Here is a 144,179-nt window from a genome sequence, read left to right as displayed (position 1 = left end):
CATTTTTCAAATGTTTTCTTTTCTTTCCAATTAGAACAACATTTGTTATTTTAAGTATACACAACTGAAACCATTCAAATTCCTTCCTTCATAGGCCAACCAAATCAACACACACCTTCTCCATCTTGGAAGAATTAAAGAATGAATTACAAACAATCAAAATAAAACCAAGTTGTCGTTACATCTTTTCAGGTTCATTTCACAGGTTATTCAGTAGGCTGTACATCGATCGGATTGGCTATATTAGATCGGCCGATATTTTGCATTTTATGCAATTAATGTGATCGGCTGTAATGTCTTAATTCGCTGATCCGATCAATGAGGTCATTGTCATGATGAAACTTTCTGTAGATGCTCTCATTGCATTGTTTTATCCGTCTCATTTACACTGAAGACTTGTTTCCTATACGTGACACGGCTTTATTTCACTCGCATTTGTGCACAAAGGTGAAATCCTATGAACGAACGGCAAAAATGTCTCTCGGTTGGAGTGGAGTGGCTCATGAGCGCCGGCATACAATTTCTAATCAATCTGCTCCGATCGAACACGCTCCTCACTCCGCACACTTGTCAAGCAGTTAAAGGTCCACGCACCCACACACACACACTCTGACAACAAATGTTATGTTCAAGTCCTGCATGGAAATTCTTCAACTCTTCTACTCCCTCACAGTCAAAAGGCAGCGTTTAGGTCCCAAAACATATGATTGGATCGGTGATCGGCTCAAAAATCCTGATCGTGTAAAGCCTATTATTCAGTTTTCTTTTACTTCTCATTAAGTCTCACACATTGCACTCCCAAGTCCATTTTAACCATGGGCTTGATCATCCTACCAAACCTTGTGAAACTTTCTTCTTGTATAGCAGGAGGGCTGATGCAGGGATTTGTTGAGGCAGGATTAGTGGTAGATCAATGTTCAGGCTGCTGTGATGAAACTCCTTCTGACATCAGAGGCACTAAAGGCTTGTGATCTGTGATTAGCCATAAGTCCTTCAGGCAAACCAGGTACTTAGCAAATCTTTCACAGTTCACATTGGCAAAGTTCCAGGACTTTAAAGAGAGGTATGTTTTCACCCACATATCCTCCATACCCCAGGACGGCAAATCAGCACCACTGTACCAGCACTATAAGTCAACATGGACCTCGTCCAACAGAAGAACATCACAGCTAAGGAAACTCACAGGTTCTTTTACTTTATTTCCTGTCTGCACATGCTGTCGAAGGTCAACACTACATGTCGTGCAATTGTTTTGTGACAGCAATGCATGTTTTATTATTGCAATTAAATGAATTAATTTATTTTATTGCATAATTATGACCATCACCAGCCCTTCCTAAGGAATTGTAAGAAAAACTTTATTATAGGGAGGACAGAAAAAGACAGCAGTGTTACACCTAGGTGAGGGGGAAGGGAACAGGGAGGAGGGAATCAGGGTAGGATAATGGAAAGGGTGGGGAAGAGTTGACTGTTTTAAGATGAGAATGCAATGTGATGTTACAGTTGTGCTCATTGTGTTGTGTAATCAGTTCAGACAGCCTGGTGACAAGTGTGGTAGAAACTGAAGTGGGTGTCACAGCACCCAGCTTAAGTATAATAGTGGTGCTGTGAACAGAGAGAAGGATTGAGTGGTTATACCTAAAACTGGGATCAACGTATCAAAGGTGAAGCCCACTACGAGCTTATCCCACAGCCCAAGGCATGCCAGTCCACATCCACGACCGATGTGTCTGCAATTGCCACTTCTGCGAACCCATGCTCTGCCCCTGGCCCGACAGTGAAGACAGGCCGTCAGGTTCTTTTACAACAGCAGATATTCAGCTCATCCTCATTTACTTCAAAGTTCTCTTTATTGCATCTGTGTTAGTTTTGTCCTGAATTTGGGGTGGTTCATCTTTCTCTCTCCTCATAAGGGTAGAATAATCCCTTCTCAGGACTGAGAGTAGTTTACCCCAATGATGTCAAGTGTTCAGTTCAGTTGTGGAGAGAGAATGAGAGAGTATTATTGTGAATGAAAAAAGTTGTTTTATACTGTCAAATGGAAACCCATAATCATTATTCATGTTACTGCTTATTCATAGTCACAGTGGAACAGTGCCTTGCAGGTAGTTGGTTCAGATGTCAGCGAAAAATGGTTTGCTGTTCAGAGGCAAGTAGTAAATTCACTGATTCCTCATAATGTTTATTTTTCTTCTAAAAAGGGGAGATGGTATGAGAAGGCCTACTGTTTATATGAGGCTATACCATAAGGAGTTGAGGGTGTGTGTGACTGTGATGTCATGACAGAAATTTTAACAGAACATTTAGCAGTGTGTGTTGGATAAATGTATAAATAAATGGATTTACAACGAACTCGTATCTCGCTCTTTTAATTACATTACAATCATTTTTAAATTAATATATATATATATATATATATTTAAATGTATTGTCAATAACATCTTACAAAACAGACAACTGTGTACTGAGGTAACAAAACACCAGCACATTTTAGATTAGCGACCCCACTGTTGGCGAGACCTTGAAGTGCATGGCAAGCCATCAGAACCAAGGGCATACTTCTGCCATATACTGAGGAAGACCCCTCTGACCATTAAACATTAAACTTTTTTGCTGTAAATTTAGCCTTTGACAAAGACAGCAACTTCCATCAATTCAGACATTATAATGTATTAAAATACTGAAAATTTAGGACTAATCAGGGAATTTGGGACATTGTCAGCCAAAGCTTTGCTTGAACATTTCAATGGGTAAAATGACCAACTTTCTCAAAATAACTAATCATAATGTCTTTTCATTACATTAAAGCTTATAATCAATGTCTATTGTATAGTTTCTTTTGATGCTATATGCTAATTATCCTCAGACCTAATTCTGATTAGCAGTCTTGAGTAGTGTGAAAGCGGACCAGACCAAAGTAACGTAATGCAAGAATAGCTGTGTTTCCATTACCCTTGAAAACGTGCAAAATCTAAATAACGCAATAAAAACTGGTAATGGAAACACCTGAATTTCAAAAAAACACTCAAATATCTCTAAAAAGTTGTTACGCTTTCATGAGGAGGAATTTTAGATGTTATATTGATATGTGTCGCAAAAGCGCTGTGGAAGAACCTTTTCCGCAAATACACGTTGCAGAACGTGATGTACCCGGTTATATGACCAATTTTTTCTGAGAAAACATGATGCGGCACTTGTAGACAGAAGGGGAGACTGGGACATTTCTTAGCAATGAGCGGGAAGAGATTCGTTGCCTTTGTAATAAGTGTTGACTCGGCCACTGGGAGTGAGGTCCAAGGCCAGGGCAGGCTGACCTGCTAAAACTGTATCATGTTTTTCTGCAGTCAGTGCCTTCTCCTCGCCCTTCTTTCTCTGCTCGGTTTCAGGTGTCTTGAAGCTGGAGATGGCAGTTCCTGATCTGTGGTTTGTTGCTCAGCTAGTCTATCTCTCTATTCTGTTCTGTTTGTCCTTCTGTCCACTAACCCCAACCAGTCAAGGCAGATGGCTGACACATCTGAACCTGGTTCTGCTGGAGATTTCTTCAAGTTAAAAGGAAGTTTTTTCTTCCCACTGTCGCTAAATGCTGTTCATGTGGATCTTGTTGGGTTTTTTCCTTATTATTATACATTTTATATTTTGATAGCGCTATGGCTAGATGACCTTTGTTGTAATTTGCACTATATAAATAAAGATTGATTGATTGAATGATTGATTAGCATAAAACTTAAAAAATAATACTGCCAAATCAGAAGAATGTTATAAGGAGGTTTGGAGTGTCCGTCGTCCTGCGGCAAAGTCTCGCGGGATGAGATTTTACGGGAGTTGCGAGACTCCTGCCCAAAACAATCTTCAATGGAAACAGGTTCAAAGAACAATAACCACTTCGTCAACATTTAGAAAATATTGCTTTTATTTAGCAAAAATTTGTAATGGAAACCCAGCTAATGTTGCAGATTCACCACGTGAACCGCACCGAGTTCTGTATATATGTGAAATCACCCAAAGTAATCTGTTTTGTATGTTTGCAGGCTGACTTTGGTAAAAGACATCCCAAACTTTATAACAGGATGTCCATTTGATCTCATCAACCCCCTGCAGTAATCCATCACCTTTTTATGGCTTATGAATCAAATCCTGCCCCTTCATCATGCTAACATGTACCCTTTCTCACCCTTTCACCAGTTTTCATTTCACTCCATCTTAATCATCAGGCCTGACCACCTGGTCCTCCTCCTCTTCCTCAGCCAATCCCTTCCAGTTTAAAAGGCCAATCCAGTGGCTTCTAGGAACCTGCACTCTTCCAGCTACCGCCTGCCACTACCTGACTTGTAAACACACTGTGTGACATGCACACACACACACCAACACGCTCACATACTGACGCACACATGGAGCAGAGCGGCGGGTTTTCTCTAATGACGTCCTCGGAGTATAATTAGTCTGGCCAATTAACAGCAGTAACGATGCTTGCATTCATTATGTCAAATTACAGTGTGCTGACAAAGTGTCAACTCAGCTCCGTTCACCTGCTGTGTGTGTATGTGTGTGTGTGTGTGTGTGTTTATTAATTCTTACTTCATCATTCTAGAAATGAAAAATGCCCAGCTAATTTACAAACACGCGCACACTCACACATACATGCATGCACACACATATTCCATTAGCAGCACAATTCTGCACAAATGTGTTATTCTGGTGCCTGTTGTCATTGCAGTGATCCAGCAGTCACAAAGATTTCCTGTGAAACCAGTTAGTTTTGGGGAACATGGTTTGATCACATGTTGAGTATTACTCATTATGATAGGTGTGTGATAGAATGGTGACAACATTGTTGATTGATAAAATAACAATTTAGTACATCGGTTAACCTTAGACCAACAATTAACATGTTGAGTTAAAATTAATGATCAAACTTAATTAAAAAAACAAACAAACAAACAAACATTTGAATAGAAAGAAAATGTTCTTTAAAGTCAAATTATCTTTAAAGGAAAATATATTTGACCTTCAAATTCAAAATAAATACAACACTCATAATAAAATAAAATAAAATAGATACAAAAATAAATAAATAAAAAACAACAATTTAAAAATGTATAATAAACGTGAAACACACCCTTTTCAATCACTGTACATGATTTATCTTGATTAACTATTGATAATAAACTAATTGTAAGTATACCTGCTGAGAGAGAGAGAGACAAGATTTGAGCAGCATAAAAACAAGAGAATATATAGAACAGAAACACCAAGAATGCATTGGAGGAGAAAAACTTAAAATATAAGTTTAATAATAGCAAGACTGTTGCCTGGAATGTAACCCATTACCCAAATTAGTTCATGTATACATTTATTCAGATGCAATGAGAAGGTATTTGCAGCCACATTGCATTGCATTTTTGCATATGTAGTAATTCTTCTTTTATTCTATATCATTCTATTGTGTTATTTGCACATTGTGTTCTTTGGTTTTTTAGATTTTTGTTACTGACTAGTAAAACCAAACAGGAATGTAGAAATGTCCTTGCACTGAAACTTTTATATTTCATTTTAAATGTTGATTGTACTATTTTGCATTGCTTTTGGATTTTGCACCATTGTTGTTGTTGTTCCCTCTGGACAACAATTCAACTTCTGAGACATTGTAGGAAAGGGTCATGTTGCCATTGTGAATCCCAACAGCTGTATTTTGTTTTGGGAACCGTACACTAATTCTGTGTATTTTTTGTTCCTCACTAAAAACAGGACATGGTCCTGAGCAGTCCTCTGATAGGCAATTAGCACATTAAATGACATAGACATGCACCCAGGGGTCTCGAACAATACACAACTACACACGCGCACACACATACACGCGCTCACTCATGGCAGAGATGGTTTGCTCTTAATAGACAATTTACGGACTTGAGACACCCCATCAGTAAGTAATCAAAAATTCTTGCTCAATCAGACACACACACACACACACACACACACACACACACACATACACACACCTAAAACATGTGCACACACATCCTAACAGCTTTGTATATGCAGTGTTCATAGCAGCATTGACATGCAGCGTGAGCATGAAAATCTGTTCCCATTCCTCAAGCCTTTGAATTGAATAAAATGTTCAAATGCATACGTGTGCAAGTGTGCGCACACAATCATATACACATTCATGTCTCCACTCTGGGATGGTAGTGGATGTTAGATGATACATTAGAAGTCCTGCTGAGTTAAGTAATGACGCTTGGGTGTTTAATCACTAACGAGAACCTGATGATGCTTTTTAATTAACACAACACTAATTGAAGAGGGCTGGCGAATCTACAGCTCACAGTTCTGTCCGATACTTTAATAATTAAAAAATAAAAGACCGGGCAAATTCACTCCAGCTAAAGTGTAATTTATTAAGGATGCCTTAGATGGGTGAATTACCGTACACTTCATTTGAAAGTGCAAAATAGGAAATCTCGTGTTACCTATAAAACCATTACAAGCACAGCTGACTTGTAGAATTGCTCTTAATTTGAATGCATCCTGAGGTTTGCTATGGATGGATCATGTATGGAATTGGGAGTTGAAAAAAGTGAACTTTGCTTTGCAGGGTGGATTTTTTTTTTTGTATCAGCAACAGTTTGGATTGACTGACTTTAACAACATCCATAAGATTATATTTTATTGTGAATCCCCTGATCATATAAACAGGCAAACATGTAGCTCTGAGTGCATCTTCACATGTTGACTTTAAATCCATTCAAACACCCCCAGAAAAATTTGTGAGGAAATAAAAAAAGGCTCTCAAGTAGTTAAAGTTAATAGTTTGCAGTGCAACACATCTCCCTCACATAGAGTTGATCAGGTTGTGGCCTGTGGAATGTTGGTCCACTCCTTTTCAATGGTTGTGCGAAGTTGCTGGATATTGGCAGGAACTAGAACACGCTGTCGTATATGCCTATCCAGAGCATCCCAAACATGCTCAATGGGCCACATGTCCGGTGAGTATGCTGGCCATTCAGGAACTGGGATGTTTTCAGCTTCCAGGAATTGTGTACAGGTCGTTGCAACATGGGGCCGTGCATTTTCATGCTGCAACATGAGGTGATGGTCGTGGATGAATGGCACAACAATGGGCCTCAGGATCTCATCAGGGTATCTCTGTGCATTCAAAATGCCATCAATGAAATGCACCTGTGTTAGTTGTCCTTAACCTACACCTGCCCATACCATAACCACACCACCACCATGGGTCACTTGATCCATACCGTTGACATCAGCAAACCACTCACCCACACGGCACCACACACACTGTCTGCCATCTGCCCTGAACAGTGAAAACCGGGATTCATCCATGAAGAGAAAAAACCTCTCCAACATGCCAGACGCCATCAAATGTGAGCATTTGCCCACTCGAAGAACTGCGGTCAGGTGGTGACCCCGATGAGGACAATGAACATGCAGATGAGCTTCCCTGAGATGGTTTCTGACAGTTCGTGCAGAAATTCTTTGGGTGTGCAAACCGATTGTTGCAGCAGCTGTCTGGGTGGCTGGTCTCAGATGATCGCGGAGGTGAACACGCTGGATGTGGGGGTCGTGGACTGGTGTAGTTACACGTGATCTGCGGTTGTGAGGCTGGTTGGATGTACTGCCAAATTCTCTGAAACGTCTTATGGTAGAAAAATGAGCTTTCAATTCATGGCAACAGCTCTGGTGGACATTCCTGCAGTCAACATGCCAATTGCACGCTCCCTCAGAACTTGCGGCATGTGTGGCATTGTGATGTGTGATTAAACTGAAAATTTTTAGAGTGGCATTTTATTGTGGCCAGCCTAAGTTACACCTGTGCAATAATCATGCTGTCTAATCAGATATGCCACACCTGTGAGGTGGGATGAATTATCTCTGCTAACACAGATTTAGACAAATTTGTGAACAATATTTGAGAGAAATGTCTTTTATGTATATAGAAAAGGTTTTAGATCTTTGAGTTCAGTTCATGAAAAATGGGAGCAAAAACGAAAAAATTTGTTTGATTTGTTGCTTTATCCTAGGGCTGGGCGATATGGACTACAACTCATATCTTGATATTCTTTCTGAAAATGGCGACCTGCAATATAAATGTCAATATTTTTAATTCAAATAAGGTCATACCAGAAAAGCTATTCTGGATTGAATTTGCTGATGCAAAATGCCACATAGGCACATTTATTAATAAAAAGCTGCACAATATGGGCCACTTTTGGCTTTTTTACCGTAAGAAAGAGATTTGTGTGTGAGTTCTGTAGTGTGGCTTGTTTAAAGGGCCCATGTTAAGCTAAATCAACTTTTCTGTGCTTTAAACATCATAATAGTGCTATTAGGGCTTCATACACATGCCCAAAGGGTTTTTTTTCATTGATTCCCTCAATCGTTAGTTAGAGGGTGATTTGCTCCTTTCTTACTGCAGGGTGAGTCCAAACACCTCGCTCCAATTTGATGACGAATTTGACGCGGCACTGAGCTGGAGATGCTCCGCCTCCAGGCCGTCCTCTGGTCTTACGTCACAGTGCGGGGAGATGGAAATCAGTGTCCCATCTAGAGACACGCCCACTCATGAATATGCATAAGTAGGCCGCAAATTTGTGTAGAGTTGCTCAGAAAGTGACTTTCAGAGGCTAAAACTCTGGAAAACAGGTTAGTTTGGGAAAATAAACCTCAAATACTATGTTTTTGCGGTTCTTAGAACAAATGGAGAAATAGCACGACATGGGACCTTTAAAGCAAGCTCTGGGTTATGACGCACTCAGCAACCCATCTAACTGTGCTTTTCATGCTGTTTTGAGAAGTAGCAAAAGAAGCGACTCCTAAAATGAGCATTTTAATACAAAATGAGCCATGAAATAAAAATATATATCTATATAGAGGGTTTTCACCGATGTCACTTTCTGGGCAGTTACCCAGAAGCGTGGCCATGCTGGAGGTAAGCGGTTGTTGACACTACATGTTGGAGGCCCAAAGAGGTGTACTCTGCGATGGATAAATCACAGAAAAGCTCCTCAAAATACATTATAGTTGCAAAGGCATACAGGGAAATACTTGGTCCGCAGGAAAGGGCACGGTATTTGGAAAAAATACGGTTTATTGTTGGTGCAGATCCATACGAGTCGGCTTCCTCGTCTTGGATCAATGACGACCTAAAGAGTATTCTGTCTATTATGTATCCAGATGTCGTCAACTACCTGGATTTCACCAAACCCATACACAGCAGAAGACCTTAAATCTTATAGAAGTTTGGAGGTCGGCTGCGGCTGCAGAGGCTCGCGTTAGCAACGGATATACTGTATATCGGCAGATAACTCAGACAGTTGTAATAATTTTACAGTGAAACTGCAGCGTAGTTACTGTAAAATAGTATATGACTGCCATATGCAATCTTAGATTCAGGCCAATCAAACAGTTATAGTCTGTTAGATGCGACTATTCTGAACCTCGAGACTCGTACCAGTGACGTCCGCCAGAGGAGGAGACGTAAGCGGTGTGATCAGAAGCAGCTAGCAAACCAAGCTAAGAGCTAATGCTTAGAGATCGCTGCTTCCTTCCATCCTGTGTTCTAATGTCCGCTCCCTGGAGAACAAACTGGACTACCTGAAGCTGGATTTAAATGCAAGACGGGAGATGAGGGCGGCAGTGTTTGCATATACACCAATAACAACTGCTGTAACAACAGTGAGCTAGTCTCATATCACTGCTCTCCTGATGTAGAACTACTGACTATAAAATACAGACATTGTTCTTCCTGATTTGTTACAACTTTTGGCAGTCTATAAAATTTCACATGTTTTTCACGATCTGAAAAGACACACTTGTTTGGGACAGATGTAGATATAGGAAAATGTACCATGATATTGTGATACCACTCTATTCAGTGTCTCATCATTTTTTATTTAAGACAAATCTAAGTCAATATTCTAATATTCAAAAGCCTTAAATAATTATCTTTATATGAAATATCCTTACATAAAATAGCTTAGACCTGGTTATGTCAATTTTTTTTATATGCCAACCCCAGACACACAGTTTATTACTAAAAACTGTTTGAATCCAAGTGCAAAATTTTTGAAAAATTAACAAATAAAAAGTCTGCTTTCTCTCCTAAATCTTATACTTACCACATAAAACAAATGAATCAAATAAGCACACACCTTTGACCCCCCATAATGATTTAACCACATATCACATCATCATCATCATAAAGAACTGATCAATCAGTAATCTTGTACTTGCTTTAATCAGCACAGATAACGAATCTTTTAATTTGTAAATGTAAAGCCTTCTAGTTAAAAAAAAATAATGTCACATAGGCCTATATACTTTTGAAGTTCTGCCTGGGACAGATAAAATGTGTATATACTTCTCCTGCCTCCTTGTTGTGTCACGGTCCAAATATTACATGCTTTAGAACATAGAGCACATGGCTGACAAGAAGAAGCTTTGCTCCATGTCAAGGAGGAGGAAGGACAAGATAGCAACTGCTGGATAAAATGCTGAGGAAAACATTGGCTGCATGTTGTTCCAGCTGTAAGAGAATGATAAAAATGTGACGAAATAAAACATTTTTAAAAGCACCTTTTGCTAAATAAGCCAATAATATCCAGTGAACACAACCAATTAACCTAAATGTTTAATAAAAGAATGAGGAATAAAAAATGACCATGGAAAACTTTGTATCCTCACAAACTTTTTACATATTTCACAGCCGAGGCCTGCCTTGTCTTTCATAAGCCAAGAGTAGAAGCTCTTCTTGGCTTTGAACTGAGTCTCTGTCTCAATAGCGGAACTTTCACCTTCGTCTCCTTCACTTCTCTCTTTCCTTGAGTCCTCCTTGTGTCCTCTGGATAGTTCTCCTCCTGTGTCCTGTTTGTTGGAGGTGGGTTCTCCTGCATTAGCATCATCGCTACAGGTGCTGCTACTCGCTACTTTAACTGCTGCTGTGCTGCTGCTTTCCTCCGTGATTTCCACGGAAATAGGCTGGATGTCTTAACCTCAGGTTTAGCTTCACTTATGGCTTAAAAAAGCTCTCTAAATGCAACTGCATTTTTTTTTTTTTTTTTTTGCTATTTTCTACTGTTTTCTAGAGTTTAGATCAGGCCCAAAAAATCCAGCCCGACCCAACCCGAGCCCGACCCATTAACTTAAATTGTAGGCCCGAGCCCGAAGCAATCCCGACGTAAATTATTATTTTATTGAACGTATTGCAGCCAGTAGATTAGTAGAGCGGTGCCTCGCTGAGAGAGGGGGGGCGTGCACACACTGACCACAGCCCTAAAGGTACTGTAATGATGTAATGACATGAGCCATTATGACAGTTTTACAGGCTTTAATGGAGGTCGTAGTAACACACAAAGAACCGTTTTACACCGTCAAACACTCACACTACCGTGGGAACAGAATTGTTCACTAGTCTTTTCCCCGCTTACGCTCGCCCTTTCCCCAGCCTCCCAGCCAATCAACACTCAGAACACATGTAAACATAGACTCACATTGGCAGAGAAAGCTGCTCGTAACCATGATGCCTTCTTGGTCATGGGAAATCTCAGCATCAGTTAACTACTGAATACACACACGTGGAACATAACCAGAACATAGAACCCAGTCTCTTACAGTATGCAGACCAGACCGGGCGGCCAGTGCGTGGAGCGCAGACCTGACTGAAGCACGCAGTCATATTTGTTCCCTGTGCCCCAGCAGCAAGTGAGGAATGAGCAAAATCAGCAAATAATATTCAGTGAATGTGAACGCTGAACAACTAAATGCAATACAATCCTGTCCCACTGCTAGCAGAAATCACTTTAGAAATGATACCACAACAAAATAGAAGTGTTTTTATGTTTATTAAAAAATTATATTAATGTAATAGAGATTAAAAATAAACAAATAAATTAAAAATGAAAAACGTCCCGAACTCGGGTCGGGCTCTCGTCTTGCACTATTGTCAGGTATAATTAAAGTCCAGTGGAGTGTGCATTTTTGAACCCTTGTTTCCTGAAAGCATTCACTGTTCAGTGCCAGCTGACAAACAGAAAGCCAGTCCAATCCTTCGTTTGACACTGATTTTCATGTTTCATTGGCTGAATAGAGAAGGCAATAGTTTAAAATTTACCATGAAAGTGATAAACAACGGCAAGACTGATAGGATTCTGACATCTGTCAGTCACTTGTATGGAGAAATTCTAATGCAAAGGCTGACAAGATTGTAGTTTCTCTGCTGAAGACACGAGAAGTATAGGAGAGTTTCATGTTACTGAGGAAGGAACATGGCAGCACGGAATAGGAATTAGTGTTTAGCAAATGACGATTATGGCACAACTAAGCTGAGAGTCACCATCAAACTGATTTGTTTTCGGGTTCCTCTTTAGAAGGATTATGAGACAATGTTGTAATTTCAATTCTTCTTTGCAATGAGGCTGTTAAAGCTATTCTTGTCTGCTGTTGTTTTACTGTGCATGGCAGATACAGTGGCTGGCATTTGTTTTAGCTTTGGTAATTAGTATGCATCTCTTAGAAGTGGCCATATTTTGTTAAACGTGTGATAATCGTGTTTAAAGTGTCAATGCAGACTGGTACAGACTTTGTTAGCAGGAGGAAGATTAACCTGAGGTCTACCCTGTTCTTCCTCGTGTCTATTTTTTCCTTCCCAGAAAGCTGTTTAAAAGGTTCCACATGGGAACAGGACAAAGATTTAAACAAAGGAGGGATTTCTGGAGATAATTAGGAACAAACAAATACACCATCTATTGAAAGATGTGTAGGGAAGGGATTGAGAGTAGAGAGGATAACAGGAGAGTGGAAAACACCTTTGTTGTGTCTCAAACAAACGGATCAACTCAACTGACTCAAAAACACCATGAATATGCATTCTATCAGGTTATTCATCCTGCACCATTGTTTCTCCTCAAATTGTGTCACAGCGCAAGAACAGAGAAAAGACAAGGAGAAAATTCAGAACGTAACAATAGCAAAAAGACAGCTGTTCTTTTAACGTCCAAGCTCGTTCTTTTGTGGCATTAGAGGAATCTTCATATGAGTAATTCTTTAAATAATCTGTCTGAATAATGCAGTGCTTTGAACTAGCAGCTCTAATTAACATCTATTTGAATAATCTGATTATTCGTCACACAAAAAACGTGCTGGTGAGAAAGCAGAAATATATAGCTTGAATGTATTTTGTTATCATTTCATGATTACAACAAAGGTATCTTTAAAAATGCTCAGCGTAAATCCTCATTTGAAGGCAGCGAGGTCATTAAGGTGCTTTTTGCTCACATTTCACATGAAAACACAGCTGATAAAATTGCTTTTTTATGTCACTAATTTACCAAGGTGAAAGTAATACATGTACACTAATAATTCAGTCGTTTTTATAGTTTCCATCTACAACAAAATAATGTTTACTTTTTTAAAATTAATTTCTTGAATCCAATCAGAACCATTTTCATTTACAGTTGTTTCGAATCAGAGATAAAGGGCAGAAGTGTGTTTGTTTGGAAAGTTTGGCATGGGAGTTGGTGGCCACTGGTTGGTTGCAACGTGTAAACAACACCATATGTGTCAGACAAAATCTAAAAATAATTCTCGTTTCTAAATTACAACTAAAACAAAAACAAATCACAATTGCTGTTATTTTTGTTGTTGACAAAGTGTCAAGTCTTAAATCAGTGCAGAGTGCTTTCAGAGGTTCTGCAATTGGAGGCACAACTGAAGACACACACACACACACACACACACACACACACACACACACTATAATAAAGGGAGCACTCACCTGGAGGAAACAGAGGAACAAGGGGCTAATTAGTGATGATGAGAAGTTAATTAAGCCAGACACCTCAGGTAATAGTCGCCCCCCTCCTGTCCATATCTTCTTCTCTGAGCTCCCATCTCCATCAGTGCTACCCCGCTCTGCATATTGCTTTTCACTCTTTTTCCCACCAATTTTCATGTTCAAACAAGGTGTCAAATGCTCTGTTTTTAGCTTTTAGTGTTCATTCAGTGGGTTTTTCTCTGTACTCGAACACCTGTCGTCTTCTATTCTTCAGAGATTACATAAACTGCAAAGCAGGTGAGATTGTCAAGTGGACTAAGTGGCAAATTGCGTTATTTTCTGCTTTGACATTGCTGAATTGAATTGAGGTCTTGTGTGTATGTGTGACTGTGTGTGTGAGGAAGGGAGAAGGTAGGTTCCTGAGCTAAATGTTTGCTTGCAGGTGAGCCTGTTGTTGACAGATGGTGTTTGTGAGTAAAGCTTGCTCCCTGCAGAGTCCCACCTTAGGAAAACACAGACAGGTCCACTGTATATACTTTCTCACACACACACACACACACACACACACACACACACACACACACACACACACACACACACACACACACACACACACACACACACACACACAAACCCACATGCACGCACGCACACTGACATGCACATGTTGTTGTAAAGTTTGCCAATGGATTATAAATCATCTAATTCACATTGATCACAGCCAGTAATTATTGGTAGACTAAGCTCTGGACAATGATCAATGATCACTTCTTCTTAGACATAACTATAGTTGCAGTTATTATTGATTTTTTTTTTTACATTAGTTTAGAAAAAAAAAAAAAATGTAAATAAGTTTTTAATATTTGACATTTTGGCTCACATCAAAGCTTTAGCTTTACAAACTTATATCGGCTTCTAAATCAGCAATAAAGCTGTATGTCACATCCGTGGCAAACTGAATTTGAACTAAACTTGTACAACTGAAGATTGTTGCATTTTGGCTAAAAATAACCATATGTTGATAAGTCAGTACACTTACAGATTCCGTTTCATTAGCTTTTCTTAAAGACAAACTAAACCCCAAAACGTTTTTTCTGCTGAATACTGGTGTATTTTGGTATTAGGTTGTTGTTGTTGATTGATCCTAGTCCAACTCTTGATATTTTATTCAAAGTATTTCAATTTGATGTATTTTGTTGTAAAATGTAAGAGTGACTGCCCTCTATGGGTAGTAATGACAAATAACACAGATGCAAAACATTTTCAAAATAAAACACAGTGAAAGAAAAAACAAATCATTATTCATTCTTAATGGCCCAGTACCAAATAGTCCATGGACTCGTGGTTGAGAACAACTGCTCGACAGTGTCCCAAATAACACCATTACGTCTGTATTTACTATGATCTTTAAATCAAACCTTGCCTGCAAAATGGATTCTCCTGGTTTTCACAAACACCAGAATCCATCATGTGCTATACCTTTGCCTTTCAAAACTGAACAAAACCGATTCGAACCAATCAAGAGGCCGTGTTGTGGTTTAGGGCGGGATATCCAGAGCAAAACTGGTATATGCGCAATTGTAGGGAGAGGAACTAACTGGGCTACTTCTATCCAAATCAAAATAGAAAGATATCAACACAGGAGGATGATTAACATGCCCTTAACTCACATACTCCTGTTGCAAAAATGGCAAAAGTCATTCAATGACATAATGACCGCAGCGTTATTATCCCAAAAGAAAGTTTTCACCAGCGGAGATTTGTTTTTGTTGTAGCAGCATCTCTGTGGCGCATGCTGATGACGACATCATAATTTGTCACCGTGTGATTGGCTAAAACAAATCATGGTGGACTGGCGCTTCATGTTCCTCCCTGACTCTGAAAGGTTTGCCAGACACAGACCCAGATTAATGTGGAGAACTCGAGTTAGAGGGAGGGCTACACATCAATATGGCTCTAGCCAGGTTACATGGAATGTGCTTGTGATGGAATAAGGATCTCAAACTTTGACCAAGTTTGTTGTTCTGTCCATGTAAAAGTCTGCCCTAGATTTAAAAAATGCAGCTTAAAAAACACAAGATGGAAAAACTATTATTACCAAGAATATAACTGTTACCTAAGGTCTTGAGATGAGGAAAACAGATACACTTATAAACCTGAGATATTTTAAACCTATAGAATATGTGCTTTGTAAAGAGGGACGGGAAAAAAACACTGGAAGCAAAGAATGCAAGTCTGAATCTGAGATGGGTCAAACCACAGAGCACAAAAAAGTCTGTAGAGAGACAGTGTGAGTGTGAGAAAGGCAAGGGATTCAGTCAAGGGAGGGGAAACCACTGAGAGCTTCAGTAATTAGTCAGTTAATTACATCTGGATGGTGATCTGCTCGGGTGGGGCGTGTGGGGTGTGTGTGTGTGTGTGTATGGGGGGGGGGTTGTTTAGGCTGTGTGTATGTGTCTATCCAAGACGGCTGTGTACACTCCAGAAAGCATTTACCGAAATAGGAGCTAATTCTCGCTGTCTGAGGTCATTACGGTATTTATTTAATTTAGGTTAGCTGCCACTAGCTCATTAACACATCTAATTAATTCATTGACATCAGAATTAAGTTGTTCCACTGAAACTGACACCTCTCTCACTTAGAGGAGGGAGGTGGGAGGAGAGGGTGCGACAGATTGAACGAGTAACAGATCAAGATGAGGAGAGAGATGAGCTGTGATGGATTAAATCATATCTTGGAGGCAAAATGCTATTAATAAGTGTCATCAGTTCTAGTGAGTGGTGTCGATCTGTTATGTAGGAAATAAGGAAGCGAGATGACAGGTATATAGTCGAGTGTTGGGGTGCAGATAAAGGAGGTTTAGGTAAAACGAAGATGACTTTACACTGGTTCAGTGGGTTCATTGTATTTGTCCTAGGTGGGAGGGATTCCTGAGGGGTATTCCATAAAGGAGGGTTAACAAACTCTGAGTTTATCCATAAACAATGGGTCAACATACCCCGTGATGGGAAACTCTGAGTATCGGATTCCATTACAGCTGGTATGAAGTGGGTCAATCAACCCTGTATATGTAAACCTTGGGTTACTGACGTGCACGCGCGCGATAAAAAGCCATCATCAATGGATCGAAGATGAGTCGAGCTGCCATGGCAACCACCCGGAAAATAGTGATTTATTCACCGTAATGGGTGAAATAAGCTGGTGTTTGAGGAATATGAGCCTGTTCTAAAGGTGCGGTTTTAAAAACTCCAGAGTTAGAGCATTACCGTTCATATTTAAATGACAGGTTACAGTAGCTGGGTTTCTATTACATATTTTCACAAAATAAAAGCAATATTTCTAAATGTCGACAAAGTATAATTGTGCTTTGAACGTGTTTCCATTGAAAGCTGTTTTGGGCTGGAGCCTCGCAACTTCCATGAAATCTCATCTTGCAAGACTTCGCCGCAGAAAGATGGATGTTCCGAACCTCCTTATAACACTTTATATTCTTTTGTTGTTTCACTTCTAATGTGGCAGTAATAATTTTTAGGTCTAATGCTAAGAAATCATGTTTTCTTGGCGAGAAGTGGTCATGTGACCAGGTACCTCACGTCAATATCGAAACGTCTGAAATTCCTCCTCATGAAAGCATAACAACTTTTTGGCAATATATGAGTGTTTTTTTTAATTCTGGTGTTTCCATTACCAGATTTTATTGTGCATTTCCTTGGGTAAATGAAACAGCTAGTTTTACCAATCATCTGTTTGGGTTGTGCAGTCATGTTCAACCCAGTTTCAAGGGGGCTCACAACACTGTGATGTAAATGTGTATTCTACCATGCGTGTCAACATGATTTCCTAATTTTTTAGGTGCTGCTTGTAAAGAATTTCAAACATATGTATGCGTTTCCCTAACTGTAACCCTTAACCTAACGCCTGAACCATACAATTTCCTCCCAGCCCTAATCCGAACCATAAACAATACATTATTTAACGTGACAGTTTTACAATCTCCCGTTAGATCAGGTTGTCAGTTCAGCCTCAGGAATACAGCAAGAATTCAATCCCTTTTTATTTTACCTGCTTGAAATAGCGATCCATAGTTGTCTCACTGAGCACTGTAATGCCCTTATTGCAAATATTTTATTTCTCAATCATTGTTTTTTTAATTCCTTTTAAGAAAATGCAGTCCTTACACCATTTAACAATTTCATCATTTATTACATACCCCTAGTAGCTCAGTGACCTAAGAACACTGTACACTACAGTAATGTCTATTAGAGCAAAGAATAATTTTACTTTTGACGAAAGAGAAATCAAAGCTGACTTCAGCTTCAAACTTTATTTGTAGATCACCTTTTACTTGTTATTTAGTCATTTTATTAAATACATTATCCATCAATTGCACTCTTTTTCCATCTCTTGCCATATAAAACTATTTTGTTTATCAAGTAAAAAAATGGAAGCTTTGGCTACAACGTTGTACACCACTATAGGTATTACTATACAGTAATTTACTATTCATTACTTAAGTATTCTTTAAGTAATCATAACCTCCAAACATGCCAAAAATAAAGAAAACCTTAACTATATACAATGCAAAATGTGTGACATGTGTTCGGATGATACAGGTATGTCCTCACAGTGCAAGTCTCACCATGTTGAAATAGCAGCCAGGTAATTAGAATTTACAGAGTCGATTATGTGGGTACAGACTGTGCAGTGAGAGGGGGGCACTTTTAGAAGTGGCACGCTGCAGGGAACTGGCTTAAGGGAGGAATTGTTTGGATGTAAAACACAGTAGGTTCCTTGTTAGAGGGGGGCGTCGTCACAGTCTGTCTCTGTGGTAAATTTGATTAGGACTGGCGGGAGGAGACAACCTAGCTGTGAACAGGTGCCATGTGCTTTTCATAGCTGAGTTCAGTCTCTCTTTCTCTTACACTGTGCTTCCTGTCCTACCCTTTGTTCTCCCTCACAATTTCATTTAGCTTTCATCCAAAGCAACGTACAACACAAGCAGTTAGGGATAACGGACTTACTCAGCATCGCACAGTTAAGGGTGGGATGAACCAGAAGGATGAAGTTGGATTTGAACCAGTGACCTTCCAATTACAAACCCAGTTCTTCAATCGTTACGCCACCACCACCCTCTCTACCATGCGTTTATGTTATGCTAACGCTTCCTTTCACTGCAACCCCTCCCCTTTATCTGTCTCTGCCTTGTGATCGATCAGTTCAAGAAAAGAAGCTCAGTCATTCATCTTGAAACATTTCTCCATCCTTTGGTCATCTTCCTCACGGGGTGACTTTCTCTGACCTTTACAAATCTCATGGGTCTACCAGTCCCTGCTTTAATTTAATACACTCGTCTGTACTGCACACCTGTTTGAATAAGTCTCACAAACTGAACTATTGCTACAGTTTGGGGAGGGATGAGATACTTCCTGTCCTTTAAAATTAGCTCTTCCTTTTCTTTTAAACTTCACATTAAAGGCCCTGAAAGAGAAAAAAAAACCAAAAAATTAAAATTTTGAAGTTTGTAACCAAGTAACCGACAGCTTTACCAGAGTTTCAACAACATTTTAAAGCAGCCACAACTGTTTAACTTAACACTGGCCACATTTACATGCGCCCTTTTTTCCTCTTTAAAGCAGAATAAAAGTGAATTCCTGTTTAAATTGACCATGTAAACACTTAATTCCTAATACTAATTTAATTCTGATTTAGGTGGCTGGTTTATTCCGTTTTTAATTCCAAATTAAATAATTCCTCTCATTATTGTTATTGTGTGCATATGCGACTTGTGGTGATGGCGCGCTGGGTGATGACATAATCTAACATGGCGGCCCAGGATTGAGCCAACACTGTTTAATAAGAGCCTTAAAAGACATGGTTATAATGAAAAGAGTGGATGGACGAAGGCATAAACATGCGGACATTAACACGGACACATTGACTCATTAAACACACACGGAGATCAGCAAACGGAACAGCTTCATCGGACGGGTGATATACAAAGACCCGGAGACAGAGTAAATGCATCCCCATACTGCTGCACAGGCTGTAATATCACCAAGTTTATTATTGTACCGGTTGTTAGAGCTAATATCTTTACCAGGAGCAACTATTTATTCCTGGTTATTGTTTTCCGCAGTTTTACTGGGCTTTTTACTGGTGATTAAGTCCTATCTCCTTTTCGCTCCGTGGACCAAAGTGTGTTATTGTCTTGCTGTTGCTTCAAAACCACAATAAAAAAAAAGGTGAAAACAGTTCTCATGTGATATTCTGTGTTACAGTCGACAATAAAAGGTTTGTTGTGCGTTTCTCTTGATAGACGTGATACGTCACGTTCTCCCACTGTCCAATCAGAGCCTTCCCAACTCCCAGACCTAAAGTGGAATTAACTAAAGCTGAATAAACAGGTTTTCCATGTAAACCTCAGGTCGGGAATTACTATTTCCATGACATTATGAGCATAAGGAGACACTTCTTTACAAAGAAAACCAAATTTTAGTCAGGATGACGCCAGACTGTAGCAGACTAAATCAGAGATTATCTGTAGATACATGATTTTAGCTAGCTAATGTAGCTGGATTAGACTGTAAAAACAACCAATTTAATAGTAAGTAAGTAAGTAAGTAATGTTTATTTCTATAGCACCTTTCACAGACAGAGGTCACAAAGTGCTTTACATATCTGCTCATTCACACTCACATTTACACACCAATGGGACAGCTGCCATGCAAGGTGCTAGTCAACCACTGGGAGCAACTTGGGGGTTCAGTGTCTTGCCCAAGGACACTTTGACCGGTATAGACTGGGATTGAACCCCAACCTCTCACGAACCAGTCTCACAAAGTTCATAACAATGACACAAAATGGACTTCGATTAAATGTTGCGTGCCTGGCAGCACAATTTCTGTTTGCTCTACACTTTTTTTTAAATGTGTATATTATTATTTAATCTATACATAAGTGGGATCAAGTTAAAGAGTAACTAATCCCCAAAACCAAGTAAGTAGTGCTGTTGATTGATCCTAGTCCAACTCTCAACATTTTAGTCAAAGTATTTCAATTTGGCATATTTTGTCAGTGACTGCCCTCTATGGATTGAAACCCTGCTATTAAAATTGATTTTTGCTATTGGCTGAGAACAAGTTCATGTGACATTTTGGGACCATCTTGCCTCACAAACAAGCACTGTTAGCCCCACCCCTTTTAGAAAAACTAGCACCTTATGGCTCTACAATCTGTGGTGAGTAGGTTGGATAGAGAGGTATATTGAGTAATGAGTAGATAGTTAACATAGCATAAATTGTTCATTAGAGATTTTATAGCATAGACTGGGCGTGTCTTAACTGCTCCAGGAGCCCCGCCCATAATCAAAGCATTTTTTAAATTTCCCTTCTAGTTCAAGGTCAGGAAAAAGCAGGGGTTTAGTTACTTTTTAAACATTTTATTTTGAATTTTTTGAATGACAGCACGTCAAAATTTTTTATTTTGGTGCATCAAAATAAGTCAATAACTTGGTTTTAAAATATTTATAGTCAATTCCTAACAGCATATTGGCCAACCCCTTTTCAAAGAAAAAAAAATAATCTAGAAACCACTTTCTCGTGTGAAGAAGCCCCACACAATTACATCCATTAAAGGCATGTATCATCAGCAACATTATATACTAATAAGCAATTACCTTATACATAAAACTATGTCAGTAGGCCAGGCTTACATTGGCTCTGACACATTGCTCGGCCTATCAATGTGCTCACATGATCAAGCCTCCTGGTCCATGTTTCTCCAAGACTGCACTCACGTCGCTTGTCCAATGTCCCATATTGTCGCCCTACAGAAAGTGCCGCTCTAGGCAATTGCCTAGTTCACCTATATGGCCGTGCCGACCCTGGTTGTGTCCTGAATGTGGAGATACAAGACACACTCAAGAATAAAACTGCAGCCCACAAGAAGCAACACCCCCTTAAATTGAATTGTGACTAAGTTAAAAAAAAAAAAAAAACACACTATAAAACATTAGAAACGTCTCAGACGTGAAACAGTGAGGAAAGGCAGGTATGTGAGGATGTTTGTGGGAACAATATTTTAAAATAAATTTTATAGCTAACTAATACATATATACATATATATATATATATATATATATATATATATATTTTTTTTTTTTAATGAACAAGAGGTCAATTGGTCAATATTGCAATATGCGACCTACATGAATGCACTATAGATGATAGGTTCAAATCACTAATTTGTGGAGAGAACTGTTCCCCAAGGACAAGACTAAGAACAAAAAGATGTACTGACTAAAGAATGATTTCACCAGCCAAAACAATTAACCCCTGATTCCTTTTCATGATAATTAGAAAGGTAAAGCAGCTACTAAAATAGCATATAACAATTAGAATTATATTTGATGTGGAGAAATGTTTGGAGTCAGACAATTTTAGGCAATTCTGAGTACGCAGTAAAGGTTAAAATGGATCAGATTTAAATAGTGCTTTTATGATGAAGTAGTTCCAAAGCATTTAACATTATCAGCTCCTTCACACGTCAATGGGACAGAGTTGGACTCAAGTGAAGTTTCTTGGTTTCTTCTTTGATATATTTTTCCACCTAAGCATATTTTTCAGACCAGCTGTGTGAATAAGAGCCATCTCATTGCAAGAATAGTAATAATGCCTAAAACTTGACCAACCATGATAAATTTGTTGTTTTACTTTTTTGACAAAGGCTTCCCCAAATTTGTGTCACTGAATCCATCACGCTACCAAAGAACAATCATCTTAGAATATGTGCATTTGTTAATTAGTTCATTCATTTCCGAAGTTGCCCCCACAGGGACTTTGGACTCTACTCTATTACAGCTGACTAGGATACAAGACAGAGCTACCCAGGTCACCACGCACATCATGCAAAGACAATCACACCAATTTAATCCCACATTTAATTTTAGGATTGTACCTGAAAGCACACATTTGTCAATTAAGATCCAGTGGCATACAATTAACGATGAGAACCACAATGCAACCTGAACAGATCTGTAGAGAAAGTGAGTTTTACAAGCACAGCTGATGATGTCTCGAGGTATTACGCAGCTCGACTGAACCTATCATACATGTCGTTGGACAGAGGGAGGATCCTGTACCTTGAGTGCAACAACTTTTCCTACATCATCTCTATATCAGTCCAATCTTTTTCAGATTTGTCCCTGTATTTGTCTTTTCTGTTTTACTCCCTTTTCCCTGTTTTTCTTTTGTCACTACACTGGCACTCTCCCCATCTTCTCTCTTCTTTGCCACTCTTGGATTAACAAAAGGAAATGATTTAGGCATATGTATCATCACGGCAGATTAATGTTTGAATAGTATTTACCAGTGACGTACAGTCAGGGTAGGCAAGGTAGGCAGTGCCTACCCAAGGGTGAATTGATATTTTGATTATTTGTTTTAATTATAATATGATTATAAATTATTTATTTTTCAATTTCCTACAATACCTTTAAGTTTGAAAGTGTCAGCATTTTGTGCTTTTCATAACCCAAATCGGTTAACATCACTATTTCCTTACCGCTGTAAGGCAGGAGGAGGCCACACCCCTTCTCAAAGGCATGTTGCAGCTCTGCCTCTGTTCCAATGGCATGTCCCAAGCGCAGTCAGGTCCCCAAGATGACAACCATTTACGTCCAAAGGCAGCTCTCTACACTGCCTTTGCACGTAACCGCACTATGCTTAATGCTCTACGTAAGTTCACAGTGCATTAGTGAATTGATATCACGTGACCGCTACTGCTACGTTTTCTAGCTAGCAGGATGACAGCGCTAGAGACGATAAAGAAACTTTTTTTTGAGGAAAAACAACAGCTTTTAAAAGATGGGAGACCAACACCTGAGCTACCAGACCTTCAGCAAAGATATTTTCTACAGTGAATGGTGCAAAAGGAAGGACTGGCTTTGTGGATGTGCCTCACTGAGGCTGTTCCGAGTTGTTGTTGTTGTTGTCATTTTCTCCATGTTTCTGTGTTTCCAACACAAACAATGGATGTGCTGCCATGTCATGAGATATATCTTGTTGGAGAGTATGGAGGCTATGTATATTGAATAATTGTTTATGTTTCTTTAATGGTGTTTACAACGTTGATTTTGTGAGATGGCTAAATACTTGTTAATGTGGTTCTTGTTGGGTTTTTTCTTTGTTTTGAATTTTATATTTTGATAAGCGCATTGAGATGACTTTGTTGTAAATGGCGCTATACAAATAAAGTTGAATTGAATTTAATTGAATTTAATTAACACTTTCCAGCAGAAACATATAAAATTGTCATTGGTGTTGACATTCGTGGTCTCAATTTGGAAAGCCCTGCCTACCCTACCCTGGTGTTCATGGCACTTCACTGGTATTTACATATATAATTTTTTTATGGTCTCTGGTTTATTCCTTATACGTTACCCCCAACCTCTCCATTGTGTCTGAATACCTACTAATCAGGATAATTGGACATGAAAGGACTAAATATGACTGAGGGTTTGGAATAAATAAGAAGGTGGTGAAAAAGGATAGAGGATATAAGAAAGTGCTCCTGACATGGTTATTCATTTGCTGTATACGGGCTTGTTTACTCATTAAGTGTAATCCAATTAAAGCACTTAAGAGCATCTTAAAGAGGAGGGACACACACAAACACTTCTCAGAGAGGACAGGTTGTGGTGTGGTCAGGAGTGCCTGCTGCTCCAACCCCGCCCTGTATACTAACACACCCTCACACAGTCATGCCAGATCGTGTGGCGCTCAGACTGTAACATGCCTCTGTGGTGGCTCCATGCTGTCTCTGGAGCTGGTCAGCCTGCCTGCATCCCCCCTGCAGTGCTCCCCTGTTGTGTGTTGGCTGACTAGTCTCCCTGTGCACATATGTCTACTAACGTTGTGTTCCTCTCTAATTAGCTACTCTTGTCTATAGAAGCTCAGGCTTTGTTAAAACATTGCAATGCACTTTCTGGCATGTTCTCAATTTATTAAAAAAAAAAAAAGGAAAGAAAATCACTCCCACAGCCCCGCACATTACAGGGGATGAAGTGACACAGACTGCGCTAATAAAGACAATACTTACAGCTTTTATATTACACTAAACAAGTCATAACATAATCCAACGAGCAGGGTGCAGATGTTACCTTAGTAACCATAGGCTGAAAGTAACTCCAGTTTTACTTCTGTTGGCATTTGATGTGTCATTTGTTTAATCAATGGCATTCCTTGTTGGTTTCCAGTGAGACTAACACTTCTTTTTGTGTAGTCAGGTTTTATTGCTCTCTCGCTTGTTAATTCTTCTTTCTAGTGGCAGATGAGGAGGAGGAAGAGCTCATGAGTGATTCTGCTTTAGACTTTGATCATTAATTATTAGTCTCTGGTTTCTCTGAGAAGAGAAGCTGATGACAGCTAATTAAGGATGAAGTGATGTATATACCCACCCCCTCCTTTCTAACATTCCCCCCACCCCCTTACTTTCCCGGCCTTCCCACCTGCCAAGTCATATGCCAGAATTAGAGACATTTTATTTATGAACACAAAAGTTATAAACAATTATGTTTAATTTAAATAGCACTTTTTAGATTAATTAGTGCAAAGAGATATATACTAGGACAGACTGCACACAGTGGACTCCTGGTGGACTGTCCTCACTCCTCAGAGCTTACATACTACATTTCCCACAATCCTTAGCGCTTCTCTGTAGTCCTTGTACTCCTGGGACGTGTTTTAAAGGTGTTGGTACTTCGGTAATTTGTAACGCCATTTTCTGTCTTGTAAACTCCTTTCCTCTCCCTCTGAGCTCTGCCCGTAACTGGTGATCTCTCATCCAAAGGTGCGCTGCTGCCACCTACATGTCACCAGTTGGTTACTATATCATTGTACAAGTTAGATACTCACCAGAGAGTTTTGTCACACTGTCTCTAGAAACCCCAGCCGAAAAACACAATTCTCGTCGATAGTCTATATAACTCAATGAGTTAACTGGTCTGGCAGACTCCAGATGTATGCCCGAGTATGTTTGAGCCTTTAAACTATAATGCACCTTGGTCACCACCTCTTCACGCTTCAACAAGTGGCCAGGCTATTGCTGGGTTACACAGTGTTACAAATGTCAAATCATGGAGTGCGTAGCAGCGTGGGAACTTTTATCTCGCCATGTGCTAATTTGTTTTGGTACGCAACAGAGCTTAAAAACTTTTGTGGTGTATTCTCACTTTATTTTTCACCTTTTCAATATGCCAGAGCTGAAGAACACGTCCCAGTACAGGGCCAGAGAGCAGTCAACACCCGCCACACATGCAGCTCCTAATGCCCCTCCAGCACCTCCAGTTACTCCTCTACCTCCTCCTGCAGCTTCTCAGAAGAGGAGTGACTCAGATGGACCAGAGGTGCAGTTGTGTGCTACATGTGCTTCTTAACTCAACATACCACTTCCTGTTTTCACATTGGGCTGTGATGATGGGATGAATTTGATTGTGTGCAGATCCAAATATATACCCATTCAGCAATATTTGCCACACTCGTGGGCCGTGGCTCCGTGCACTGACTTGTGACGACCTGCACACTGGCACACAATGGCGCACTGGGCATAGTAGAACTGGTCATAAATGCCCATGATCTCAGTTCTACTATGGATTTTAGGTTATTTTTGCACTCTCTGTGTAGACACACACACATCTTTAGACATGATGCTGTAAGAAAAACCTCAGGGGGGAAAAACGTTTTGGAATAAATTAATCTCTGTTTGGATGTAGCATAAATGTTGGATCAACATTTGGTCTACCGCATGCTGTAGTCAGCCTTCAGTCTTGATGATGATGATGAGGTTTGAAATATCAATGTAGTTTTTGTAGAGATAATGTTAACCGATGTGTTTTTCTTTTAAACAGATGATTTTATAATCAATCAGTTTTTTAAAGTCTTTTTATTATCTGGTCCAGTTAGGATTCGTCAGTTTTTCCTATTACGTAGGTGAGATGGATTTAAACTAATAACCACAGTAGAGCTGTGTACCAGATCATGGGTTTCGCTTTCTTATTTCACACAAAATTTAAACTCAGTGAATTGAGCTGTAAAAGGTTTTGGTCTATTCATCAGTCTACTGTACATCATACATCATGTTTAGGACTGTCTGATGCTTTGGTGGTTAGGGCCATTTGTGTTTAGTTCATTGCAGTTTCCAAACCAGTGTTTTCTAATGTACTAATGTACCATAAGAGGACCTTCACAAGGTGCAAGCTGACAAACTGCACATACATAAGTGTTAGTGAACTCCTAAGGGCATGTTTAACCCAAAATCCTAATTTTCTTACTGTAATAATAGGCTCTTATAACTAGTGCTGTCAAGAGATTTAAAAAATTGTGATTAATTAATCATGCTCTGTAATTAATAAGTCTAATAAATGTCTTTTTAAATCGCACCTAAGAATTGCTGAGAAACGTTATCAACTTGAGGTATTTTCATTTAAATTGCATTATTGTGGCAGATCAAAACACTGATATATAACAAAGTGGCTTTATAAAGTAATTTATTGTTTGTTTTTAACAGACTAGAACAAATGCACGCGTAACATTTACATTATTCTGTATTTTAGACTAGTCCTAAAGTCTTTGTGACATATTGCTGTGTACTTTTGTCAATCTAGCTAAATAATAGAAAATACAAATGAAATGTAGTGCTATAAGTTAGCACATCATAAACAGTAAAAACTCTTTTCTGACGCTGAACTTGTTGCTTTTTTGCTGCTTCAGATAATGATATTTATCCAGTGAATATGTTCCTTTGGCAGTCACGATGTGCTTGCAGTATATTGCAGTTAGCAGTGTCCGAGTGTCCGCGCTAGCTGCAACATTCCGATGGTAGCGGGGGCTGCAAAGCTACGGTGATAAGGCATACTCTTTCTTGCACAAAATTAGGCTTTAGTTTTCCATTTGGTGTTTTAAAAGCCATAATCACAGCGAGCGAAACTGAGCAGCTTGGCAGTCTCCCGTCTTGTTATTGTAATCTGTGCATCAGTATACCGGGAACTCTTGAAATGAAAACGGTTCCACGCTATTTGGAATGCTGAAAAAAATGGCAATTAACAGTGCTATTTCCTGTAATTAATATAGACCAGTCACAATAAAAGATGTGATCTTTACACTGAACAGGGCTTCACATTTTACAGAGCAGTCTACATTTGTATCATCTATCCATCCATCCATCCATCCATCCAAAAATGTTCTGACCCGCTTGTTTCTGTTTTTAGAGCCGCGTGGGTCTGCCGGAGCCTATCTCCAGTTCTCAATGGGCGTTAGGTGGGGGTACACCCTGGACAGGTCACCCGTCCATCGCAGGGCAACAAACAGACAACCACTCACACTCACATTCACTCCTACGGACAACTTTGAGACTCCAATCAACCTAACAGTCATGTTTTTGGATTGTGGGAGGAAGCCGTAGTAACCAGAGAAGACCCACAAAGCACAGGGAGAACATGCTAACTCCACACAGAAAGGACCCAAGTGTCCACCCCAGGGCTTGAACCCAGGAACTTCTTATTGTGAAATTAATAATCTATGTATATATCTAAGTACTGCTGTCGTAATCGATTAATTGGGAGTTTTCTTTTATTACATAAAAAGTTTTGTGCTTACAAGCATTTCTAGAAATAGGATGAAAATTGCACTTTTTCTATACAGTGGAACATTGACATTGTATTTTCGTGTTTTTTTGTGGCATTTCCAAGTTATTTAGTTTAAAGCAATGAACAACAAACATTTGGACAATAAACAGTCCACCAGGCAGAGTAGCAAAAAACGTTAAACTATTGACACTATACAGAAAACAACTAAATAAACATTATTGAGATGATAAAACAGCCAATAGAATTACTGTTTAGCTCTCAATAACATTTTCAGCACTCACATTTAGCAACCAGGAGGCATTTCATCAAAGTGTTCTTAAGAGAAAAAGGCCTACGGTTTAAACCTGGTTTATTACGCTAAAGCTTGTTCTACTTTTAGAAATTTCAAATTTTAAGGTATTTCCTCAATCCTTGCTTCACGTGTGTGTGTGTGTGTGTGGGGGGGGGGTGGGTGTCGTCCGTGACCACGCTGGCTTTTCACATTCCATCAAACTCTTCTCAGCTTAAACCTCCCCAGATGAGCCAAGTCAGCTGACAGTGTTTAGCTTAAGCACGTCTTCATAAGACCCACGAGATCGATCACAGAATTAATGATTAGAGACGTGAGGGCGCATGCACTGCAGCGTTTACTCTGAATAAGCAGCCAATAGAAACCAATGCGAATACCAACAGGATGTGACATCATCTGTTACTGAGCAGTGAAAATAAAGGACGGACACGTTTAAGAAGTTTCTGTGGTTTGAACATTTAATACGTGATGCATGACATGATGCTTTTTTTTTGACTAACTAATGAAAAAACAGATAGTGGTTTGGTGTCAACAATGGTTGCACATTTACACGCCGACATCCCTAGTTGATTCAGCAACAAATGGAATAGGCAGATCATCGTACCACCTCAGCTTTTCTCCCCCTGTCCTGGAACAGTGATGATGAGGATGATGATGTCTTTATGACTCAGCCCTGAGCAGAAAGAGGAGAGCCCAGGCAGGACAAAAGGGCAGGGTGATGTGTTATTTCTGAGGTTTGTGAATAGAAAAAAACAGCACGACTGCAGTTGGACCACAGAGAGTGAACCTTTAACAGTCAGAATGATTTGTTGCAAAGTAAAGAAAGGTAAACACTTTTAATACAAAAGAAAAAATATTTAAAAAGTGAACTTCCTCTCCAGCCTCACCATGCCACCCTTCATCGATATACCCTCATTTTTACAATGTGTTGGGACTCCAGCAATAGTGACACCAGTGGAGGAAATCATTTGTGCCTGCAGGCGACTCATTACAAAAGCAGAGTGTGAGATTGCAATGACAAAACTCTGTCTGCGGCAGCAGAACCAGCCAGAGACCAGCATGTTTCTCCACACTCATTACTCCACAGTTCCCATTTTTACCTCCCCTTTCCCTTTTCTTTCACCTTTGCTCCATCTCTTTATGTTTCCTGCATTTTAAAGACGTGTTTTTCTTTGAAACTCTATGTAAATAAACATAATAATATTGGAAGATGTCAAACAGAAAGACAGGTGACATAATAACTAACAGGAATGATGACAGTTTCAAATCAGTAACTGGTGTTTAGAGAGTGACACAAGTAAAACATTTGTTGAAAATCTATCAACCACTTTTGGTTTAAGTAATTGACCAACTCGACAGTTAAAAAGCTTTCAGATCATGAAAGTGCATTAGCAATTTTTCTTAAAGGGTGGGGGTTTTATGTAAAATTGACTTTTTCAAAATTTACAAGTTACTATGTCATTCCCTCATTAAAAACATGCCTGGAGTGTTGCCTTGGCTCATTCATGTATGTTTGGGTAGTCTTTAAAAACTCTGACTGCATCCATTTTAGGTGTAAATACGCCTGACTCCTCCTAGGAACGCCCCCACCTCTTAGAGACACCTCAGACCTTTTGTCACCAGCTGAGTTACCGCCCACCCCTCCACAGCAGAGCCCCTCCCCCTCCTATGTTCTCTTCCTTAGTTCAGTCCACAGCACCTGCCTCCGCAGATTTAGCTTTTCATTTACTTATTTTAAATACTTTTGTAAGAAACCCATGGCTTATGTTGTCTGTACTCATTATTGTATGCAATAAAATAGAAAATGAAAAGAAAATGTAAATAAAACTCGTACCCCTTCCCCGCCTCCAGCTCTGTCAAAAAACTGCAGTCACAGCAAACAGCTGAGAAATAACTGCGTGTCAATTGGTTTAGTCTGCTCACCGTAGTAGCTGCCTGCCTTTTCAGATGACTGCTTTAAAACAAGAGCTTATTTGAAAGTGGATTAATAAGTACACAGACACAATGCGATCCCTATTCTAGAGTATAGCGCCAGCAGCAGTAAGCGTGTGTGTGTTTGTGTGAGAGAGAGTGAAACAGGGAAGAACTCTCCTTCCGTACATTAGCATTCCTCACTTTGATAATCATTCTAATGTATTGTAGCAATGTAAAAATGTAGAAAGTAGAAATAAACAGAAGTGAACAACATCCATGCGTGTTTGTATGAGTACTGAAGGGGGTGTGTTCATGGGCGCGTCAGATAAGCATCATGCACCGTGTGCTACAGAAGGAAATTTCTTTTAAGTTTTTTTTAATATTTGCTGCATTTTCCAAAAAAATTTGGGTAGCATAGTTATTTGAGTATGCTATGGAACGGCACTATGTGCCTGAAAAAAAACATGATACCCACCCCTTTAAAATGCTTAATATACAAGTTTAAAACTTTATATTATTATATATATTAACTCCAGTTCAAGATTAGGACAAAACCAACAACCAACAAACTATACTAATTAAAGTAAGTTCCCACCAAAACACACCGTGTGTAATCATTTTATAATCTATATAATAGTAATAGAAATTCAAACCACAAGCAGCCTCAAAAGAACAGGCTTCTTTACAAAATTTAAAGCTCTTGATGTTTTACATTTCAGCTTCACACAGCACTGTATTCAGGTGTTTGTCAGAAAGTTCACTAAATACTGTACGGTAAACTGACATATTTGTGTTTAAAAATAAAGTAAAAATCAAAGAAACAAGAAACAATACAACTTATTGTCATCACCTGCTGTTTTTGCTGTTTCTAACCAGAAGGTGTCAGCTTTGTGATGGGAAGTGTTCCACTAAAACACACACACGCACGTGCACACACACGCACACAGAGAAAGAGAGAGAGAGAGAGAGAGAGATGTCCAGCTGCTCCCGTCAACCCTGCGCTCTGTAATTCACCCTCAAACACAGTGGCAGCTGCAACCTAACAGGAGCCCCACCCCAAGCCATGACACACACACACACACACACACACACACACACACACACACACACACACACACACACACACACACACACACACACACACACACACAGGCTGAAGCACAGAAATTTGCAAAAGAAGATAAGAGGCATACACAGCAGAATCTAAAGGATGGAGGTGGACAGCAGGACATGGAGAGAGACAGCAGTGTGTGTGACAGACATACTGACATGCAGGCAGACAAAGAGAGAGAGAGAGGAGCGCAGACAGTGTTTAAGTGGCCTAATCAGGGCCCTCCCCTTCAAAGGGAGGGTGAGTAAGCTGCTGCGTAAATGAGATTGTGTGTTTGGGCAGTGAGGCCCTGATGGGGGGTCCACAATGACAGACTGAGTCCAAGTTCCCCTGCAATTATCAACTTACCCTCACTCCACCCCCTGTTCATCTCCCCTCTTCATCCCCTGAGAGACCCAAGCTGCTGTACCCATCAACAGCTCATTCAGGCCTTAACAAAGCAGTACCACGCCTACACCACCACTTTTCCTCCAATGTTCACACGCACGCACGCACGCACACACACACGCACAGAACACACACACACACACACACGCACACACACGCACAGAACACACACACACACACACACACACACACACACACACACACACACACACACACACACACACACACACACACACACAAAAGGATTGAGGAAATACATTAAAATTAGAAATTTCTAAAAGTAGAACAAGCTTTAGGGTAATAAATTATCTTTGGATTTTTCTTTTGTCCATTTTTATGAGCTACTTATCGTTAATGAAGTGCTCATCTCTACATACAGAGGAGGTGATCAAGTGAAAGTTAAGCAAGTAGTTACAAATACACACTTTCTCATATCTTCAAGCGTCAAGTATTAGTTGAAACTCTTCATCCACATATTAATTTTAAACCGGCTTTTATGTGTGTGCTTAACATATAAAAACATTTAAAAAACAAATATTTTTAATTTGAATGCATGAATGCATAAAACGTATTTTACTGTGTGTGTGTGTGTGTGTGTGTGAGACTGTGTGTGTGTGTGTGTGTGTGTGCGTGAGAGGGGGAGTGTGAATGTAAGATATGCATTACCCTCATTGCTATTGACTGTGAATATTTATTCCCTAAGCCCTCCATAATAAGGTTGGCCATGGTGCATCAGAGATAAGGCATTAGGTTGTTGAACTCTGACCCCTGCCTCTGTTTAATACGGAAAAGTGTTCACTAACACCCAGGGGGGTCATGTTAAGAGGCGCAAACTGCTTAATCCGATCGGCACGTGTGGGTGTGTTTGTGTGTAGTAACTGAGCAGCTGTAGTTTGTGTGTTTTCCAGAATTTTGAAGCTTTAGTGAAGTGTGGGATGAGGGTTGGACATAAAACCAGACAGAAACAATCTTCTGATGCTTATGGATCCACTTGACATCATGCTATGTTTGTCTTTATTGTTGATTCATAGAAGCCACTCTCTTACATGACACCTGTAGTATAGAAAACCCTATCATTTATAAGCAGGGCTTTAAATTCACTTTTTAGTGATGTTATGATTCAGTCCTGTTTATGCACACTGTAAATCATAACCAGCTACATCAGAATTTGCATCTCTTCCCGTTTATTCGCAATCTAACAGCGACTCAAAGGATTGTAAAATGCGACCGTTAACGGACGAGCACATGTCCGCTCTAGCGGTTAAGTTAATGCTATTTTACGGTATGCGTTTCAGCATATAAGTAGGTTTTGAGTTTAGCCTTAAAGGTGGAGAGGTTAGCAGCCTCCCGTACTGAGACTGGAAGCTGGTTCCAAAGGCGAGGGTCCTGATAGCTGAAAGCTCTTCCTCCTGTTCTCCTTCTAGACACGTTAAGAACTTCCAGAAGGCCAGCAAACTGAGAGCGGAATGACCTGCCTGGACGAAGAGAGGCCTTACAGGTCTCTAAGATACACAGGAGCATGATCATGTAGAGCTTTGCATGCTAACAAGAGGATTTTAAACTCTATTCTAGATTTTACAGGAAGCCAATACTGGAGAAATATGCTCTCTCCTGTTAGTACCTGTTGGTATTCTAGCTGCAGCATTCTGAATTAACTGGAGACTTTTTAGTAAGTTATTGGGACATCCTGAAAGTAGAGAGTTACAATAATCTAGTCTAGATGTAACAAATGCAGTTTTTCAGCATCATTCTGGGCCAAGATATTCTTGATTTTAGAGATATTAGAGGTGGAAGAAAGCTGTCCTTGAGATCTCTTTAATATGATATCCAGAGACACAATTTGCTCTGATAATTTCTCTCTGAGGTGCTTTGGACCAAATACAATCACTTCGGTTTTATCCTGGTTAAGAAGGAGAAAGTTATAGCTCATCCAGGATGTGATGTCTTTAAGACAAGTCTAGAGTTTTAATAACTGATGAGTTTAATCTGATTTCATTGAGAGATAAAGCTGTGTATCATTCGCATAGCAATGGAAATTTATTTCATGTTCTCTGATAAGGTTACCTAGTGGAAGCATATATAATGTAAGGAGTATCGGTCCCAAAACTGAACCTTGTGGAACTCCATAATTAACTCTGGCATGCGCTGAGGATAGATTATTAACATGAACAAAGTGGGTTCTGTCTGATAGGTAGGATTTAAACCAACCCCGCGCTGTTTCTTTAATCCCAAAAACACTTTCCAGTAGGGATGTAACGATTAATCGTAAGGCAGTTAAAAATCGATTAATTGGTATCACGATTCACATTTATACTGTGAAAATTGAATCGCAGTACTTTTTTTTAACCAGCAAAGGTGTTGACAGTGGGCGGAATCTGCTAATACTTTCTTTTTGACCGCCTTCTACTCTTAAACATATTCATAAATGATTCCTTACCCTTTTAGCACCGAAAAAATATCTGTAATATTACGCGAATATCTGTAAAAGTCACATTTTTTTATTAGCTCTGTCTGCTAGCATAGCATCTCTTCTTCACTGCAAGATATCTACATGCCAACTGACCACTGGGTTACCAGCGCCCTCTGCTGGTCTAAACAAATATCTGACCTAAATACAGTTAAATTACTGGTTTTTTTTTTAAGTCCAGATTTTTCAACATTGAGCTACAAGGTTGAGCTCGACCTTGTAGCTCAAATTACACAAGTCGCGTCGTTTGAGGGGAGATAACTTGAGGTCGCGTCAATTACATTGATTTTAATGTAATCCAGTCGCTTCAGTCGCTTCAGAGCAGGATTACTATTGCAACAACACATCATCAGTACGGTAAAACTAACTTGTCTCACGACGGTCTAACCCCAGCTCGGTGTGAATGCACCTTAAGGATGAGGATGTGTCTGTCCTCTGAATGTCTGCTGCATGAGGTAAGGATAGACTGTTTATTAGTCAGAGGTGAAAACTCTGGTGGACAATTCACAAACTGATTGCCAACCTGTGCTATATACAGTCCAAATTTTATTCTATCTTAATAATTAATACCTTGTTATTTAGCTTACCAGTGTTTGTTTAAAAACAAAGGAGTTAACGTTTAGCTTTTCATGTTATGTGTGTCCTTGTTGAACAAGTGGAGGGATAAATAACTAAATAACTGCTCAGAGTTTAATATACTTACTTAATCACACTCCTCATAGCTCTGTCTATCTGCTGGCCTGTCTGTGTCTGTGTATGGCCGAGGCAGCAGAAGAAACAGACTACTTAATATTAGGGATGTAATGATTAATCTTAAGGCAGTTAAAAATCGATTCAAAGGTATCACGATTCATATCGATTTTCAGAAAATTGAATCGTAGTACTTTTTTTAAACAGCAGAGGGCGCTATATATTTATCCTTCTCTTGTCCAAAAGCTGAGCCGTCGGGCGGAATCTGCTACTATATTCTTTCTGGCCGCCTTATACTCTTAAACATGTTCATAAATGATTCCTTACCCCTTTTTTATTAGCTCTGTCTGCTAGCATAGCATCTCTTCTTCACTGCACAAAATAGCTGCATCCCAACCAACCACTGGGTTACCAGCGCCCTCTGCTGGTCCAAACAAACATCTGACATAAATACAGTGCAGACTGTATTTTTTTTGTTAAGGCACAAAGTACATTTTCAGTTGCACTTTTAAAAAGAAAAGGAACTATTATGCAGTTTTGCATTGTTTACTATAGAACCAGAATTTGAATTAATAGGCTTCTTCTTCATTTGTATTATTCCTTTATTTATTTCATTCAAGTTTTATTTTTAGTTAAATTGCATTGTTTTGAATAGTTTATCGAGGGATTCTTTTGACAATGAAAAATAAAAGGAAAACAGTATCGTTTTTTATAGTTTTTTTCCCCCCAAAAAATAAAGGAATATTTTTCAGTCATAATTTTTCTACAGTCCCATTTTGTAAAATAAATCGTGAGAGAATTGTATTGTGAACCCAGTATCGTGAATCGAATCGTATCGGGAGTTGAGTGAATCGTTACATCCCTACTTTCCAGTCTATGCAGTAATAAATGATGATCCACTGTATCGAAAGCTGCACTGAGATCCAAGAGCACCAGAACCGAGATCAACACTCTGTCTGAGGCTAAGAGGAGATCATTGGTTACTTTTACTAAGGCAGTCTCTGTGCTTTGATGGGCTCTGAAGCCAGACTGAAAACTCTCGTATAAATTGTTCCTAAGTAGATGATCACATAGTTGACCTGCAATGACTTTTTCAAGAATTTTGGAAACAAAAGGGAGATTGGATATTGGCCGATAATTGGACAAGTCACTTGGATCGAGGGTAGGTTTTTTAAGGAGAGGTTTGATTACAGCGGTTTTAAAGGTACATAACCTGTTGCTAGAGATGTGTTAATCCAGTTCACCATATTAGTGCTAATTAGTGGAAGAACATCTTGAAATAGTGGAGTTGGGATTGGATCTAAAAGACAGGTTGTTGGTTTAGATTAGAAGCATTAACTATTGAGGCCAGTTCAGAAAGACCAATAGGAGTGAAACTATGTAAATAAAAGTTGTATGTTGGGGATATTTCAGAAGCTGCTTGGTTTAAGAAATTTTTGAACACTCCTGCAGGGAGGACATTAGCTTTGTTTCTAATTGTTTGAATTTTATCAGTAAAGAAGTTGATAAAGTCATCACTGCTCAGGTTGACAGGAATAAAGGGTATGACAGAGCTGTGGCTTTTCAATCAATCAATCAATCAATCTTTATTTGTATAGCGCCAAATCATAACCAATGGTATCTCAAGGCACTTTACAGTAGAGCAGTCTTAAGGACGGACTCTTCATTTTATGGATACACACATATGCATATATACGTATATACACATACATATGTATCCCACACCCAACATGGATTCATCATGGCGGCAAGGAAAACCTTCTGTTGAGCAGCAGGAACCTTGTGTGGATCCCATTCCTATGATGAACAGCCATCCACGTTATGCTGTGTTGGGTGTGTGCAGAGGAGAGGGTGGAGACAGAGCCGCTGAGACTCTGTAACTCCAGACTGAGGATCCCACGGACCTGCAAGACAAAAGCCAGAAGGAGTACAGGAGCAAACACACAAGGGAAGAAGCAGACATAGAGGGAGTGTTTGAGAGAGGAATGGGACCCTCTCCGGTCCCTCTCTAGCCTAAATGACCTCTCTCTTAACACCCTCCCCCCCCCCCCCCCCCCGGCAGTCTATGCCTATTGCATCTTAATTATGAGCTATGAGCTGGTTCCTAACTAAAAGATTTACCAAAGAGGAATGTTTTGAGCCTAACCGTAAAAGGTAGAGAGGGTGTCTGCCCCCCGAACCGTGGTTGGTAGATGGTTCCAGAGAAGTGGGGCCTGATAACTGAAAGCTCTTCCTCCTATACTACTTTTAGAGACTGGCTACAGTGTTGAATAGAAACTAAGGATTCTTTTTGTTTTCCTCTATAAAGATTGAGTAATAGGAAGTTCTAGCTTTGCGAAGTGCTTTTTACAAGTGAATTTACTCTTTCTCCAAGCAATATGAACGTCTACCATGTTTGAAGAGAGCCACTTCCTTTCCAATTTTCATGATGCCTGTTTTAAAAGACCCAATTCAGAATTGTACAAGGGAGCAACCTTTTTATGACATATTGTCTTCTTTTTAAGCAGAGCAACAGCATCCAGAGCTGTGTGCAGTAACAACATTGCACTGTTGACAAGATGATCTATTTTCTCTGTCGTTAGACATTGATAGCTACTCTCTGTGTCATATGGATCAGAGGTAAACAATGATGGAACAAAATCTTTAAATCTAGCTACAGATTTTTCAGACAGTGATCTACTATAGTGCACTCTTCTCTCAGAATTTAAGCAGGCTGATATTTTGAATTCAAAGGATAGCAGGAAGTGATCTGAAAGAATAGGATTTTGAGGATATATTGTCAGGTGGTCAGGTCCAGGGCATGATTAAGATAATGAGTTGGTGTGTTTACATTTTGTGTAGAGTCGGTTGAATCTAATAGTGAGGTAAATAATTTATTTAGGCTGTTGTTTTCATCATCAACATGAAAGTTAAAGTCACCTACCATCATAGGTGACTTTTAAGCAAAAACAAACTACATTATGAGTGCCACAGGATAGAAGCATTCATGTTTCTTTAAAAAAGTTTTTATTTTAGTTGATTGCAGAAATACATTAAAAATGGCAAAAATATAAACATTTAATTTAAAACAAATGTTGTAACAATGCCTAAAAGGTGTAATATGGAACTTTGGGTGTGTAGGAGACGTCAACCTTTTATAAAGTATATTCTCATAACTTAAAAAACAAACTTAAGTCAGATGAAAATTGGATCCCTGGAACACTGTTTGAAGTTAGAAAGAATAGAAGTAATCAGTACTAAGAATTACATGTACTGTAGAGAATAAATGTTTTCAAACTGTATAGTGCACATTTTAGAGGTGAACAAATGGTCAAATACCAGCCACTCACGACCCGACATCCATTTAGTATTAAAACTCCTCAATTTCATCTTCATTTTCCCCTGTGCAGCAGCCTTCCTTTTTTGCAGTTCAAGATTTTTCAACACCCGATACATATCTCCACATCTGTTAGTTTTTTCCTAACTAATTTTACAACTTAATTTCAGCTCCTATTGTTTGTTTTGCGCCGTTCCATCTGTCTTCTCCGATACCAAACCATAATAATCATGCTAATGTAAGCATGTAGCCAATTGTTGTATAACACGTCACGACAAAGGGTGACGTGTTATACAACATTGTTTCTGCAGCCTGCCAATTCAAACAGATGCAGTGGTATTTGTTTTGTTCTTCACCAGCCAAAATAGCAATTAATCCTACAATGTTACCCACCAAAGTTAATTTTTAGACGCAATTGGCGGGTTGGCGGATGTTAATTCAAAGCCCTGTTTATAGGTGATCTAAAACACATTCAATGAATATGAAGGTGTGCATATACGCTAAGTGGTGCACTGGTGAGACAAAAATAACTCATGCTCACCAGGTCATGTTGGAACGATTTACCAATCACGATCATCTCCCCTATTATGGGGTGTGTTTGACTCACTAGTTGATAGTCAGTCAAAAGATTCAAAATTCCTCGAGTGTACATCCACGAAGCTGAGTCTGCCAGACCAATTGACTGCAAAGCTCAGATTTTACAACCGTACTACTGTGTGCGGAGCCCGCCCAAGTATGTTTGAGCCTTTACTAGTGAAACAGTGTGTTTTTTATTTAAAGAGCAAGCTCATTAGTCAGGTGGATATTTTTGGTATATTTATGACATGCACTAGTTCACTAGTAAAGATTTTGGTCCTCATATGTTAACAAGTCAGGCCAACAGTCTAAATGTCTACATGTTGTTTATTCCCTAGTTAACTAGGCTCCTGAAATCAGAATGACAGCCAATCAGAGATTTTTCTACAAACATGTGTGCTCCATGAGCTTTTTTTGGCATTCCTATTGGCTGCTCAGCTGAAGTCTGGTGCATTCAGGTATTATCGGTAGTAAAAGTGTAATGACAGATGTTCCAGCAGAAGTCTCCAACAGTTACACGGCAAATCAAGCGGAAAAAGGCAGACTGAGGCGGAGAAACAACTGTTTAAAGGCACAAATATACTCGGGAGGAACGGACGCTTTGTGTCTTCATAGATCCCCGTGACTGCGATGGGTCCGCCACGCACACAAACACTGGTGTCAGAGGGAGAGTGATAACAGACGAGATAAATCGCATGTAAAGGTGAATTAATTTTGCAGTCTGGATGCGGAGTGGTGACTGTCAGTCCGCTCAGAGCGTCTCAGGCAGCTGGGATCACTGTAGCCGACTGTGTCAGCTTTCTGGCGGGGGCGAGCTGACAGCAGCAGCCGCTGTTCAAGACAGTAAGGGATCTATTCACTGGGCTTAAGCATTTTTTTTCTCCGGTCCAGGCTCCTGACACGTCCACCGCGTAGTGTGTGAATGTAGGCGGGCTGAAGGAAAGGAGGCGGTGATGCCATTTTTTTGGGCTGTCTAGAAATCACGCAACATGGAGTTTTCCCAACGCTCATAAATGTCATTGAAATCCGTGAAAATGATAAAGTTCACTTTTAATTTGAAACGCCTTCATTGATAAACAATAAAACAGGTTGATTTGATCAGATATTTGATCAGATTATTGCAGTGTGACTGAGGATCGGCCGCATTCTTCTGTCCAAGTCACAGTTAAAATCTCTCTCCTTGATCATCATCATCATCACTGTAAAGTGTGACTGAGTTAGATGCGCTGGAGATATGAGGAAATAACCCGGCCGCAGCTTTAATACAGAGGGATGTTTGCAGTGAAACAGAGTTATTGGCTTCCGTAATACGCAGTTTTAAAAATGAATTATTTAAAGCGACCTGAGCTGAGCCTCATTAAAATATGTGTGGGAACAGTTTGTGGTCCATCCTCATCTGCATATGAAAGCTTGTTTCACTGTGTAGTGGATCAAACTGTGACTTTACATTGGACATAGTATGAAAATAGTTGAATCACTGTGACCATAGTGGACAAGAAGTCTGCGTCTGTGAGAGTTTTAATTAATCCCGCAGCAGCAGCTGAGTGACCACAGCTGCTGCTGCACAACGTACGAGTCTATGTGGCTTAAAATGTAACTAAGTAGGGATGTAACGATTCACTCAAGTCACAATACGATTCTATTCACGATACTGGGTTCACGATTCGATTCTCTCATGAATTATTTTACAAAATGGGACTGTAGACGAATGATGACTGAAAAATGTTCCTTTATTTTTTTCGGGGAAAAACTAGAATATACTGTACTATTTTCCTTTTATTTTTCATTGTCAAATGAATCCCTTGATAAGCTATTCAATGCAGTTTACCCAAAAATAAATCCCGAATGAAATAAATAAAGTAATAATACAAAAAATAATTTATTTAAATTGTAGTACTATAGTAAAACAATGGAAAACTGCATAATAGTTCTTTTTCTTTTTAAAAGTTCAACTGAAAATGCATTTTGTGCCTTAACAATTGGACTTTGAAAAACCAGTCATTGCACTGTATTTACATCAGATATTTGTTTGGACCAGCAGAGGGCGCTGGTAATCCAGTGGTCGGTTGGCATTTAGTTATTCTACCAGTGAAGAAGAGACGCAACGCTAGCAGACAGATATAATAGAAAAACGTGACTTTTACAGATATTCACGTAATATTACAAATATTCTTTTGGTGCTAAAGTAAGTAAGTAAGTAAGTAAGTATTTATTTATAAAGTGCTTTTCGCAGATAAAATCACAAAGTGCTGTACACAGAAACAATAAACATACATTTACATCACATGTGTAGCATCATAAAAGGGCAGTAAAAATTGAAAATAAAATCTTGTTAACTAAAAGCATTTTTGAAAAGCGAAGTCTTCAAATGTTTTTTAAAAGTGTCCACGCAGTTCATCTCCCGGAGAGACTGGGGCAGACCATTCCAGAGTCTGGGGGCTGCAGCCTGGAACGCCAGGTCTCCTCTGGTTTTAAATTTGGTTTTTGGGAACCTTAGTAGACCCTGACCTGAGGATCGAAGGCTGCGTCCTGAAGTGTAGGGACACAACATGTCTGAAATGTATAGAGGAGCCTGGCCATGCAAAGCCCGGAATGTTAGAACCAGTATTTTATATTCAATCCGGAACTTGACAGGGAGCCAGTGCAGGGAGGAAAGTATCGGGGTAATGTGTGATGTTCTGGACGTACCGGTCAAAAGTCTGGCAGCAGCATTTTGAACCATTTGGAGTTTACACAGGGTCGACTTATTAAAACAGGTAAAAACTGAGTTACAGTAGTCAATGCGGGACGAAATAAAAGCATGGATGACCAGTTCCAGATCAGGTTTGGACAGTAGATGCCTCACTTTTGAGATATTTCTCAGATGGTAAAAACAGTTTTTAGTCAGTTGACGACAGTGGCCCTCCAAAGACATCGATTGGTTAAACACAACCCCAAGATTTCTGATGCTGGATTTCACTGATGAACCCAAATCACCGAGAGAGTTCTTAATAAGTGGGATCTTTTTATCAGGGGCGATGATCAGAGTTTCAGTTTTGTTGGGGTTTATCTGGAGGTAGTTTGATGAAAACCAGTTTTTGATGCATGAGATACAGTCCAAGAACTCAGGTAAAAAGTGAAACTCTGAGTCATTAAAAGAGCAGTATAACTGGATATCATCAGCATAAAAATGATAAGAAACATTTTTAAAACCACGGATCAACCGACCAAGAGGCATCAGGTACAATAAAAATAGAACAGGCCCCAGAACAGAGCCCTGGGGTACTCCACATGACAGGGTGGACACATTGGACATTACATCATTAAAAGCCACATTAAAAGTTCTACCATTTATATACGAGGCAAACCACTGTAGTACAGCACCGGAAAACCCCATTTCTGATTTGAGACGATGGATCAGTGTGTTGTGATCTACGGTGTCGAAAGCAGATGTTAAATCCAATAAAGTTAAAACTGTGTAGCGACCAGAATCAGCAGCCATCATCACGTCACTGGAAACCTTCACAAGGGCAGTTTCAGTGGAGTGGATCGACCTAAAACCAGATTGATATTTATCATAAAGATCATTATCTTCCATGATTGATGTTAGCTGCTTGGCTACCACTTTTTCCATCATTTTTGACATGAAGGGAAGCTTAGATATGGGCTGGTAGTTTATAGGCTGACCTGGATCAAGATTAGGCTTTTTGAGAATGGGATTTACTAGGGCGTGTTTAAAGTAGCTGGGGACTGTGCCGGATTTAAGTGAGAGGTTGATCAGTTTCACCAACCATGGACCGACTTCATCAAAACATTTAAAAGCAGTGAGGTTGGAATAGTATCCACAGGGCTCGATGTGGGTTTCATTTTTCTCACTAGATCCTGAATATCCTGTAGGCTGACAGGAGAGAAGGAGGACCATGTGCTGACGGGAGCTACAGAAGTGCACAAGCTGACCAAAGGAGTCGTGATACTGGCCCTAATATCTTCTACTTTATTTACAAAGAAGTTTAAAAACATGTTACAATCATCCCTTGTGTGTACAGGGACATGGGACGGTGGGGGTGTAACAAGATGTTCAATAGTGTTGAACAAGACTCTGGGGTTTCTCTTATTTTGTAGAACAAGGTTAGTGAAATAAGTAGAGCGGGCGCGCTTTATTATTTCATTTAGCTCCATTATCTTTTCCTTAAGATGGAGTCGATGCACTTCCAGTTTAGTTGTTTTCCACAACCGTTCCACTTTCCGACAGCTTCTTTTGAAGTTAAAAATGGTTTCATTCATCCATGGACAAGGTTTTTTATGAGTGCTAACAACGTTTTTAGCTGGTGCTACTGTGTCTAACAGAGTCAGACAGTGATTATTAAAGTTAGCCATAAAAGAGTCAACATCATCACAGCTAGCGAAGGAAGCTGGGTCAAAGGAGGCAGAAAACCCACTGAAAGCTGCTTCATTTAGGATGCGTCGCTGTTTTTTCACATTGGAAGGGATTTTAGTCAGAGTGATTGACAGGTTAAACAAAATACAGCAGTGGTCACTTAACTGTAAATCATTTATGCTTAATTTGTCTATTTTTAAACCAAAAGAAAAAACTAAATCTAAAGTATGACCTTTGGTGTGTGTTGGACCTGACACATGTTGTACAAAGTTAAAAGAGTCCATAAGAGTCATCAACTCAGTGGCCATAGGACATGTGGAGTTATCAACATGGAGGTTAAAATCTCCAAGGATTAAAACACTCTCAAGTGTTATAATAGATGACATGAACTCAGAGAACTCATCTAAAAATATACGAGCAGGACCAGGCGGTCGGTACAGTAAAACACAGTGAAAAGCGTGTTCGTTTCCAACCTTGCACATCTGGAGCTCGAAGGAATTGAACGCGTTCGTGTCCAACAGTCTGCAGCTGAATGTGTCCCGGAAAACGAGCGCCAATCCTCCTCCGCGACGCGTGATCCGTGGGGTTCCAAACACAGAACAGTCTGCAGGGCGCAGCTCATTTAAGTGAACGTACTCGTTCTCCCGTTGCCATGTCTCTGTGATGAACATCAGGTCCAACCCGCGGGACATGAAAACATCTTTCAGGATGTGCGCTTTATTTGCCAGCGATCTGGCGTTTTGTAATCCAAGGCGCAGCGACACTTCCGTGTTGGCCCGTGGAGAGTCGCGCTGCAGCGGGCGAAGGCAACCATAATCCACGGCACGGTGTCTGGGAAGGCGCCGGTGAAGCGGCGCTACGATCGGCAGATGACGCAGGCCGGTGATCGGACGCACGGGAGCCACAGGCTGAATCCACCGTAATCCATTTGACAGCGGGTGTCCCGGAGCAGTCCCAGGACAAGACCTCCTGTACGCCTTCACCTTCACCAGGAGTCCAGCGCGTCTGCCCCGCCTCTTGGCACGCTTCCTACGCGGGACAGGTGCACGCAGCAGGTAGGCAGGCACCGAGGCCAAGTGTGGAGGAAGTCTGGAGGTTTGATCCTCAGGGCAGCTCAGACGTACCTCATGTGTATGATTTAGGTCCATTAGTGCCTGACGATCGTATGTCAATACTGTTGCATCGATGTTTTGGCACAAAAGAACGATCAGGACACAGAAAAAAAGAAGTTCCAGCAGAGCTGGCAGACGGCAGCCGGTACACGCTGGCGCCATCTTGGATTGAACCAACTTTCCTACTCAACCGATCAGCAAAACCCAATCATAAGTTCATACTTAAGGGGTAAGGAATCATTTATGAACATGTTTAAGAGTAGTAGGCAGCCAGACAGAGAGTAGTAGGAGATTCCACCCGCCGCCTACGCTTCTGGACAAGAGAAGGATAAATAGATAGAGTATCGATATCAACCGTGATACCTATGAATTGATTTTTAACTGCATTACGATTAACTGTTACATCCCTATAACTAAGTCTATATTTCTAGTGCAATATAGTGTTTCACCTTATCGGGGCGTTGCACTTATTCCAGGGTTAGAAGCGCGTCAGATGAAAAGGACTTACACACACCGGAGAATGCGCGTAAAGCCAGATTTGAATGGAAACACCCACATTTCAGGGCTGCTGCACCCACATTGAGTAAATGGGATGAAGGCGCGCAGCGACTGACTTAAGTACAGGGGGAGAATAGTGTGCAGCCAAAAACAGCGCCGCTGCAATGCTTTTTGGACTGATGCGCATGGGAGAATGGAGCCCTAACCACCAAGTGATACGTACATTCATGTTAGTCTCAAAAAAAAAAAAAAAAAAATCCAATAACACTAGATAAAGTTAAATTATTTGTCACTAGTCTCTATTGAGAAAAAAGTCGCTCACAAAAAATACTCGGTAAGGGAGGTTCAGTTTCAAAACAGAGCAGAGAGAGAATTCTACAAACTGCAGCTTTAACATGTCGGCATTTTTGCAGCTCATCAGCGAACTAGAGTGTGTTTTTGACATCCTTGATATCAAGGATACTTCATAAATACTCACTGTTCTTTCCATACCCTTATCTTCATATTGCGCCAGGGTCAGAGTTACCATACCTATTACTGTTGCGCACATTATCACGGTACTTTAATTTTTATTAATCATAAACTTTATGTGGAAAGTGTCGTGGACATATTTCAAGCCCTGTTTTGGGCGTACACAACGCTTATACATGAGGCCTCTGGGCTTCAAGTCGAGTTCTTTCTACGTGATGTTTGTATGTTTTTATGGTGTTGTGTGCATGAAGATTTGTCTCACTCATTTGTGTTTGTAAATTTTTAATATAAAAAGTTTAATTTTGACAGAAATAAATCAGTTTTGCCATATACTCATGCAACCAACATAAATATCAATAGCCTAGCACCAAATAATGGAGGCAGTGTTGGGAAAAGACTAAATATGATGTTTAAAATGAGCATTTATGGCACTGTTATAAATCACCTGTTGTGTTGTATACTCACAAACCACAAACTTGCTAAAAGTTTGTGGTTTGAAAAAATTGTGTTGTTTCATTTAATAAACCAAAGCCAGCAAAAGGGATCCCAGCTCTTCAAAGGGACTGAAAGCAGGGCCAGGAGTATGTCAGGTATGAATTCAGGAGTAGGTGACCAGATTTGTATATAATGGCAGTAATTAAAATTACTCCTTGATATTTGGGATTGTCACATTGTCTATAACGTTGTAATGTCAGAGTTGATATAGTTAACACATTTTTGCGTGTATACATCTTTAATGGCTGCTTTTACATATTGTTCTCTTATTTACAGAGTTAAAAGCAGCAGTAATGTAGGTGTGTTTATTTTTTGTTTATAATTCACATCATTTGGTTCCTTTGATGAATTACTGACAATAAGACTTATCTTATCTTATCTTATCTGATCTTATCTTATCTTATCAATGACCACACTAGTTTCCTTCATATGTGGGGTTTTTATATGCAGCTGAGTAATCCAGCTTTTTTTGCGACACTGAAGATATTCAGCAGCTTCTCCTCTACTCCATTAGGCTTTAAGTGGAGGCGGAAATGTATCAGATGTGATATGTGTGTGTGTGTGTGTTGTCTCGTTACTTGTATGTGTGTGTGTTTCTGGTGTGCGGGGGTGTCACTTCAGCTGTATTGGGGTCAGGTTGGGAAATATAGAAGCTTCCAGGCACTCAACACGTAATTGAAAATCTATTTCGCTCAAAGTGAGGAGAGACAACGAACGAGCGGAGGACAAATGAAAGAAGGAAGAAAGGCAGAGGGTGAGCTGGTGGTGGAGAAGAGGAGACCAAAAGATAATGGTCAGGGGGAGAGGTTGAGGAGGAGGAGGGCTTTGGTAGAAGGCTGGAAATAGAGAAAGGAGATATTATTTTAAAATGAGGAGTGTGAGACAGTGAAGGAGGTGGTGGAGATGAGGGAGGAACAAAACCACTACCCTAAGTGGATAAAAAGTGAAGGAGACGGTTGAGAACAGTTCATTTTTCTGTCGTGTAAAGACCTCCTCCTGGTATAATCCAGTCCCAACTGATCTGTCACTGCCTGCGATCTCTACATGTGACACTGACTCCCATTTTCCAGCTCCTATTACTGTTTGAAATGAGTCTCTCACATAAACACAGGGTTCACAGCTGGTGAATTCAAGCACAGTTTGTGTCATACAAATGAAACGCCAGGATTAAAAAGTGATGCACTGAGAGTGTTTTAAAAATGTAACTAATGCCATTAATTGCCCTATTGTTGGCTGTTTTGTACACAATCTATAATTTGAAAAAAATATATTTGAATTTACAATCAAAAGTAATTCAGTAACAGATTTCTTACACTTTTGTGCAAGTCGTAAGGGAAAATAGATTGGATTTGACTTTATTTTCTTCAAAGCTACAAGAAGAGTGAGAGGCAATAAAATGGGATCCTTCAAACACTTGGAAAGAATGACCTAAAATAATATAAAATAATTACACAGAGCACAGAGGCATATGGGTGCTTTTCACGTGTACCTTATTAGGTACACTGGTTTCCACAGACCACAAACGTGTTTCACTCTGAAAGTGGCTGCATTTTTTCCCAATAGCAGATCAATAGGCACATTAGACAAACATAATAGTGTGACATTTTACTTTAAAATTACTTTGATTTCATGTGAAAATGCATTGAAGCAGCATTGCTAAATGGCTGTTCTTTAAAGCCTCATAAATTATTACTAGGGATGCACCGAAATAAAAATTATATGTCGAAGCCGAAAACCGAAACACCGAAAATTAGTACCATTGTAATTGTGGCTGTGCATCTGCGCACCAATTATGTGCACTTAATTGGTGTGCAGATGCAATGACATACAAAGTGCACATTGAGTCATCATCTGTCACGTCAATAGTTCTGGCATTAAAATGGTGCACTTTTAATCAGCAAAGCAACCACAGAACATCCACAGAAACCAGCCCTTAAAAACACTCCATGCAACACCTCACCTCATTAAGTCCACAAAACCAGATTCTGAGGATGTCATGGGACGGCATCAGAAAAAACAAATAGGGATTTGGAGCAAACAAGACAATTATTCTATTTTTGGGGAAGTGAAATTTAGAAAGCAAAAAAAGTTAAAAAAAAAAAAAAATCTGTTCTACTTTTCATTCTATAATTTGTAACAAGATCACAGAACGGACTCCAACATAATCACGTAACTCTTTAGTGCAGGTTTTTTTTTTTTTTTAATCTTCGTTGATGGTAAGTTAATTGGATGTTTTGTTTAAAAGCTACCAAAAAGACATTTGGTAAATAAAAATTACATTATTTTTACATAATTGAAAGGAGCACAATATAACTATAATTATTTGGTCAAGCACAGACTACTTCCAGTTTTTCTTAATTCCTGAAATCCTGATTTACACTTTGGAGAAAAGTGAAGCCTTTATTTACACACCAGTTAGAATGGTAGGGGGTGGTGCGGTGGCAATGGGGGCAGCCTGAGGCCTTTTCATCTCATCAGTAGAAGTCTATTCCGCCCAGACTCATCCAATAAGGTGGAAGGTGGGTAATGACACTGCACACTAATATTGGAGCTGTCCAAATTGAGCAAATTTAAACTTTAATGTGAGTTAAGTCAGAGGAGAAAGTAATCTGCCTCACCTAATGTGTATATGTTTATGGGGGTATCTTTACAGCGTGTGTGTATAGCCCATGCATGTCTATAGTGTGTGTATTTTTCAAAATGTAATGTTTCTCCTAAAAACTTAAGGTAGTTAAAGAAGCTGTGTAGTGAGAAAAACACAGCGAGTATCGCTCAACCTTATCTTATCTTATTGCAAGAGAAAGTTGTTTTGTCTTTCCAGCAGATTTGCCTCAATTTAGTTTTTCATTTTAATGAAAAAAAATTGCAGGTGAGAATTAACTGTGCATGTTATTTACAGTGGGTCCACTTAATCTCAGCTTTATCCCAATAAGGGTCATTTGTGTGTCTCTTCCTGTCTGTCTTGTGTACGTCTGTGTGTCGCTCATTGTCTCTCTGTGTTGTGGGAAATAAGCAAGGTGTGCGTAGTTGTGTGCTTGTAGTTACGTATTAGTTTGTATGTGGGCAGCAGGTGAGTCTGTCATTCATGTTCAGCTGAGTGCACCTGTAATCAGCTGTCATAAGCAGTCGGTTAATATTTGGTTTGTCGTGTGAGTCCCTCTCAGTTAGACGTTGTCATTGCCTTGTGTGCAGCCAGTCGGTCGGTCGGTATTTCTACCAGAATTTTATCTCAACAACAGATTTTTGTATTTCTTTTTTATTTATAGCATTTTGAGTGTTGCTCTCATGTGAACAATTGAAGTCAGTGCAAAAACTGCATTTTTAAACATCAGTTTTTTACTTATGGATCCAATAAACCATTGTTAAAAAACTAATTTACTAGATGCAAATTGTGTATTGTTGTCTTCGAACTGAACTTGAACGCTGTTTGAAATCTGTTTTAGAAATCTCTCATAGAGGATGTCCTATCACGAAGCAGTTGTGGATTATTTTTGTTTGACATATTGACTAATCATTGCAGCTTTAGAATTCCTATAAGGAGCTCTGATTGTGACCATCACCAGCCCTCCCTAAGGAAGGGTAAGAAAAACTTTATTAGAGGGAGGATGTAAAGAGAGAGTGCAGTGTTATACCGAGGGGGAAGGGAACAGGGACGAGTCCACTGTTTTAAGCTGAGAGTGCAATGTAGGGGTGCACGATTATGGCAAAAATGATAATCATGAATATTTTGATTAATATTGTAATCACAATTATAATCACAATTTTTTTATCATATTAGGTAAAAATTGGTGTTTTTATTGCAATGCTTTTAAACAAACTATATGTGTACAGTTTACAGTGCAATTTTAAGATTTAAAATTGATTTATAATAAAAGAAAAACTTTTAAAAATCAACTCAAGAATTTACTGCAATAGACTGGCCCCCTGTCCAGGGTGTACCCCCTCCTAACGCCCAATGAGAGCTGGAGCTAGACACCAGCAGTCCCCCGCGACCCTGACAAAAGGAACAAGCAGGTCAGAAAATGGATGGATGAATGGAACACAATCATTTAAAATGTACCAAAGGCAAACTGAATAAATACACCATTGCAGAGTGCAGAGCCTGTATTTTAACTGTAAATATTGCCGACGATTTAGTTAATTTTATTGTGGCAACCAAAATTGTGATCACAATTAAAATTTGATTAATTGTGCAGCCCTAGTGCAATGTGATGTTATAGTTGTGCATGTTATTTTTATTGTGTTGTGTAATCAGTTCAGCCAGTCTGGTGACAAGGGTGGATAACTTGAAGCGGGTGACACAAGAAGCCCCTGACTGCAGCCTGCAGTTCAGGTTAAAGTTACTAAACCCCTGCTTTCTGATGACCTGCCACAAGGAGGGAATTCAAAAAACGCTTGATTATGGGTGTTACTGCTGTAGCAGTAAGACACTCTGTCAGCCCATACCGCTGTTCGCAGAGACAGACAGTACCACACACCATTATGTGTCTGTACACATACACATAGCGAGTTCATAAGCTGAAATATGTCACTACTACCACAGGCACACACAATCACAATGTGAACCTCACACACAGCCTTACAGACACCACAACCCTGCTCTCATGTACATAGTGATAAGACGGACACATGTTCGCGCACACGCAAGACAGACGGGAATACACTCATAGCATGATGTGTCTGTAAGAACACACATATCTTGGTGAACCCTCTGATTAGAGCAGAATCTGCTCTTTATAGAAGCACAGAGTCAAAAACATCACTGCACACAGAACACAGTCGACTTCCACATTGCCTGTCAATCAATGCTCACTGAGGGCTGTGATTGGAGGAAACCCTCTCCCTCCTCTCTGGTTTTAAAGGAGAGATGGAGCCAACAGTAAAAGTGATGTCGCAGGGAAATGCGGAAGAATCCCTTTCAGCCACGAGCAAAATTCAGTTGTCATAGCTGGCATTCAACCCTTAGTGGCCTAAAACTTAGTTTATAGCTAAATACGCAAAATAAAATACTTTTACTAAAATATGAAGAGTGGGACTAGGACCAATCAACAGCACTACTTAATACCCAAATACATATGTCTTCAGCATAAAAAAGTGGGTTTGGGGTTTAGTTACTCTTTAACTATAATAGTGGTGCCATGAACAGAGGGAGGGACTGAGTGGTTATACCTAAAACTGGGATCAACATGTCTAAAGTTAAGCCCAATACAAGCTTATACCACACACTGATGTGTCTGTAAGAGCCACTTCTGTGAACCCATGCTCCGCAGTGGGCGAGAAGGTGCAGCCAAGCTGACAGGTTCTTTTACAGCCACAGATCTTCAGCTCATCCTCTCCCTGAGCTGCAGAATGTCAGGGTGAAGCTGGACGAGACAAAGGTTGGAAGACATCTGTTACAGTCATCAGCATGTCTTAGGAGCCAATATCTTATGAGGTGGAAATAGACTGAGATGTTAAATTCAGTGGAGCAACAGCTCCAAAAATCAGAGGCAGCACCTTCTCCACATACACATCCGAGAAAGCCCCAAGGACCCAGCACCCCCAGCTGCCCAGGGCACCAAGGGAATGCTGCAAGTCGGCACACTGGCTCCCATGGTTGAATAGCTCAGCCTTGTGTCCCGTGCATCCTGCACTATGCCTAAAATAGGGGTAACTGTCTTTTACATGTTTAAAGTGTGACCTTTGGCCATAAATAAGAAATTAAACTGAAATAGTGCAAGATTTGAAAATATTAAGACATGGCACATCCATTTATCCATACATCCAACCAACAAACCAAGCAATCAAAAGTGAATGACCAGAAACATTGGGCATGACCGAATAATCGGGACTAAAATATGGAGAATAGAAGATCAATTAATTTTACAAGAACAATATCTAATGTTTATTTCAGTTTTGAAGAACTTCACCAAAGTGTAGAAGAAAATGGGTTAAACATATCAATAGGGTTGGACATGTTTTAACCTCAATATGTGCAGTGTTTAAACACCTAATCCATGAAGAATCCTCTTCCTCCATCATTTCCTCTTCCTCCCAGGATTTCAGGGTCACATCAAAGAGAAAGCAGTGACTTCTGACCACTGACCTCCGTTTAGCACCTTCACGAGTGAGAATCCATTAGCTACAGCAGCAACAACAAAAACAATGACTGTGAAGCTGGAGAGAAAAAAACATGAAGCCCCACTGAATATACAATGCTTACATAGGCGGAGTTTGAGATTTTTGCCAGGGGGGGGCAAAAAAATTTAAAAAATTGCATTAAATATATAGAACGTCTCAAGATTCGCGCCAACCACACCGTGTGTCACATAAACAAATATGCAAAAATGATTAGAAACATAATTGGCTACGTGCACAATATGGTGTCCAATAACTTCCTGCCACAGTTTGTGAGAGCGCTGACTTCCGGTCCATTGTTGTTGTTGTTACGAAGTACCTAGAAATACCTTTTTTTCAAGATATAATTCCTGTAATAGCTTCGACTGCTTCCCTGCTGATAATGCAGCTCGTCAGCAATGGCTATACAAAATCCGGACAGATAACTTCACTTCAAGTAGGGACACAAGAGTGTGTAGCTGGCATTTATTACCCTGTGATATTGTGCTTACGCCAAATTGAAAACGAGGACCTGCGGAGACGATTTGAGCTGGCTCTGAGTCAAATAGAGTGGCTGCAGCTGCGGACGTGTTTTGGAGCGCTTTGCTAACTCAGATGACCAAATTCGCCATTATACCAGGTGAGTTTGTATTTTATATTCTGTATTTAGTTATAGTACCAGGTGCATGTAGTATTCAAAGTTAAAGCTGCGGTGTGTGAGTTTTGTGAGGCTCTCCATGCTTCCTCCTGCCCTCCTGAACAAAACTTGCTTGCAGGGGCACACTGTGGAACTGTTTGCGACTGTTTTCTCCATATATAGCAGTAAAAACTGTAGGAATTTTATCTTGCGCTATTGGAGAGTTTTCTGATGTTTTAGAGACATGAAAGTACGTATCACTCACTGCTGTGAGGACAGTAAGAGGCTAGTCACCACTGCTCACACACAAGCAGCCGAGCTGGAGCAGATCAGAGCACACACACTCCGTCCACACTGCAGAAGCTTTTAATAAGCTATTTATTCCATCTGTTCCCACTCTCTCTCTCTAACTAGGGGCGGACTACGCTGACTGAAAGCGTTTCAACTAATACAATACAGAAAAAATATGCATCATATTTCGATTTTTTTTTTTGGAAGCATGACGCACTTACAGCTCCTTAAACATTGAGTGTTGCTGGCAGAGCCGGCCTTCCAGCCAGGCAGCCCAAGCGGCCGCCATCTGCTGGAGGGGTGCCAAATTGCACCCCCCCCCCTTTTTTTTTTAAATAATAATTTAAAAAGGTAATACACAATAAACATAAAACAACACCCTTTACAATCACTGTACATGTTTTCTCTTAATTGAATATTAATACAAAAAATCTGTAACTATACCTGCTAATCTTCTGCCTTCTTCTGGAAGTGTGGTGCCTCAAATGCGGAAGTAAATTTTCATTGCCTGGTGCAACAGGTCGCTTTATGGTTAATTTTTGCTACATTACCATACATGAACAGGTGCAATCCAAAATGCAGTTTAAATGTTCAGTACCCTCTTGTAAGTTAAAGAAAGAGAGAGTAAAGTTGCTCAAATTAAGCAGTGTTATTATTTATGATGTTCTACATGATATATGATGTATGACAACACTGGATACATGTGCTTTAATATGGGAGGTATGCTTTAACATGGAGGGATAGACTTGCTGGCAGTTGTAAATCACTAAGTTAGACACAAGTAGGATACATAAGGATGAAAATCATTCAAGTCCAACAACGTAGGAGAACGTTGAATGCATGCGTACTCCCAGCAAGTAGACGCTGACTTTGTCGGGTTTGGGGGAGTAGATTGGAACAGCACCGCTCAATCCACCGCTTTATATCCAGACAAGCGTGTACTGATTGCAGTGTTCGCTCGTTCACTGTTTCAGCCGCTTGTTTTTTCAGTGCATGAGTCTACAGAGGGCCCTCTGGTGTCTGCCATGTTGTAATCAAAACTCTGAGCTGCTATGGGAAGCAGGAGGGTCAAATGTCATTGCGCTGCTGGACTCCTTTAAAACTTTTTTTAAACTTTTTTTTTATTTTGTGAACCATTGCATTTTATATCCCCGTTTTTTTTTTTTTTTAAGTTTCCTAGTCACTGTGTTTTTTGGCGCTTAAAATATTTGTATATTATGTAAATTGTATTAAGAATTGGGAAAACTGTAATGAAAACTTTTTTACCACTAAAGGGGGTGTTTTTGATTAATTCAATTTAAAAAAAATTGACAGATTAAAAATAAAAAAAATCTGAGGTTGTTTATGACTAGATTTATGTTACTTTTACTGTAGCAGTAGCAGATTTTCGTCAAAAAATTTTAATTAATGAAATGAACAATTGAACAGTTAACCATATGGCCATACATTGTATATGGACAAAAGTGAAATAATATTAACAATGATAAGTATCTTGTGTTTCTTTATTTAAGGGCCTTAATTATTGTTGTTGTTGTTTATTTCAGTTGGGGAGTATCTTCCTTGTTTTTCTTTGTTTAGTTTTCTCTTTTACAAATGTTGTTTTGTAATTGTTTTTCAAAGGGATCTTTAAATAAGATAAACGTTTACTATGATCATTATCAATATTAATATTATTAATATTAATATTCAATCTAAAGCTGGCTTTGGGATTGCAATGTTTTGTCTTTTCAACAATGAGTAACTTATCCAAACTATGTCCTCTTGAACAATCAACTTCAAGTGCCTATTTATCCATTTTTGGGTGCTTTCAGCTTTGTCGTTAGTATTCTGCTACACACCTCAACACAGCCATTATCACAAAAGCACACACATTCATGCAGCTGGATTGCTCTTTACTTCTTAGCTCCGCAGTTAATGGCGCTAGACACTTAATTAAGGTCACTTATGAACAAACTCTGTTAGCAAGGTCACTAATAAGTACTGGCCAGAAACTGAGGCTGTGTATGCGTGTGTGTGCCTGCGTGTATGGTAATGATATTGGTGTAAATGCTGACCCACAGTGTCCATTATCTCCAGCTTATTAAGTGGTTTGTTTTGCAGAGTGCCTCAGAGAGAGAATCATTGAAATTTCACTACTTGGACAACTGCACACTTTAGAAAAATACATCAAAATACATTTAGGATGGGAGAAAGTTTGTAAGTGTGAGTGTATGTGGTCAACTTTAAGGGGCACCCAGGGGAACAGAAGATAGTTACAGCTTTCTCATCAGAATCCATGTGGAAACTGAATATCCGACACATGGGTAATTTATTGTACTTGTGTTTCCTATCTCTCCTCCTGCAACTTCTCCGCTCTGTCCTCCCTTCCGGAGCCTCTCCCTATGTCTTATCCAAAAAACAATTAGTTTTCCCCAGAAGACTGACCAAAAAGTCAGCCTTAAGTGTGTGACTTCTGTATGTTTGTGTGAGGATGTGTGTGTCTTTAGTGTTGTCCCGCTGGGGAGCATAACATGGCCCCTAACATTGCCACACAGGATGCTTCCGAAGTCAGTGTGACCTTTGACCTGTGGCAAGGAGGATGAGAGGAGAGGGAAGGGGGGCAGCACTGCTCTGGCATGACACTTTAGAGAAGGTCACAGGGTTGCACTGAAGCACTGTGGGATAAGATAGCACAACAGGCTAGTGGTTTAACTGGTTTTCAGCACACAGTGTAGGCTACAGCCATTTACTACCAAGAAAGTGAATAGATGCTTTCCTTAAAGAAAGTTAATTTGCATAATTAACAGAAGCTTCCTAATCCCTGCAGTAACTGTGAGACGTTGTATTTCATAACATTTGTTTTGATGTTTCACTATGGGTTATATGCCTCTGCGTCATATCACAGAAGTTCTTTCTCATAAAACCAACCTAATTGGCAGCTGAAATGTATTTATTCGTGACAGGTAGTCCCACCTACTATAAGTAGAGTGGGCGGAGAATACATTGGCATTCAAAAACCTCTTCTCATCAGGAAACTTCTCGCAGCGGCAGCTCAACTGTCCACAGGTGGAGCCTACCTTGGATTCTGTCGACGGATGCTGCTGCTGGTATCTTTTCTTGAGACCACCAGGTCAACCAGTGTTTTTTCCGTGACCCCATGCTCGGGAATACACTGTTTTGACGCCCTCCACGGCCGTCAAAAAGGAACCGACCACTGACTCCCCGGTCTTTGGCTCGGCTCACCTACACACTTGACGCCAATACATGGTTATCGAGCACCGAACCCGACACCCCAGTTGATGGCTCAGTTACGACATTGCTCTCGCCACCCCACGCGATAGAATCCAGGCGCTAATTGTCGGCCCACCACTAGTGGCTAGCAGCCACGTGTTAACGCTAGCTTGCTTCTCCTTTCTGCCTGCACCCCAGCACATGGAGGAAGAATGGAGGGCAATGCCCCATACACCGGAGGGGCTGAAGGCCCCAGGGCTAGCCTCTGCAGGTGTGGCAAGAAGATCTCTGAGCGTGACACGCACCAGGTTTGCTCCAGGTGCCTCGGGCTGGAGCATGCCCAGCGGGCTCTGGACGCCCCAACACGGGGCCACCTTCACCATAGAGAGCCTCTGCAGGCGGCTGGTATGACAGGTCAGCCTGGCTGAGGAGGTACCCCTCCCTCTCCCTCTCGGCTCCGAATCCATGGCTGTGGAAAGGATGGAGACGAGCACCTGTGCGGAGCCCAACTGGGGTTCCCAGTGTGACATCGCCTTTGTCCCTACGCTCGAAGAGGACATTCTGAATTTGAACTTAAGATACAATGATGACGTGACCTCGGAATTCCTCATCTCAAAGGACAAAGAGGAGGATGACATCTTCGTCACCCCGGTTCAGACTGAAAAGCCCGCCGTTGCTGCTGCCTCCATGGAAAGAGTGGAGGGAAGCACCCCAGCTTCTGACATAATTGAGATCTGCGAGACAGCTGCTCGCCGTCTTCCCGGAGCTGTTGAACAAAGTGGCAGGCTCCTGGAAGGACCAGCTGTTCACCAACAGGGGCGCGGTACCGGGCACTTCTTCCCTGGACTGCCAGGATATAGAGGGCCTGGGCCTGCTCCGCATGCCTTCAGTGGAGCCGCTGGTTGCTGCACACCTGCTCCCTCGGGCGCCTGTCGTTTTTCCCCGGAAACCAAGCCTGCCTGGGAAGTCTGAACGCCTGCAGTCAGCCCTGTTGGAGCACGCTTACAGGGGTTCAGCGCTCTCGGCCAGGGCTCTGAACATTCTCTCGCAGTTCGTGGCATACCAGGCGGAGCTGTGCAATGTCTTTGAGTGGACTCCGGACTCGACCTGCTGGGAAGAGCTGTTGGTGGTTACCGACTTGTGCCTCTGGGTCTAGCACTGAGCGGTCCAGGCCAGGAGAAGAGCGATGTGGTTCGTGGTCCTCCAGAAGCGGGCCCGCTGGCTTGGGGCGAGCCTTTCTGAGACAGAGAAAGGCGAGATCCAGGACATGCCCGTCGTACCGGAAGGTATCTTTGGCTCTGCGCTAGCCTCTATACGGAGGCTCAGTGAGGCAAAGAAGAAAGACAACAAGGCCCTTCGCCTCTGCCTTCCCCCGGTCCTGTCTCCACCTGCTCGCCACAAGGTGTTCCCGGCTCCTCAGTGCGTGCAGTTTTTTTTTTTTTTGTAATTAAAGTTTTTTTATTGAACATTTTCTTGGTACATTACAAAATCACAATCCACACTCAATAAGGTGGCTGTACATATGCATAGATACATTCATGGATGGGGGCTTTTGTACAAGGTAAAAATAATAAAATAATAGTAAATCACTTTACTAATGGGCGGAATTAGGCAGATATGGAATCACGTCTCATCCTGACTTGTGTTTATAGAAATGTAGGACCAAAATGTGTCCCAAGCTGATGTCCTTATTTTTTAATCTATTTAGCATGCATTCATATGAGGCCATTTTTGTTATCATGTTTGCCCATTCCTTAATATGTGGGGCGATTGGAGTTTTCCAATGTTTAAGGATAACCCTGGCTGCCACTGATACCCCAACCATAATAATTGAAAATTTCCCTATTGATATATTAGTTATCCTCCCTTTATCACCCAGTAAACACAATCCAGGATGAAGTGGTACAGGCTTTCCCAACCATTCACAAAGGACATGGATGACCTCCACCCAAAAGCGTTTAATAATTGGGCATTCCCACAAACAATGCATAAGGGTACCAGTATCATTCTGACATTTCCAACACAATGCATTGTTCAAAAGACCTGCCCTATGTAATCTAACTGGAGTCCAATAATATATAATTGATGATGGTGAGATGGTAGGGTCAAATAGTCCAGAATGTGGTTCACCCCTGCATGCTGGGGCAATGTCATAACACAACTCCTTATCTGATGATATTTCCAAACAGGGCATGCAGTTTAAGAGCCCTAAACTGTCCACGCCCTGACCTCTACAACCAGCAGGTCACTGTGCCTTTGGTTGGCTGCGGCCCCCCCGCACATCCCAACCAGGCCAGGAAGAAGAAAGGGGCGACCTGACATGGCCCTCCTCCCCTCCGTAGTGATGTAGCTGGATGTTCCCCTTTCTCCAGCTCCACCTGTTCTGCTATCAAGCGTGCTCCCAAGGGCCCCCCACACACCCGCCTCCCTGCAGCCACAGCTCGGGCCGAAGGTCGCCAGGAGGGAAGAACATCCTTCCATGGAGGTTCTGACTGTTGCCTCTCAAAGGGAAATGTTGCACATAAGCACACACCCACGTTCTGGGATCCGCCCTATCCTGGATATACTTGCTCTCAAAAGGTATATCAGGATCAGGATGCTTACGCATGCCTCCCTGCTGCGCATGATGCGTCAGGGCGATTGGTTCACATCTATCGACCTGAAGAATGCGTTCTTCTACATCCCAATTTATCCTCCCCACAGAAAGTACCTGCGGTTCGCTTTCCATGGGATATGTTACAAGTACCAGGTCCTCCTCTTTGGCCTGTCTCTGAGCCCAAGGGTGCTTGTACGGTGCACGGAAGCAGTGGTGGCCTCGCTGAGATGGCAGGGCATTCGTTTAGCCATGTATCTGGACAACTGGTTGCTTTTGGCACAGTCGGAGATGGAGGACAGGGTGAACACGCGTATCCTGCTACGTCACCTAGAGGATCTAGGATTTGTGATAAACATGGAAAACAGCATGTTGATACCGGCACAGGAGAAAGTCTTTTTCGGTCTTTCCCTATGTTCAGTGCCGTTCATTGCACGCCTTTTGGCGGCACAGGTGGAGACCTTCGCAGCGTGTCTTGCACTTTTCCAACCGGGAAGGCTCGTTCAATTCAGGACGTGCCTTCGGCTGCTCAGGCTAATGACGTCAGCCATCCTGGTGACCCGTCTCAGCCGCCTTCACATGCGTGAATTCCAGCTGTGGGTGGCCGCATGCGGACTGGACTTGGTCACGTTTGAGTGTGTCGGGTCTCTGTGCCACTGGCGCGCCCCATCTTTTCTGATGCGTGGGGTGCCGATGGGCATCGTCACGTCCAGGGAGGTTGTCACCATGGACACCAGCCAAAATGGCTGGGGCGCGGTGCACAAGGGGCGATCGGTGAGAGGGCGTTGGAGCGCGGATCTCCAGTGCTCAAACATTAATTACTTGGAACTCTCAGCGATGTTCCTTGCAGTGAGGCATTTTTTTCCGTTCCTCATGGGCCGCCATGTCCTGGTGAGCCGTGCGTGCTGCTGTATGCTTCCCCCCGCTGGCCCTGATACCCCCCACCCGATCCTCTTGGCTTCACGTTGGCCTGTCATGCACTGGCTGGCAGAGATTTACCGGCTGCTGTGTGCCCCCCCCGGTGTCTCCCGCTGTGGAGGGAGTTATTGTTGCAGGCGGGGGCACAATCTTCCATCCTCACCCAGAGCGCTTGATGCTATGGGCTTGGCCCCTGAGTGGCTCAATCTATCAGCCATGGGTCTCTCACAGCGTGCTCAGGCTTCCTCTACCAGGTCGCTGTATGACTGCAAGTAGAGAATGTTTGAGATTTGGTGTCGCCGGGTAGGACACATTGCCTTTTAGTGCTCCGTGGGAGTGATCTTGTCATTTCTGCAGGACCTGATTGACAAACAGAGGGTTTTCTCCACTGGGAAATTTTATCTGCCGGCTTTTGAGGATGATATTGACTTTTGTGCCAAAGCTGCCTCACAGGGTGAGCAGGGGCTTCTTCTGTTGTGTCCTGTACGTGGTGTGCGCGCGTATGTGGATATGACAGCGAGCTTCAGGGTGAGCTATCAACTCTTTGTCTCTTGGGCTCCGCTCCGTAAGGGGAAGCCTGTTACTAAGCAATGCCTGTCACACTGGGCAGTGGAGGCGATTGTTTTGGCTTATTTGAATAAGGGTTTCAACTCTGGGCCTTGTTCAGGGGAGTGTCTCTTCAGGATAATTGTGTGTGTGGCACTGGCGGTTGTCCTTTCCTGATCAGTATGGTGCTGCCCTGCGGGCTGGTGTAGCATGCAATAAGCTTGTCTGCAATACGGGAACTGCAACATTCCATAGTGAGACATTGAAACAAATGTTATGAAACAGAACTTTAGGTTATTTACAGTACATAACCCCAGTTCTATGAGTAATATGAGTGAGATGTCTAACAAAGACAACCCTTCTTGCCGCGGTTTGCAGAGGTTGCAGAGGTTTGCTTATTGAATGCCAATGTATTCTCTCCGCCCACTCTACTTATAGTTGGTGGGACTACCTGTGGCGGATGAATACATTTCACCAGCCAATCAGGTTGGCTTCATGAGAAAGGGCTTCTGTGATATGACGGGGTCGTATATCACATAGTGAGACATCTCACTCATATTACTCAGAACCGGTGTTATGTAAATAACCTAAAGAAAATCTGTGTGACAAGATGTTCACAAGTTGCATCGAGGTATCGTGAGAGGGTGGGGTGTGAGATGGGGGGTTCAGTTGGAGAATAAAATCCCCATAATCTAAAACACCAGATTGTTAGGGTTTGTGCTCTCATCCAGAGTAAGTGTATGCTCAGAGTTAAAGTCAAATCAAAGCAGGGCTATATTTACAAGTGCAATTTTTTAGTCTTTTATTTTTCCAAAAATTGAGCATAGCATTAGTTCAAGCCAGCAACACCTTCAATCAACCAACAGCCCAGACGACTCTCCTCTTGGCTCACTATTGGCCAAAGAATACTGAATACACTATTTAAACAGCAGCCTTTATGTCTCCTCAGCAAGCATCTCGCAAGCACTCGGATGATATCGCTCAGATCATCAGATGCATCATTTGACTCACCTTGCTACTCATCATGATGACTCCAGGACACAACAAAGCTTCATGGAAGATCCTACTTAAAAAAACCAAAACAAAAAAAAAAAACAGCCAAGACCAAAATCAGGCAGCATGGACAGTATAATAAAATACAAAGACTCAACGACTATAACAACATTTAGCTTAGGAGAGACCAGAAACTAAGTGACCATTGCAGTGCATAAGGCAGATGATAAGGTGCTTTATTGCTTAAGTGAAAACTGTAATCAGGTTGAAGTAGGAAGGCAAAATATGTTTTTGTGTGTTTTATATGCATGTTTTGTTTGATGTGATTTGCTTTGTTTTCCAGTTGTGTGTGTGTATTTTGTATTACGACTCCCTAGTTGTTACCATGGTGACCCCGTGCACACGACTGTCTGCAGCCATCGTTCACCTGGTAATCAACACACCTGTGTCAGTAATCAGCACACCTGCTCTCCAGCGGGGACTGGAGAACAATAAAGGGGCCAGGTTAATGCAGGCAGAAGAGGAAGTCAGTGTGAGAGGAGAACCACTGCGTGCACGGGCCCAGCAAAGCAGCATAGACACCGAGGACACACACAGACACTCTACACGCAGCAGCAGGGTGATCTGGTTCTGCCTCATCAGCCTGTACGTGCGTGCGCTACAACGGGAAATCGTAGCTGGACGAGAGGGGAACGGAGCACTGTGTGTGTGCACGCCGTGCACTACAAAGGAAGATCGCCACAGGACGAGAGGGGAACAGAGAAGTCTATGAGAAGCGGGGAGCACGTGAAGCCAGATCAAGCAGCGGGAGAGTGAGGAGCTCTCCCTGTCAGTGAGTACTGCCAAAACGCTATCATCGTGCTCTACTGAGAGTGGCCTTGGGCCTCGGACGGCTAGTGTGTTTGGATGTGTCGTGCTGGTCCCTCTTGCTGTCTGCCCAGGTGCGGCACTGGTGGATTGGGAGAGGTGCAGGATCCGGGGCGAGACGAAGCTCCAGCTGATCAACAAGGCATAACTCCTGAGAAGCCCTACCAGGCGAGTAAGTCTCCTTCCTGCCACTGTACATCTGCCGACGGTATTCTGTTTGGGCCGCTCGTGTCTGCGATTGTGCTCTCTGTCCCAGACCCTGTTGGACTTGGCCTGAACCCGGAGCCCCGAGGACTGGGGAGCACTACCCCTCTGCCTCCTGCAGACCCACAGTGCCTCCTGGTGGAGGAAGATGAACCTCTCCTTGGCCTTCCCAGTTTTAATTAGTTTTAGTCACTTTTTCATCTTCAAAACATTTGAATATTTTAATTTTTGTAATAAAATTTGGTAATTTTTCATCGGTTGTCCTCTTTATTGGTTACACCATTCTGCTCTCCTTTTAGTCTGCACAAATTACTTTAATCGGCAAAACTCCATTTCCTCAGTTTTTAGTCTGTTTTCATCAAAACCCCCTTACAAAACATGCTAATATTTTGTCTTAAAGAAATTGCACCTTGCCCTTAGCCATGGTTGGTTCGTGCTAAAATGATTGCACACCCCCCTTGGCCTGGTTAGCTGTTAGAAAAAGTGCAAATAGTATTGCACATAGCGCTAATGCACATGGTTACCATTAATAGATGTGTTTATGCATATTACTATTGCACCGAGAGAGAGAAAAAATACTATGTAATATTGTCCACTGGCTTAGTTTTAAACAAAAGTTTCTTTCAGTCATGTGATGAACAGACATTTAGTTAGACAGTGATTTATTCTTCCTTAGTGATTACGTTATCAACAACTGTGAAAAAAAGAAAAATACCTTTTTTTTTTTTTATTTTCCTCCTTCCTTTTCCTTATGTTTTTCTTGTTTAGTCTTAAATAGAGGCTTAGTCCATCTTTGCTGACCTTTGAATTCTTTTGCTGCTGTAGTGGTGTAGGTTAGGCGGTCTCATGGTCAGGAACCTAGGGTTCAGGGGGTAGATAAATAGTTTTCAGGGGGGCATCGTCCCAGGGGACATGGGGTTTGGGGAGGATTTTCTTTGTATGAGAAAACTAAAATGGAAGATTGGTTTTTATCAAGAAAGGGCATCCTCCCAACATGTTTCTTTTTTCAGATTGTCATAAGCATACATTTGAACTTAAATCGGCAAACAGTGAAAAAGTTATGATACTTATTTAAAAAGTGTATGTTCTTTTTGGTTCCTTAGCAGCATTTTGTAATTTGCTTTTTTGAACAATTGTGATGTCAAAAGAACCTCCTTCATAGCATACCTCTGCTTATCTCTACAGATTTCAGTGTTATTCCATCTCCTGAGCTTCCTGTGCCTCTATTCACCAGCCTGTTCCTACAGATAGAATACCTGCATCAGACGCTGCACCAATCCTATTTCCATGGGTGGGGATGGGGTTGGATGAGATCCTGAGAGAAGGATTGAAGCTGAAGCGAGAAAGATGGGTAGAAAGATAGCAAAAGGATGCATTAAGGTTGTGTTCCCAATTGTTAAGCATAAGCATCTGTGTGTAGAAGTGTTTCAATGGCCACGTTTACATGGGAGCTTTAATTTCTCTTTAAAGTGGAATAAAAGTTAATTCCTCTTTAACTTGACCTTGTAAACACATAATTACTAATGCTAATTCAATTCCGCATTGAAGTTAATTCCGAATAAGGGGGCTGCTTTATTCCGTTTTAAATTCCAAGTTAGATAATTCCTCTTTCTTGTAAACACTTAACTTGGTTAAAGCCGCGTTAAGTGAATTTGTATCATTTAGCGCATGTGTGACTTGCGGCGCTGACGCACTGGTGACGACATAATCCAAGATGGCGGCGCCCCGAACTACAGCGTAGACTATTTAATAAGAGCCTTAAAAGACATGGATATAATGAAAAGAGTGGATGGATGGAGGCATAAACATGCAGACACACACAGACTTATTAAACACACACGGACCTCTGTAAACGGAACAGGCTTCACTGGACGGCTGGCACTAGGACCCAGAGGCGGAGTAGGAAGATTGGTTTATATCAAGAAAGGGCAGCCTCCCAACATTTTTCTCTTTTCAGATTGTGATAAGCATACATTTTAACCTAAATCTGCAAACTGTGAAAAAGTTATGATACTTTTTTAAAAAGTTTACGTTCTTTTTGGTCCCATAGCAGCATCTTGTAATTTGCATTTTTGAACAATTGTGATGTCAAAAGAACCTCCTTCATAGCATACCTCTGCTTAACCCATTTCCAAAAGCCACAGCAAGAGATACTCAAAACAAACAGAGTGATGGGTGGAGATGGGGTTGGACGAGGACTCGGAGGCGGAGTAAATGCGTACTGCATTCACAGGCTGTAACGTCACCAGTTTATCATTTTAACTGTTGTTAGAGCTACTTTCTTTACCAGGGAGCAACTATTTATTCCTGGTGATTGTTTTCCAGACTTTAACTGGGCTTTTTACCGGTGATTAGCTCCTATCTCCCTTACGCTCCGCGATTCAAACTCAAACCATGTGTTATTGTCGAGCTGTTGCTTCAAAACTACAATCAAAATAAAGGTGAAAACAGTTCTCATGTGTGGTCGTCTGTGTTATAGCCGACAATAAAAGATTTGTTGTGTGTTTTTCCTGATAGACGTGATACATCACGTTCTCCCCTGTCCAATCAGAGCCTTCCCAACCCCCAGACCTCAAGCGGAATTATCTAAAGCCAAATAAACCTGTTTTCCATCCATACCACGTTTGGGAATTGCCATTTCCATGTAAACGCGAAGCAGAACACCTTCATTCCGAATGATTTAATTCTGAATAAATAATTGCAAATTAAAAAAACATCATGTAATCGTGGCCAATGAGAGAGAGAGAGAGAGAGAGAGAGAGAGAGAGAGAGAGAGAGAGAGAGCTTTTTGAATCAACTTTATTTGCAGCTCTATTTAAAAAAAAACATCTCAACATAATATAATCCACAAAAAATTCACATTGTTACTCCTCAGAGTAAGTGAATAAATGATGTTCATTTACATGAACACATCCCCAAACTGCAGTGTGTGGTTTTCCACTGAACACAACACTTGATTAAAACACCAAACCTGCTGCAACGAGTCCAGATCTCCTGCTGCTTTGTAACAGTTAAAATCAATGAGGAGTCTTGACTTCATCTATCTATTAGTTACAGGACCGTCTGCGGTCTGTGTGCATTCAGCATGTAAATAGAGCGAATTTCTCGCCGACGCTGTGTCTGTATGACTTGAAACTTTATGAACAGCTCGCACTTGGCCCAAGTATGTGCATGCATCATTTTGGAATTATTTGGTGATTTCAAAATGTTTATTTTGATGTTTGTTTGACCGTTCGCTGTTTAGACCGGACGGACTGGACAAGGAAGTTATGACAGGACCCGAAAGTTATTGGCGGGAATGGCCAAAGCTGTGCTGAAAGCGAAGAGTGAAAAACGCACATTCCTCTGCGGATACAGCATTATAAACACTAATATTGTCACCACGTGCTATACAATCAAATGCACACCTTGGATGTACATGCTGAACACACACAGAGCCGTTTACAGAGAGAGCTGCGACAACGGAAGAGTTTCCGGGAAGTTTCAAATAGTTCCCGGAAGTTGTTAGCGGCTTTTGATATCACTGGACTCAGAGGCTGATGGAGATGCTTCCTAGTAGCACGGGGAGACGGAGCGGAGATAGTTCACGGTAAGAAGAGCGGACAAAGTGGTGTATCGGTCTGGTTTAAGTAAAAAGTGACCATCAAAAGCTGTAAATGGACTCATATATAGACGTGGGGAAGTGAGGAGGTGACTTCATGTATTAAAGGAAACTTATCAATTGAAACACAGACATTTTTGTGCAACCTAACTTGAGTACAGCAGCCTGCCTACCTGCCCGATCTGGTTGGCCGAGTTGTCTGAAGGGCACCCTCATCCGCCATTAGAACCCTTTTTAGGCTGCGGTATTTGTGTTCATTTTTCTTAGAAAATTGTTGTGTGTGTGTGTATGTGTGTGTAACGACATGCATTCCTCCACTAAGAAATGTTAAATGCTAACTAAATAGTTTTATTTGTACGAATTAATGTCTTTTATTAGATTCTACCTAAACCGCCGCTGCAGCCAAAGTCTCACTCTAAACTAAGTTCAAAACTTGAGAGCCCTATACTATTATTACTACTACTACTATAATTTTCACCAAGCATTTATGACCTAATGTGCACCTTACGTAAATAAGGAAAAGCAAAACATAAGCATGTGGGAAGAGCGTGAGGCTGTTTCTTTCATTGCACGCTTCATTTGCGCCACAGGCAGAATATGAGAAGAATCTGCTGAGGGGCGTGCCTTTGGTGTAAAACCTACCTGTTTTCTGTGTCTCTTCTCTATGGTGGTATGTTGGATGGACATAACATGTTTATGTGTAATTAATTTTCCCACTGAGTTTTTCCTTGCCAAAGGTGGGTCGAAGGACAGGGAACGCTCTGGGACATTTATTATCCATTTGCCTAAAGGTCGTCTGCAACTCTCATAAAAGTGACTTTTTGTCATATCTGCTAAAGCTGTCACTATGTAAGGACAGCCTTACATTAAACTAGTGGTTTATGTGAAAAAAAAACAGACTCATTGAGTCCCCCCTGCTGCTCCTGCAGTCTTTGGCAGATTGCCAGAATGCACCGCGAGCAAGCAAAAAGAACCAATCAGAGCCAGGATTGTGTTTGATGGGCTGTCTGACAGCTGTTGCTCACAGGCCTCGCCCCTTTCCCGGGGCTGTAGCGCCATCTTTTTTACAGTGTATGGTCTGGAGGAGTAGAACATGGAATTGGTGACTTTTCTGCTTGAAAGGTAATTACTGCTGCTTGATTTACATTATGTTTGATTTGTAATTGTTATATTACAACTCTGTAGTACATGTTTGTTCATGTGCGCGCAGCAGCCTTCGTTTGGCTGCTGTATGTGACACTGTGTTGTTGCTGCTGCTTCTGCTAGAATGGTGTGTGCACATAGAGAGAGAGAAGGGCTGCAGTAATATGCTTTTAACAGAGCATGTTATATTACTGTGATGTTGCTGTCTGGCTAATGTTAGCTTGTTAGCTCCTCTGAGGGAGGGACTTTGGAAAGTTTGGAAGCAGGGCAAGAGAGCAGTGAAGAGGGAGGGGGAGAGAAGGATCTGAAAGTTGCGGACGGCACCTTTAAGTCCAGCAAACTTTATTTACTCATTTATCATGCGCATGTCCCATAGAAGTAAACCAGAGAAATCGCACACTCTATTTTACTTTGCACCCACAAATAAAACCCCTTTATAACACTACAGAGTACAGAGTACAGTATGTACACCACTTTGTACATCCAACCTTCAAACACTCATTTGGCCATAATTGCCAACTTTACTTAAGCCCCCACTATATGAATACATACTTCCGACAAGCACTGTACTGTCCGCTTCTGGCTAAAATACACCGCCATCTTGGCCTGCCCTAAAACAAAGTTTATGCTCCAAAAGTGTTTGTTTTGTCAGTTTTCCATGGTTTGATTGAAAACGGCAACTGCATGCCACAGCCACATCAAAGACCGATGAGGATGGCAATTGCTTGACTTTTAAAGGAAATGGTAACTGCGGGCAGCCAGACAGGAAGTGGACCCGCCAAAATATAGCACCTGTACTAAATGGGAGTTACACAGTGGTGTGCTGGGGGGTGCTATTAAGGCTGGTGAGAAAACCAAAATCAATAAACTGGTGAGGAAGTCCCGCTCTGTGATTGTACTGGACCTGGACTCCCTGGAGATATTAGCTGAGAGGACGACAAAGGACAAAATTCTTGCGATTTTAGACAACTCCCCTCACCCTGTCCAGAAGGAGTTGTGGACAATGGGCAGCTCCTTCAATTTTTTTAAGCATTTTGAAGCCATTTCACTTTTGTTCAGTAAATCAAAACCTGCAGGAGCGGGTGGTTGACAAATGCTTTACCGGGCTAAGTCAAGTTTGTCAGCTTCGGGCCAAGGCAACCTCTTTTCACATTTAGCTTCTCTTAAAAAGTCTGTTGTGACAATGGAGAAGAAAGAATACCTGCGACCAAAACAATCTTGTCTCCTTCAGACATTGTGGTTAGTGTGTCTCCAATCAAAGGGCGGGTACCTGTTGAGAAATACACTATGCAGGGGTCTGCAACCTGTGGCTCTTTGACTCTTGCAATGGCTCCTTATAGCTTTAAACAAAATATTAAAATAATGTATTGTTATTTCTTACAGAGGGTATTGATGATTAATGACATTAACTTCAAATAAAATTATGATAAAACAATTTGTTAACCTAAAAATAAATCATTAACTCTGCCACCTCCCTGCTTCACCTCCTCCAACCTCTACAGACCATCAACTTTCTTGGCACCTGTGGCTTTAAATCCCTGGTAAGATAACTAAACTAACAAAAGACTATTCTGGAAGAAAATAGAGATTTTATTTGTATAGGGAAAGATTTATTTAACTGTCAACATGCCATCTTAATATGCATGCTTGATATGTTGCAAGGAATTAGCAATTAGCATATGTTGACCAAATTGAAGTTATTTTTTGTAGCCCATTAAATCCATTAACTCGTAAAATTATTTGATAATATTTTTACTGTATATAATTCTATACACTGCATTGTCTTCATTGAGAAGTTATTTTTTCAGCTCCAGAAGGACTTTACTCCCAGTGAGAATAAGCAAAATGGCTCCTTTGAGAGAAGAGGTTGCAGACCCTTGCACTAGGGGAAGCAATTTAATACATATTTATGTTATTCTGATGATGTTTAGGCCAACAGAGAAGGCCTTATGGGCCCTCACAGAATGCCATGGAGCTATATCATGATGACACTGAAACATATCGTGATACAAGCCACAGGTAAATTGTAGATTGCAAAGATATATTTGCATTACTCCAGGTAAACTATTTCAGAATTTAAGTATTGCCACACATCTATAAATTAAAGTTGTTCACAAATAAACTCATTGCTCCTAAATCTTAAACGCTGAATTGTTCCTACGAGTACTCTATTTACAAGATTATCTGTTCTCGAGCATCATTAAAATTTCCCCAAAGATATAAATGAACCTCTACATGGTTTAATTTGAAGGCTTTAACACTAGAAGTCCCACAGAGGTGTCAAATGAACTTTTTACCTATAAAACCCAGAGAGGTGTCATTTGACCCAAAGAGAACACAAAAATTATTTATTTTTAATGACAGTGTGGTGTGAGAAATGTGCAAAAGAACAACTGTGATTTGTTTTCAATGGTTTTTATTTAGAAGAATCTCCTTCATCCTCTTATTGAGACTCGTGACATACTTGGCACTGCCACGGTATCTCTCTCCTACATTTGCCACATGTGTATTTGTGGCAATGAACACATCGCACAGTTGCGCGATTGCTCTTGCAGCAATGGTTGATCTGACACTTAGCCCTTTTCCCAGGGCCAGGTGTAGGCGGTTGTTGTTGGCGCAGTTGCTCTTTGAGTGCCTTCTTTTCACTCACATGAGAGTTAGCCAACTCTCTTGCTAGCTGAACCAGGAAGTCCACCCGTCTCTCCTGCACCCCGGTGCATGCTTGATAAAGCAGATGTGCATTGAGTGCCGCCATGTCGATCATGTTGTAGAACACGGCGACTGGCCATCGCCGTGTTCCTGTGCGCACACTGTACTCCCGCACCATCTGGTCCATCACATCCACTCCGCACTTTGTGGTGTTGTATTGGGTGATGGTGTTTGGCTTCCTTTTGATGGTTTCCTCAGTCTCAACCACGCTGTGCATGCTGCTGAGAATGTAGACGGTCTTTTTTCGTTTGGGCGCATACACCGTCAGCGTGGCACCAGTGGTGGAAAACACCTAAAAAAGAAGAAATTGTTGTTATTATAGCGGGTTTAAACACAATGACACACTCAGAGGTGTTGATGGAATAAAAAAGACCAACAACATACCTGAGTGGTGAATTCCTTGCGGTCCATCTTTCTAGTTGACTGAGGAATTTCCCGGCGAATCTTGTTGACTGTCCCGAGGATGGTGGTTTTCCGGCTGAGCAGTCGTCGTGCAAGTGTCAGTGATGTAAAGAAATTGTCCGTGGTGACCGTCCTGCCTTTGTCCATAAATGGTTCCATCAGCTTCATCACCACACTCTCAGAAAGTCTCTCCTCACTGGGACGACTGGGGTCCTTTCCAAGATATGGGAGGACATTGCAGATGTACTTTGTTTTCAAATCACAAGCCACCCAAAACTTTATGCCAAATTTGTCGGGTTTTGTTGCAATGTACTGCAGGAAACAGCAGCGAGTCTTCGATGGGAAAAGCTGTTCATCAATTGTGATGTGTCGACCAGGGTTGTAGCATGTGATGCAGTTGGTAACAAACGATCCCCACACATCCGAAATTGCAGCAAACTTATCTGTCTGCACTCGCTCACTGCGCGTAAACATGTCATCAAATCGTAGGTGACGCATGATGTCTTGGAAACGGTTTCGTGACATAATTCCAGTGATAAGTGGGTTTCCCAGGCATGCTGACCAGCTGTCACGCAGAGATGGAACCTTGGTCACCCCCCTCAAAATAATAACAGAAATAAATGCCATTAGTTCATGGAGGATCATGAACCAGTCCGTCTGCTCCGTTTGCCGTGCATGCTGAATAGTCCATTCTTGAATGGGACGGAGCATGCCAACAGTAATGAAACAGAGGAAGCTCTGAAGGCGACTCCTGATTCTTCTTCTGGCCTTTGCTGTTGGCTCTCCATCTGCAGCGTACGGTTCCATTGGAGTGAAACGGAGAATTGTACCCACATGTTCTTCATGCCACACTGTGCCCTCTTTCGCCGTCTCTGTGGGCTCACTCTCCAACCGAGCTCTCTTTTCCAGATGAGGAGCAGTCGCGTCATCTGCAATGTGAACAAATTCAAATTATTCTTTTCTTCGGTTTTAAATAAAAATAAAGTCAGGAAATGAAAATAGGATGTTTGGGAAATCTAACCTGAAGACAGCTCAGAGTCCGAATCCGAATTTGGCTGAAGGTTTATGTCCTCCCCATCTGAGTCACAAGGGTTTGCATTGTTCAGGATCAATTCCAACGCTTCTTGAGTGGTAAACCTTCTCTGCATTTTGAGTAGAATAAGTGTGGAGTGTCAGCAGGTGGAAGCAGCCAGCTATTTATTCCCCACAGCACAAAAGGCTGCATGACAACATGGTATTCCAGTGGTGTCCAATTCCGGTCCTCGAGGGCCGCTAATCAGCACACCTTATTCAAATGATCATCCAGCTCTGCAGAAGCCTGATAATCATTTGAATCAGGTGTGTTGGAAGAGGTGACTCTGTTTCTTTCAATGTTTGTAGTCTGTGTTTGTTCTCCCCCAGCATCAAGCAGAACGAGTTAATAAATGGGGCATTGTGACTTTAGCTTCCAGGGCACTTCCCCCTAACATTTCAGACTTCCATTGTTAGAGTCAGGCTCTCCCCCCTGCTGATTTCTCAGGTGATTCATTTACAAATGAATAGAGGCAAATTGTAGCCATCAGAGTCGTCAGTTTGGTCCTAGAGTTCATTTGACCCTGCTCTGGGACTTCTGGGGGGATATAGAAATCCCTGGGACTTCTAGTGTTAAGTTTCTGACATAATTGACATATGTTTTGCTTGATTAGTATTATGATTATAAAAATGACAAATTGCACATAATCTCAGCAGTATTAATAGAAATTGTTAATAGCCATTAATAGCTTTTAAAATGTCAGCATTAAACGCATCTGTCCTCTTATTTGAGATGGGACTGTTAAGAGGGTTCTCGGGGAGAGGTTTCATAAACCTGGAAAGGCTTGATTGTTCTCCATATCCATTACCAGCTCTCTCTTTCTTCTTACCTCTTTTTTTTAACCATTTTTATGGGCTTGTCCTGTAACTGCTATAGCTAAACTTTCCTTTACTAGCGAGTAGTTTGCCTCCATAGAAACTCAACTTCAAAGGGATTTCGTTCTGTCTTTTTCAGGTAGGGTAGTCCTAAGAGCAGTGCAAAAATGCTAGCGCAATAGCTCACTTCTACTTCCACTTTCAGTCATTTAAAACGTCTGGTACTCATCAGAAATGTGTGAGCTCATGAAAAAGCATCTGCAGAGGTTGCCACCTCTTTGCACCTTTATTTTGAATGACAATAAATGAACCTGATCAGGCACTTGATGGCCAGGACCAACGAGGTTATTGGTCACTAATGGGGAGGGGCAAGGGCACCTGATCCATTGGTTGCCAACCCCTGCCATATACCATACACCTTGATCAGAGTAAAAAAAAAATGTGGATGGATGGATGAATTGATAATTCATGGTTGGAGGGATGGCTTGAAAGCAAATGGATAGCTGGATCTTAATGAGTGTACATAGTCACACATTTCACTTTCATTTACGCACAGGTGAGCTTGACACGCTTCTCCCTGTAAACACAAGCCTGCAATGTTTCAAGCTGCCACGCTTCACCTCTCTGTCACACATCTTTCTTTCACCTTGTCACCTTTGTTCGCTCTGTATCAGCTACATCAGCAAGACACCAGGCAGCACAATGACATCACCTAATGGAGATGACATGAGATGACTGACATTATCCTCTGCCTGTCAGTCACCAGAGGCACACAGGGAAGCTCTGTTTATCTGTAGCTATGATTGACTGACAGAAAGGTGTGTTCAACTTATACCACATGCCAAAGAGCTGTAACACATGTAAACCCCATGAAAGAGTGGGAAAGATGGGGGCGTTTTCTGTTTTCTCTGGCAGTGATCTACAGTTTTTCTCATTCGCTTTGGTACATTTCTCAGATCAGTATTAAGCAAGGCAACGCATTTTTATATATATAACGCATTTCATATACAAGGCAATTCAATGTACTTTACATGATTAAAAAGTCCAACAGAAAGCATTTAACAGTTTAAAAATCAATAAGAACATTAAAATCAGCAGTAAAAACATTAAATAAACAATACAATGATTACAAATGTCTCTCTCAGTTATATACAGTAAAGAAAAAAAGTGCCTTTAACTTTGATTTAAATATGTTCACATTGGATGCTGACTTCAGCTCTGCTGGCAGTTTGTTCCACTTCTTTGCAGCAAAACAACTAAAAGCAGCATCACCATGTTTGCTGTGGACTATCTGACCTGTGTCCATAGATCTGAGAGACCTGCTGGGTTCATACCTGATTAGGGTGACCAATCGTGCCGATTTACCCGGGACAGTCATGGTTTACAGAGTCCTGGTCAGTTTCCCCCAAAACATTGATTTGTCCCAGTTTATCACGTAGAGCAGGTGGAGTCTTGATTCCAAAGGAAAAAGATGCAAAGAACATCAGCCAGTTCCGCCCAATCTCCCTACTTAATGTGGAGGGTAAAGTGTTCTTCAGCGTCATTGCACAGAGGATGGCTGTGTACCTACAAAGAAATGAGTACATTGATACAACTGTACAGAAGGCAGGGATATCAGGCTTCTCTGGCTGCCTGGAACACTCTAGCATGATCTGGCATCAGATCCAAGTGGCAAAGCTGGAGAAAAAGGATCTCCATGCCATCTTCCTGGATCTCGCTAACGCCTTTGGTTCTGTGCCCCATGAACTCATTTGGACTGCTTTTAGGTTCTTCCATATCCCTATCACCATCTTAACTCTAGTTAAAGCCTACTTTCAAGATATACAGTTCTGCTTTTCAACCTCTGAGTTCACCACCTCATGGCAGCGCCTGGAAGTAGGCATCATGGCCAGATGTACTATCTCTCCTCTGGCATTCACCATGGCGATGGAGATCATCATTCGAGCCTCAAAATGGGTTGTAGGTGGACAGCGGGTCGGCTCTTGTTTGCGCCTTCCTCCCCTCAGAGCCTACATGGATGACATCACCACCCTGACCACCACCATCCCATGCACCAAGAGGCTGCTCAGGAAACTGGAGGAAAACATCAGTTGGGCCCGTATGAAGATCAAGCCATCTAAGTCACGCAGCATCTCAGTGGTGAAAGGAGTGCTTGCTGACTTGAAGTTCTTCATTGTCGATGATCCAATCCCCACAGTATCTGAACAGCCAATCAAAAGCCTCGGAAGGTGCTACGATGCAAGCCTGAAGGACAGGTACCAGGTGCAACAGCTGCGCAAGGACATCAGCGCTGGCCTACAGTCCATCGATAATACTCAGCTACCTGGGAAATTAAAGATTTGGTGCCTTCAATTTGGTCTCCTACCCCGGGTGCTGTGGCCCCTTGGAGTGTATGAAGTCCCCATCTCAACAGTAGAGAAACTGGAAAGAGGAGTCACAGCGTACATCAAAAAGTGGCTTGGACTTCCGCGATGCCTCACTAACATAGGCCTGTATGGAGATGGTGTTCTCAAGTTGCCCCTCACCAGTCTCACGGAGGAGTTCAAGTGTGCTAAAACACGACTACAGATTACACTGAATGAATCCAAAGACAAAGTGGTGAAAGACAACGCACCAACCTTAGCTACTGGGCGCAAATGGACTCCAGCAACAGCAGTGGAGGAGGCAACATCAGCTCTCAAACATGTTGACATTGTGGGGAATGTTCAGCGCGGAAGAGGAGGCCTTGGCCTAAATACCAGCCAACCAACATGGAGCAAGGCAACTGCACCTACACGGAGGAAGATGGTGGTGGAAGAAGTACGCCGTCAGGAGGAGGCTGCAAGGTGGGCCAAGGCAGTCTCCCTTGGCAAACAGGGACAGTGGACACGGTGGGACAATGTGGAGAAGAGGAGGCTCAGCTGGAGAGAGGTGTGGGCCATGGAAGCACAGAGTCTGCGTTTCACCATCAGGGCTACTTATGATGTCCTTCACTAGAGGGTCACTAGTTCGAAACCATCCTGGGTACCCACTGTGGGATGTTGAGCAAACTCCTTAACCCTAACTGCTTGTGTTGTATGTTGCTTTGGATAAAAGCATCTGCTAAACAAAATTGTAATTCGTAGTCTTATGATACACTAAATCATGTGATTGTTTGATACGAGGGCCATATTATCAACAGAATAACGACCAATCTGAGCATTAACACAGGAAAGAACAAAGGTTTTTTGTCATTGTTTGTTGTCATCTTCTGTATTTATTTCTCATTTTGGGAATTTCTGCTGGCATTTTGTGAGTCATTATATGAGTTTTTTTTTTTTTTTTGTGTTATATTTGCATTTAGTTTATTGTCAATCTGTTTTTTTTCAATATTTTTGTTGTTTTGGGTATTTTTTATGCCAGTTGTTTATGTCTGCCCTAAATGTACATCACACTTGAAGCCAATATGTGCTCCACCACAAGCACTAATGACCCTCAAGGACCCTGAAAATATTCAAAAAGTCATACTGAACTTTAAATTGCCCCTGCAATAAGATTATTGCTTGCAATGATAATACAAACCTTTGACTTTTGAATTTTTACCTGGGCACTATGGATTCCTCTCTGAATTATAATTAATATGAATATTATCACTTAAAGGATGAGGACTGGACTAGCTCCCGAGTACATCATTCAGTATTTAATGCTTTATCCTTTGAATTTTTTTTTTTTAATTTGAATTACTTTATTAATCCCTGAAGGGAAATTACATTGCACTCTGTTATTTTTAGGGTCATGCTTCTCACACACATTGGCCCGAATCACACACATGCACAAACAGGATCTGTGGACATGCATTAATGGCGAGATGTCAGAGTGGGGCTGCTTTTACAATGAAGGGAGTGCACCAGAACTTGATAGAAATTTGTCAGAGCTTTTGTGATCTAGATTGAAAAAAGGAGTCCTTTACTGTCAGGGCTCCAATTATTCTACTGTGACTTCAGTAAGTGAATCTGGCTCATCATGGTAACTATTGATTTGCACAATTAAAAGTAAATATTTTCTTAAATTATTTCAGTTTTTCATAAATATTAGATTGGACTCATGAACAAGTGGAAAATAACTTGGAGTTGAGAGGGGACAAGCAAAATTAGCACATTCTCATAGAAAAAAAAAATAAAAATAAAAAATACAGTTCTACAGACAGTAGAGGGGATTACAGATGAAGTTGAAAAAGTAACTTTTTGATGAAGTGGAAATACTTTTATATATATTTAACCACTGTATTCTAACTGTTATACTAAGCACAAATGTAATGAATGTATAACAAACACATGTAAGTATCTTTATACCCTTTGGTTTGTAGACAGTAACATTATTTGTTCGATCATCAATTTCAGTAACCTAAAATTAAATCTTTTGTCTAAAATCTAAAAAAAAAAGTGTACTGAAAGGTATGAAGATAAAAAGAAATGCAGTAAAAAACAACACAGTTAAGTGAGGTGTGTACATATTCCAGTCTATGAGTAACACATTTCAGTCCACAGAAAAATTCCTGGCAAACACTCCACCCTACGGGGTAGTAAAGTGCATCCTTTCAGATAATTGCACAGGGTCTACAAACAAGAGATTAAGACATTGTTAAAGCAACACTGTGTAACTTTTGTGCACTATGGGTGCTAGACCGGTAACTTTCACATCAGTTACAAAGACTCAGCGGCTCTGTCTCCACCCTTTTCTCTGCACACACCCAACACAGACTAACGTGGATGGCTGTTCATCATAGGAATGGGATCCACACAAGGTTCCTGCTGCTTAACAGAAGGTTTTCCTTGCCGCCATGATGAATTCATGTTGGGTGTGGGATACATATGTATGTGTATATACGTATATATGCATATGTGTGTATCCATAAAATGAAGAGTCCGTCCTTAAGACTGCTCTACTGTAAAGTGCCTTGAGATACCATTGGTTATGATTTGGCGCTATACAAATAAAGATTGATTGAGATTGATTGATCAAGCGCCCCTAGTGGCCACAAGCGCCACAGCACTGTCAGAAAAATCAACAGTCAGTCGGACCAGCCTCCACTGTCTTTTGATTGTGTATGCAGACAGTAGTTGACCTGTTGGTTGAAGAGAGATCATCGACTCACTATTAAAGAAATGTAAAGTTAGTTTTATGTAAGTAGGAATCTGTGGCTTGCGCAAAATGCCTGAAGGTACATTCACAGCGATTGCGATTGAAGCGACTAGATTACATTCAAATCACTTGCGTGATTTGAGCGACGAGGTCAAGTGCGATCTCGTTGCTGAAAGTTGAAAAATTTTAACTTTCAAGCGACAACTTTCCTGTCCTTCACTGTCTGTAGAGCCGCAGCAGCAGCCCCTACCTGCTCCCTCCCACTACAGTGAGACGGCTGCAGCGGAGGGCTGTACTACACTTCCTTAATTTATTGGGGCAAAATTAAAGCGGTTAACTTGATTAAGCCTATATTCTGAGTGAACTTATACTTTACTAACTCCGTAAATTGATCATTTAAACTGTAAAAGCGGAACTGTCTATGATAAGTGCTGTAAACATACAGCCGGAGAAGAAGGAAAAGAAGTGATCAGACCTCTTTCTCTCTTCTCTGTCACCGCTTCTACACACACACCACCATACACACACGCACTGTTCCCTGGTCATCGCGTCAGTGGAGCGATAAAGTGATGGAGTGACCAAAAAGCACCATTTAGTGAAAAATAATAGCAAAATCCTTAGCTCCATGAGTATATCAGAGCCTGTGGTCAAGTGACTGCCGTAAAGTGAAACGTTCTCCAGGCATTCTCCAGGTCACATGACCTGGCCAACGACGGTCTGTCTTCTCAAAACTTACTTGGGCGGTATTTCAAGATGGCAGCCCCGCTCGGAGCATTATTACTGTCAAGCACTGTATATTGGTCTGAGGAATCATTTAAAATAACTCATATGCGTCAACTCTTTAGGTCACAAAGTCCACAGTGTGGCTTTAACTAAGCACACGATTAGACATGATACATCAGTCCCCTTATTCACCTCATCAGAATGGGACAGCAAAAAGGGATTGAGAACCATCAATAACAGTGGTCTTCAACCACTGGTCAGCGAATTGGTAAAGGTCCATAGACCATTTGATGCCAGACTGCAAAGAAAATAAACTTTAAAAAGAAAATGATCGAGATTTTACTCTCATGTGTCTTCTGGTGATTATCTTTCTTTAAATAGTCACTTACGCTATTGCACTCACAGCTCCTTCCCTTGACCTCATTTTATTAAATTCAGTGTTGAAGCGAGTCATGCAGATGCTGTTTCAGAGCATAATTCCCTCACTCCACAAGACACCCCCTGGTCCATGGAGAAATTTGTCTAAAAAATATTCACCAACAGATCCACAACTTTCACGTTTTTTTTAGATTTTCACGTTTCTCATATTTTCACATTTTTCAGTTCCACAAATACATCCACGATTTTCTAATTTATTTTTTAGATTTTCACAAGTGTTTTTCAGATCAACAAATATATCCACAATTTACAAGTTTTTTCTCATTTATGTGTGTGTATTTGTCATGAATTGTAATGTGTAAATCTTCAATTGTGCTTGTGGATTGAGTAATGTGCGTTTGTGGATCGGCCCTTGTGTGAATTTATTTTTGAGAAAAACGTAACGCAGGTTCGTTCAAATCTACACACACATAACTGCCGACCCACGTGTGTAGAGCACCACCATCCACTAGGGGGCAGTAATGAGGTATCTGCTGAAGATTAATTCTATTTAACGACACAAAAACAGATGTTACAAGAATGTTATTGGTTTTCACTGCAGTGTCACCAAAATCACTGCAGCCTTCCCTTGTCTCCTGCTGATCATAGTGTAACACTTCGCTTGACAAAAATATTTTTTTATTAATGTATATGGATTTTTATTAGTAACGAAATTGAATAATTTCCCTTTAATGTACTGTATACTAATGACATAACTCTATCCAACATCAAAGGGGTTCTGTTGATCACACTTGATTTGTCAAAAAATACTTTTTCATAATTTGAAAGGGGACATATTGTATTTTCACCTTTTAAAAAAGTTCCCTGTGGTCTAAATGACATATCTGTGCTGGGGTTTGGTCAAAACATAACATCAATTAGGCAACAGAAGCCTGTATAAAACAGCTGTTTGAGAGAGCTCTGTTTAGGGGGAGTGTCCCTGGAGTACACTTCCTTAAAGGGGACATATGCTAAATGAACTTTTTTAGCCCTTAAATGCATTTTGTTGTATATTTAGAGTGTTTAGAAGTACAGAAAAGTTCAAATTAGTCTCTTCAGGTGCTCCGTTGATATCTTTATATTCTGTTTTTTTCATATTTTTCAATCTGTTTCGATTTTTTGATTCTCTATTACGTTTTTTTAACAATAACGTCACAGTATTTGCAGCGGAACTGCCAAATTAGGACATCGACTCCAGGCCCAACACTTCGAGCAATCCCCCATTTTTATTTCTCGCTTTTATTTTGTAGTCCAAGCTCAAGGATGCCGAAGTTACGAGAGGATAAGTCAAAATGTTCAGTTGTTGGATGTAGTAACCCACACGCTTCATTACACCGTCTCCCAGCATCAGAACCTTTTCGAAGTGCCTGGTTGAGTTTTATTTTTCACGGAAATGTACCCACATCTGTGGGTAAGGTCATTTTTGTGTGCGCGAAGCACTTCAAGGATGACGCTAGCGCCAAGCTAACGTCACAAAATGCATTTTAATACTTTTCTGAGACAAAAACGGCAAAATGAAATGACTAATGAAAACTTTAGACTTAAATTAAATCAAGTAGGCCATTTCATCAAGGATCTAAAATGAGCACACAGCGCTAACATATGAAGACGTGCAACTGCTAATGCTAACAAACCAATGACAGGGATGTCTTATCATCACACTTTTTAGGGTTATTTACAGCTTACCGAAGTGCTCTGTTTATTGCCCCCTCTATCAGACGAAGTCTTTCGGCAAATCTTTCTTTATACAGTGTTCGAGAACTGCTTGATCAAAGATGGCGCCAGCGTGTACCGGCTGCTGTCTGCCAGCTCTGCTGGAACTTCTGTTTGTCTGTGTCCTGATCGTTCTTTTGTGCCAAAACATTGATGCAACAGTATTGACATACGATCGTCAGGCACTAATGGACCTAAATCATGCACATGAGGTACGTCTGAGCTGCCCTGAGGATCAAACCTCCAGACTTCCTCCACACTTGGCCTCGGTGCCTGCCTACCTGCTGCGTGCACCTGTCCCGCGTAGGAAGCGTGCCAAGAGGCGGGGCAGACGCGCTGGACTCCTGGTGAAGGTGAAGGCGTACAGGAGGTCTTGTCCTGGGACTGCTCCGGGACACCCGCTGTCAAATGGATTACGGTGGATTCAGCCTGTGGCTCCCGTGCGTCCGATCACCGGCCTGCGTCATCTGCCGATTGTAGCGCTGCTTCACCGGCGCCTTCCCAGACACCGTGCCGTGGATTATGGATGCCTTCGCCCGCTGCAGCGCGACTCTCCACGGGCCAACACGGAAGTGTCGCTGCGCCTTGGATTACAAAACGCCAGATCGCTGGCAAATAAAGTGCACATCCTGAAAGATGTTTTCATGTCCCGCGGGTTGGACCTGATGTTCATCACAGAGATATGGCAACGGGAGAACGAGTACGTTCACTTAAATGAGCTGCGCCCTGCAGACTGTTCTGTGTTTGGAACCCCACGGATCACGCGTCGCGGAGGAGGATTGGCGCTCGTTTACCGGGACACATTCAGCTGCAGACTGTTGGACACGAACGTGTTCAACTCCTTCGAGCTCCAGATGTGCAAGGTTGGAAACGAACACTCTTTTCACTGTGTTTTACTGTACCGACCGCCTGGTCCTGCTCGTATATTTTTAGATGAGTTCTCTGAGTTCATGTCATCTATTATAACACTTGAGAGTGTTTTAATCCTTGGAGATTTTAACCTCCATGTTGATAACTCCACATGTCCTATGGCCACCGAGTTGATGACTCTTATGGACTCTTTTAACTTTGTACAACATGTGTCAGGTCCAACACACACCAAAGGTCATACTTTAGATTTAGTTTTTTCTCTTGGTTTAAAAATAGACAAATTAAGCATAAATGATTTACAGTTAAGTGACCACTGCTGTATTTTATTTAACCTGTCAATCACTCTGACTAAAATCCCTTCCAATGTGAAAAAACAGCGACGCATCCTAAATGAAGCAGCTTTCAGTGGGTTTTCTGCCTCCTTTGACCCAGCTTCCTTCGCTAGCTGTGATGATGTTGACTCTTTTATGGCTAACTTTAATAATCACTGTCTGACTCTGTTAGACACAGTAGCACCAGCTAAAAACGTTGTTAGCACTCATAAAAAACCTTGTCCATGGATGAATGAAACCATTTTTAACTTCAAAAGAAGCTGTCGGAAAGTGGAACGGTTGTGGAAAACAACTAAACTGGAAGTGCATCGACTCCATCTTAAGGAAAAGATAATGGAGCTAAATGAAATAATAAAGCGCGCCCGCTCTACTTATTTCACTAACCTTGTTCTCCAAAATAAGAGAAACCCCAGAGTCTTGTTCAACACTATTGAACATCTTGTTACACCCCCACCGTCCCATGTCCCTGTACACACAAGGGATGATTGTAACATGTTTTTAAACTTCTTTGTAAATAAAGTAGAAGATATTAGGGCCAGTATCACGACTCCTTTGGTCAGCTTGTGCACTTCTGTAGCTCCCGTCAGCACATGGTCCTCCTTTTCTCCTGTCAGCCTACAGGATATTCAGGATCTAGTGAGAAAAATGAAACCCACATCGAGCCCTGTGGATATTATTCCAACCTCACTGCTTTTAAATGTTTTTGATGAAGTCGGTCCATGGTTGGTGAAACTGATCAACCTTTCACTTAAATCTGGCACAGTCCCCAGCTACTTTAAACACGCCCTAGTAAATCCCATTCTCAAAAAGCCTAATCATGATCCAGGTCAGCCTATAAACTACCGGCCCATATCTAAGCTTCCCTTCATGTCAAAAATGATGGAAAAAGTGGTAGCCAAGCAGCTAACATCAATCATGGAAGATAATGATCTTTATGATAAATATCAATCTGGTTTTAGGTCGATCCACTCCACTGAAACTGCCCTTGTGAAGGTTTCCAGTGACGTGATGATGGCTGCTGATTCTGGTCGCTACACAGTTTTAACTTTATTGGATTTAACATCTGCTTTCGACACCGTAGATCACAACACACTGATCCATCGTCTCAAATCAGAAATGGGGTTTTCCGGTGCTGTACTACAGTGGTTTGCCTCGTATATAAATGGTAGAACTTTTAATGTGGCTTTTAATGATGTAATGTCCAATGTGTCCACCCTGTCATGTGGAGTACCCCAGGGCTCTGTTCTGGGGCCTGTTTTGATTTTATTGTACCTGATGCCTCTTGGTCGGTTGATCCGTGGTTTTAAAAATGTTTCTTATCATTTTTATGCTGATGATATCCAGTTATACTGCTCTTTTAATGACTCAGAGTTTCACTTTTTACCTGAGTTCTTGGACTGTATCTCATGCATCAAAAACTGGTTTTCATCAAACTACCTCCAGATAAACCCCAACAAAACTGAAACTCTGATCATCGCCCCTGATAAAAAGATCCCACTTATTAAGAACTCTCTCGGTGATTTGGGTTCATCAGTGAAATCCAGCATCAGAAATCTTGGGGTTGTGTTTAACCAATCGATGTCTTTGGAGGGCCACTGTCGTCAACTGACTAAAAACTGTTTTTACCATCTGAGAAATATCTCAAAAGTGAGGCATCTACTGTCCAAACCTGATCTGGAACTGGTCATCCATGCTTTTATTTCGTCCCGCATTGACTACTGTAACTCAGTTTTTACCTGTTTTAATAAGTCGACCCTGTGTAAACTCCAAATGGTTCAAAATGCTGCTGCCAGACTTTTGACCGGTACGTCCAGAACATCACACATTACCCCGATACTTTCCTCCCTGCACTGGCTCCCTGTCAATTTCCGGATTGAATATAAAATACTGGTTCTAACATTCCGGGCTTTGCATGGCCAGGCTCCTCTATACATTTCAGACATGTTGTGTCCCTACACTTCAGGACGCAGCCTTCGATCCTCAGGTCAGGGTCTACTAAGGTTCCCAAAAACTAAATTTAAAACCAGAGGAGACCTGGCGTTCCAGGCTGCAGCCCCCAGACTCTGGAATGGTCTGCCCCAGTCTCTCCGGGAGATGAACTGCGTGGACACTTTTAAAAAACATTTGAAGACTTCGCTTTTCAAAAAAGCTTTTAGTTAACAAGATTTTATTTTTAATTTTTACTGCCCTTTTATGATGCTACACATGTGATGTAAATGTATGTTTATTGTTTCTGTGTACAGCACTTTGTGATTTTATCTGCGAAAAGCGCTTTATAAATAAATACTTACTTACTTACTATACTGGCGGAGGTTGCAGAAGCAGCGTTAGCTCGGCGCTTGTGTTAGCTCACTTGTTAACATCCATATGAAGACGTTGTTCTGCAGGTTCATCATCATTTTCATCTCGCTCCGCCGGGTCCGACTCTGGCTCGAACATGTAAGGCTGGATGGAAGTCTTCCGTTGTTGACATTTTGTAAATAACGTGTGAATAAAAAGTTTCTGCGCCGCTACATAATCGTATTTCTTCTATCAAACTACAAAAATGGCCGAACAGGGTGGAGTTCAGCTGAGTGTCACCACTGCAACCTGGAGAGGGGGCGGGGTATAATGTGTCTCATTTGCATTTAAAGAGACCGCACCAAAACGAGTTGCTCTCAGAAGCACATCAGGAAAGGGGTAGAAAAGGGGCCTGTGGAGCTATAATAATGAGGAATTCAGACCCAAGCATTGCAGTTCCGCTTTATATAGACCACAACTGTATGATTTATACTTAAAAAGGAAGGATTTAAAAGCATGATATGTCTCCTTTAACTTACCGGGGCAAAATTAAAGCGGTTAACTTCTTGAAAAAGCCTACATTCTGGGTGAACTCATCTTTTAGTAATTCCGTAACTTGATCATTTAAACTGTAAAAGTGGTGCTGTCTATAATAAGTGCTGTAAAGGTATGGCCGGAGAAGAATCGATCAGCCCTCTCTCTTCCCTGTCACCAGCAGAGGTTAGTTTGTGATGTCACAAACTCAGAAAATTTGAAACGGAGCACTTTTTTCTGTGTTCTAAAACTTAAACAGACCACAAACAAAGGACTGAATGGATTTATTTCACATTTTGTGTGCCGGTGGACATTCAAGTTACCTCATGTGTTAAAAAAAAACTGCAAAAGTGTATTTTTCTTACTATGTCCCCTTTAATGGGTTTTTATTAAAAAATCAAAAAAATTGTGAAAATCTATTTAATCAATTTAAACATTCTGGATTCAATAATCAATTAACACTGAAACAGTTTAAGAAGATGTCCTATTTTTATTTCCTCCTATTTGTTATATTTGAGGTGCTGCCTGAATAGTTCAGGCAGGCATGGAAGTCAAGCTAGTCCAGCCCCTTCATCTGTCAGTAGCTGTTAACAACTGACAGCATCCATCCCCTAATCAGTTAATCATCCAGCTGATCATGTTTGGTGCTTCCCATTGGTTAGAGTTTTTCTCAGTGCTGCATTTAAACCACGGCAACACGCCTACTTCCGTATTCTTTCTGTACAAATGCCTCACAACCCACCCCCACCCCAGCTCCTTCTCTTCTGTCTAATTAAACACTGTCTCTTGTTGCCATCTAAATATCTGTGCTTCTGTTTCAGGGTGTCCTGCTGACCGTTCTCTCTTCTTATGCCTTTCCATGTAGCTCATGGAAAAGCTAATGAGAGTTCCTTTCGCTTCGGGCTTTCGATGCTGGAAAGGCTAGAGAAGTCCCAGAACAGAGCCTTACCTCCAAATCTAAATACATGCTAAATAAAGCTATTTAACTAAAGTGATCCTGACTGAATTACTATACACAATCATATGTTTGGCTAAACTCATGCACTGGGGACCTATGCCATTTTTACTCTGTTATATAAAATATAGCATCACATACATCAAGAGAAGTGTCATCAAAAACATTTTTACTCACAAAAATCCATTAAATTCACATGCAGGCCGATCCACAAACGCACTTTGCTGAATCCAGAAACTTTGCTGAAGATTTACACATGATAATTCATGATGAATACACACACATAAATGAGAAAAAAACATGTAAATTGTGGATATATTTGTTGATCTGAAAAACACTCGTGAAAATCTAAAAAATAAATGTGAAAATCGTGAATGTATTTGTGGGTCTGAAAAACATGTGAAAATCTGAACAACACATGGAAAAATCTAAAAAATACATGTGTAAAATGTATATTTGTGGATTTGAGAAACACGTGAGACAAATCTCTCCCCATAGTATGGTGTGTGACATCCTTCAAAACTACCGCTACTCAAAAAGACAGTGAGGGGTAAATGAGTCTATGCACTTAAAAGTGATATTAATGGGAATGAGAAGTGCAAGGCGTGGTATGTTAACTGTAAAAGTTTAAAATGAAAGATCTAGGGATGTCAAGCTGAGGGACAATTTAAGATGCCCCAAAAGAGTTGTGAGCAAAAAACTAAACAGTTTTGGGATGCAGGACTGTTCGTCCAGAGAAACTCCATGGAAAGGAAAACTTGAATACTCAGATAATGCTAAGAAAATGGAAGATCTAAGTCAATACAGGGAAGTAGAGTGAAGTTTCATTAATTCATCTACATCATAATCAGTAAACTCTCAACATTTTTCTCAATCAATGGAGGAACAACCAAGGTACTATTGCACTTGCTAAAAACCCAGTAAACAGGCAAAGAAGCAAAGACATGTACTTCATTAGAGAAGTTATGCCCTAACTGAGCAAATGCTTGCAGATGTGATGGCAAAAATAACAACTACCAAGTTGAAACGGAGAACTTTCTCTATCTCTGTTCATCTACAGTGTCGACACGGCAAACACTGCACTTAACACCACCATTGGTATAAAACCCTGGCCTCGTAGTATAGTGATTTTAAATTGCTCATGGTTCCAGATTTATTGAACTTGAAGCTAGAAAAATTTTAATTGACATGAAAGTTGCTTAAACATTAGCTGAGACTTTGCTGGTCAGAAGTTACTGACTACAAATCAGTGATAACTGAATGAGGTCTTTGAAACCATCAGATGGAAATTTCCTGTGTGCCCAGTGTTTGTACAGAACTGTATGTTTTTACAAAATGTGCACGTGTGTGTCGCTTTTGGCTTTGTTGCGTGTGTGTGTGTGCGCCCGCATGTGTGTGTTATGGGTGGATGATCGTTTTGGGCTCATGGACTGCTGGTCATCCATGCTGGTGCGTACAGGGTGTTTATTCATGGTACTGTGTGTGTCAGCCAGTGTGACTCTGTGTGTTTGTGTAAATGTGCGTGTATTTTTGCTGTAACGGCCTAAAAAAAGGAGCACTGGTAGGTTGGCTCCTATGTCCCCCTAGGCCATTACCTGAGAATGTTAACGATTCATGAGGCTACTTCGTCCGTGGAAGGTGTTTAGTGTGTGCATCTTGATAATAACTTGATGCAAAGGCCTAGGAACCTGGCTCATAATGGGAAAAGTATTTGTGAAAGAGGGCCCGTAATGATAAGTATTGATTTGTACACTTACGACTAAAGATTTTCTTGAATTGTGTGAAAGAAATAATGCAACTTGTGAGCTGTATGACTGGCTGCATGTAAACATTCTGATCGGGTAAGAATCAGAATCAGAAAAAACTTTATTTATCCCTTCGTGGGGTAGAGAGAGAGAGATTTTATTTTAAATTCTGATGTGTGCATTCCTTCAAATAAGAATGACTACATATTTGGATTTGAAATGAAAAATTAAGAAAAAAAACATGTTCACTCTCGATCCCACCTGTTGGTCTAACTTATGCTTAACGTCAGATGTTCTCATGAAACTATGCGGCTGCTTTGATGGCTTTAGTTGCATGTGGATTTAACTGTACTGTATTGAAGACACATTATTGTCCGTAAAGAGCAATGGGCTGGATGTTGTTTAGTATGAATTTGCATAAACATCAACAAGTTTGCCAATTAATAAAATATTCTCAAATAAAACATTATTATAAAAGAGTACACATAAATATACATTAAAAAACAACAACTGTACTTTTGCTTTTGGCTTAGTTGATGGATTCTTCATATATTTAAGAATAATTGTCTGTTCCTCCATGTTAATGTAAGCTTTTCTGCAGGGTTCCTCTGTGTTTGTGATTGGTCAGATGTTCCAAACTCCACCCCTTTTTATGTGAGCACACACTAATCCAGACTGGAAACCTCCAGAGATGAAGAGTCCAGGCACAGGACATGGACTTGAGTTAGACCCGAGTCATGAATTTGATGACTTTAGACTCGACTTGACAAAATGTAGACACTTGCAACTTGACTTGGACTTTAACATCAGTAACTTGTAACTTCACTTGGATTTGAGCCTTGTGATATGAATAGACTTGCTACTTTCCCCAAAATTGAAAAGTGTATTGACGTGGGCTGCTCTTTCTTGCTGTGTATGTATGCAATGGTGCGTGGGTGCTGTTGGCACATCATCCAATCAAATAAGATCAACATGGTTTTTCAGACACTCTCCAACCAATCAAATTGCAGGACAATCAATTAAGACGACCAACGCATCATGCGGCAAAAATCATACCAAAGATAGTTTCATTTGGTTTTAAATACTATGAGGTGGTCAAGAAAAAAAACTTGGAGTATGCAAAACATGTGGGTTGAAGATTACAGATGGAGCACAAAAACTTCCAACTTTGTTTGACATTTGAGGTTGCACAAAGAACGACTTAAAGGTCCCATGTCATGCTATTTTTCACCCATCTCCACTTGTTCTAAGAACCCCAAAAACCTTGTATCTGAGGTTTATTTTCCCAAACTCGCCTGTTTTCCAGAGTTTTAGCCTCTGAAAAGTCACTTTCTAAGCAACACGAACGGGCTGATTTGCGTCTCACATGCATATTCATGAGTTGGCGTGTCTAAAGACGGGACACTGACTTCCTCCTCCCCACACGATGACGTAGGGCCAGAGGATGACCCACCCTCCTCCCACCCACTCCGTAGCTGAGCCCATGCTGCTTTATAAACACGAGACAGAGCGTGGGGGCTGAGCATTCGACGGTACATACATAGACTATAGAAAATACATACATAGCAATACGCGAAGGACGCTGAAATGCTCACCTTCGTGGGCGTGTCAATCACAGCAGAGAGCTTCCTGGAGGCGTGGGTTCTCCAGCTCAGTGCCGCGTCAAATTCGCTATCAAAGTGGGAATTGTTTGGGCTTGCGCTGCAGAAAGAAAGGAGCAAATCACCCTTTAACTACCGATTGAGGGAGTCAATGAAAAAAACACTTTGGGCATGTGTATGAAGCCCAAATAGCACTTTTATGACATTTAAAGCACAGAAAAGTTGATTTAGCGTAACATGGGCCCTTTAAACTTTAGTTTCCCGAGGGAAAGGGCTGTTTGATGGCAATGTAAAGCAGTGGAAATATTCTTGATATAGTGTTCACTGAAACCAAGATTGATTTTATCAGTGTGTGTGTGTGATTTGATTTTGCCTCTTTTTAGACGTAATTTAACAAATTCAAAACTATCCCTTTAATTGGAAACAAATCTTACATTACATGACAAGTACTGCAATCTGCTTGAGCAGTGACGGTTTTGTAATATTACACCACACACACTCAAGACAGGACGGAAACTGTTGTGAAACTACAGTATATAGTTAAAAATGTTTTTGTGCAAAAATGTGTTTGAAAAAATTTCTTGGTAAAAAAGTTTTTATATATAAATACAGATCTTAAAAGCATACATGATCTAGATGATATTATTACTTTATTGTCAAAAGGACTCGAAACTCAAACAGTAGGATTTGAGACTTCACACTTGTCGGTCTTTACTTGGGACTTTAATCAGAACTTGTGACTTGCAAAACAATGACTTGGTCCCACCTCTAGTAATCTTTGCCTCAAATTAATGTGGTGATAACCAGCTTTGTAGTACAACTACAGCTGGATTGTAAATGTTTTGTTAGTTCAAGCCTGCTAAAGGAGAGATGGACTTGGACTGGACTTGATTTTATATAGCGCTTTATCACCACACTGAAGCAGTCTCAAAGCGCTTTACATATCAGCTCATTCACCCATTCACTTTCACATTCACACACCAGTGGGACAGGACTGCCATGCAAGGCGCTAGTCGACCACTGGGAGCAACTTAGGGTTCAGTGTCTTGCCCAAGGACACTTCGACACATAGTCAGGTACTGGGATCGAACCCCCAACCTCTCGATCAGAAGATGACCCTGTTATGGTCATTTTTATATTCATCATCATATCCTCAAACTTCAGCTTTTGGAGCTGAAGTTTTAATTTTTATTGGCCATGATTTTTTTGAGCTCACACGTTTTTCTCCTTTGTTATTTCTGAACGATTCTTCTTTTTCTCTTTTGTTTTTACTCAATTTCAGGAAAATTGAGACAGAGATTGAGGACTGCAGCCTCAACAAGTTTAAATTTTGACATTTTTTTGACCGATACCCTCGTAAACAATCTGTACCTTACCCTTTTTGAAGCTGCTTGCGACAGACAGCCTAGTTCAACATTCATTGTTTTCATTTTGCGCGCCTCCCCCCTTACCGCGTCGGACTGTCTGGCCGGCCCAAAGCCACTCGACAGCATGGGGGGGGTACCAAATTTTTCCTGAGAAAAAATGTCCCATTAGTTGCTATGAGTACATAGGCAATTACTTTTCAAACAAGAAGTCCTGGTTTAATGTGCAGAAAAAGGATAAACCTTGCTAGGGAAAGCACTCTTCGGGGGATAGTGGTCCACCTGATTTGATACATGCTTGGTAACCGAAGACCGTTCTGAACAAATTTCTACGTTCCCTTAGAGTGAGGGTTATTAGAGGTTGCGTGCTCCGTTCAATCTTAAGAAGTGCCCAAAAGAAAGTCCTGACAGTCTGCGTTGGTTTATAATTCTCCTGCTAATTCGGAGGGTTTTTTTAATCTCCGGAGTAACGAGTGGTCGAGTTGGAAATTCTCCCTAGCTTTATATTTTAAATAAAGACACAGGTCGAGAGGTTACCCTTCCCCCATACTCCTCCCAACTTTATATTTTTCATAAAGTCAGAAGTTGGTAGGTTCCCTGGAAATTCTCCCTACTTTATATTTTCATAAGGCCAGGTTGAGAGGGTCTCCGGCTAATTCAGATATTTGTTTTAAGTTTCTGGAATTTGCAGCTGTTGAGAGTTTCCCGCGGTTTGGTACCGCGGTTGAGTTTGTTGTTAGGCATGGCCATGCGATTCCTGCCTGATCAGCAGATGAGCAGACTGTCAGTACTGCAAGGGACAATACTCTAAGTGTAGACTCCGCCAGGGCAGAAGTAAAAAGGAGCGTACCTCTTAGTAATCAGACGATACCAGTAAAAAGCAATTAATTAACACTAAAAGGTTGCCAAGCATGAGGGGGCAATAAGAGCTCATTGACCCCGAGAGACGAGGTGGACTGGCTATCGCCATTGGTGGGTTAGATGAGACCTATATTCCACTTAGACACTGCAGCAGAACCTTGTGAATGCATGGACGTGAAAATTGAGGCATGAACGTGTGCGGTGCATGAATGACTGAATGATGACACGTTATGTATGCCTGAGAGAACCGCGTTGTGAGTGCGAATGTGCCGTGGACGTGTCATTGAGTGATTGACCGATGAATGGCTGTTTGACTACACATGTTCCTCTGTTTCACCTTCTTTTCCTCCTGGGTTCTGATGCACTAGATCTTCTCCCTGTTTTTGCCAATTATGTAGTGGGGTGTTCAGAAAACACTGCTGCTTGTTAAAAGAACTATGGTTTTAGGCCTTGGGCCTTCTAAAAAGATTACCAGGTTTTAAAGGGTTTTTTTCTGGGTGTTTAAAAACACCAAACGACATTTTTTATATATGATACCACTTTCAGTGGAATGACTGGCTTTGACCTTGACTGACCTTACATGTTCAGTGTCCATGTTTTTTGTTGTTATATGTGTATACTCGTTGTGGTGTGCACTTGTCTACGTCTTCGTCTTAGTTGTTGTTATTATGTAGCTTTTTCCAAAATACAGGTCGCTGTAAGGAGACGAATCAGATCCAACTAAAGAAAAGAGATATTTTAAATTATCCAGTTAAGTCTTAATGGTTTCCTCTTTCTGTTTCTGAGTGTTTCCTAACAGAATGCCACCGCCTTCTCGACTCCGATCCTGTCTCCTCCAGCCGCCATGCCTGGTCACTGCTTGTTATGATGAAGGATGAGAATTAAAGGGAAGTATTGTCCATAACTGTAACTGGGAAGCAAAGGGGAAATAGATTGAAATAGACACGTGACAATATGACATATTGTGGATGTTCTAACATAATATCTATTCCAGAGACTACAGCGACTTCCAATCCAACTGCAAAAGTGGGGACAGATCTTCAAATTTCCAAAAGGAGCGTACAGTTGACCCTGGCTTTGACCTTTTAAGGCTGAGGAGGAGGAGGTCGAGGAGGTTGGAGGGCACAAAGGCAGGCGGACACAAGAGAGAGGAAAACGGAGACACATCCAAAATGATCAGATAAGTGATTTTCCAATGATATTTATCATATGGTTTTAAGAATCCAAATGTATTCTTATGTAAAAAAGGGAAGGGAGGGGCCAACGTCCCTCTGATTTTTTATTTATATTTTATCATAGGAAAATATACATCAAACCCTCCAACTATTTTCTTCTTGTTCCACCAGCACTTAGCGTGCAAGACCATAAAACACCTTCACTGGGTTTAGACACTTTTAAGGGAAAAATTAAGTGTTCTCAACATTGGGTTGGTGGCCAATCTGGGTCGCCTGAGATTTAAAAAAGGGTCCTCCTGAAATTCTTGATAATTGATTGAAATAAGAGATAGTTTAAAGTTGAGTAACTTCCAAGCATTTAAGGAAGCTCTCCAAACCGTGCTGGGGCTCGTCACTCCTACGAATGGGATAAATACAGAGAGCAAAAGACAATATGATTGTTCGACTCAACTTAACTTTAATTCTGTCTAACCTTAAAGGGCCAATAATCTCGCTAAACTCTGGTTCAGACACAGAATAGGAGACACTTTTGCCACCAATTGACCTTCAAAATTAAGTAAATTACATCTCAAATAATAATTATGAGGGAAATGAATGAAATAAATGAACTGACAAATTCAGCTCTATAAAAGAATTAGGCTATGTAATTAGGTGTGGAGTGTTAACATTATTCAGAATAAATAAAGGATAGAATAAGATTTCTCCTTCACAAATAAGAGATAGCAAAGAAAATAAACAAACAATTTAAATAAATAAATAACATTATTTATTTATTTGGTTAAACTCAGTTAGCTTTCTCACATCTCCATGTCTCCCAATTGTATGTATTCATCTTGAGAAGACATGTAATCACACTCCACACTTCTCCGTCTGACTTGCATGTCCTTCTCCGTCCGACTTGCATGTCCTTGTAAACAGTGGTTCTCAAATTGTTGCTTCTCACCAGGTAAGTAGACGTACCACAGATAATCACTGCAACTCCAGCTGTGCTTCTTCTTACTCCAGGAAAAGAAAATCGAATTAATACTTCCTGCTTTTCTTTCAGCCTCATATTTTCCCACTCGCGTGCGAATGGGCTACAGAGCTAGCATGGCTAAAAGCTCACTAACCCACACCTAACCATTGTGTGATTGTGCAGCAGCACCTTTTAGGATCTGAAAAGCTCTCAGATCCTGACCTCTGACCTGTCTCTGCCTTCCTGGCCATACTAACTATTCATTTAGTTAGTTAACTAAACCTAACACCCCTAAACTTTTATTCTATTCTATTCTATTCTATTCTATTCTATTCTATTCTATTTTATTCTATTTTATTTTATTTTATTTTATTTTATTTTATTTTATTTTATTTTATTTCATTTCGTTTTATTTTATTTTGTTTTGTTTTGTTCTGTTTTGTTTTTTCCTCCCCCCCTTTTTTCTGTCCAGGTACCAGCTAAAGCCTACCAGGTACCAGGTACCAGCTAAAGCCTCAGTAGTGGGATCGCGCCTGTGTTCAGGTACCAGCCAATCCCAAGAGTTCTGTTTCGGTGTTTTTCCCCCTCTTCTGTTCAGGTACCTTCCGATCCCAAGAGAGGTTGCCAGGTGTGTGGAGACTACCCTTCCTCAGACAACAACCAATCATCTACAACGCCGACCGAACGACCCACACGGCAGTGAAGGTCGCAGAGCGGGCAACATGGACCAGCTGATGCTGAGACGGAGGCTGACCGAACAATGAAGGGGGAACCGACAAGGCCACTGAGACACACACACACAAGAAAACTCTCTAGAACAAGGGCCTAGCTTTGTTTATAAGCCACACCAAATGCTCATAGCTAGGTTGAGGGAGGACAACCTCACACCTAGCTGCAGGAATACAGTCATAAACCCTTCTGCTACGATTGAGGAAAATACTCAAGGTTCTTCACTCATGATGCTATTGGTTACCCCAGTTACCACTGAACTCAGCCGATGAAGACGAATGATGTCCTTGATGCAAATGATGATTTTTGCTTATCTAGATGTAATAAAGGATGATTTTTGATGATTCATGCCATTAATAATAATGATGAAGAAGTTTATTTCCACATTTTTCTTGATATATCTGTGCCTCACAAAAGAAGAATATATCCAATGTATGACAATAACGATGCTAATGGTTAACCCTGACAGACAGCAAAGAATATAATAATTTTGTTTCTTGATTTGGTCGTTGAGGCGACCAAAAGTGGGGAATGTTATGGTCATTTTTATATTCATCATCATATCCTCAAATGTATGTTCATGTGTACAATTTGTCATGTTTTAATACATGACGACTCCATTAATCTTTACACTTTTGAACAGCTGAATCATGATTAAACAGTACAGATCGTATTATTCTCAGTGCAGCACAGTCTCTGCCAAGGCCAGAATCTCTGCTCACATGCAGACACACACTGACGCACACACTTATCAAGACAGATAAAGACTGGAGCCAAACCTTCTCATAACATCTTCATCATCCTCCAACATTTCCACTATGGGCATCTGACTCCCTCCCTTTTGTCTCTCACTGTTGGGACCTATTCTTATCTGTATAAAAAGCTTAAGCTTTGAAACTGTTGGAGCGGGGCGCGGCACTTCCTTCGGACGTCCGCCTGGACGGACGCTAATTTTGTTTCACTTTGTTCCATTTTGTACCTTTTTTCTTAGTTTAGAATAAACATTTTTTATATAAAATCATCAATGCTTCTCCTGGATTCCATCATTCAACCAGAGCAATGAATTATGTCTCAAATGAGGTCAACCGTAAATTCTGCCGTAACAACCCTTTACCACCTGAGCCACGGTCGCCCGGTTTCCCCATTACCTATGATGAAGTTATGTTCAGTGAATTTGGGTGGACATTGTAGTCATTTAGATGAAGAAAATTGGAGAGAGAAGTATACATTGGCAAAGCCCCCGGCAGAGCTACCGGTGAATGCAATGACAACGTCATTAGTGTCTAAGGTGAGCATAATGGCGGTGACCATGTCTGAAGGATGAGCAGATTTTCTCTTCTTGTGGCTGCTCTTAAAGGATGTTTATAGTAAATAACCCAACTAAGGCCCTGCTTACATGAAAAATGTTTTGCTTCTGTTTCTATTTTTGTTTCCAAAAAGTTCTGCATTCACACGGCAAAGTTTTCAAAATGATCTCTGTTTACATGAGACCTTTGGAAGCATAAAAAACGATGTACTGTACATGTCAGGCCATTAGGTGAAGGTGTGGTTTTACAATGAACCTTGCGCAGAGACACTTCCGCCAAATAGGAGACACTTTTGCCCCAACACATGATTGTACCACATTCTGACATCAATCACAGTGCTACACTCCTACTTAGGGCTATTTGCCCGAACACGGGGTCAAGCTTAATTTCTATCTTTTTAACACAGACTCTGATTGAACTCTGCTGGGACGCTGCGCAGTGAATGAACCGTAAGGTGATGTGTTTCAATAAGCGCAAGATGACGCACAAATGTTTGCTGAGGAGGTGAGTGGAGACTGTCCAGTGGTACATGAAAAAAATGATGTTATAAAATGCATAAATGAGTTGTTCTTGACTCGTTGTGGTGCTGTGTGTGTCACATATTGTATGTAGAGAGCGGGTTGCTGAGCTGTGTGTGTTAGCATTAAACAATACAGCTAGCATCACAGGAAGCTGTTTGTTGTTTACAGTTGTATGCAGAACGAGTGCTAATTAATAAAGAGGGCTATTAAATAAAGTTGATTTACTAAAGAAACTAGCCTACAATTGCACGGATGTGAATAGTGTCAGGCAGCAATGGGTTCAGGATTAGAGAGAGATTGGCATTATTCGGGTATGGGCTGTATTCTGATGGCTACTGGTCAGAATACAGAAAGTGAAGCATTTTCAAAAACTTCCACTCTGGAGCCCATTTTTGAAGCCCAAGTTTTTTCTTTTTTTTTACTTTACAGCAATGCATGTTAAATTAATGTATTTTATTACATAATTGTGACATCACCAGGTCTCGCTAAGGAAGGGTAAGAAATGCTTTATTAATGGGAGAATATAAAAAGAGAGGGCAGTGTTACACCTATGTGAGGGGAAGGGAACATGGAAGATAGAGTGAGGGTAGGAAAAGGGAAGTGGTGGGGAAGAGTCGACTGTTTTAAGGTGAGCGTGAAGTGTGATGTTATAGTTGTGCATATTGTGTTGTGTAATCAGTTAAGCCAGTCTGGAGAAAAGTATGGAGAAATTGAGGCGGTTGACACAGCACCCAGCTTAAGTATAATGATGGTGGCCATGAACAGAGGGAAGGAGTGAATGGTTGGTGGCTGGTGTTTTGGGATCAACCTGTCTTAGGTTAAGCCCAGTAAGAGCTTAGTTCTGTTTTCAAGCACAAATAACACCATTGCCGTGTAAATAGACCACCAGAACGCAACAAAATGTCTGTGTTTTCACTTGAGAATGTTCTTGTGTAAACAGACCCTGAATCTAGTATTATATATCATCTTTTGATCACTATGAGCAAACAAATGAACCAGGATTTCTGCTGCATGTGGTAATGTCTTTCTTATTAGCGTTTAGAGCATCCTTGGTCTACGGTTGCATTGTTTAAATCCTCCTGGGTGCCATAATCCACAGTTCTGTGCATGTTTACATGTGCATTTCTATCAGGGCAAAGATGTGTGTGTTTGTATTTGTGTATTTGTTGGAGTGTAGTCCCATGGTGGCTGTTCTTTTGCTGTATAGACGCCTGTTATGGCGATAGTATTGTCTCCATGTCCAAAGACCTGCCGGCTGCCCTATTTCACCACATCTTTATCATGCTAATACAGAGAAAGGAGAAGCGACGGAGAAGGGAGAGAAGGCAGAGGGAATGATAGCTCCACAAACAGAGGGAAGGAGTAATCTTATCCCTCCTCTCTCCATCCAACTCCTCCGTTTCCTCTATCCCCCTCTACTTCCCTTTATTCTCGTCCCAGCACCCTCTTCATCTGCCGCTCTCTTATCTCCCTTCATACTTCTTTGATAATCCCTCCGAACATTGTCTTCATAATTACACACAACAATGATTTCCACCCTTGCACGAGAAATGTGCAGCAAGCATGGAGAATATTTCATAGACAAAGACTAGTATGTGAATTAATAACTTGGATTTTTCATAGTAACAACCTTAACTTTGTGTGTGTGTGCTTGTGAGATGGGGGAGCACACAGAGCCCAGTGTTGTTTTAACACGACTGTTACATTATGCATGCTGACAGCCCTGCCTGTCCCCATTAAAGGTCCATCTTGTTTCCCCATTATATCTGGTTTCTGTTAATAGAGCTCTTTGTGCTGCACTTCCCTTTATATTGAGGCTGTTACAAGTGAAAGGTCAGAGTCAGTACAACCTGCCATACGCGCAGAATGACAACAACTGCACTGCGCCCTCTGATTACAGTGGTTGGGTTATGACTTTACTTTCAAATGTTTCATATGTTTCTGCTGGCAAGTGTTAATTCAATTCAATTTTATTTGTATAGCGCAATTTACAACAAAGTCATCTCAATGCGCTTATCAAAATATAAAATTCATAATAAAGAAAAAACCCAACAAAATCCACACGAACAAGTATTTAGCCATTTAACAAAATCAACGTCATGAAACATCATTAAAGAAACATAAACAATTATTTAATATAGCCTCCATACTCTTCCAACAAGATATATCTCATGATACGGCAGCGTTCGTTGTTTGTGTTGGAAACACAGAAACACGGAGAAAATGACAACAACAACAACAACAACAACAACAACTCAGAACAGCCTCAGTGAGACACATCCACAAAGCCAATCTTTCCTTTTGTACCATTCACTGTAGAAAATACAGAAAATACTTTTCTGACCTTTCCTTTGCTGAAGATCTGGTAGCTGAGCTGCCGTTTTTTCACAAAAAAAAGTTTCTCTATCATCTTTGGCACTGTCATCCTGCCTGTAGTGTTATCCTGCCCACTTGCTAGAGAACGTAGCAGCAGCGGTCACATGGTATCAAATCACTAATGCACTGTGAACTTACGTACGTGTAGCATTTAGCATAGCGCGGTTACGTCCAAAGGCAGAGTAGAGAGCTGCCTTTTTACGTAAAAGGTTGTCATCTTGGGGAACTGACTGCACATGCGCAAACTTATAAAACACAACATGCTGACACTTTCAAACTTATAGGTATTTTAGGCTATCGGAAATTGAAAAATAAATAATTCACCATTATATTACAATTCAAACAAATAATCAAAACATCAATTCACCCTTGGGTAGGCACTGCCTACCTTGCCTACCCTGACTGCACAACACTGATCTTTGGAATTAGGACCAATACTATGTTTACAGATATATAGATCAATAAATGGAAGACAGAACGTCTTAATGCATGAACCAAGGACTTCCATTTTTTAATTAGCATCTAACTATCAAACTTTTATTTTTCATCTTACTGTTCGTTTGTCTTTGTTTTTAATTAATGTAAAACTAAAAACCAGTGTGGATGCAAGGTGATTTAAAAAAAAAATGTAATCAAAGGAAGCACATGAAGATCGGTTTATTGTCAAATACAATGATAGCTAGCCACCACACTAACCCTGTGTTAGTGTGGTGGCTAACTCACAACTAGTACTTACAACTAGTGTCTACATCAAGAAGATAAAGAAGGTTTTTTAGAAAAGATGTATAACAAATAAAACTTGTATTTACAGTAACTTAATTGCATCAAATTATTTAATTACATAATAAACAAGACAATAGATAAATAAAGAAATAACTCAAACCAATTAAGAGCAGATCTATTCAATTGATGTTAATTCAATGTACTTAATATCCATCCATCCATTTTCAGACCCACTTGTTCCTGTTTTTCAGGGTCGCAGGGGTCTGTCAGGTGCCTATCTCTGACTCACACTGAGCGTTAGGCGGGGTAACACCTTGGACATTTTTTATTATGAAATTTTTTTTTTTGTACTTTTTATTAAAAAAAAAGAAAAGATAAGAATGTTGCTTAATGATGACGCCTATCAACAAAGACAGTCAGGACTTCAGGCCCTGGTCTGTCTGAGTGATGTATGCATATTCTAAGTAGAAATGGAAGGTGGATCGGTGGGAGTGATGATCAGGTATATTCTTCAGTTTCCTAATGATGATGTTGAAAATAAACTGGACCTAGCACAAAGTGAACTCACTTCTATTAAAAAAAAAAAAAAAAAAAGTTATTAAGAATATAATACCAATATTTGTGACACACTTAATTTACATTATTTAACATTCACTTTAATATCCTTTAAAATATTTCCTTCTATTCGTAGCAATAATTATCTGGGCTCAGGGCACAGAGCACTTCATTTTAATTCCTGTCAATACAAGAAAGATGTTAGACAAATGCAACCAGCTAAGCATACTGTATATGTGATTATATGCATCAAATACATGCAGCAGTCTGACAGAGCTACTACTTTGAAATCCTTTGCAACTGCAAAAAATATACTTCATTACAATAACTGCATAACATTATAACCTTGCTCATGCTGTCTTCTCCTTCATTCATTCCCTTCTTTCTTTTTCTTCCCCCCCCCCTTTTCCCTGCTACCTTTTTGACCTCCCCCATCACTCCCTCTCTCGCGCTCTCATCTGAGCACACAGTGAGCCAGCCACTGCCAGTGATCCATGGATGGTAATGGCCATTCCTGCTGTTCCCACAGCACAGACCATTACAACTGGAACACCCAGAAGAGAAAGCAGGAGGAGAAATGGAATGATAGAGACTGAAAGAGTGAAGGCTTCTGGTCAAAGGAGGAGAGGATTAAAAGACAGTGGCCATGGTTACATGATGTTTTTTTTTAAAAATCTGAATTGTTGTTCTGAATTAAGTTATTCTCAATTAAAGTGTTCAGCTTTGTGTTTACATAGAAAAAGTCATTCTGAATTGAGTTTAACATGGAAAACAGGTTTATTTAGCTTTGTTGAATTCCGCTTTAGGTCTGTGGGCTGGGAAGGGTTCTGATTGGACAGGGGGTGAACGTAACATATTCAAAAACACACAACAAACCTTTTATTGTCAGCTCCAACACAGAAGACCGCATGATAACTGTTTTCACTTTTATTTTTATTGTAGTTTTGAAGCAGCAGTTCAACAATAACACATTGTTTCACTTTGCTCCACTGAGCAGAAGGAGATAGGACCTAATCATCTGTAAATAAAGCCCATTAAAACTCCGGAAAACAATAACCAGGAATACATTTTTGTTCGTGGCTATTGATACGGAAATGTATGAATAGCCTTCCAGTCTATTCGTACGCAGCTCCCCTCATTGGCCAGTTAAGGTGCACTACGTGATTTAATGGTCCGTTAGTTTTATTTTAGTTCATATTTATTTTTAGTTACCCCAATAACCCTTTTATTTTAGCCCTAACCCTAACCCTAACCCTATCCCTAACCCTAACCCAGGAAATACCTTAAAATGTTTATTTTTTTTTCGTATATGTATTTTTAAAGGTGGAATTTGCCGTGTTAAATATGTTAAAATGAAAAAATATATATGATAAAAGCAGGATTTGAACCCACGGCAGCGGAAGGAAGGATCCTTGAGTCTGGCACAATAGATCACTCAGCCATCCTGACATGGTGAAAACACAGGCACATTACGCTTATGGAGAAAGTCTCGGCATTAGTCCGGGCCACCATCTTGAAGTATGTTGTCACAGCGCATCATCGCGATTGGCCGAGCATGGACGAAACTACTGGATTTAATTTAAAGCTAAATTAAATGTTTACAAGATAGGGGAATTATTTAATTTGGGATTAAAATTCGAATAAACCAGCCACCTAATTCAAATTTAAGTTTAATTTGGAATTACATTTGCATTAGGAATTAAGCTTAGGTGTGTGTGTGTGTGTGTGTGTGTGTGTGTGTGTGTGTGTGTGTGTGTGTGTGTGTGTGTGTGTGTGTGTGTGTGTGTGGATCATTTCATGGTGAGGATTACTAAAGCCAGGTGAGATCCAGTTTCATGTGACCTGCTCATCTTGAGGTTTCCCACATTAATCACTTCAGTCTATCACAAGCGTCTTGCTGAGGTAAAAACATGCAGTGTTTTTCTCCAACTCTCACATACACACATGAATGAACATTACACTCTTCAAGTACATTGCTGCTAAACTGTAAATTCATATTATCTCCATTTGCCTCAGTCATACTCTCACTTTCACTGTCTCGGTGCGTGTAATGCTATTTTTTACCTTCACCTAAAAACTTGAAGGATGTATATGTTTCCTGTGACTCACTGTGGGTTAGGATAACAACCGTTTCTCCTGTCAACAGCCCATAATGTCAGATTTACAGGGTTGCCCCCGGTAACCAGCGAGGCCGGCGTGGCTGAGTGATTCTGCAGAGTCTGTCAGAGTGAGAGAAGCCATTTATCAATACTAACACACACATCTAACACACATGTAGGCCTATTGCACATATGGTTACAGGAACTATGTACGCAAACATATCACTACACACAAACTATAGCATCTCTGCTTGTTTCCACTTTCTGAATGGGACCATCATCTTAAGAAATTGACTGTTGTCCAAATAACATGTGTTTTTGTGCAACACAAGTGAAGAAAATAGTTTTGTTCTTATGAAGGATGGGGTGATGGTTGCAATACGGCAGAGGTGATGACACCAGCATTTAATGTCTCAAACATTTTAAGCTAATATAAGATGTACAGATTAAATTAACTACAGGTACCTTTTAACCAATGACGTGCAGTCAGGGTAGGAAAGGTAGGCAGTGCCTACCCAAGGGTGAATTGATATTTTGATTATTTGTTTTTATTATAATATAATTATAAATTATTTATTTATCCACTTCCAATAGCCTACAGTACCTATAAGTTTGGAAGTGTCCACATTTTGTGTGTTTCATAGCCAAATTACTAAACAGCGCTATTTCCTGGAACAACTGCCTCCATTCCCATTTCATGTTTTTACGTGTTTGTGCATGCACAGTCAGGTCCCCAAGACGACAATCATTTACATCCAAAGGCAGCGTAGAGATCCGTCTTTGCACGTAACCGCGCTATGCTAAATGCTATACTTAAGTTCACAGTACATTAGTGAATAGATGCCACGTGACCACTGCTGCTACGTTTTCTAGCTAGTGGGCAGGATAACACTACAAGCAGGATGACAGCACCAGAGATGATAGAGAAACTTTTTTTGAGGAAAAACAACAGCTTTTAAAAGATGGAGACCAACACCTGAGCTTCCAAACCTTCAGCAAAGGTAAGGTCAGAAAATGTTTCATACTTTTCACAGTGAATGGTACAAAAGGAAGGACTGACTTTGTGGATGCTCCTCACTGAGGCTGTTCTGAGTTGTTGTCATTTTCTCTGTGTTTCCAACACAAACAATGGATGCACTACCGTTTCATGAGATATATCTTGTTGGGAGAGTATTTTTTTTTATTTATTTATTTTATTTATTCAGTTTATTTCCGACATGGTTACATTCACTTTTTTTTTTTTTTTCTTTTTTTGTACATGCCGAAAAAGGAGACAAGAGAAGCAGTTTGCTTATCCGGGTCCCGTCCCCTGTTTTACCATCGCAAATTTACATGGGTTTACATGTCTCTCTGGTCAAACATTCTTGATTTCTTCTAAAAGTCCATCTGTAGTCAGTGTTGTCCTCTCGATCTTTGTTTGTGTTGGCCTTGTTCCCTGCCAGACGTTGTTAGCATTCCTCCAGTTCAAGAATAGTTCCTCTTTCGAAGGTGTTTGGAAGGTTTTTCCCTTTTCATCCACAATGTCACCTTGTTTTGTCTCTACATCAAGGGTAATCCAGCTGTTGTTAGTTCCATTGGCAGTGTTGTATCCTCCACTATCTGATGATGGGATCAGATCCAACTTGTATAAACACATCACTACATCCCAGTTCACAAGCAAGGCAGTATTTTAATGTAATATATCTTAGTTCATAAGCGTGTTTCTAACTGCTGTTGTTAGTTTTATTGGCAGTGTTGTATTTTCCACTGTTAGATTTAACTTGTATAAACACATTATTATATCCCAGCTCATAAGCAAGGCAGTAATTTCATTGTATAAAAAAAAAAACGTGTTTCTAACTGCACATATGACAATAAACACTTTGAATTTAAATTTAATGTAATCCTTAATCACCCCACCACCTAGCAATTGAAATGAATAAATGACAGACCTTTTTTACTCTTGGTTTCACATTTAAATCGGTCTCCGTAAAATAATCACAGTCTGAGTTTTGTTTCCAGTGTTTATATAGATCTGGGTCCATATCCATGATTACCATCAGTAGTGTTGTTGTTTAGGTGGATCCTTCGTATTTTCCCAAGTTGTCCATCGTTTTGATGAGAACTGGTTTTCCGTCCTCTTCTTCCAGGATGTAAATCCTGCAGTTTTTTGACCAAGTCTTCACAATCTTTCCTTCTTTTTTTATTTGGCGTGCCTTCCATGCAATGCTTGCATTTTGTTTCGTCAGGTTTTCATTGATGTACACCTTCGTTCCCTTGAGTTTATTTCTTTGCTTGAGTATTTCTCCTTTGAATTTTATATTCGTGAAGGTTATTTTTACAGCTCTGGTATCATTTCTCTTTGGCAGGAGATGGCAGGAGTTGATGTTGTCAGGGTTCAGGACAATGTCCTTCGACTTCAGGAAGTCAATGACCTGTTGTTCAATCGATTTTGTTTCTTCGTCACTCCTGGGTTTTATCTTTAGGCCTGTGATGATGACATCTTTCTCTCTTTCCTTTTGTTCCAGCTGTTCAACCCTCGCGTTCAACAATTTTATCTCTTCAGCATTTCTTTCATTCTTTTCTTTCAGTACCTTTGTTTCGCTTTGTAGTCTTTCCAGTGAGTTTTCCAGCGTCTTTTCCAACGACTTTATCTCGGCAGATAGGTTTTGTAGACCCTCGCGTATCATCTCCTTGACCTCTTCCAAACCCGAATTGGGTTCTGAAGGGCCTCCCTGCGGTTTTTTCACCATTTTCCTTCAGTCTTGGGCCCAGTTTTTCAGGCTGTTCAGGCTGTTCAGCTGTAGCCAGCTGTAGCCAAGGTCGTGTTGTATGGAGGCTATATTAAATAATTGTTTGTTTCTTTAATGGTTTTTATGATGTTGATTTTGTTAGATGGCTAAATGCTTGTTCATGTGGATCTTATTGGGTTTTTTCTTTCTTATTATGAATTTTATATTTTGATAAGCACATTGAGATGACTTTGTTGTAAATTGCTTTATAGAAATAAAATTGATTTGAATTGAATTAACACTTGCCAGCAGAAACATATGAAATTGTCATTGGTGGTCTCGATTTGCAACGTGCCTACCCAACCCTAGTGGTCACGGCACGCCACTGCCTTTAACCATGTCAGTCATTCCTGCAACTATAATCAGCATCCTATTTTTACAGAACATTGGAAGCAAACCTTGGCTCCTAACATCATGAAAACACATTAGCTTTAGCATCTGGCACTGTTACACCCAAACTCACCTCTACTGCAAACCCCCCAACACATTTCAGAATAAATTCAATAAAAGTATATTTTTCTCATTGTGGATTTGTTTGCCTTTAAGGCAGTTGTCTAGATTAGGTGAAAAAGTGTCTATTTTAAGCAGCTATTGATTGTTTCCCTACATCAGCTTGTTGTAAGATGACCAGACTGAGTAATATCAATCAATCCTACCATTTTCTGACCCGCTTGATCCTGTTTCAGGGTCCTGGGGGTCTGTTGGCACCTATCTCCAGCTCTCATTGGGTGTTAGGCATTAGACACCCTAGATAGGGCGCCAGTCCATCACAGGGCAAGACACACACATACAACCACTCACACTCACATTTACTCCTACGAGCAATTTAGAGACTCCAATCAATCTAACAGTCATGATTATGGAGTGTGGGAGAAAACCCACGCAAGCACAGGGAGAACATGTAAACTCCACACAGAAAGGACCCTAGTGTCCACCCCAGGACCTTCTTGCTGTGAGGCGGAGGTGCTAACCACTGTGCCACCATGTGCCCGGAATGAGTAATGTTTTGTACTTATTGTCAAGGTCTAGGGCCAGTGTTTTTTTTTCAGTTGGTATTTGACAGGTATATATTTTTAATATAAACTTATGTTGGCTCTATAGCTAATCCAAACAGTGTTAGTTTTGTCATCAGTAGGTTCTTGGTTCAAGTGCTGTTGGAACTCATTTTTCATGTTTTTTTTTGTTATGTTTCGTTTTTTTCAGCCCTGTTTTAGAGATTTCTGTAAATTTTTGGTTGTCCATTTTGACGTTGTTGGTAATGGGTCTGTTTGTATGTTTACTTCCTGCCTTTTCAGTATATTTGTGTGAGAAATTTAGTAGCTCCTCCCCTTTTACCACCACCTCTCCTAATTACCTAAAGGGCAACTTGATGGACCTTTAATTAGTAGTCATGTTTGATTTTGGACTGCAAGTATTTGCACTATGCTTGCTATGAGTTTTGAGTTGAGTTGCTCTGTTTTTTGTACGTAGGTAGACTTTTTTTCTCTTTTTGAGTTTCATCCAATCAGAGATTTCTATTGAACTATTCTCTGGCCTCCTCTAGATTTCTGCAACTGGGGTCCACCAACACTACAATTTACAAAACTATGACACTTACAAGCTAATTTACATTCATGATATTTGGTGTAAGTGATTACAACTGTTGGGAGTAATGGTGGTACTATTTGTTACTCTTGGTAAAGAAAGTAATGTAAATATTGTTTAGTTATTTAATAAGTTAGTTACTAATAGAGTTGTTACTCAAGTCGCACCAGTCGAACAGTTCCTGTGGTATTGCCATGGTCTCCTCTCTCTGTCACAGGATCAGTAGCAGCTGCTCTTTCTTGGCTTGTAAGTTCAGTTTTGTTATTCTAATTATTTTTATAATAACTTTTTTTTTTTTTTAATCTATCCGAGACTGAGATTACATGCAAACAAAGGCAGGAATATTTTGAAATGGCAAAGATTGCTATTATTAGTGCTCATAATTTCTAAATTTCAGATAGGGGCAAATTTAGTGTGAAGAGGTGGGACATGGTGTGTGTAATGATACACGATAATAACATACCTGTCAAGTTTTGGATTTTAAAATAAGGGAAATTTTTTAGCGCCCACTACGAGTCGTCCTACCCACTCAACCAAGCTCCAGTATCCCTTATATTTTAAGATAGGTGTACAAGAAATCCAAAATACCCACTTGTCAACCACTTACTAAATACAATTATGTGATTAGAATCTGGTAGGTCGACCTTTATTAACATTGAAATGCTGTGAACATTCCTATCAGTGCTGGGCAATATGGACCAAAACTCATATCTCAATATATTTTCTCAAAATGGTGATATATGATATAAATTTAGATAATTTTATCAAATAAAGTCTGACCAGAAAGACAATTCTGGTTTAAATTTGCTAATGCAAAATACCACACAGAAATCCATCTAACTGAGCTTTACATGTTGTTCTGAGAAGTAAAAGCAGCGACTCCTAAAACTAGTATTTAGTTTCATATGATATATGAAAAATTATAGATTTCTATATCGCCAAAATAGAAAACCTCGATACATCTTGAATCTCGCCCAGCCCTAATTCTTAAATTATAAAACTTAATTAAAACATAAATGGGTATATGAAGCACATGTGTTTATTTAATATACTTACAGTTTATATACAAGTCAACACATTGCATATTTATTTCACATTGCTTGTCTTTAAGTTAGACATTAACATTTTATATTCAATATATATTTTATTTTAATTTCTCATAATCACTCATGTGGTTCTCTGGTATTCACTAATGACTTATTAGACACATTTGTTACAGACTTTACATTCTTTAACACTTTTATAAAGCAGTGTATATTTGTGGTGCTTATGATTGGTGGATTTTTCATGGTGACTTACGTGGTTCCTTCCGCTGTGGTAGACGTTAAAATCTCAGTTATTAATCTAACAGACCGTGTAACTGTGTCCCATCCTGCTGCTCTTTAGGAAGATAAACTCTGTCACATTTTACAACGTATTTACACCAGTTCTTTGTTTTTTTTTCACCGGAACGTCTTCATTCATCATCTCTTTTCTGAGTTGTTTCCGGGTTTGTTGCCGCTGTCTGCACTCATCTCGCGAGAACTGCCACTCTTACAGGAAAATACTAATACGGGAAGATGGCGGGAAAGAGGGGTAAAATACGGGAGTTTCCCAAACAAAACAGGATACTTGACAGGTATGGATAATAAGTAAATGTTAGAGGTTTGTAAAGTGAGTATCTACAAATTTACCAAACACCATTTTTGTTTTTGTCACTTTCATTGCAGGATCTCCAGAAATGTTGAAATGATAAAACCTTGATCATTTAATATACCGGCAGCACTCAACCTGTAATGCGTTACGTGTATACTAATAAAGTATACATCATGTATAACAAATATGGATTTTTCTCATAAATTTGGAGGCTGACAGACATGGCCTAAAATGCAGAAGTGACATAAAGTGGGAACACTTGATTTGTTTACAAGCATACAAGGCATGGAAAACTTTTTAACATTCCTTCACATTTCTGTACAAAAAGGGGAAAAGATGCTTTCCTGGTGGGTGTAGCAACACCTCAATGACATCAGGAAGTCTACATTCATACTGACCGGGACATAGGGATTCATGCGGTAAAACTGAGGAGAGTTTGTTGGTCTGGTCTGACTAGTGAGGGAATACCAGGAATAACTGATTAAAAAATGATCATCTCCAGCAGCTTTAACTTAAACTTAATTTGAGTAAATTGACCTACCAATCAAAGTTTTGTTTCATCTTTTCCTCTGCTGACTGTTTGCCAGCTCGCTCAACCATGTAGCAAGTGGCACCAAAGTGACCCTTCATCTGATATGATTCTAGATCATCTACAGAAAACTGTTCTTCATTTTCAGATCCAAAATGCATAATATCTGTGCTAAATCTAAGTTATAACTGCTGTGGATTTATTCATCACTGAACTTGATTAATTCATGTAAACACAAAGACATGCCTCTTCTTTAAGTCACTTCTGCTTTGCGTATTGCGATTGTTCTTCCTCTTCATCTCAGAAATGGATTGAAAATAACCACCTTTCTTTTCTTAACAGATACATCAAAATCAGTGGTGGTTGGTGATTTTCTCTCCAGGGGGGGCCTACAACTCCAAAATAGACACATGACAAAAACAGGGTTTATGCAGCTTTGAACAAATAAGTAAGGAAAAATCAAACTAACCAAATGTATTGCCACAGAACAAGCAAGAACAAATGTAGTATATATACAATGGAGCGAGTGTGTGTGTCAGGGTTATTATACTTTTTGAAATTAAAATTAAATTAAAATTTTTACTAAGTTTAACAAGTGTCAAAATTAAAAAAAGAGGGGTGACTAAGGTAGTGGTAAATGAACATACACCATTTAAGACCTGACAAAATATAATTTAGGACCTAGTATACAAAATATGGACATATTGTATTCAAGATTTGAAGTAATCTCAGAATCAGAATCAGCTTTATTTGTCATTACGCACGCAGAACAACAAAATCTATTTTAGTTTGTTCCTAGTTTGTTTATGTATCTTTGCCTGTATTTATCCATGCTCCATCTGATTCTGACTTTTGAAAAAAGAGGCAGGAAAAGCAGAACACATTAGCCTCGGTACATCCTGTTAGCCAGACCTTAATTCTGTCAGTGACTTCACTGAATTATTGAATTTCTCTTTCCCCATTTTACTTCTCTTTTATCGTCTTTCACTCCCGTGGCTTCACCTGTCAATCCGCCACACTTTATGACGGACCACTGTGACGTCAACCCCTCTCATGGCTTGAGGGTGGTGTTGTGGGCGCAGCCAAGACAGACCATTTGCTTGTATTGAAGAAGAGTTACTGCGCATGTATAACTTTTAACGAGAGGCAATGAGTAAAGATTAGTTCGCCCCAAAGTGGAAACACGTCACCAATCAGACACAGATGAACGAAACAACTTTACTCATCATCAATATCTATATAATGTTTATTCTGATTAACTAAATACAGATATAAATTTGTTTAATAGTATTTTTAATTCATTCTAATTTTTTATGTCCTACTCAAACTAATGTAGTGAGTGGTGGTGCGGCACCCTAGCGCCCTTTATTGGCCAGCCGTCACTGGTCAAAATATCATAATATTTGTGCTTTATACTCATAAGAACCACATGTGGACAACAACATGTTTGGTTTAAGCATCAAGACACTTTAACAGTGATGTTTATAAAACTTTACCAGTCAGAGTTCTGCCTCTCTTCTCCACTAATCGAATCAAAGAAAAGTAGCAATGAACTACATTCACAATACGGCTGCTTAGTTCTTATCACACAGCTCCACCCAAGATCTGATGGTGATAGACTATTTTAATTCTTATCATAATAGTCTATTTTATGCGCTGTTGCTTTTTTGCTTCCACGCAGCTGTGATGAAGTTTAATTGGTTTGTTATGCACATATTCTCAGTCTGCCTACCTTTGAGGCCAAGTGTATTTTACGGTTATACTGTATCTGCCTGCTGCCTTTGCTTCTCCAACACTTTTTGTTATCATGATGTTATTGACCTACATTTTTAGGCCGGGCTACCGGATTCAAAACGCCACTCACTTTGTTGTTCTTCTCGTTGTTGTTGTGTACACTGGTTAACTGTACACAACAACAACAAAGTATCTACATGTCCAGTACGAGGGTTTCTTTCTGTTCTGGTTATAATTCTTAATAATGTCATGAATATCACTGTAAAAACTAAGAAGGGATCAACTTTGAAAAACAATTGCTCTACAACTTGAAAAAGTTTGCATCTTTGTTACATGATTGAACATTTTTGTTTTTATGTGCAACCTGGAGCTACCCTGAGAAACCTATGCAAACTTAGGGAGAACAAGCAAACTCTGCACACATGATCTGTGAGGCAGAGATGCTTAGAACTGCTCACTGAGGGAAACCCATGAGGTCACAAAGGAAACATGCTAATTTACTGCTTAGTTGACAGTGCATTAATCTTGATATGTCTTATGGTGATCAACAATAGGACCGAAAGGTTTCTTTTTTAATTAAAAGCGTTTATTGTGCTTCAGCAAGAAGGTTCTGGGTTCAAGCTCTGGGTTGGACACCTGGGTCCCTTCTGTGTGGAGTTACATAGCATGTTCTCCCCGTGCTGCGTGGGTTTCCTCTGGGTACTCCGGCTTCCTCCCAAAATCCAAAAACATGACTGTAAGGTTGATTGGAGTCTCTAAATTTCCCATAGGAGTGAATGAGTGAGTGGTTGTCTGTCTGTGTTGCCCTGCGATGGCCTGGCACCCTATCCAGGGTGTACCCCCGCCCAGCACCGAATGAGAGCCGGAGATTGCAACCGGCAGACCCCCGCGAGCCTGATAAACGGTAGTAAGTCGGTCTGAAAATGGATGGATGGATATTGTGCTTCACAAACTAATCTTAAAAATAAATGTGTATAGATGAATCAACTCAAATTCAGGAGAAAATATTTTCAAGCCATTATTAATCAAGAATATATTCCTTGTAATCATTGTATTACAAGGAATTTAAATTTAAATCAATGTATTTTGATTAAGTCTATCAAGGCACAAACAACTGCTGGGAACGAGGGCTGGGCAATGTATCGTGATTCAAGTTATATCGAGTTTTCTATATATACAAAATGACAATATCGCCTATATCGAGAAAGCTTTATTTTTTCAACTTGTTTTTATTTATACAATCACACAGTACAAATTACATCATACAAGTTTTTAAAATTATTCATATGTAAAGCATGGCATTGGACCCAAAAGCGAGACGGAGACTGAGATTGACAGAATGACCGGTTTATTGTAGAAGAGCACAGATGAAGATCCCAGATGAAGCTGTGTAGAAAATCAGGAAGCTGGAGCTGAGGTGCAGTGGCTGGCAGTGAGGCACAGGAGTTTAGGAAGCACTGGAAGGAAAGAAAAAGATATTCCAGTTAGGGTGAGTTGAGGACTGACACTGGTTCCCAAAAATATGCTCGAGCGCTATAGAGAGAGAGAGAGAGAGACAGCAGGTAATACGACTCAGGTAGACAAACAAACTGGCGCCGATGAGGAGTCACAGCAGGGCTGCTTTCTTCACTTTTTTTACCATTTCCAAAATGATGTAAAATATTTGAAAGAAAACACCTTCATATGTTTCAATCCGTGTGTGTAGGATTGGGATTTGTAAAATTAGTTGGCTGTGCGTGATCAATTCTGCATGTCTGATATCCGTATGCATGTGTCATCGAACCGGGACACTCTCTTGGCTGTCTTTGTACACGTAACTTTTGGAAGACATTTGGCAAATGTGATCTGTAACTTTTTGAAACTTGTAACTTGTGCAATAGTGCTAGAAACCACCAGTTGTTGCTGGTACCAAGATCCTTGATCGGAGGCCAACTTCATGAGACACTTTTTTTTTTTCTTCCCAACAACTGATAAGTCATATACATATACGTCTCATTGCACAAGTTCCCAGTAGACCCATAATACTGACCTACAGACAAGAAACTAGAGAACCTGAGGAGAGGTCATTGCTGTGCTTTGTGGGCGTAAATTTTAGTTGGATGGAAAACAAAAGCCCAGTTCTACCCATAGACTGCAAAAAGAACGGGCGGGACGAGCTCCCCGGTCAGTGAAGCTTTTATTTTTAGAGCTCCCCCTGCTGACTGGCTGCAGTATGAGTCATAAACCCCACCTCCTCAATGATAATGGATGGGATGTGGGTCAAACTGTAAAGTTAAAATATTCGCCACGTACTTTTTTTCAAAACCTACAATCTGCTGTGATCATGAGTTATTATTAGGTTGAAAAACGGGATTTTACGCCATATATGACGAGGATTGACAGCCTTGCGTAGCTCTCTTTGTGAATAGCAGTTACGTCGTGAAGGAAAGCCAAGACACCATTTAACTAGATATTTGAGTTGAAATATATTGTGGTTTTGTACTCACCTCTATGATACAATTTCCAGTGGGAAAGACGCGTATGTCCTTGACGTAGCTGGGCTGCATAAGTCATCAGGGCAGTATGTTAAATGGGCAGGGTGTGTTACCAGGGCTATTCCCGCCGGACCCTACTGCGCAGACTCTGACTCCAAATGACGTCAAATTTGCAAAATGGAAGCACCCCTAAGTGCTGTATTTTGGCTTCAGGAACGTTGAGTGGGAACAGCTACAGTGCACGCCCACTGGTTTGACCTCAATCCTAAACATGTAGCAGCTAGCACGGACAACGGTCCTAGTCTGAGCAAGCAGTGTCGTCATTCCACAACCAAGGAGATAAGTCCATGACTGACAAATTAACAAACTCATAGGCTAAATTATTGCAGTGGACTGTCGACCACAGAGGATGTGGGGCTGCAGATAGTGTTGTCTGACCCAAGTTACCATCTTATGCAGTTATCAACTGCAATGCAGAAAGACAAATTCAAACAAAATTCATCTGCTTCATCAGTTGGTCTGTTTATTTCACAAAAAAACATGAATATAGCTTACTTCAATTTAAGTTTATGCTTTATGAACAATGCAATCATAATTTTCTTTATTCATATTGCACATTATGCTAGCATATATATATATACAGTATATATATATATATATATGATTGCATTACTTTTTGCAGGATGTCATAGGTTTTAATGTCAAATGTCTTTGCTAACACAACCCTCTGCATGTATCTTCAGTTCGTCCCATCTCACTGTCCCCGTCCCTTCCCCAGCTTATTCGCAGAGCGTTTCAGACCTTTTTTCGAGGGATTAAATGAAAGTTTCTTGTGTGTCTGGTGTCAAGTGTTCCTGTTTACCCTGGGTATCCACGTCTCCCTCCTCTGCCGATGGTCCCTGGTGAACTAATACCTTGGGTACTGAATAAAGGCTCCGGTTGACATCTTTGCTTTGTCTGCTGTGACAGTCATAAATAGACAATGTTAACTGTTGTCAGATTTGTCCGTGTGTGTACTGTAAGCATGTGAATCTCATTATTGACAACGATTCAATACGCACCTCAATACACTACCAGTGGTACGATACATTAGCGATACATTTAATCCCCTGGCAAAATGATGCAAAACAATTCACCCCTGTTCCCGATTCGATACGGTTTGATATTGATTTGATGGTGATTCAATTCTAGTCAATGCGATACAATGCAATTTTGTACGACGCGATTCAACATGATGCAAAGAAATTATACCAAAAATGTAAATAGTAAAGAAGTAGCTACAATTCAGTATGGTACTAAATGCAAATGATTTATTGTATTCCATTTAAGCATCAAATTTAACAAAAAAGTGCAAATTTTGCTTATAATCTCTACGAGTACGATGCATCACTTTATGCAACTTATTTTTGGCCGCTTAAAAAGCACAACAAAAAACACACCTTTTCACAAGCAGGTTTGGGATTTAGAACCAGATTTTTTTGCCCTACTGTTTATGATTTTATGGACTCTACAATGGTTTGGGCAGTGATTAAGGAACAATTCTGTCCCTCTGTAATATATGTGGAGTGTAGTCACCACCTCAGTGTGTAAGATATGTCATAATATGTTATGTTAGTCAGTGCCTTCTGACAGTTCATGTCAATAGGTGGGTGATACAGCTGTCATCATATCGTGGTGTGAATGAGCCTGGCACAGCTCAAACACGCGTGCGTGCGTGCGTGTGTGTGTGTGTGTGTCTCCAGGCCCAGACGGAAGCCCAGAGGACAGATGGTAAGTTCAGACGCAGACTGACACACCGAAACCAACCGATTACACACTCAATGACTCCCTCTGAAAAGGAGGGAGAAGGGGAGAGGAAGAAAATGAGAGAACAGGAGAAACATGGTGAGGTAAAAGAGAGTTCAACAAATGTTCTTCCTTTTCAGAGATACTGAATGGTTTTCAAAAAGGAGGTGAAATAAGCTGTATGATAGAAAGATCAGGATTAAAGGTCAAATTTCAGTAATATGACAAGATGAGATAGAGTGAAGTATGAAAAGGTAAAACATAACATATAGAGAAGAGGGAAAAAAGAAATTGAGAATCAGGGACTAATAGATGATTGAGAGACAGAGACGTCTTTGGTGACCGCAGATTACAGCCAATTAGAGCAAAGGGTGTTGGAAACTCCCCTGATGAAACTGGTATGTGATTGGTTTGGAGTTTAGTACGCTTGCTGAACTATTGCTGATTGTTTTACTCATTCACAAACACACACACACACGCACGCACGCACGCACGCACGCACGCACACACACACACACACTCAGTTGAACTGCTGATGTTCTCATTTGGTTTACAATGCTTTGATGCTGCATTACTGTTGACAAAGATGTGTGCACATGTGGAACACTCTGATGTTCAGGTGGATATCTAACATCCTACCTGTTGTTGACAGGAGTGATTCAGTCCCTCTCAAACACACACACAGAAGCACACACGCACACACAAACACACTGTGTCGCGGCTGCCTTTCCTGGGCCAGGTCAGGTCAAGAGGGATCATGGGAATATGTTCCTGTGGCCCTTCTCACCTTTTTCATCTCAAAGCGTCTCAAAAACATCCCAGACACTCTGTTTTCTGCCCTATTTTTCTTTCTCTATACACACACACACACACACACACACACACACACACGCACACACACACACACACACACACGCACACACACACACACACAAAACATTTGCGTTTTACTGTAATGTGTATCATTCTTCTGCTATCAGCATCCTCCTGAGGAGATCTACAAGTAACTATGCCCTTTGTCTTATTCTACAAAGAGTGCTTACTTCATTTTATTGCGAATGGGTGATGAAGCTTTCAAAACCAAAAAGAATGAGCTCATACACATACTGTATCTCATTGCTCATCAACAGACTGTGTGATGTAATTTGTACTGCAATTCTGGGCACAGATTTCCCGCTTAGTCCTGTGGACGTGACGTGAAATGACGCTGATGCGCGTTCTTGATGGCTTGGAGAGGTGTCCCACTATGTACAAAGAAGAATAAAGAAGAAGATGGCTTAGAGACTTGGTTTCGCTGAGGCATGCAGAGGCATGCACAGAGGTCTTGCAAACTGTCACACATTTGTGTGTAGAGTTCTGAGAGTATGAGGCATGCTTTCAGAAAATGTGTGTAAACAATCGAGCAAAACTGTAATGTCAACATCAGATCAGCGCACGGGGTAACAAGCGAAAGTCAAACACACACAAACAGTGTGCGCAAGACATCCAGTAGATCTATTTACATAATCCATGTATCAAAGCTCAGGATAATCCATGTTCTTGTGTAGAAAAAGGATTGTGGCTTCAAGGCTGGATGGCTTTAAGGCTGTTCTCCTCTGCTCGATGCTCCTGCCTGCAGCGCTGAATCTGCTCTCACTGCTACAGCTGTTGCTGGCAGGACTGGAAAGAATACTGCGCAAAAAGACATTATGTGACCGAACGGAACCATCAGTTGTAAATATCTGTTCGGCTTTGGTCAGGTAATTCTGAAGTGCTTTCCATGATACACCATGTAAACACGAAGCAGAACACTTTAATTCCGAATGATTTAATTCGGAATAACTAATTCCAAATAATAATAAAAAAAACATCATGTAGTTACATCATGTTTTTTTTTTTTTATTATTTGGAATTAGTTATTCCGAATTAAATCATTTGGAATTAAAGTGTTCTGCTTCGTGTTTACATGGAAATAGTAATTCCAGAACTGAGGTTCACATATAACCGGTTTATTTGGCTTAAGTTAATTCCGCTTTAGGTCAGGGGGTTGGAAAGGCTCTGATTGGACAGGGGTGAACACGACTTTTATTGTCAGCTGTATCACAGAACACCACACATAAGAACTGTTTTCACCTTTATTTTGATTGTAGTTTTGAAGCAGCAGCTGCACACTAACATACGGTTTCAGTTTGGACTGCGGAGCGAAAGTGAGATAGGAGTTAATCGCCTGTAAATAAAGCCCAGTAAAACTCCAGCAAACAATAACCAGGAATAAATAGTTTCTCCCTGGTATGTATAGTAGCTCTAACAACTGGTTCAATGATAAACTTGGTGATATTACAGCTTGTGCATGCAGTACAGAGAAGCATTTAGTCCGTCTCTGGGTTTTAGTGTTAGAAGCCAGCTCCCTTTGCTCTGTGTGTGTTTATTAAGTCCATGTGTCCGTGTTCATTTCCGCACGTTTATGCCTCCATCCATCCACTCTTTCCATTAGATTTGTGTCTTTTAAGGTTCTTATTAAATAGTGTCGGCTCTCGTCCGGGCGGCAATGTTGGATTATGTCGTCATCCAGCGCGTCATCGCCGCAAGTCGCGCATGCGGAAAACGACCGGAATTAACTTAAAGCGGCTTTAAGTGTTGTTAACTGTTCACAATAAAGAGGAATTATTTAATTTGGAATCAAAAACAAAATAAACCAGCCATCTAATTCGGAATTAAATTAACATTAGGAATTAAGTGTTTACAAGGTCAGGTTAAAGAGGAATTAACTTTTATTCCACATTAAAGAGGAATTAAAGCTCCCATGTAAACGTGGCCACTGAGAAAGACACATTCAAAAACACAGACACACAATGCTCTGAACCCACTTTATTGAAAAGACTTATCAAATCTAAATAATCACCTGTCCAATGGGACAACAAATTATGATGCAGTTATTCCCTGAAAAATTTGTGTGTGTCTGGTTTGTGTAGAAGAGTGTGCATATACTGTATGTGGTATTTGATAAATTTTGTGAAATTATGCAAAAGTATCTCAGCACACATTGTGTCAGCTTTGGCAATAGAAATGTAGAATGTTTTTGCTTATTGCTGATAATGTGTTTATCCTCTCACTGCAGATACAAAAATTGCATTTTCTACCATTTCCAGCTTTAATTCAAATGTACTTTATTTACATTTTAGAGAATTTATTATATTTCCAATTTCTTAACTTGATTTAGTCACATTCTGCTTTTGTAATTGACATTTATTTTGATTTAAAAATAACTCACTTCACGACAATTGCTAGTCAAAACATATTTAAAAAAAATTTCCCTAGAGAGGAGACGCATTTTGAGTCTGCTGCTGTGTTTTTTTACCAGAAATTAACACACAAACGAGGAGAGAAAATTACAACTTCCTATAGGCCTAGTTAGAAAGAAATCTTGGGAACTTCTTGCCGTAAGGGAAATGTGACGACCACAGAGTTCTGACCTGTAAAACGCTTTGGAATATGATATGCTTTGGACTTTGAGTAGCTTTTATGCTTTTTACTGTTAGAATAGGCTACATTTGCTGATTAAACAGAAGGGTTAGATACTAAACAAAAAAATGTCTGTCAGAAGTGAGGCTTGCTGCATTGTGTGTAAATATTATATTGGGTTGGCAATTAAGTAGTTGATCTTTTGAAAAGTACAATAAATAGTTAGTGCTTTGTGCAGAAATATGACATGTACAAGAACATAAGTGAAATGCATACTCTGCTTTTAACCTCTTGGGAAGGTTGAAAGGGCTGCTTGTGATGAGTATTCTGGGTTAAGGTTCCTGCTCAAGAGAACATCATAGTGGGGATTTGGGTGTGAATAATACCGACCTTTTTTTTTCACAGTAATTGATCCACAGGTGCAAAATATGGTATAGTGTTTTGTTGCGTCTACTCTCAAATTCCTTTTTTAAATATCTTTCTTTTATACAGCTCCTCTTCCATTGGTTGTCTCATCCATTACAATCTAAACATGTTATTTATGGTCAATAGATTTAGCTCCTTTACCTTTGGAAAAACAATGAGAGCCCCATGAATGTATCTCACATTTAACTGTCCCAATGTAATCCCTTAAACTCGCCCAGTGAAACTCATTTCTGTTTCCTCGCCCATCTGAAAAGCTATCATCTCTCTAATCTTGGGCTTTCAATTCACCTGGGGGATGAGGGAATCAGACCAATCCCAGATCTCAGAGATGATCTGTTAGCCTGCGTAAATGTTTATAACATGGGGCAATCTCCAGGGTTTATACGTTGATGCACCCGCACACACACTCCTATTCACACAATATCTTCCTTCCTTCTTGTGTCTTTCTCTACCTCTCGCTCCTTTCTCTCTCCAGGGCATTTTTGGGGATGTGTAAGCTGTTATTGGGCAGGTCAGTGGAGTGGAACTGTCAGATAATAGGCTAGTTACCGTGGCAGCACATGAATGAGGGATGGGATGGAGGAGGGAGACGAGGAGGTAGACGAAGGGAATAGAAACGCTCAACTCACTCCTTAATCAGAAGGTAAACTGGAAATCTGTGGAGTTTAGACTCCCTGCTGAAACAGATAGAGGGTATGAAGAGAAGGAGGGGGAAGAAAGGGGGTGGAAAAGTAAGCAAGTGAGGGAAATAGAAGACGACAAAAGGAGAATGAAGAAAATGTGAATAAGCACAGAGTGTAAATAAGGATATATAGAGAGAGAAACCTTATTGCTATTCCCTGGGAGCCAGGTGTTTATTTCTCAATTTGTAAATGCTGGCTTCATTACCCAGAGTTCAACAGGAGCAGGCCGAGCTGCCTCTGCATCAAGGTCAGATTAATCAGACAGCGAATAGGAAGAAAGACAGAAGGGGGAGCACAAATTATGTAATGTATCCGCTTTGCTGCACTTGCCTCTCCATCCATGCCTTTTTGAATCTGTGTCTGCGCCTCCTGCCCCCCCATCCCTCTCGCTGTTTGTCCACGGGGAACAGAACTCTCCTTGATGTGATGAAGAAATTCATGCCGGTATCTTCATTTTTGTCATCCTAAAGTGTAACCCAGAATAGATTATTTGCAATTTTAGAAATCAGAATATTTTGTCATGTATGTTTGCATGTACAAGGAATTTGCTTTGCCATTTTGATCACATAAACAAAACAAATATCAATATATTGGGTAGTGTAAATAATTATATTTATAGTGACAGGAAGACAGTGAGTTCAGGATGGGAGTGTGGGGCTGTTTTGTGGCATGAGGTTTTATCCTGATGGCTCGCAGCCTCTTGCCAGAAGGAAGCACTCCATCAGTGCAGGTCCACTGTGAGAGGGAACAGCTGTGATCTTACCTCCTTAGTCCTGGGTAGAGTGCAGCTGATCATCTTCTCTGCATAGCTGAGTCTGCCTTTGTCCGAGCAGTGACTGCAATGTACCATACATTATTGAATGTGGTTAGGATGGTCTCAATGATGGCAGTATAAAGTTCACTATCATCATCTTTGGGAGGTTGAACTTGCTGCCTTAGGACAACAATCCTCTGTTGGGCTTTATTTTTTAGGAAGCTGTTGTTCGGCTCCCACTTGAGGTCCTGGGACATGAGACAGTCCAGGAAACAAAGGGACACCAAAGTCTTCACTGGGTTTGGGGATGAGGGCAGTAGTGTTGTTCCTAAACCACAACCATCTCCACTGTCTTGAGCTCTAGGTTGTTCTGGCTGTACTAGGTCACATCAGGGCTACACTTTAGATATGTTCTAGTTTAAAAGACACCTTTATTCTTCTGGATTCAACTATCCGGTGGACCCTCCTCTTCAGTGTGCCTGGATAGACCTTACCAGGGAGGCTGAGGAGTTTGATCCTTCCATATTTAGAACACACATTCCAATCCCCCTTCTTTAAAAGAGGAACCACCACCTAAGTCTGCAAATCCAGAGGCATTGCCCCCAATGTCCATGCAATCATGTTAACCATGACAGCCCCTCAACATACCGGCTCTTGAAGAACTCCAGGCAGATCTCATGCACCCCGTGGCCTTGCCACTGAGAAGCTTTTAAACCACCTCAGCCCCAGAGATAGAGGAGCCCACACCTGGGTCCCCAGGCCTTGCTTCCTCACTGGAAGAGATGTTGGTAGGATTGAGGATGTCTTCGAAGGATTCTTTTCACCGATCCACAACGTCCCTAATCTATGTCAGCAGCGCACCGCCCCAACATACACAGTGTTGACAGTGCGCTGCTTCCCCATCCTGAGATGCCGAATAGTGGTTCGGAACCTCTTTAAAGCCGTCTGGAAGCCTTTCTCTATCGCCTCATCTAACTCCTCCCATGCACGAGTTTTTGCCTCGGTGACCGCTGTGTGCTCTGCTTGGCCTGTTGATACCTGTCTGCTGCCTCCAGAGTGCCACAGGCCAAGAAGTCCCGGGAGCTTGACGGCATCCCTCACCACTGGTGTCCACCAGTGGGTTTGGGTGTTGTTGCAACGTCAGGCACCGACCACCTGACAGCCGCCTCAACAACAAAAGTCGAAAATCTCCCGGAAGTGAGAGTTCAATTTCCTTCTGAAGTGAGACTTTGACAGACATTCCCAGCAGACCGTCAAAATACTTTTGTGTCTGACCAGGTCTCTCCCCAGCCACTGAAGCCAACTTACCACCAAGTGGTGATATTTTGATAGCTCCACCCCTCTCTTCATTTGCGTGTCTAAGGCATTCTAAGTCAAACAACACAACCACAAAGTCAATCATCAAATTACGGCATATGGTGTCTTGGTGCCAAGTGCATATATGGACACCCTTATGCTTGAACGTGGTGCTTGCTATGGGAATTCTGTGCACAGAAGTCCAATGACAGAGCACTGTTTGGATTCAGATGTGGAGAGGTGTGTTCTTCCTCCAGGTCTCACTGTTGTTGCCAACATGAGTGTTGAATTCCCTAGCAGGAAGGGGAAACTTCAGTCGGTGCACTCTCTTATACTATCTCGAAGAATCCAAGAAGAGTGGATACCCTGAGCTGCTGTTCAGCCCACAGGTATAAAAAACTGTCACCCGAAGATGGAGGGTGTCTATACTCCAGCGTACAGGTACAGAGTGGGAAGCAATAAGTATAAGTAAGTATGTTGATTTTTGTTTGCTACTTCCTCAGACTCTTTTACCTCACTATTCAGTTCAACACTGTCTGTCCATCTCTTTCATTCCTCAATACACACACAAACTAAATGTGGTATCATAATTGTGACAGAATCAATTGATGTCCCTAACTTAAAGAAGACTCTCAACAAGATGTTCTTCAAACAGCTAATCACTCAAATGTAGTGAACAAAAGGATAAGAAATGAATAGAAGCAGGATGTATGAATGTATAAAGAAGGTGAGAAAAAGAGAATGAGAGCAACGGTGTTGGTGGACGAGATCAGTGAGAAAAAGGCCAGACTTGAGAGAAGGTGGATAGTGGGGAGGCAGAAATGGGAAAATGAATGAGATGAAAAGCGATAACTCCTACTTTTGAACTTGGAGAGCTTAATTTGAAATGTCAGTGCTGCTACCCACCACCCATCACACCACTTCTTTCTTTCCCACCCCACTCTTCTCCTCTGGAGTCCCTGTTGTGCTGTAGCATGGATTAAAATAATTAAACTGGCTGTGTTTTAATTAAGACAATAAAGCCCAGAGTCTCTAAGTAAGACTGGGTAGAGAAAGTAGCATGTGAGCGAGGGAGATGATAAGGAAGTCTAAGAGAGAGGTGAGGTGATAAGGAAGTATGCAAGGTAATACATTATCTTCATGACTTATCTATCATGTCTATTTCTGATCAGAGATTGCATTATCACACTACACATAATGATGTTTGCACCTGTTCTAACATGCACCAAAACCCATGAGCGTATACGCGTGGATGTGTGGAAGACTCCTGTAATGACAGAGGCCTGGATGTGAGCATGAATGTGTAAATGTGTTTATATCATTATTCCTTTCGCTTCTGATCATGCATGTTTGTCTTGCTTTTTGTCAAGCCTGTGTGTGTGTGCATCTTTATTTTTTCTCTTCAGCTGAAAGTGAAGTACTTATTTAGTTCTTGTTGCGAGGATGCACCGGTGGAGAGGAGTTTAAATGAAATGTCATAACTCATTGTGTTTCCCACCTCACGATGATGCGAGGAGGGGGACAAACGGACAAAGAGAGAATTGCTACTGAATTATATACGGAGAATTCAGAGGGGAGTGATTACCAAATGAAGAGGAAGCTGGTGAGGGAGACTGAGGAGATAGGAAGATACATTTTTGCTCATCACTGATTGGTGTAAGTGTGTATGTCTTTGTGTGTGTATAAATTGTGTTTTTTCTTCTTCTAGTGAAGCACTGACTATTGTGTGGACTGTCTGCTCTAGTACTGACAGCACAGCCCATCATGACATACCACAGGGACCAGTGACTACTTATCTAGTCAGGGCTGTTATCACTGACTGTACACACACACACACACACACACACACACACACACACACACACACACACACACACACACACACACACTGAGCTAGAAAATAACTTCTTAATCTTTGCTCAAACCTCTGTGAGCGCACAAACATACCCAATCTGGGCTGTTAGTTAATCGGAGGCAATAAAGGGATATGACCCAAATTACAAAGACAGCTCAAATCAAAGTCCAAATGCTCTGAAATTATTTGAAAAGCTCAGAAATTATCCAAAACAAAAAACTTCAAAAACAACTGCTAGAGAAATGCATGGATCACAACGGAAATGCGTCCGGGTACTAGATGAGCAGATGAGCTTTCATCACTTCAAATGATGGAAAAGTATAAATGCAACTGTCATAGAGACATGGCAGGGGGGGGGACACTCTTGAATATTGGCTATGCAGCACAGTATAATGCCAATATAATTGTCCCCTTATATTTGAAGTTGCAAAACAACTTGCACTTCCACTCCAATGGGCCAACATCAACCTGCAATTTAAATAATTACAATTAAAGACTAAACCACTTCAGCCCTGTTTTGCACTTTTGGCTATTCAAAAATTGAATTTGTACAAGTTAAAATTTGTGTAAGATTTTGAATGAGGGGCAACATGATTATACCAACCAGTTGAAAACACATCAGTAATTTGATAAAATCTGTTCTGCTTCAAAATATCTACACATTGTGAATTATTCAGGGTGAAAATCTTAAAATTCAAATTAGTACACAATTTACAAAACTCACCTATTGGCACTCATCTGATGGTGAAACGCTGACTTTTTGTAGCACTCTGTAGTTTGATATCTGTACACAACATGCGCACAAAGATGATTTGTTAATGTTCAAAACAATTTTAAAATAACACATAAATGAAATTTAAAAAAGTTAATACACAGATAAAAAAAGTTTACAAATCTATCAAAAACTCATTGTACAATCACCATTTATAGTAAAAATGAAAATGTTAAAAGATGAGCGAGTTAGTTATTAACACACAAAGCATCTAAGTTGTGCAATTATAAATCTGCTATTTCTGTTGTTGATGTTATCCTACCAGAACTGTTAAAAGGATTTCAAAATGATCTCACAGCCACACACTTGAGCATACAAGCGTTCCCGTGGTAATGTTAATAAAGAAGGAACCACGGCTTTTTCGGACTAACTTTAACCTCAGTGCAACATTACCACCAAACATTTAGAAATAGTGAGAATAGAATTCACGTTAAATAATTATCATTACTGTTACATTCCATTCGACACGTGCTTGCCCAAAACTAGCTTAAAAAGGTTGATGTATGTGTTAAACTAAGTGTGTACAAAGTGCACATGAACAAAAAATACAAATCTGCTGTTATATTTGTGTAATTAAACACCATGCAACTTTGTGTTAAAGAGTTTATCCTTCTACTTGACAGTTTCTTAAATCCTCGCTTCACCTTCGCCTTGCTCACGCAAAGATGCTGAGCACCTACGTCATGACAACGTGACAAAATGACGTAGCACGTCTCTGCGCATTTCAAATATATTGAGTAAAGCACTGACGATCACTCAATTATTATAACCTACTTTAAATTAAAACTTGGTTACTCGTTCAGAGAACTTAATGATTTAATGTTGGGTTAACTTGATAGCCAATTTTGATTGCCGTTCATACAATAACTTTGAGTTAGCAGGGCTGTTTGGGTTTACAGTGTGCTTACAGTTCATATACAAGTCAACACGTTGCATATTTACTGTTAATTTCACGTTGCTTGTCTTTAAGTTAGACAATAACATTTTATTTTCATTACATATTTTATTTTAATTTCTCATGCTCACTCATGTGGTTCTCTGGTATTCACTAATGAGTTATTAAACACATTTATTACAGACTACATTCTTTAACACTTTATAAAGCAGTGTATAATTGTGGTGCTTGTGATTGGCTGATTTTTCATGGTGATTTACGTGGTTCCTTCCCCCGTGGTAGACGCTAAAATATCAGTTATTAATCTAACAGAACATGTAACTGTGTCCCATCCTGCTGCTCTTTAGGAAGGTAAACTCTCTGTTCCAGTTTCCAAGGTATTTACACTAGTTCTTTGTTTTTTTCGCCCGGAACATCTTCATTCATTCATCTCTTTTCTGAGTTGTTTCCGGGTTTGTTGCTGCTGTCGGCACTAATATCGCGGGAACTGTCACTCGGACCATTTCAGGTGGCAGTTCACGCGAGGCTAGTGACGGTGCTCAGTTTAGTAAGGTATCTTTTAATTATTATTACATTAAAATACGGGATATTTATGGGAAAATACTAATACGGGACGATGGCGGGAAAGAGGGGTAAAATACGGGAGTTCCCCGGCTAAAACGGGATACTTGACAGGTATGAATATGTGTTAAATGCCAATCATGTAAAATTTCTTTTGCTCTTTGCCTAGAAAGGCGTCAACTGACTCCTTCTTTGCAGATTGTAAATTATTTCCGGCGAAAGACATTTTTTGGCGTAAAGACAAACTAGCAAGAACTCTTGGACCAGTCCTGCAATTTAATTGATGAGCAACCGTGACCAAACGTCCTTTTTTCCAAGGACATGTCCTGTTTTCAAGTTCTGTCCAAGCCGCCCGCCCTGTTTTTTTTAAAATGATGAAAATGTTTTAGTTTTCTTTTGGGCCACTAAATTGACCAGCGCTAGGGCGCACTCTGCACCTGCGATTCTGCATGTGAGTGGATTCCTGAAAGGGTGACTCACTTTACACTCACAACAAGTGAGCAGACGGCCTTCCGCTACTGCCTGCAACATACCGAAGCGCAAATGTGCATTTACAGATGAGTTGCAGAAGAAATTCCCCACTTACCGTCCTGGTCAGGACAAGTGGGAGGCTGTGTGCACCGTGTGCAAACCTGGCACATATGTTTCGATGTCCAATGGAGGTGCCAATACCATTAGTCAGCGTCAACACTATCCAGCATTAGCATCAACTAGCAATAGCTAGTTTTATCTAGCATTAAGTTAACTAGCACTAGCATTTAACTAGCATTAGCATCAGCATTAACTAGCATTTTGCATTAGCTAACATTAACATAGCATTAACGCAGGTTAACACCAGCACTAGCCAGAATTAGCATTAGCTAGTATTAGAACATAGAGCATTTAGCATTAACTAGCACTAGCATTACCCAGCATTAGCATCAGCCTCATGGGGAGCCGGAGTGATGACGTCATGCTGTATCGTCGGCAGCGCACAGTTGCCGAGGAAACCAAGCTGTAGAGCTTTTGACGTAGTCAAGGTGGATTCCAACGTGGACTGATGTTCTGCAGTGCTGGCTGACTGGGTCATCTGGATGGATCTGCTGGTGCAGATCTCATTAGGCGTTGGACGGGGGTACACCCTGGACAGGGCATCAGTCTAAATAAACACCAGTAATTTAAATATACTATTTAACAATTACAAATATACAATAATATACAAAAACAATGGAACCCAAACAGCAGCTGCATAAAAATGTTTTTGAATAGAATATTCTGATTATTGAGACAAGATATTTGTGCTTGCAGATTGCTCAAAAGGCTAAAGAAAAAAATGTCAAATCTTATATAATATTGGCATGCGTGTTGATTCCTCACATCAAATGTTTACAGTTTTTCTCGATTGTTTACACACAAAAACTGGTTCTTGAGACACAATGACCACAACATGTAACTCGTGCACCAACCCCCTGAACCAATTCTGCTAAACTACAAGCACAATTGCCTGCTTTACACTCAAATTGCAATTCTAAAACACATTTTTTTCACAACACTACACACAATTCTCTGCATTTGGCACAATTTTCATGACGTAAATCTCTTGTTTTCACAAGGAACACACTACCATTCAAATGCTAAAGTTAAGTTGTCCTACTATGCACACTGACTCATCACATGGGTAAACACCTGTCACACAGGTTTACAATTAGCAATCAGAGCTTTAGCATAAAAAGGGCAATAGGTGAGCTCTGTTTTAGAGCAATGGGTGCCAACATTGGAAACAGAGGGAGAGCCAGAGCCAGAGGAGTGAGAGTAAGAGGAGGAGGACGGGGAGGACGAGAACGAGGGCAAGGAAGGCCAAGGACTGTAATCTCTGATGAGATCCGAGCCACTTTGTTTGACCATGTGATCAACCATGGTCTAACAATGAGGGAGGCTGGGCAAAGACTACAGCCAAATTTGGGCAGGTACACTGTAGCATCCATTATCCGGACCTTCCAAAATGAGAATAGGTAAGAAATGTACTCTCAATTGAATATTGCAGTACTGCATATCAATACAGTACTCAATGAGTACAGTAATACAGAAATGCCTGTGGACTGTTCTATAAAAATAAAGTATGTTTCAAGTATTTGGGAAATGTATTCCTACTTTGCATTCCTACAGAGTATGTACAGTATTTTACTATTTGTTTGGCAGAACTGAAAGATTACCAACACAAGGTTGTCGGGAACGTCTTCTACTGAAGACTACACTTTACAGGAAAGCTTTTAGTTAATTGGATTTTAATTTTTATTTATCCTTTAATGTTGCTGTTCTTATGATGTTTATGCACTCTTGTTTCATTATTCTATTGTGTTGCACTTGTACTTTTACCACAATTCTGTACAGCACTTTGTGATTTTTTCGGCAAAAAGCGCTTTATAAATAAATTACTTACTTATTTCTTATTTACTTCTATCTCCTGAACAGGAAACTGAAACAATCAACATGGTCCTAGAAAATAACACCATAACATTACGGCAAATACAAAGAAAAATAATAGAAAATAATGACATATTTCAAAATATTGATAGGGTAAGCTTATCAACACTGGACCGTGTCTTGAGCAGAAATAATCTGAGGATGAAGCAGGTCTACAGGGTGCCATTTGAACGCAATTCAGAGAGTCAAAGAATTGCGATACAACTATGTGCAAGTGAGTCCTATACAATCCCACAATTGATGCATACTCGCAACACTGCATAAATTACCGTATACATATTTCAGTATTGTAATCACAATGATTGTGTTTTACAATAGTAACCACTGCCATGTCTATTTCTGATATTGTCATGTGTGTTTCAGAGAGTCCTTGAGCTAGAGGCTGCAGTGGAGCACCAGTTCACCTTCAATGATGAGGTTGGATTCAACCTCACAAAAAGACGAAGGAGGGTGAAGGAATATGATCGGGCAGCATGCTATTGTTGAAGTCCCTGGCCAGCGCGGAGGGAACATCACAATGAGTGCAGCGATTACGCACCATGGTGTCATGCATCACCATGGTACCATTGGCCCCTACAACACTGCCCATCTGATCGCATTCCTGGACACGCTACACAAAACACTCATTCCACCAGACCAGCTAGATGGCCCAGAGCAGATCAGGTACGTTGTAATTTGGGACAATGTAAGTTTCCACCGAGCTGCTCTGGTTTGTAACTGGTTCATTGCCCACCCACGTTTTTTAGTTGTTTATCTCCCTCCATATTCCTCATTCCTAAATCCTATTGAGGAATTTTTTTCTGCCTGAAGATGGAAAGTGTATGACCGAAATCCACAAACGCGTATACCTCTTCTCCAAGCTATGGAAGGCGCATGTAGAGATATAGCAGTTGATGCTTTTCATGGCTGGATTCGCCATGCTAGGAGATATTTCCCCTGTTGCTTGGCCAGGGAAAACATTGCTTGTGATGTGGATGAGGTGCTGTGGCCAGACCCAAACAGAAGACAGGATGCAGCATAGTTTTTTTTTTTTTTTTTTTTTACAGTAACTGTATACATTAAATTCTTCTCTTTTGTATGTAGACCACTTTACAGTATGTGGAACCTTGTGTTGGTTGGGATGTACACTGTGTACATTGTTTTTGTGGGAAAAATAATTTATATTTATTCCCATGTATTTGTGTGTTCTGAGTATAAAAACAATATTCTCAAATATCTTACATTACAACACACTGTCTGTAGGAAGTGTAACACTGAACAAAAAAGGCCTAAGTCATTACGATGAATGGAGAAGTGTGTTTTACATTGAGCACGTCAGTGTTCAACTGGTTTTTATAAATGTCTATTGATATGATGGTTTGTGTGTGTCATTTAAAAACAAAATACCATTTTGAGAAGAAATAACATTGTTTTGAATGTGAAGTTTAATTTTGCAGGAGAATTGAGAGGTTTTGCCAATTGTGTGTGTGTTTTTGGATTTGTGTGTAGAGTTCTGAGAAGATGAGCCATACTTTCAGAAAATGTGTGTAAACAATCGAGAAAAACTGTAATATTGATTTGAGTAACTGCTCATGAAGGTACATGAAACCTGTTGTCCTTTGGACCCTGATGCTCTTTTGCTCTCATCAGGGCTCTACAGGAGACACAGACATGAAACTTGAACTCTGAGGTCTCTGAGAAACAGAATATCGTACAGTGGTGGTCTCATTTCATAAATGCCAAATTTCCATGCCCTGAGAGGCGAGTGCGTAGGATGTCTACGCATTGCATAGTGGACAAGCTTAGTCATTCTACGCTTCGGAGTGAGACTGGCTTGGTATTTAAGACTTAAAGCTATCCATTTTTCTTTTTTCAGAGATGCTGTCTTCAGGCGGTAGGCGGGGGTACACTCTGGACAATTGGACAGTTTGTCGCAGGGCAATATACACACAGACAGAGACAACCACTCACACTCATTCCTACAGGCAATCTAAAGACTGCAATCAACCTAGCATTCATTCATGTTTTTGGATTTTGGGATTACCCTGAGAAAACCCATGCAAACACAAGAAGAACATGCAAATTCCACATAGAAAGGTCCACAGTGCACTACGGATTTGACAAAGTAAGACAAAACTGAGCCAATGTGACACATCTTTTACAAAATGAATTTTCCAAATGTTTTTTTTTTTTTTTTTTAATCACTGATGTTGTCCTATGCAATGACCTTGAGTGTGAAGAAAGGCGTCTTGAAATAAAATGCTTTATTATTATCATTATTATCATTATTATTATTATCATTATTATTATTATTATTATCATTATTAGAAGAGCCATATATACATACATACATATGTAGCTATGCATTTATGTGATAGATTGAATCACTTAAAGGATCCTAAATGTTTCTTGACAGGTTAATGTGTAACTAATAATATAAAGTGTCAGGCAGTCTGCTGGTCAATCACTTTTATTGGCAATGACACTGACAACCCACTCTCAGTGCCACTTTTATTCTTATACATTTAAATTAATTTTACAAGCAGTCATAACCAAGTTATATAGATAACTTGTATAAACCATATTTGTTTTTTAATTGATCCAATCATTACATCAATTTGATGAAATTCTAGTCAGTGTGTCAGGCTGTAGGACACTTTCACTGCAATAATATTTATCAGTGGGCTGAATTACCAGTAGCTCAATTAAAATATAGATGATCAAACACAATACTGTAAAGGTATGTAGGTATTTATTTTAATCTAAATCATATACTTGCTAAAAAAAATGTATCCATTAATTTAGATATCCATTATATTGTACAACTTGTGTTTCTGTCGTTGGCTTGCCTTTGTCATTATACCTTTATATTTGTTACTAAATACACTGAACAAAAATATAACACTTTTGTTTTTGCTCTCATTTTTCCTGAGCTGAAGTCAAATATCTAATACATTTTCTACTGTATATACACAAAAGACCTATTTCTCTCAAATATTGTTCATCCATCCCACCTCACAGGTGTGGCATATCAAAATGCTGATTAGACAACATGATTATTGCACAGGTGTGCCTCAGGGTAGCCACAATAAAAGGTCACCCTGAAATATGCAGTTTTGCTTTATTGGGGGGTCTGAGAGGGTCAGAAAGAAAGTCAGTATCTGGTATGACCACCAATGTGCATCACGCAGTGCAACACATCCCCTTGGTATAGAGTTGATCAGGTTGTTAATTGTGGCCTGTGGAATGTTGGTCCACTCCTCTATGGCTGTAGTAAGTTGCTGGATAATGGCAGGAACGAGAACACGCTGTCGTATATGCCTATCCAGAGCATCCCAAACATGCTCAATGGGCCACATGTCCGGTGAGTATGCTGGCCATTCAGGAACTGGGATGTTTTCAGCTTCCAGGAATTGTGTACAGGTCGTTGCAACATGGGGCCGTGCATTATCATGCTGCAACATGAGGTTATGGTCGTGGATGAATGGCACAACAATGGTCCTCAGGATCTCATCACGGTATCTCTGTGCATTCAAAATGCCATCAATAAAATGCACCTCTGTTAGTTGTCCATAACCTACACCTGCCCATACCATAACCACACCACCACCATGAGCCACTCAATCCATAACGTTGACATCAGTAAACCGCTCACCCAGAAGACGCCACACACACTGTCTGCCATCTGCCCTGAACAGTGAAAACCGGGATTCATCCATGAAGAGAAAACCTCTCCAACGTGCCAGACGCTATCGAATGTGAGCATTTGCCCACTCAAGTCGGTTACGACAATGAACTACAGTCATGTCGAGACCTCGATGAGGACAATGAACATGCAGATGAGCTTCCCTGAGATGGTTTCTAACAGTTTGTGCAGAAATTATTTGGTTATGGGAAACCAATTGTTGCAGCAGCTGTCTGGGTGGCTGGCCCCAGACGATCACGGAGGTGAACACGCTGGATGTGGAGGTCCTGGAATGGTGTAGTTATACGTGGTCTGCGGTTGTGAGGCCGATTGAATGTACTGCCAAATTCTCTGAAATGCCTTTGGAGACATCTTATGGTAGAAAAATGAACATTCAATTCACGGGCAACAGCTCTGATGGATATTCCTCAGCCAACATGTCAATTGCACGCTCCCTCAGAACTTGTGACATCTGTAGCATTGTGCTATGTGATTAAACTGAACAATTTTAGAGTGGCCTTTTATTGTGGCCAGCCTAAGTTACACCTGTGCAATAATCATGCTGTCTAATCAGCATCTTGATGTCACACCTGTGAGGTGGGATGGATTATCTCGCTAAGGAGAAGTGCTCACTAACACAGATTTAGACAGACTCAAACGATATTTATTTATTTTTTATGATTTTTTGGGCTCTAGGGGCCTTTATATGACAGTTGCTTGACAGGAAAGGGATCAGAGAGAGCAGGGAATGACATGCAGCAAAGGGTCCCAGGCCGGGAATCGAACCTGGACCGGCTGCAGGTGAGGAACTACAGCCTCCGTTTATGGGGCGGGCGCTCAACCCACTGAGCTAAACACCAAAATCAACACATAAAATGTCTTACTGATATAAGAAAACAGCCAAATTGACTGTTTCACGTCACGGTTTGACCTACAATATCCATCCATCTTCTCCCGCTTAGCCGTTTCCGGGTCACGGGGGCAGCATCCTCAGTAGGGAGGCCCAGACTTCCCTCTCCCCGGCCACTTCCTCCAGCTCTTCCGGGGGACCCCGAGACGTTCCCAGGCCAGCCTAGAGACATAGTCTCTCCAGCGTGTCCTGGGTCTTCCCCGGGGCCTCCTTCCGGAGGGACGTGCCCTGAACGCCTCACTAGGGAGGCGTTCAGGGGGCATCCTAATTAGGTGCCCGAGCCACCTCATCTGGCTCTTCTCAATGCGGAGGAGCAGCGACTCTACTTTGAGCCCCTCCCGAATGACTGAGCTTCTCATCCTATCTCTAAGGGAGAGCCCAGCCACCCTACGGAGGAAACTCATATCGGCCGCTTGTACCCGTGATCTTGTTCTTTCGGTCATGACCCAAAGTTCATGAGCATAGGTGAGGGTTGGAACGTAGACCGACCTGTAAATCGAGAGCTTCGCTTTTTGGCTCAGCTCCCTTTTTACAATGACGGACTGGTGCAGACTCCGCATCACTGCAGACGCCGCACCAATCCGCCTGTCGATCTCTCGCTCCATCCTTCCCTCACTCGTGAACAAGACCCCGAGGTACTTGAACTCCTCCACCTGGGGCAGAACCTCATCGCCAACCCGGAGAAGGCACTCCACCTTTTTCCGGTCGAGAACCATGGACTCGGATTTGGAGGTGCTGATTCTCATTCCGGCCGCTTCACACTCGGCTGCAAACCGATCCAGTGAGAGTTGAAGGTCACGGTATGTTGGAGCCAACAGGACCACATCATCTGCAAAAAGCAGTGATGCAATACTGAGGCCCCCGAACCAGACCCCCTCAACGCCCTGACTGCGCCTAGAAATTCTGTCCATAAAAGTTATGAACAGAATTGGTGACAAAGGGCAGCCCTGGCGGAGTCCAACCCTCACCGGAAACAATTTCGACTTACTGCCGGCAATGCGGACCAGACTCTGACTCCGGTCATACAGGGAACGAACAGCTCCTATCAGGAGGTTCGATACCCCATACTCCCGGAGGACCCCCCACAGGAATCCCCGAGGGACACAGTCAAATGCCTTTTCCAGGTCCACAAAACACATGTGGACTGGTTGGGCAAATTCCCATGACCCCTCAAGGACCCTGCTGAGGGTGTAGAGCTGGTCCACAGTTCCACGGCTCAACTATCCGGCGGACCCTCTTCTCCAGTACCCCTGAATAGACCTTACCAGGGAGGCTGAGGAGTGTGATCCCTCTATAATTGGAACACACCCTCCGGTCCCCCTTCTTAAAAAGGGGGACCACCACCCCGGTCTGCCAATCCAGAGGCACTGCCCCCGATGTCCACACTTCCACCCTCCGGAGCTATTGCACCACATACACATATATACACATAGGCTGGATGGGGAGCACCGCTCCCCTCCATCCACCCTTTTTTAATAGCACTTCATACATTCACTAAACACATACATTCACTCAGGGGATAGGGAAGTGCCTCTCCATTGGGGAATGGAGAGGCACCATAACAGGGTGGTGGGTAAATTCACACATCTGGGTCTGTCGGGTGGGGGCCCGGCCTGTCTGTTGATGGCTGGGCTACCGTGTGGGGATCGAAGGGTGCGGTCGGGCGTGGCGGGGCGGTGGGTCTCTGGGGGGTGTGGAGGGGTGTTGCTGGGCAGCATCAAGCAAAGGCAATCTGGCGCAATCTGGGGTGCTTGGTCGGTGCACCTGGGGGCCGGCGGGGCAGCTTGCAGCATCCCCTTGGTGCCCTCGGCGACTATGGGCGTGGTTGTCGTCCCTGGGTGCGCTGCTCTCGGTGCTGCTTCTGTTCCGGGTCCTTCTGGCCTGGGGTCCGGACCCTGCTGGCTCTGGGCCCACCGGTGGGCGCCCGCCGGCTGCCCGTTTCGCGCGGCTCTGGCCGTCTGCTGGGCGGGGGCCTTGGCTCCTCTGCTGGGGTCTCGGGCGGGAGGCTCTCTGGGCCCTTCCCTCGGGGGGTTGGGTGCTTGGGTGTGGGTGGGTGGGTGGGGGGGCTGGATGCTGGCGGGGGGCCTTGGGGTTGGGGGTTGGGGTCGGTGGGGGGATGCGCTGGGTGCTCGGCTGCTTGGGGCTTCCTCGGATGTGTGTGTGGGGGGCGGTGGCTGCCTCTCTGCCTGGGATCTTGGGGGCATCTGGGGGGTTGCCTGGGGCTCCCTGGCCTCCGCTCTTTCTGCTGGACTGGCTGCATCTGCGGGCCCAGGGCAGTTCCTGGGCTTGCAGTAGCGTTTTTTTTTTTTTTTTTTTTGCACATATGCTGGTATACGAAGAACTGTCTATTCTTTCCCACCTTTTCTATTTCCTGCATTGAGTCTCTCCTCCCTGCTCCCTTTCCCCTCCCCTTCCCCCTCCCCCTTCACTTAGGTGTAACACTGCTCTCCCTTTTTATATCCTCCCTATAATAAAAGACTTCTTACCCTTCCTTAGGGAGGGCTGGTGATGGTCACAATTAAGCAATAAAATAAATCAATGTATTTTATTGCAATAACAAAATATGCATTGCTGTCTCATAATGATTGCACTTCCTGTGGTGTTGACCTTTGACAGCATGTGCAGACAAGAGAAAAAAAAAAAAGAAAAAAAAAAGGAATCCAAGAAGGGTGGATACTCCGAGCTGCTGTTTGGCCCATAGGCACAAACAACAGTCATGATCCGTCCCCCCACCCGAAATTTAAGACCAGAGGAGACCTGGCGTTCCAGGCTGTAGCTCCCAGACTCTGGAATAACCTGTACCAGTCTCTCAGGGAGCTCAACTGTGTGGACACTTTTAAAAAACTGCTGAAGACACACTTTACAGTAAAGCTTTTAGTTAAGTGGATTTTAATTTTAATTTATCCTATAATGTTGCTGTTCTTATGATGTTTATGCACTCTTGTTTTATTATTCTATTGTGTTGCACTTGTACTTTTACCACAACTCTGTACAGCACTTTGTGATTTTATCTGCAAAAAGCGCTTTATAAATAAACTACTTACTTACTTACCGTATTGAGCGTGCTACTTCTGGTTCCGGGTTCATGACGTCACTGTGTCGCAGTTTGTTTGGGTTCAAAAAAAAAAAAAGTCAATATTAAAAAAGTTTTTGTACTGATAAAAGTTATTTAGGTTCATATTTCATGGTTATTTAAAATTATCCCCGTGATCCCAAACTTCCTTTAAGTCGCGGGTCACGGAGCCCACTTCCTCTAAAAAAAAAAAAAAAAAACACTTTCTTTTCCGTCTCTATCTCTATGCCTGCCATGCTGTCGTTGCGTCTCTGAGCTCTCTGAGTAAGTCATTTGAAACCGTCAGCCACTGGTGAGTCTTTTACCGACAAGTTTCCCATTGATAACCATATAACTGTCCGTGTAATTGCTCGCTGTTTCACTGGAGTCGGTATTGAACTCAACCTGTTCAATACTCCATCTGGAAAACTGCAGCTTCTCTGTGGTGCCACGCATGGAAGTTAAGCTCTGACCACTAGGTTCAAGGTAAACAATGATTTTTGTTTTTAAAAAAAGACAGCCGAATTGTAGATAATACTTCAATTTACTTACTCCCTCATGTAGTTTGGAGCTTTACATTTTGTTTTGCGCAGTTTTGTTGTTTTTCTGAATGGTGCTACTATGCCTATGGAGTTTTGTTATCAGTGTCTCAAACATTTCACAGGAACACACACGGTATTCATTTATAATAAAAACATATGAAATGAGTAAAATAAAACAAAAAACAAAAGAATATTTATACAAAAAGTACACAAAATGACTCCAGAATCACACTACAATGGCAACCAAAAACAGTTACACAAAAAAATGCACAAAAAGACAATTGAAAGAAAAAAATACACATAATGACTCCAAAAAACAAACATTACAGAGAAATACACCAAACAAAAAATATTAAAGTGAGTAAAAAAAAACAACAAACAGTTTTATCATGCACATGTGCCATAGAATTCAACCAGGAAAATTGCACCCACATTTTGCACCGGCAAATATACACGACAGAGTACAGAGTATGTACACCTCTTTTACATCCAACCTTCAAACACATACTCATTTGGCCATAATTGACAACTCTACTTATGCTCCCACATAAATGCATACTTCCGGGGGACGATTGCCCAGGTGGTAGTGGGTCGTCTTCTGATCGAGAGGTTGGGGGTTCGATCCCAGTATCAGTGTCCTTGGGCAAGACACTGAACCCTAAGTTGCTCCCAGTGGTCGACTAGCGCCTTGCATGGCAGTCCTGTCCCACTGGTGTGTGAATGTGAGAGTGATTGGGTGAATGAGCTGATATGTAAAGCGCTTTGAGACTGCTTCAGTGTGGTGATAAAGCGCTATATAAAATCAAGTCCATTTACCATTTACCATTCCGACGGGCACTGTACTAGTTCTACAAATTTACAGTTTCAAACTGATAAACACCTACAAATTAAACGTTTATACAAGTATTTAGGAGTTCTATATGTAGGCCTTAAAATGGGATCAAATAGGATCATTTTAAATTTCAGTGGAGCCTGTCTACTAATATACATATTGTAAATTTAGTAAGGGTGTAACACTACATGTATTTGTATTGAACCTTTTCGGTACAGGACGTTTGGTTCGGGTACAGGGTTGTGCATGGGTGAGTTCCCAGAACGAAAGGTAAGACCCTCCCCTGTCGCTAAAGTCTCCTGCTTAGGAACACCTCCTGGTGAAATACTGCAACGGAGAAAGACAAGTGGATAAAACGAGGGCAGTATGCCGACATTGTTCAGCTGAGATCGGGTATGTTTCCGGGAACACAACGAACACGCTAACTCACTTGAAACGACACCACCCGAATATCACTGCGACAAGAAAGAAAACGACCTTAGCGCAAACGCAGCTGACTTCGGCATTCAAGCAGCCTCTGCCTAGCAATTCAGATCTGGCCAAAGATATAACAACTGCCATCAGAGTCTTTATAGCAGTTAACAAGCTGTGAGAAGCTTATTTTTTTTAATAATATTTTATGTATTTTTTGTTTGAGAATATTATTATTACCAGGCAGCACTTTACAACAGTATAGTATTTATTTTTTTTTAACTTTATTTTCATATTCTGTATAATATTAAATACATTGTTGGTTTACAAAAGTTTTTAATGAACAAGCAAATTTATGTTTTGCATTTGTAACGGTCAGCAGATCTGCACTTACTGCAGACAATGTGGACAAGTAAATTTTTCTGGCCAAAAATATGAAGGTCTAAACCAAGGGCTACATGCTGGATCTGTGCTGTACTTTTTGTTTGTGAAAAGCCATTAACAAGCTGTGAGCTTATTTCTATAATAGTTGATGTATTTTTTGTTTGAGAATATTATTATCAGGCAGCACTTTACAAGTATTGTATTTTTTTTAACTTTATTTTCATATTCTGTATAATGTTAAATTGTTGATTTACCAAAGTTTTGAATAAAAAACAAAAAAAATTATGTTTTGCATTTTGTTTCATACTGTACTGAAAATGAACCGAACCGTGACCTCAAAACCGAGGTACGTATCGAACCGTGATTTTTGTGTATCGTTACACCCCTAATATTTAGTGAGTTATTGGCCCTTTTTTTGATAAAAGGGACAAATCTAGGTACTCTTTATAGTGTATCTGGCAACATTTTCCTGGTGTCCAGTTACTCTACTGAGCACACTTTAACAGCTACCATCAGTGCTGTTATTACCTTTATCCCGCCACCCCCCCCCCCCCCCCCCCCCCCCCCCCCAACCAGCCCCACCCCCCCACTCTTGTCACCATAAATCTCAAAGTCTTTCTCACGACCCTCCATGTTTGCCCAGCAGGTGCAAAAACATAGCAGTAAACAAACAATTTACAAGAACAAACACAGGCTAATGAAGAGACAGCTGCTCTCTGCTCACTAGGGTTCTCCCCATCGACTCCTAAATGCTTTTTTATGGCTTTGCCTGAAGGAGTTAATGTGAGTGGGACAGAATAGAGGTGTGTCTTTTTTTTTTTTTTTTTTTTTTTTTTTTTTTTTTTTCTTCTTTTTTTTTTTTCTCTTGTCTGCACATTCTGTCGAAGGTTAACACTACAAGAAGTGCAATCTTTTAACAGCAATGCATATTTTGTTATTGCAATTAAATAAATTTATTTATTTCATTGCATAATTGTGACCATCACCAGCCCTCCCTAGGGAAGGGTAAGAAATACTTTATTAAAGGGAGGATGTAAAAAAAGAGAGGGCAGTGTTACACCAAGGTGAGGGGTTGGAGAGGGGTGGGGAAGTTAACAGGGAAGAGGAATACAAGATAGGAAATGGAATGGGTGGGGAGTAGTCGATAGATTTCAAGTGATGCGATGTGAAATTGTGGTTGTGTATATTGTGCTTATTGTTGAGTTATCAAGCCAGTTTGGTGACCAGTGTGCGGCTTAGGAATAATGGTGGTGGCTGTGAGCAGAGGAAGAAGTGAGTGGAAGTTCCATAAAACAGGTATTTGGGAACAACGTGTCTGTGGTTGAGCCCAGTATGAGTGTTATCCCACAGCCCAAGGCCAGTGCATCCATGACAAATGTATTTCCAAGAACCGCCACTGCAAAACCCACGAGTCGCCCCCGGGCCCCGGAAGCAGCCAGGCCAGCAGCAAGAGCGGGCAACCCGGGGGCCCCCGGCGACCACCACACGGCCAGGCAGCCCCCCGAACGCCCCCAAGATCCCAAACCGAGAGGCAACCATCGCCCCCCCCATACACACCCGAGAAAGCCCCAAGGAGCCAAGGACCCAGCGCACCACGCCACCAATCCAACCCCCAACCCCCAGACCCCCCACCCCACCCCACCCCCCACCCCCCCCCACACCCCCGCGCCCAACCCCCCGAGGGGAGGGCCCAGAGAGCTCCCCGCCCGAGACCCCAGCGGAGGAGCCGAAGCCCACGCCCAGCAGACGACCAGAGCCACGCCGAACGGGCAGCCGGCGGGCACCCGCCGCCGGGCCCAGAGCCAGCAGGGACCCGACCCCAGGCCAGAGGGACCCGGAATGAACGCAGCACCAGGAGCAGCCCGCCCAGGGAGGACGACCACACCCCAAGCCGCATAAGGCACCAGGGGGCCGCCGGGAGTCTCACCGCCGGCCCCCAGGCACCCCAACCTAGCCCCCCATGGCGCCCCAAATCACCTATTGTTGATGTCGCCCGCGCAACGGGCTTTAGTTTTTTTATTTTTTTATTTTTTTTTTAAAAGCCAGGGCCCCCTCCAAGGGCCAAGCCAGACCGCCTTGTGCATCCCCAGCACCCTGCCTCACGGGGCACTGCCCAAGCAGGGGCCGTACCACTAGGTATGCAAGGGCGCGGCACGCGGCACCCGCCCCGAAAGACCCCCGCCAGGACCGGCCCGGCCAGCCAGCCAATCATCCCGGGCCCCAGGAGCACCCCCCGGGACCAGGACCCCCCAAGGGCAAGTCCCCGGGCCAAGCCCCCCGGGACGCACCCCCCACCCCCGCCCAGGACCCGGCCACAGCCCAGCAGGACCGCACAGCCCCGGACAGCCCAAGGCCAGCAGCCCAGGGCCCGCCGCCCCCCGGGCAGCGCCAGCCACGGAGCAGCGCCACCCACCGGCCCGCGAGCAACCGGCGATCCCCACCGCGGGGACGGAGGCACCCCAAAGGCACACATCAAGTGCGGAACCGCAGCCCCGAGCCAAAGATGCCCCGGACCCACCCACCAGTCCGCAGATGGCAGGACAGACCCACCAGGCGGCCGACAGCAACCTCCACCACCGGAACAGCTAGCGCCGCCCCCCAGTAAACAGCATCGCTCCGAGGCACCTAGCAACCCCGCCCCAACCCCGGTGAGGACACCAGCACACCCCCAGCACACCCACCCCCCAAACCGGCGAGGCAGGCCGCCCCAGGCCCGCACACCGCGGGGCCCGCCCCCAAGGCCACCAGCCGACGAAACAAGCACCAAGCCCCACCCAAGGGGAGGAAGCGTCCCCGCGCTCCACCAGGCCGACACCGCCCGGAAAGACCCCGCAAGGAGAGACCCCAGCAAAGCCCCCCCGAGACCCACCGCCACGCCCGACCACACCATCCTGATGTATTTTCACTCTATGTAGTGGCCCAGCCACCAACAGAGGGGCCAGGCCCCCACCGGAGAGGCCCAAATATGTGAGCCAACCCACCACCCTGTTATGGTGCCTCTCCATTCCCCAATGGAGAGGCACTTCCCTATCCCCTGTGTGAGTGTGTGTGTTCAGTGAATGTATGGGGTGTAATTAAAAGAAGGGGGATGGAGGGGAGCGGTGCTCCCCATCCTACCTCTGTGGATATACGTGTATGTGGTGTAATAGGCCGGAGGGTGTAAGTGAGGGTACACCCTCCGGGGGGTGGCATGTTGAGGTGTGATTAAAATTGGAGGGATTAGTAGGGTAACTAGAGGTGGGAGTGCCGCCCCCACGCCACTACATAGTGACACAGGTGGCGGCCCCCTCCACCCCCAGTCCCACCATCCAGCCCCCCAAGGGTTGGGTATGGGTGTGTGGTGCATATTGTGAATAGGCCAGACCAGCTGGGAGTGAGGTGAAGTGTACATGTAGGAGGACTGTCCGGTGCGAGCCGGGCCCGTCCGCGTGGCGGGCCACGCGAGATGGTAGATGGTGCAGACGGGCAAGCGGCACTGTGGGCCCCGGAGCAGCAAAGCCGGAGACCCCCCCCACGGCACCCCCCAGACTGCGACGGCCCCGCGGAGCACAGCGGCACCCCCCACCCCCGGGCGCAGCCAGGCACCAACCCCGTCCCCCGGTGCCCCAGGGAGCGACCCCCGCCGCACGCCGGCCCAGAGCGACGCCCCCCCGCCGCCAAGGGGAGCGGCCGAGCAGGGGGGAGGCCCGCGCCCGCACCAGGGCCAGCACAGGCCCACCCGGCGCCACGAAACAACACCCTCCACCGGAAGGCGGCCCCGGCCCCCCCGACGAAAGAGGACACCATCCACCGCCAAGCAGGGCCACCCCGCCAGCCACGGACCGGCAAGCCCGAGTACCGAAGCACCCCCAGCCCGGTGCCGCCATCCCACACCAACGGCGCCAGAAGAGCCCCCCCCCCCCCCACGGAGGGGACCCCCGACGACCCACGTCGTAGAGGTGTGTCTTTGACACCTGAGCATTCAACATGGATCCAGTCATTTCTCCATCTGTAATGAGAGCGTGCACTTAAGAAAGGAAAGCACTGTGAAGGGAAGTGCTGACATAGCATTTTAAAACTACAACAAAATTGTGTTTGATATATTTAATCTCTTTTTTGCAACACAGTGTTTCCTTATTTACAATTAATGCACCTAACTTACCATACTTAAAGGTGCAGTATGTAGAACCGTGAAACTTGTATGAAATCAACCATGCTCCTCCACCCCTCCCTGTTTCGAATTCACCGTTACCTCGTGAACGCTCACAACTGTGGAGCTCTTAGCAGCTTCTTTCTCAATAAAGACTAGTGACAAATGTAGGGACTTTATCTTGTGATATTGGATAGTTTTCTGATGTTTTAAAGACATGAAAGCACGTATATCACTGTCTAATTACTGTGCTGCCGTGAGCCCCTCCCCCGCCCACACAGCTCAAAGGCGGATGCAGTGACTCCAGCTGCAGGTCAGAGCAGACCCACCCACTTTTGACCAAATGACGCCAAAAAAAAAACCATACATACTGCAGCTTTAACCATCCATCCATCCATCCATTTTCAGACCCACTTATTCCTGTTTGTCAGGGTCGCGGGGTTATGCCGGTGCCAATCTCCAGCTCTCATTGGCCGCTGGGTGGGGGTACACCCTGGACAGGGTGCCAGTCCATCGCAGCAGCTTTAACCATCCATCCATCCATCCATTTTCAGACCCACTTATTCCTGTTTGTTAGGGTCGCAGGGGTCTGCTGGTGCAATCAACAAAATGCGTTCCATCATTTCATCACATAAATTGGCATTTTATACATCATTATACATTACCTGGATGAATGGGATGGATGAATCAATACTGATATTTAGCGTGTCTCCAATTTCATTACCGAACAAAGCATCCTGTCTGAAACATAGTGCGTCAGATCTTACAAATCTCTTTGTACTTTTGAAATCACTGACCAAATTTTGTATGTTTATGTCTGTGTTTGTTTTGTGGCTCACAGTTTGGACAATTTCATTAATTTAGCCCTCGCTATAGTTTAGCAGTTTCTGATTCCTGCAGTCTGAAAGCAGTAGAGAAGATGAATAAGCTACCTTTACACCATATCACATGGCAGCTGTGATTGGTGATGATTTGAGAGTTTGCTCTGACAAAACTCTGTCCACAGCTCTATTCCAGGCATATGTCTCTGATTAAATTAGATATTCATATTTTGATAATTGCTTATATAACATTTCTTACATGTTTAGAATCATTATTGGACTGTGCATGATATTTAGAGAGTGTGAGAATGTGACTTTGAGTGAATCCTCTGAGGAACAACTGACCTTATTTTATACAGTAAGATGGGATGAATACAAGGTTATTGACCCTGAACAGGACACACACATAAAGACTGGTGGAATGATGGCACGCCGAGCTTTGAAAAGGTAGGTAGGTTTATTTATTTATGTTTTTACTTATCAAAAATGGAATAGAATATGTCATTTTAAGGATATCACAGAACTGCTTGGTCAAAGAAACCACAATGCAACAATAAACTGAGCCCACAGCTGTGCTGGCACTCAGGCTACAATAGGAGGTTATAATACTGTTGTGGTATAGGTGGGAGAAAGAGACCTGCCCTGTTTAGATGACTTCTCCTCTATTAATGATCAAAACCACTGCACCCTTCAGGAGGTTAATATTTCAGTCTGGGATCACCAATAAAGGAAAAGGTTTATATTTGGGCCTAGAACATATCAGGGTGAAATGACTTTTGTTGGTGGGAATATTGCAGCCCTTTTCTCCGGCCACAGGCAAGAAATGAGACTGTCACACGTACAATTTTCAATAACACAATCCCATCATCCCCAACTGCAGGCCAGCCCTGAAACTACAATCAACTACTGAGACTTCCTGAAGTTGAAGAAATTATTTACAGAGACATCAGGATCTTTTTATTTGTTTTATAGCTTTCAGAATAATACAACCTATCTAATTACTTTAATGGAAAGTTGAGTCAAATGTTCATATTTGACAAGCACAAACTGTACATTGTTGATGCTGAAACAAAATTGGTAGGTAATAAAGAAAATATCCCCACGATCCTGAGAAGGAGCAAGCATGTCAGAAAATAGATGAATAAAAAAAAAAAAAAAAAAAAATATATATATATATATATATATATATATACATATACATCATTTTTGTATTGCATTTGCTTTTACGGATGCGTGGATGTGTTAGAACACAGCAATAGTCAGAAACATGCTTTTAGGTATATCAAGAAACACTGTGTACAAATAAGTTAAAAAGTACAATTACCTTTTAAAGATTTAAATCTGTTTTAGTGTTTAAAGTTACTTTTTTATACACCTTCAGTTTATGGTTATGAAGTTGTAAATTATTTGATTAATCTAATGTGTTCAGCCCTCTCTAGTTTTTTGGGTTTGTACATTATGAAAGCAGTATAGAAGATGAATAAGCTCCCTGTACACTATTACAAATACTAGCTTTACTTGGTGAGGAATTAAGTGTTTTGAGCTCTTCAAAAAGTCTCTCCACAGCATTAGCTTAGATGTGTCTCTGAACAGAACAAGTCTTTTAAAAACCTTTTTCTATCATTCTGCTCATTTCAGGTAAATTCTTAAACAGTTGACTGACTATTTTTAAGAGACAGAAATGTGGGTATGTTTGTTTAAAAATGTGTAACTCAGAAGAATGCAAGATTGAAACGTTTGATCCTATTGTCTGTCAAACACGATAGAGCATGATCCTTTCTTTTTGTCGACATACAGTTTTTGTCTGAACAAAGCGAGGTTACAATGAGTCTACACGCAGAGTGTCAGTCTCAGTCTGCTCTGTATGAAAAAGGCCTCCACAGCTAGTAATAGCAGCAGGCATGTGGGAGTGTTTAATGGAGAGTGGAGTAATTTGTGCTTTTTAATGATGATTAGAGGAGGAAATTGGTTCAGATTTACAGTGTCACTCACCACTGACACAGAGGAGGGGCAACATAGAATAAGGGCGTTTAAAGTGTGTGTGTGTGCGTGTGCATGTGTGAGACAGAATGAACCCCCGTACCCAAAACACGTACACACACACCCATCCGCCTACACACCTCCACTTCCAAAGGAAACCTATCACTTAAACCAACTGCAGCTCAGCTCACAGAACCTAATGAATCTAGACTCAATTTTACGCCTAGCTGCCCTTCACACTGACAAACACACATTCTTTCTTTGCCCTGTGTCCAACACGCACACTTACACGCACACACACACACACGCACACACACACCTAAATACTAAGGCAGCCTCCTTTGTAACTTAAAGAGGGAACAGGAAAGGTGTGATTACAGCACTGATTAACAGAAGTCTTTTTTTCCTGTCTTCTTTGTTCTTCTCATCAACACTTTATTCTCCTTTTGACTTCTCCATAATTCGACTCTAACCTCCTGACACATAACTCTGTCTGTTAACGGACCTTTATCTTCCAGCTCTCTATCCTACATTACTTCCTTCCTGATTGTGCCGGTTTGTCAAATTAATAGAAAAAAGTGGTTTCATCAAAGCACAACAAAAGCTTTTCTGACAGGATTTAAAACTTTCACTATATCTGCAATGTTTTG

This window comes from Gouania willdenowi, chromosome 1 (genome assembly GCF_900634775.1).
Source record: "Gouania willdenowi chromosome 1, fGouWil2.1, whole genome shotgun sequence".
Taxonomy (NCBI): domain Eukaryota; kingdom Metazoa; phylum Chordata; class Actinopteri; order Blenniiformes; family Gobiesocidae; genus Gouania; species Gouania willdenowi.
This window is presented reverse-complemented; position numbering follows the sequence as displayed.